Here is a 124960-nt window from a genome sequence, read left to right as displayed (position 1 = left end):
TTCTTTTTAAAAAAAATTTTTTTTAATTTATTCATTTTAGAGAGGAGAGGGAGAGACAGAGAGAGAGAGAGAGAGAGAGAGAGGAGAGAGACAGAGAGAGAGAAAGGGGGGAGGAGCTGGAAGCATCAACTCCCATATGTGCCCTGACCAGGCAAGCCCAGGGTTTCGAACTGGCGACCTCAGCATTTCCAGGTCGACACTTTATCCACTGCACCACCAAAGGTCAGGCCAGGAAGCACTTCTTAATACATTTAATCATTTCACACTGGTCTTTGCTACAGAGGAGGGTTATAAACTGGAGTGATGGTTCTCAGATCTTTGTGCACATCAGAAATCACCCGGACATCAGATTTCTGGGCCACCCTTGCTGAGTTTCTGATCTGCAGGCCTGCGTGGGCCTGAAAACGGGCTTTTCTAACAAGTTCCAAGTGAGGCTGATGGTCCACCTTGAGAATCACTGAATTAGAGTGAAATCCTCTCCATCCCTGAGAATCATGACGGCAGCGCTGAAGTTTGGAAGTACAGAAATGACTCTCCCCACATTTCAGTCTTAGAATTCTGGGCTCAGGCCTGCTTACCAATGGGGCAAGTGTTCTTCCAGGGCAAGCAATAGGGACAAAAATGGAAACAACGGTCCTATGGAAGGGGAGGGGAAAACAATGACATCTCCATAAATCAGGATTAAAAATAATCCTAAGAATACTATGGCAGATGGACAACTGTCACCTCCTGTCTGTAGAATTAGAAAAGAGAAACTCAGAGATTAAGTAACTTTCCTAGAAACACGCAGCTGGCAAGTGCGGGAGCAGGGCTGGGAACTGGGACTGCCTGACTGTTGCACTTGGTCTGCTGCCTTTGTGGCGGCACAGGCTGAGCCAGACTGCCCGAGGTATGCACCCTGGCTCCACCACTTAGCCAGCTGAGTGTTCTCTGCGAGCCGCTCAACCCCTCCGTGCTGCAGTTGGCTACCTACAAAATGGAGGTAATGGTAGTCCTTATTCTGCTGGGTCGTTGTCAGGATGAACTAAATTAATATTTATGAAGTGGTCAGGTCAGCACCTGGCACATGGTACTGCCATACACATGTACCTATGGCAACTAACCCTGGTTGCCCACCAGAGTGAACACACTGCTTTGCTCCAGAGGGCAGGCTCGAGGGAGAGAGCTCAGAGTTCAGTGGCCCCGAGAGTCAGGATAGGCAGAAATGAGAGCTTCGCACTTGGAGTTTAGGGAGAATCCAGCCTTGAGTGGGGGTGGGGAACAGATCAGAGGGTGGTGACAACGCCTCAGGCCCAAATATTGGCTTAGTTCTCTCCAGGCTGCTGAGCTCCAGAACCAGGCTCCAGACCAACCAGACTGGGTCCCAACCTCTCCTCTCCTTTGACACCCCCAACTGAGGAGCTCCGAGTTTCCTGCCCGCCAAGGTCCCTGCTTGGGGCGGGCGGAGGAGGGGTGGCATTTCCTGGCGGGGCCGCAAGCGGCGTCACCCGCTCCTGGACGCTGGGACAGAGCGCTGACCGACAGGCACCAGATGCTATTTCGGGCGGCTCCCCGCTCAGCTCGCAGTTTCCGTTTTTCCACCGACTGTCGGAAACGGGAAGAGGAGGGTGCAGACATCATGAGCCCCCAGCCCCAGGCGCTGACGGTGGGTGGGGAGGGGGGGTCGCCCGGCGGAGGGAAAGGTCTGAACCAGCTGGCAGAGGAGAATAGAGAGGGGATGGTGAACGTCACCTCTCCGGGCACACTCTGCGGCAGGACTGACAAAACCCTTGCATCCCTGTTTCTTCCCCAGGGCTCCTGGGCAAGGTCATTACCTGGTACACAAATAGCAGCCTGCAGGTGCCTCAAAGGTACCTAAAGTCAAGGAATTCAAAACCAAATGCAGAATCCTCCTCTATGTCCTTTGCCCTCTACGTGACCATCTAAGGAAAGAACCGATACCCCTGAGAGTGCCTGGATTTCTCCTTCCTCTACAGCCCCCAAATTCTTACAAACCCGGTTTTGTATCCTAAACACAGATCATCTTCATCTGCCTCTTGCCATCTCTTCTGCCAGCATCCCAGTCCATGCTCCAATCCCCTTTGCATGGGCATGCCATTGGCCTAAGAACTGGTGACCCCACGTCCTTCCCACCCTACACACCTCTTCTCCACCTTGCAGTCAAAGACATTCTAGAAATGCACATCTGATCCCCTATAGGACCCTACACCTCCCCTCAAACCAAATAAACTACATAAATGGTTCTCTCAAAGTCCTTTGAATTGTCCATAGGCTTGCTTATGTCATACCAGACTTTTTTTCTGTTCCTTTCATGAACCTGAAGCCCTTCTGCTCTAGCCCTCTACCCACCTAGAAGGTTCTCGATGCTCACTCCTCTACCCACCACTCAGGTCCCATTCATAGATCTGAGTCCAGGCATCATTTCTCAAGGAAGCATTCCCTGGCTGGGCTCTCTGATAGGGAAATGCCCAGCCCTTTTTTTGCAGGAGCTCAAAGACTTGCCCAATGGTGCCACAGCCCAAGGGTGGCAGAGCAGGGCTTTGAAGTCAGAATTATATGAGTCCAAACCTTTCTATAAGTGATGAAGCGAAGCAAAGGCAGTGGAGACCAGGGGAGGGAGAGGTGAAAGTCAACCACTTGCAGGGAGGTTTCAGGCAGGAAGTGACAGAAGATTAAGTCTGGAAGGATGATGTGAGAGGAGGAGGAGGACAATAAGGCAGAAGAAGGACAGCAGAAGCTAAGGCACAATGGAGGGAGAGTTTGGTTTGATAATAGTAAACAGGCAGGGTTGGAGCCATGGGATGGGGTGGGGGGCCACTGAACAGAACACAGAGGGCCCTCCTCAGGGTCCCTGCTGAGCAGTTTGTATAGCTGGGCCAGGGGAGGCCTTGTGGAATTAGACTCTTTTTCTCAGGGCAAGATGGCCCTTCCTCCATGGAATTCTGTAAAGGTTACCTGTACCCACATGGTCACCCTGACTTCCACCAGAGAGCACAAAAGGATCACAGGGGACAGATGGCTGCACTGAAGCAACTGGTCTTTATGGAGAACTGTCCTGATGGCCAAGGAGGGACCAGGACTCAGACTACAGTCACACTCTAGGCTCAGTCCTTGACAGGGACTGAGTCTGTGGCCAGGCAAAGGGCTTTCCCCTAATTATCAGGTCTAAAAAGAAGCTCAAAACCAGAGATTCTGGAAGGACAAAGCAGCCTCACATTGTGGGTTGAGCTGTGGACTGGGAACTGGAAACTTGAACTTGGGTCTTGGCTTTTCCTCTAGGTCACTAAAAGCTTTGGCCAAGTCACATCTCTCTATGCTTTAATTATTTTCTCTGTAATAATAGACACAACCCCCATACAGTGCATATGATGTCATCCTGGGCTCTGGGCTAGGTAAGATTTCATAGATTGCTGTCCTCACCATCACCTTTTACAGATCATTTTATTTAATCCTTACAACAACTCTGTGAGGTAGGTATTATCTCCTCATTTTATAGATGAAGAAACTGAGGTTCAGAGCTAAGTGACTTGTAAGATTTGAACTTGTGCTATTTCTACTTCACCTTAAGAAAATAAACCCAGATACCTTCCATGGGCTGAGCCCCAGTCGCCTGCCTCTCCCTTAACCCAGATTTTGACCCTACAGTACAGATTCTTGTTGTCAATGAGTAGAGCCCAGATTCCTCCTCCCCCAAGCCTAAACTCTATCTGCCCTTCTTTGTCACCTGGGCTCCAGAGAAGACTCTGGTGCTAAATTTGCTTCAAACCCATACTCCACCACTCACTACATATGTAACATTGGGGAAATTACTTTTATTCCCTGTGCCTCAGTTTCCTCACCTGTCAATTGAGAATATTAATAGCACCAACCTCTCAGAATTAAAAAAAAAACTAAATGAGTTAATATCTGTAGAGTTCTTAGGACAGTGCTTCAGTAGCAAGATTAAAATGTTTAAAATATTATGGGAGAATAATATTCCTGGGCTCTGATCTCAGCCTGAAACGCAGTAGGATGGACATTTTAATCTCTCCACTGACAGCAGTTCTGCCTCCATAGAGCGCCTGGTGTGAGCTCAGTCCTTGACACTCCAGGCAAGCAGGCTCCATTTTAGAGCAGAAAAAGAGCCAGGGCTGAAGAAGGTGGGATATCAGGGAGTAGCTGCCCAGCAAAATCTGGGTGTCTAGGACACTGGAGAAAGAATAAACAGTATTGTAGGGAAGGGTTGGGAATGATGGTTTTGGTGTCCTGGTCTTCGGAGGCAGGGACAGAGGGCTGGCTTGGGAGTCGCTGAAGAAAGGTGTTTGGAAGGCCGAGGGAGGGTCTGAGGTGGTGGGGAGCCCGGTTTTTCCCAAGAGGCCTCAGGATCAGAAATGGGGCTGGACCAGCCGGGTCCTAGACAGCGCGCCCGATTCTCTGCGCCGCGCATTCCGGAGCCGGTCCCAGCTCCACGCAACCAGTCCCCACTCCCTCCGGTGAAATTGCCAAATTAAAATGAATCATTTGGCCCATAATGGCCGAGGCGCTTATCGAGGGCGAGCGGACCCGCGGCAGCGCCTTATCTCCGCGGCGCACACCGCCCCGGCGCGCCTCGGCCCATGCTAACGAGGCCTGGAACGTGAGCGGGATTAGAGCGAGTTAGTGGAGGAGCCGAGTGCGGCGCGCGCGCGGGCGGCGGGCGGGGTGCAGGGGGCGGGGAGGGCCTCCGCACTAAGGACCAGGCCTCAAAATGGCCACACGCATCCCCGCGTAGCTGCAAAACGTGAGCATTCACTCTGGTCTTTTTCTAGAGGGAAGCAACCTACGGCCTCCCACGGAATTCCCCATCCATTTCCCCCCACTTTCCCCACTCACAGAAGAGCTCTTCGCTCCTTTTTCCTCGGTTTCTTCCGATGGGGGGCATTTTCCACGGACGCCGTCGCGCTCGCCGCCGCCGCCCCTCCCGCCTCGGAGACTCTCTTCCTTCCTTCCCCTTTTTCCTTACGCAATATACAGAAATGCGCGAGGCGGTGGTTGGTTTTCATTTCTTCGTGGTTGTGTGCATGCGGTGAGATTGTGCGAGTGTGTGTGTGAGCGGCGGGCAGTGTAGACTTCTACCGAGTGTGGTCTTCCAGGCGATCAGTTGTGTCGTTCGGAGTGGGATGGTGTCTGCGCTGTTTGGGTGTGTACATTTGGATTCTTCGGGGCCCTTCTGCGTTTTCATCGTTGTATATAATCGTTTGCCTTCTCGACATGGGTCTGGTTCTGTCCGAATAGTTTCGTTGTTGTGTTGGGCGTATGTGATCTTGACTAGGCGGGGTTGTGTGTCCGTGAGCGGTTGCGTTTGACCGATTTCGTTGTGTCGTGTTGGACAATGTGCGGGCCTGACCATGTCGGTTTGTGGGGCAGAGTCGAGTTGTGTTTACTCTGCTTCCCTTCTTGTGGGGTTGGACCATGTGTGGTCCTGTCCCCTGGGTTGTATGTCTGTGTGCTTGTGTCCTTTAAAAGTGCATTCGCACATCGTTGGTGGGTAGCGGGGAAGGAGCGAGAGATGGAGGCGCAGACTGAGGCGGCATGGGGGCGCGGAGAGAGGTTTCACAGTTTATTACAAATTATGATGTATTTGGAAGCCAGTGTTGGTTGGATGGGCAGACGGAGCCCGATCGGAGGCTGCTCTGTCCAGAGGCCACTCTGTGCCTCGGTGTTTCAGGGTTTTGCGAGTGAGCGGGAGGCTCTTCCAGGCTCCACGCTGAGCAGCTCTCAAGGCCAGTGCCTTCTAGTCGGTCGTCTCCGGTCTGGTTTCTGCGGCACTTGGGCTTTGTCCATTTCTGGTCAGTTTCGCGGATACAGCCGCTGGGGTCCACCCAAGAGGACGTTGCCCGGGAAAAGACAATGGGCACGTTCTCCAGGCCTCGCGCCTAGTGTGGTGACCCTCAGGATCCTCTCCGAGGAACATTTTCCCAACCCCTCCCTGGTGCGCGACATTCCCGCGTGGGTCGCGTACCCGTTGTATCGGGTGACCGTGACCGAACTCCGAGGGACAGGTCCATGCTGCCCTAGCTCTGGAAGAAAGGGTTTTGTTTTGCCAGTTCTTGTGATTGCTAATGTCATCATCATCATCTTATTTTAATTAAAATAGTTGTCCAGGAGCAAAGCGCCTTTTTCTTTTAGATTTTTTGGCTCCATAACAAAGCATCACGGCTTCCTCCTAGCAGCTCTGTTTTTGTTTGTTTGTTTGTTTTTAATTGCTGGGTTTAGGGGAGGGAGAGAAAATGGAGAGGGATGGACACAGAGACTCAGTCGTACAGCAAATGTTAATCCGGACGTCAGACACCGGGAATGAGTGGATTTCCCTTCTTCTCACCCCTCCCCCATGTCGATCATAAGAGGAGAAAGAAAATTTCCCGCATTGTATTGAAACCACAGGGGAGAATTGCTCCTGTATTTCCACCAAAGTCGAAAGGGAGGGAGAGATGGAAGCCTTTGCTTAATACAAAACTTCTATGAGTGATCATAAACTGGACGATTTAGCCAAAACAAATTAAATAAAACCCCTTCGGAGTGTGTGTGTGTATGTGTCTGTGAGGAAGTGGGGGGGGTAAACTAAATCTACACCCTGGGAAGCAGTAATGTTTTTTTGGTGTTTTTTTTTTTTTTTTTTTTTTTTTTTTACCCTTATTCCCTTCGCCTTGTTTATTGCTGCGAGGAATTATTAGAATTCTCCCCTTCTCTGTCGATCTGAAAACCGAAAAATCGAAATTCGTTATGTAGGGATGGTTGAAGGGAGTCAGAAGTTATTGCCTTTCTTCCTTTTCTAAAATTGAACTTATCGTGGTGACATTGGTTAATAAACCATACAGATTTCAAGCGTACAACTCAAAAAAACATCATTTGCATACTGCATCATGTGCTCGTCGCCCAAAGTAAAGTCTTTCTGTCTCCGTATCTTTCTTTTCTTTTTCTTCCTTTTCTTTTTCTTTCTTTTTTTCTTTTTCTTTCTTTCTTTCTTTCTTCCTTTCTTTTCCTTCCTTCTTCCTTCTCTTCTTCTTCCTTCCTTCCTTTTCCTTCCTTTTTTTTTTTCTTAATCATAGGAAGAAAAGAAGGGTCCTGGATAGATAAAATACGCTGCCGTCTCCCATTTTCTTGGACCCGCGCGGTTATGGCTCCTTTCCTGCGGGAAAGCAGTCTTTTAATTAGGTTCTAGTTTCGCTTTGGGCTGGAGGTGGGGTGGAGGTCATGGATGGAGAGAATAGGGGAGTGCTCAGAGGTTCTGCGCGGACCAGGGTTTAAAGACTAGATTCCCTTTTTATGACAGACACCCCCCCCCAGCTACACACACACACACCACACACACACACACACACCACACACACACACACACACACACACACACACACACACACACACACACACACACACACGCTGCTGACGACTGCGCGCTGTGGCCGCAGCTCCGGCCTGACCCCGATTCAGGAACCAACCGCGTAGACCCCTCAGCGCTTAGGACACAGCCTCGGCCACAATGAACCAGACATCCCGGCTGGAGGGTCGGAAAATGTTCATGGCAGACTGTAGCGAGGCTGTTGTTGTGGTTGGACTAAACAGTTATTCCTGATTGGTCAGGTGTAGGGTCCTTTTTCATGGAGTGGGGGTAAGCTTCAAACACCTGCAGGTTGGGGGCGGAAAGCTGCTTCTCGAGTCCCTGGGCTGGTTGGCCAGGACGTGAGGTAATTCCCAGCCACTGACCCCCATTTCTCTCTTTCCCTCCCTCTCGCCCTCCCTCTTTCTCTCCACCCCCATCTTTCCTGGAAACTCGATTTGGGCGCGGCAGACCGCCCAGGACCACACCGCGGCCTAACTGCCGGTCTCTCCGCGGGAGCGGGGGAGGCAGAGACCCCCGTCCGCGCCCCGGACCTCGGCCGCCGCCCCTCTCGGGCGGAGGAGGGGAGAGCCTGTTCAGAGGGGCCCGGCTCTCTAAATATGCCCCAGGTGAGTGTGGGGGACGGGGTCCCTGGACGCGGTGCTCAGGAAGGCCTGTGTTCCGGCCCGGGTGGGAGGCTCAGGACAGGGCACAGTCCAGTCCCAGCCGGGGGGACACGGGGGGACGAACCCAGAGCGGAGGGTCCGGGCTCTGGTTCCACAGCTGCCTGCGGCCTCCACGGCCTCAGCAGGGCCCTTTCCTCCTTCGACTCTCGGTAAAAACAGCTCGTTCTTTTTCTTCCTAAACTAGTAAAACAGAACCTCAGTCTCGCAGGGTGCTCCCAGCGGTTCTGTGGACATTCCCCAAGGCGCCTAACTCTGGGCGGCTGTATCCGGGTGGTGCCAGCCGCCTGCGCAGGGGACCCGGCGGCAGGAAGAAGGCCGCAGCCGTCCTGGCTAGTGCAGCCCGACTCGGGTGGGCCCTGAGCGGGGCTGCAGGCCTAGGGTGGGGCGCAATGGGCCGCCCCTCCCCTCGGTCAGCCCCAGGCTGAAAGTGGTTCTATTCACTGTCGGTGCTGGTTCTTGGAGCGCTTGCGGCTCCCCCAGGGGGTCGTGCGGGTGTGGGTGCAGTGTGGAGACTAGAAGCTGGGTCAAAGGCGGTGGCTCTGGCCCTAGACACGGTGGAGGCTGTTTATCATATAAGAAATTCTCCGTTTCAAAATTGGGAGCTGCTTGAGACCGATGCTCCTCCCTCCTGCCCCCCAAACACAGGCGCACAGACCAGGCGCTCCCGGGACCCCCTGACTTGTTCAAGCATAGGAAAACGCTCTGGTGGTTGGAAACGGGAGATGAAAATTCAGTGTTGGGTGCTGCGAGCTGGGTCTTGGCTGCACAAAGACAGATAAATTGTAATGGTCCGGTTCGCTAGTGCCATTCCGTTTGAAACCTTCTCCCTCTTCCTTCATCCTCCCCAAATAAAAATAAATAAAAATCACCTAGGCTTTCTTCTTAGTAATCTTAAACGAAGCCAAGTGATGGGATCTAGTCGCTGAAAACTGACAACCAAAAGTGCTTGTGAGCCCTCCTGGGGCATCCTTTGGCCTGGGTGATACTGGTCGCAGAAGAGCCCTCTGGGTTTTCCTGAGGTCCCAGGAGGGGCAGGGAATGGTCCACCACAGACCCTGGGGACCAATCATAGGTTTCCCACAGGGAGCTTGCGAGAGATATTAATTTATAGGCATCTGGAGAGGGCATTTGGGGCCAGGGTCAACTCATATGGAATATGTACTCTCCTTACCCCTCAGGGATCCGCTCCTACACTGAGCAGAGGAGCTTCAGAATTAATCAGAGGGCATAAATATGTCATAAGGAGAGCTTGAGCTCAGTCCGGGGATTGCAGTGCATACCGTTTACCACTCGGTTAGAAACTAGGGCTGAAGCATGTGTCACTGGGCACACCACGCATTGGGACAGTAAGGCAGGGAGCCAGCACCTTGGGGCTTGTGTATTTTGCCACGGAATGGTGTGTTTCTGGTGCCTTTCATTGCTTCTGCGGAAGCCAGCAGGACCTACGGGTATACCTTGGGTACCTTTCTAGTGGCCGCAGTGTCTTGGCAGTCCCATTCTGTGGATACAGAGCTATTGTTTCCTTCATAATCGTACACTGGCTTCCAGTGAAGCATTGCCAACCCACTGCCTTTGCAGGTCTTATACACCAGGTCTCAGGCAATTTTGTTTCTGGGCTGGGCCTCAGGGCTGGCCCACCCAGGGAAGGAGTGAAATCTGACTTGCGATTCTCCATCGACTTGTGTGTCTGGTGGCAATTGAGCTGAGCTTCAGAAGAGATTTTAGAAAGTCCCGTTTCTCTTCTGGAGTGGGAGGATGGTGGCCAGGCCGACTCTGATCTTGAACAGTGCAGTAACAGAATGGGAGCTCAATGGCTGCCATGAATGATTAGATGGACTCTGCTTAGGAGTAAGTTGGCTTTCTGTGAATTTATTTTCTGCTATAAAATACCCCAATTACATAAGTCTGAGAACAGAAACTTTATTTTGAATATCTTTTCTTTCTTTTTCTTTCTTTCTTCCTTTCTTTATTTTCTTTCTTTCTTTCTTAAAGAAAACAATTTACAAGCAACCCTAATCTCTGGGCCTAGAGTCTTCCAATTTTTTGTTTGAGTTCTTGGTAGAATCTGGCTCCACTGGCTTCAAAGAAGGGTGAGGAAAGAAATGGAATGAGTGCTTGTGGGGCAGTGGAGCCTCTGTGGTGGCCCTGGAGTGCTGTTGTGGAGGAGAGGAGTGTCCTTGCCAACAGGGCTATATATGAGAGGTCATACATGGAGGAGTATGTTGGCAGAGTAAGATCAGAGCTCTGGTCCTGATCTTGCAAATTGTGTGACTTTGCGCAAGGCAGCAGCCCCTGGATGGCCCAATCTCCAAGTCAATAATGATGCTTACTTGAACCTTTGTGCGGTGCTTTTAAAAGCATAAGGAGGTATTTCCCAGAGGCCAACACCTAGGCAGAATGTGGAAGAGTTCAAGGGCCTTTATGACACCTCTTCCCATGTGTGGATGGGAGCCCAGACCCCAATAGCCTCAGGGACACCCTTTGAACGCTCAGGCTCCATACTGCCTCAGGCAGGCCTCTCTTCCAGACCCCACCTGACTTCTGAGTCCAGCTGAGCAGAAGAGGCTGGAGTGTGTAGAGAGGTAGGGCTCAGATCATCTTCCTGATGTCTCACCTCCAGTCCTGGTTGCAGTAAAAGGCGCCTGGGGTTTCCAGCCGCTGCACAGAACACACCGTGGATTTGCTTAGTGTTGAAAGGAGGTGTTGGTCCCCCCGGATCATTCTCTGGCAGCTCCAGCAGAATGGATTGCAAGCCTTGTAGCCTCCATTCCCTAAACTCCCTGCTTGCACCCACCAGGTTTCTAGGTATGTGTGTGGTTGTAGGTTGCAGAGGTTTTTAAAGCACCACATCTCCCCGGACAGATTCCCCGCCAAAACCAAAAGGGGGGCGGGAGGAACTCGGTCGGGGATTTGTTCCCTCCTCTTCCCTTGCGGCCTGAGAAGGGGGACGGGGGTGACATTTCTCTCTCGCTTCTTTCTACATTTCCTTCCTCCTTTTCTCCCTTCTGTTTGTCTTTCGCTGGTTGTATCCCTTTACTTTCAATGTCTTTGTCGTCTTTCTCCATCTCTGTCCTTTTAGCCCTCAGTCTGTGTCTCCCAGGCACCCTCCCTTCTTCTCCCAAACCAGACTGCACTTCTCTTCCTCCCCAGTCCCTCTAAGGCTTTAGGCCCCGAGGGCCAGTGTGTGTCACGTGGCTCTTAAGTTTGTCGCCTTTTCTCACGTCTCGGTGCCTGAGTTTCTCTTTCTGCCTTCACCCCCTTAACCCACCCCACGTCGGTAGACTGGGGCGGTTGTTAAAGAGGGCGTCCGCTTGTTTCTCTGTCTGCCGGCAGGATGACGGAGCGGCCGCCGAGCGAGGCGGCACGCAGTGACCCCCCACTAGAGGGACGGGAGGCGGCCGAGGCCCGCATGGCGCCCCCGCACCTGGTCCTGCTGAACGGCGTCGCCAAGGAAACGAGCCGCGCTGCCCCAGCCGAGCCCCCAGTGATCGAGCTGGGCGCGCGCGGCGGCCCGGGGGGCGGCTCCGCCGGTGGGGGCGGCGCCGCGCGAGACTTAAAGAGCCGAGACCCCGCAGCGGCTGAAGCGCGCCATCGAGTGCCGACCACCGAGCTGTGTAGACCTCCTGGGCCCGCCCCGGCGCCCGCGCCCGCGCCCGCTCCCGCTCCCGCTCCGGCCCCGGCGGAGCTGCCCGGCGACGGCCGGATGGTGCAGCTGAGTCCGCCGGCGCTGGCGGCCCCTGCCGTCCCGGGCCGCACGCTGCTCTACAGCCTCAGCCAGCCGCTGGCCTCGCTGGGCAGGTCAGTGCCCGGCGGGAGGGCGCAGGGGGGAGGGCGGCGGGCAGGGGGCTCCACGTCTGCACTTAGGGGATGCGTGGTTGGAGCTCAAGAAGAGAGAGGGGTGGGTGTTTTAAACTAATGGGCGTCAAAACCTAGAAGCTGGCGTGAGGAAGGAGCCCGCTGTGAGAGTGTTTGGGAGTGAGTGCGTGCCCGCGCGCGCGAAGGCAGATGTGAGGGTGCCTTGTGACTGCTGTGGCGCACCGGGGTGTGGGTCAGCCGAGCAGGGAGAGCGCAGGCATGTGGCTGGTCGGAGTAGAAGCACGATGGGCAGTGTGGTTGTAGGGTAGGGTAGGGGATGACAGGAGGGAGTCTGGTGAATGTGGGAAACAGGCAAGAGTGTGTCTGAATGTGCTCCATTGTGAAATTCTGGAAGCTGCAGCCCTCTGGGGACAGGTAAGAGATGAGGATCTGAGGGTGATTGGGAGTGGCCCCCTCCTCTGCTTCTGAATCTCTGCTCCAGGGCCTGCCTTGGGAGTGGATCCCTTTCTCCTCTTCCCAGCCCCTCTGCCTCTTGTTGTGGTCTCTGCCCCTTGGTGTGAGGGTGTCCATTTCCTGCTGAGGCCACTGAGATGGTGGAAAGACAGAGGCAGTGTTGGGGTGGGGACAGGCAGGGATATGTGGGCCAGTCAGAGAGTCTCCAGACTGACTGGAGCAGGAGACTCCAGAAAGAAGCTGTAGAGAGCCCAAAGTGGGTGATGAGGGGAGGTGGTAATGTCAGCGGTGGTGAGTCAGGGTTTCCTGTCTGTTGTCTGTCCACAGACCCCACGAGACCAGGATGAAGGTGGGAGGAGGTTGTGGGGAGGGGACACTGTGCCCTTTTGTGGTGCTGGAGTTGCACAGCACCAAGTGTGAAGGCCATGTCTGCCTGGGTGAGCACCTGTTTGAGAGTGGAGGTTGTCTGTGGATTATGTGCTTGGATTGGGGGAAGGGAGTATGTCTATTTGTAGTGTGTGTGTTTATTTTTGTGTTTGTTCCATATGTTCACCTCTGATTCAGTGTGTGTGTGTGTGTGTGTGTGTGTGTGTGTGTGTGTGTGTGTAAGGATATGTGGATGTGTGACCCTTGCTAGTTTCACCTCAGAGAGAGGGTGGGAGCTTTCTGTGTATTCTTGTGAGTGTGTATTTGTGTGTGTTTCATGCTCCCTCTATCCCCAATTCAGATGTCAGGGGACCAGGGTTGCCCTTGTATTTCCAGGGATGGCGGGCTCAAGGATATGCAGGATTGCTAAGGAGCCTCTATCCTATATGTAATCTTACGGTCTGCCTGCTCCTTCCCACAGTGGGTTCTTTGGGGAGCCAGATGCCTTCCCTATGTTTGCCACCAACAACCGAGTGAAGAGGAGACCTTCCCCTTATGAGATGGAGATTACTGATGGTGAGTCTATCTGACCCTACCTTTGTTATTTGCTCCTCATACTAGTTAGAACCCCCTGAAGGAGGGATTGTGGGGACTACTCCTAGGTGTCTCACATGTATGAGCAGGCTACCTTGGAACCCCAAATTGCTGGAAATGCCTTGTACCTGAGCTGGGACTAGGGAAAAGGGGACACGGGCGTGAAGACACATTGTTCTTAGAGGTTTAGCCCAAACCTCTAAGGGTCAGTTGCAGTCCCCACCCAGCTCCATTCCTACATGTGGCAGGGATCTAGGGGGAGGGCAGAAACACAGGGTGCCCCTACACTGAGTACCAACCCTCAGGGATTCCCTGCACTTCCTTCCAAGACCTTTTTGGAGTCTGGAGTCTGCTCCTTGGGTGAAATTGCACCTTCAAGGCTCTCCTTCTAAGTCCTTGTATTGTGGAACTTTCTTATTTCTTGTTCCACACTCAGGGTTGAGACCTAGAGTTCCCTTCCTGACACCATAGATTCCATACTGCCCCTTCATTTCCCCTAATAATGGCAGGCCTTAGCCCTGCTATTATTTACTGTCTAAGTAGTCTTTGGCCCTGAACTTGGGGGGAGAGGTTGACTGAGTGCATTTGGAAGACCCCTTCCCTCTTCCCAAGGTTGACCTGATGTAGCAGCCAGCATCAGGGGGCTGGAGAGCAGTCTTTTCAGAACTGATGAATGTGGACGGGAATCCCTGGTGCTCCCAGTACGCAGCCTGGCTGGGGCCTGGGCTCCTGAAGAAGGGTACCTGAGGCCTTGGAGCCAGGCTGGGGTTTATGCAAGGGACCAGCGGGAGGGAAGTGTTTGAGCTGGAGCTTGTGGAGGGGAGTCCTCTGTGGTCTTCTGGAGAGGAGAGGGCTGGAGTCTGGACAAGGAACAGACCTCGGAAGACCCAATCAGCCTGGGGCACTGGCGTTTAGGGCCAAGAGGGAAGGGTGATGGGGAGTTAGTGCTGCTAGGTTAGAGAAAGGAGGTAGGTGTACCAAACAGGAAGTAGGCAGGAGCAGCCCTGAAGTTCCCCAGGGAAGAGATATTTTCTACAGAAGCAACAGAAATCAGGCAAAGAGAAGGGGAAGGCAGTGGAAAGGGGGTGAGGGTTTGATGGGAGTGCAGGAGGGTTAGAAAAGCCATTACCCATAATGTTGCCAATAGTTACTGAGCATCTATTCTGGGACCAACTAGAGAGAGACAGAAGACGCACAGGATAGACAGACTCAGGGAAGAGGAAGGTGTGGAGAGGTGGGTAGTTCTCTGGGAAGGAGCGAGAGAAGAGTGAACAGAAATGAGGGTAAAGGGAAGGGTGTGAGGGCGCAGGATCAGTCCACAGACTTTGAAATCAGAAACTTAACCAAGAGGAGCACATAGTAGTGGAACTAATGCAAGGTCTAAAGTCAGGACCTGATGTGGTTCCCATTGCTGAATTTCTCTGGGCCTTGGTTTCCTCATTTGTGAAGTGGGGAGAATAGCTTCCTCACATTATTAAAGTGTACAGTGGGGTAAAGTTTTTAGGGCCTGACTCAGGGTAGATGCTCCTTCTGGAGCCTGTCTACCTCTCGCTGTGACAGCAGTTATAATGTCCCCTGTCCCCACCTATCAGCTCCCTCAAGATCCGCTAGCATCAGTCATGGAGCAGGGGCTGGCTGTCCCTGTATCACAGCTGAGAGATTCCCTTCCACTTGTTCTGGAGGTGAAGAACAGCAAGTTTTCACTCTGAGGCACCTAGGGTAGGACTGCCCAACAGGTGTGCTGTGTTTTTCCCTGCCTGGGTCTGGTCTTTGGCAAAGAGTCAGCTGAGCTGAGGCCTGCTGGGGTTTGGAAAGACAGCTTCAGAGACACTGTGGCTGGGGTAAGTGATCCTCCCCAGGAAAACATGGATGTCTGTGTATGTGTGTGTTTGTGTGTTTGCACGTGAGCATGTGTAGGAGAGAGATGGTCAAGCAGGAAGTGTTGGCACGGATGAGCTGGGCCATCCTTGGAGGCAAGGTCTGCTCTGTCCTGGCCTCAGTGTTAGCTGTGAAATGAGCAGTGCATCTCAGGAGATGTCCTGACTTTTCCTTTCCTCTTCTTCCCTGCCCAAGTTTCCACATTCTAAGGTCTGGTTCCAGGGGTCAGAGGAAGAGAACAACCAAATATGCTGGTGTTGGCAGTTAGAGCTTCCTAAGGACTGCTGGGAGCTCAGCCCTGTGTTGGCCCAGGTGCTCAGAAGCACCAGCAGGGCCCACCTCAGTCTTCCCTGGCTTTGGGAATTCCAGGTCAGGCTTGGATGTGCACAGTATTTACCTCAGTCTTCCCTGGCTTTGGGAATTCCAGGTCAGGCTTGGATGTGCACAGTACTTTGCATACTGTACGTGCTAGAAAGATACATGCTAGTATCTGCCACCGCTCTGCAAGTCTTAGTGCACGAATGCTAGTGAGTATTGGCTCAGTCTATAATCAGTGCATTGTAGACCTGGAGAGACCGAGTCAGCCCTCATATGCCTACCTAGAGCCTCAGGTTGAGCCTGTGTGTGGTCGTCTGTCCACTCCTCTCCTGGGGGAGTGAGCCTACAGTGTAAATCCTTTTCCCTTTGGTCTCTCCTCTCTTCTCCATTCCCCCACCTGCCAGTAAGATCAGTCAGCAGACATTTACTAAACCTTTTGTACTTTCTATCACCCTTAGACTAAAATCCCTATGCCTTACTGCAGCCCTGTGGGATTGGACTCAGCCTACTCTGATCTCACCCACACTAATCCAGCCAGGCTGGCTTCAGCCATTTTTCAGCTCAGGGCCTTTGCACATGCCATTCCCTTTTCCTGTCCCAGGTTGGCTCTTCTTCAGCCTTAAGTTCTTACCATATAGATGTCACCTCATCCAAAAGGCTGTCCCCAACCAACTCAGCTAAATACAGTAGCTCCTTTCTATCTTTTATTTACATTCAGCCTCCTGTTTGTTATCTGTTTGCTACTTGTTTATCATTTGTCATCCTGCTAAAATATAAGCCCCAGTAGGGCAGTCACTCTGTTTTGTTCACCATGTTTCCTTAGTGCCTGGCACAATGCCCAGTTTTTAGGAAATAACTGATACACAGATAATAATAGCTAATGTTTATTGAACAAATGTTTAATCCAAGGTGGGTATTGTTGTAAATACTTGGCCTGGGTTAGTTATTAGATCCATGTGATAATCTTATACTTGAGTGACTAGTATTATCTCCATTTTACAAATGATGAAGCTAAGGTAGAGAGAGTTTAAGCAACTTGCTCAGCATCACTGTCTAGTGAGTAATAGTCAGGAACTGAACCCAGAAAATCTAGCTCCAGAGTTTGTCTCTGTAACTGGTGCAAATAGCCTCTTGGTACAAGTGAGTGAATGAAGGAATGAATGATATGAGGATGTCCCTAAATGTCTCACAGCCAAGAGAGAGAGAGAGAGAGAGAGAGAGAGAGAAGCACAGAAGCATACAGCAGTGATTAAGAGTAATGGAGAGCCAGGGATTGTAGGGACATGGTGGATGGTTAGATGTCTAGAGGGGATGAGAGGAGTACTCAGAGAGAAGGAAACAGATGAACTGGGTTTTGAAGAATGAGTAAGAGTTTTCTAAGTAAACAGAGAGAAGGCATTCTAGGTTTCCCAAGTTTCCAATGGATGATTTATCTCCTTCCTCATAGGAGAAAATCCTGAGGAGATTTCCAACCCATTCCCCTAACCCTTGTACTCTCGCCCTCCAGGTCCCCATACCAAAGTTGTAAGGCGCATCTTCACCAACAGCCGAGAGCGATGGCGGCAGCAGAATGTGAATGGGGCCTTCGCTGAGCTCCGCAAGCTGATCCCCACGCACCCCCCAGACAAAAAGCTCAGCAAGAATGAGATCCTCCGCCTGGCCATGAAGTACATCAACTTCCTGGCCAAGCTGCTCAATGACCAGGAGGAGGAGGGCTCCCAGCGCGCCAAGCCTGGCAAGGACCCTGTGGTGGGGGCTGGCGCAGGGGGTGGCGGGGGAGGGGGTGGTGCACCTCCAGAGGACCTCCTGCAGGATGTGCTGTCTCCCAACTCCAGCTGTGGCAGCTCCCTGGACGGGGCAGCCAGCCCGGACAGCTACACAGAAGAGCCTGCACCCAAGCACACAGCCCGCAGCCTCCGCCCTGCCATGCTACCTGCCACTGATGGAGCTGGCCCTCGGTGATGGGTCTGGGACTATCCTGGGCCAGCCAGGAGGGTGCCCTCAGGCCGCTGGACTGTGGGCTTCAGGGCAGGTGGGTGAAGATTGGGCAGATCTGTAGTACAGCAACGGATTGATGAGCTTTCCTTGATGCCTGAACTCTGGGAAGCCCAACCTGTCCCTAGGGCTGGCTTTCTCATTTCCTGCCTCAGTAGGAGAACAGAAAAATGGAGCAAAGTGGTAGGTACTTTTTATGAAGACGGCACGGTCTTCCCCTTCCCCAAATCCTTAAGACTCCTCAAGTAAGAGGCTTGAGCGGCACTGCTTTTGGCCTGGAGCTTGGGAGCCCTGTCTTTGCTGAGACCTGGGGCTGTCAGCTCCCACCTGAGGCATTCAGCAACCTCTGCCTTGCCGTTAGCCCCTCCCAAACTGGCTGGGGTGGCTTTTGTGGTCACTCTGTCCAAATACATAGGTACCCAATAGCTGCCCATTTCTTGAGCCCCATCTTCACCCAGTCCTGTGTTGGTCCATCCAGCTTGCCAGCTGCTGCAGAGTCACAAGCCTCGAGGTGCCTTCTTCAGGGCCTGGTTGAAGAAGACGGCCAGTGGACCACCTGCTCCCAACTAGCTGGGCTAGAGGGTCAAAAATCCAGTAGCCCTTACTTCTTGCCCTGGAGAGTGAAGCTTTGCTTTCTCCCCAGTGAAACTTGCCTTCCTAATCCTTGTGGCTCTGGGGACCAAACCTACAGCCACGAGTGCCCTTTGGGCTTAATGTGAAGGCAGAGAAAGGAAAAATGATTAGAGGAAATTGAGCAAGCGCTGTTTGGGGGCACGTGGGCTTCAAATCCTGGTAACATGTCAGAGCTACTTGCCTGTGTTCTCAGCTACACATCACTGCAGTGAGCAAATGCCAGCATGCCGATGGGCGTGTGTTGGTGCTGAGCCCCAACTGTGCATTCCCCAAGATGCTCAGGGGGACCTTCCTGCTGCAGGGGTCTGTTAGCTAGTGGTCTGGTCGGTGTTCTAAACCAAACTGAGCACAAACTCTGTCCAAGAATACCTGGCATTTGGGATTTTTTTTCCCTGGCACTTGGGACTTTTTTTTTTTTAGGTCAGTGATTGGTAGGATCTTTAGGTCTTGATATGACCCAGGATCCAGCCCTACTTCTAGGACATGGGGAATCCAGTCAGGGACCAGGCCGCAGCCGAGACCCGAACGTGTGCACATTCATTTAGCAGAATAAACACCCCTCAACTGTGTAGCTCTCAGTCAAAATGGGTGTGTATGGGAGGCTGGCTTAATGCAATAGGAGTGTCCCCCTCCAAAAGTTGTACATGACATTTTTGTAAATCAAATCCTTATCCTTCATCTTTTAAAGAAATACTACCATGAGTCCTTTTGTAAAGTGAAGAATCCTTTTGTAGAGTGGACCACTGCCCCTCGTTGATCTCCTGTGTCAATCCAAGTGGTGGGACATGGTTTTCTTAAGGCTAGGCCTGCCTGTGACCTGCATTTCAAGCCCATGGAACAAACTGCACACAAGTCCTACATACCTGTCATTGCATCCCCAAGTCACCCCAGCCGTCTCCCCCCAGGCTCTGCCTTTGAGCTCAGAGAGGAGGGACCCTCTGGGCCTGCCCTGTCCGTGGCGCTGTGGAAGAACCAGCCCTGCGGCTGGCAGGAAAGACCCTCGCATGTGGGTTCAGCTCAGGGCTTGCCCTCCTGTGATGCGGCCTCAAGTGCAACGTAGCTCAGCCATTCGCAGACAGGGACTGAGTGATCCCTGTCCTCCTTCCTTTCTTTTTAAGTTGTGAGGCCCATTCTGTGGAGATGGGATGGTTAACCCCTGTAGCACTCTAACTTTCCATCCCATGTCAGCCCTCCAGAATCATATTTTAATGAACATTACGACTGGTTCCCTTCCAGCACTTGGAAGCTCCTGTGAGGGGTCCCATCTGGCCGAAGATGGAGCACCTGTCCTAAGGCTGTGTTTGCTTCCTGGTGGATTAGTTTGACTTGGGGCCACAGTGTGGATGGGTGGGTGGGTTTTAGGAGGTGGATCACACATTCTAGCGGGAGCACAAGCTTCTGGCTCCCTCTTCTCTAGACTGGCAATGTGACCTGGACATGTTATCTCTGTGAGTGTCAGTTTCTCAGCAGTGCCCTGGCTTGCCCATCTCCTAGCTGTGGTGTGGACTGCGTGGACTCAGGAACGTAGAAGCATTCTGAGGCCATAACAAACTCTGTGGCCCTCAGTAGCAATGCTGCAGAGGGGTTTCCCACTGTGAGTCCAGGACCTAGGCAGGGCCAGTCTGTCTGACTACACAGCCTTGGGTTATTTAGGTTCGGAATCACTTTTGCCTGAGTTATCCAGATAGTTCTCATTTCTCATGATTGACCTCATTTCTGTCTCATTCCACGGCCAGGTACAGAAGTGAAAATGGATAAGAGATATGGGAACATGGGCAGAATATGTGAAATGTAATGCAGTCACCTAAAATGGGCCGGGGCAGGGAGGCACAAAGTGTTGGGTTTGTAAGAACTAGAGAAGATCCGTATTTCATTTACATTTCCACCCCCCCACACACACACACCATGCCCTCCCCCTACCTCTGCCCCCTTTTCACCCATGAAAAAAATAGCATCATTCCAGGAATAATATCCACACAAAAGGAAACGCATGGGAAGGTGAAAAAAGACATGAAAACAAACATGACTGGAAGGACTCCCATCTTTCTAGAAAAATTTATATTCTTTTATTTGTAGTGGCAAACGACAAGATGGTACAACCTTTTCCTTTCCCCAAAACAAAACCAAGGGCACAGAATCTGTAGTCAGCCAAGAACTCTCTCGGCCTTTGGGGGCGGTCTGGCCGTACTTGTGATGTCAATGGTACGTGGCCCCCCGCCGAAGGCCTGCCCCTGCCCATGTACAGAGCGCAGTGTCCCTGCGGGCAGGCCCAGCACTTTCCGTCCGTGTTGTACTGTATGTGATGAACTGATGAATCATGTTGGTCTCTGCATTTTTCTGCAGAAGAGGAGTAACCGCTCCAGGTACCTGACCTTTGTGCAGCCCAGAGGCCAACGCTGTGGGCGTGTGACTCTTTAGCAACAAAACCCATGTGATGATGATGTGTGTATATATATAAGGATCTATTGGGAAGATTTCTAAATAAAAGTTTTACAAAGGGGGCTGGACTCTGTGTTTCCCCGATGTACCTGCGAAGCCTGAGAGTTGAGACGTTGAAAGGAAAGGTGCAGCAAGACCTTGTCTCCCCGGAGATGGGGGCCTCCAGGACTCACATGTTCTCTGAGGGGGAATCCCATGCCTCCCCGAGGCTTCCCTAGTGGGGGTTTCCGTTCTTCTCCCTCTGCCGGGCCCCACAGCGGGGGGCTCTTCTCAGTACCCACGCTCTCCACTCAGGGGTGCTCCACAGGTGTTCCCCTCTGTGTTGGGTCAGCTCCCCTGGCTGGGGCAGTTGCTTTGCTCTAAGTTCAAGACAGATTAAGGTCCTACCAAAGGAGGCTTCCAGGTTTCCTAGTGAGGATTGGGGGGTGCAGATCTCAGGTGGGGCTCCGGGATGGAGGTTGAGGCTTTGGGGATAGTGAATGGAGCTAGGATTGGGAATGGGAGTGCCATTCAGAGGTGGGACTCTGGGTTCTTGGGTGGCCTCTGTGCGCGGACTGTTGGATCTTCAGGGACCTCAGTACGTCAAGTGGTCATTTCCAAAGGAGTGCTAGTCCTCCTTACTTGAGTTCATTTGACAAATATTGACTGAGCACCTCTAAGGAGCTGGGTATTGTGCTAGGTAGGGGGGTCCAGCAGTGAAGGAAACATCCCTATTCTTGTGTTCCTTAAATTCTATCAGAGAGACAATAAACACAGACACACACACACAACCATCCTAAATGTGTCGATTATATAATAAGTTGGAAGGTGGTTAGTATTAAGGAAAAAAGATGTGCCAGGAAGGGAATCAGGGAGTCCGCAGCTAACGCTGGCTCCTTTGGGTGAGCTTATCTCTTCCTGCCAGGCTCAGATCCTGACGGCCTTGTCCTGGGTGTTCCCAACTGTAGCTATGAGGGCAAAAGCATGACAGTGCTTGGGGTCATGCTTTGGCCTGTATGGAAGCTTTTTGGCTTTTGGAAGACTGTGTGTCTCTCTCTAGCCCAGGGCCAGGAGGTCCCTGTGCAGCTGGGGTGGTGAGACTGAGCTCTGGGGCAGGGAGATCAGTGGGGCCTTGGTGGTGGTGGTTGTAGTTGGTTGTAGTGGGTGGGCCCTGGGCCCCGTGCCTGACCTGTGCTCACAAGCTTAAGGAGCCGCATGATGAAAGGATGAGAGAGACGGAGAAAGGAGGCCGATGAACAGTCAGAGAGGTAGGAGAACACTGGAACAGTGTGGCATTGCAGAGGCTAAAGCAAACACGTGGCTTAGCCAAGCCCAAGGCCTCTGAGGGTTCAAGCAAAAAAGAAAAAAAAAAGGGCCTGAAGTGTTGACTGGATTTGGCAGTGGGAGGTCACTGATGACTCTGGTGAGAACAGTGTCAGGGAGGGGTAGAGGCGGCAGCCTGACGTGGATGGTGAATGGGAAGGAGGAGCATCCATTTCCTGAAGGTCTTTCCCCAGAAGCAGGCAAGGCTGTCCATGTCCAGAGAGGGCAGGAAGAGCCCATCAGCTTTGTGGCTAAAAGGTTATTGGATGCCCAGGCTGCCCAGGCCCTGGGGATCATCTGGGCTAGGGTCCCTCTCCCCAGATGGGAAACAAAGGCCCAGCGAGAAAGGAGTCTTCGCAGGGCCACAGGCTTCATCAACACTGACAGTAGGGGCAGGCAGGGCAGGACCAGGCTTCCGCCCCCCGGAACAACCTGTGCCACCACAGGGATGGTCCCGCACCCGGGGCCTCACCTGAATGGCCTGCTGATCCTTCCAGCCTCGCTCTAACCACTCTGCCTTCCATTCTTTCTGCTCTGATTGCACTATCCTTTCTGTTCAGACTGCAGTTTTTCTTTTTATAACTGCCCAGTCTTTGTGCTTTTTGTTTCTACCTACCCTCTGCTCCCACCCTACTGTCATGGGATTGACTTGTCCTCAGTATCCAGGAGACTTTATGGGCTCAGCCACCTTCTTTGTGTCCCCACAGGCTTTCCTTCGCTCTGTGCTGTCTGCTGTTTGTTCATGAGTCTGCCTCCAGATTCAAACCTGAGTGCCTGGAGGGCAGAACCCTGTCAGTTTTGTCTCTGCAGCTCTGGGTCCTACGTCAGACCTGGCCCAGGTCCCTCTCAACATCTACTGAGTGAAAGGGATCCCCTGAATGAAACACTTTAGCTTGGTTTTGAGTCCAGCATGGAATAAAAGGGTAGAGGAAAGGTGATGGATGGTAGATAGAGTCATTTCTACAAAAATGTCTGTTCCGTACCTGAATGTTGATGGCTCAGTGGATACAGCGTCAAACTGAAATGCTGAGGTCCCTGGTTCGAAACCCCAAAGTCACCGGTTTAAGAACAGGGTTGAGGCCCTGGCCGGTTGGCTCAGCGGTAGAGCGTCGGCCTGGCGTGCGGGGGACCTGGGTTCGATTCCTGGCCAGGGCACATAGGAGAAGCGCCCATTTGCTTCTCCACCCCCCACCCCCTCCTTCCTCTCTGTCTCTCTCTTCCCCTCCCGCAGCCAAGGCTCCACTGGAGCAAAGATGGCACAGGCGCTGGGGATGGCTCCTTGGCCTCTGCCCCAGGTGCTAGAGTGGCTCTGGTCGCGGCAGAGCGACCCTCCGGAGGGGCAGAGCATCGCCCCCTGGTGGGCAGAGCGTCGCCCCTGGTGGGCGAGCCGGGTGGATCCCGGTCGGGCGCATGCGGGAGTCTGTCTGGCTGTGTCTCCCTGTTTCCAGCTTCAGAAAAATACAAAAAAAAAAAAAAAAGAACAGGGTTGAGCACGGGGTCTCTGGCATGAGCACGGGATCATTGACATGATACCAAGGTCGCTGGCTTGGGCCAGGAGGTCGCTGGTTCTGCTTGAGCCTCTTGGCCCAAGCATGTAGGAGAACCAATCAGTGAACAACTAAAGTGAGGTAACTACGAGTTGATGCTTCTCTCCTTTATCTCTCCCTCTCCCTCTCTCTTCCTGTCTATTTCTCTCTCTAAAAAAAAGAAAAAAAAATCAAAACTGCCTGCTCCAGCCTCCCACCTAGTACCATGGTCCTAGGCTGGTAAGAGGCAGGTGGATAGCTCTGCCCCTTGGGTGGCAGAAGGCCTTGGACTGCTTTTGTTGGTAGCGGTTAGGGAGGCAGGGTGTGCGCTTTCTCAGCCTAGACACCAGCAGGCAAGTTGTCATTCTGGACCTGGGTGGGGAGAGGTGGGAGGTTTTGAAAATGAGGAGGCTGTTTATCTGGTCTGCTCTTAACAGCCTTGCCCCTTGTGTTGCTCACCACCCCCTTCCTACTTGCAAAACAACGAGCTGTTCCCCAGCATCCAGCACACCCCCTCTGGGGTGAGCCAGGCAAGCACTCTCACCACCCTGCTCAGGCCAGGCCAGCGTGCTGGACACGGGTCTCACAGTAGAGGCTCCGTCATCATGAGTCAGAGTAAGGAAAGGAGTAAGTCAAGATCACCCAGGGCATCCTCTCCATTGTCCAAAGGAGGAAATGAGGCCTAAGGAGGGGATGGCGCTTCACTAAAGGGGGCCCAGGATTTGAATTCTGGTCTGGGTCCAAAGCCAGTGCTTGCTGCCCCTGAGGAGAAGAAACAACCAGAGGGGAGTCAGTGTTCTTAGAGCAGATAGGCCTGCACTCTGCTATGGGGAGAGAGTAGCTCAACTTGTCCAGCGGTCTGTCCATGGCCACGGGCAATCAGTGTGGGCCCTGAAGAGCTACCCACAGCAACAGGCTCCCGGGCAGTGAGGACAGCCGATGTGGTGTCAGCTCGGGGAGGGAAAGGCCAGAGCACCGGCGGGATTGCGCAGGAAAGGCCGGTGGGTTGCAGAAAAGCCCAAGCCTTTGGGGTCAGACTTACCTGGGCTTAAGACCCAGAGCTGCCACGTACTGTACCTGCTGTGTGACTTTGGATAAATCATTTCATCTTTCTGAGCTTCAGTTTCCTTGCCTGATAAATGAAAATATTAACACCCATTTTGTAGGGCTGTCATGGGATTTTGAGTAATATATGTAAAGTGTTTCTGTTTCATAGAAAGCTGCCTTACTAAACTCCGTTGCTGGAGTGAGGTTGGGATAAGGTTATACTTGCGAATGGCAGAAGAAAGAAAAAGGGCAGAGGGAGAAGTGGGAACATTAATCATTCACAGCAGCAAGGATTCCTCTGGACCCATGCTGGGCAGTGCTGGGGAGCCACTAAGGGGCCTTCCTTATCCCTGTGCCCAGGGGGCTTCCAGGCTGGGTGGAAGTGGGTGTAGGGAACAGATTCAGAACATTACAATTCTGGAAGCAAGTGTTGTGAGAGATAGACCCCGTGACTACGGGAGACCTGGCTCTGGCAGCACAAGTCCAGAGTAAACGTCTGCTGAATTGAAGGAGCTTGAGGAGGATGCTCGGGAAGGCTTTCTGGAGGAGGTGCTCTTTCCTTTCTTCCAGGCGCCTCTGCAGGGAGGCATGGTCTGCCCTGAGCCCCAGCATCTTCTCTCAGTGCTGTCAGGATACTGGGCTTCGCTCCTGGATACCCTTCTCCTGCCCAGGCCGCCTAGTGTCAGGCAGGGCTGGGCTGCTGGAGCTACCCAGTGCCCACTGTGACATTCTCTTTGGCTCCTCCTTTCTCTTCTCACTCGCTTGGTCCAAGCCCTGCCTCCCTCCCCAGCTCCTGGCCTTCTCTGTCCACACAATAACAGGATGTGATCCGTTCGAAGAGAGGAAGTGGGGAGGACAGGCAGTGCTGATAGTGCATTTCTGACTCTCCGCGCCTCCCCTCCCCTCTGGACCAGCCACGGAGGCTGCCTCCTCCCCAACGTCCTGCCCAGACTTCTCTCTGGATTTGGGAGGGATGAGCTTGGGATCTTCAAGCTGCACTCAGGCCTGTGTAAGCTCATGGAAAGAAACACGCTGGCCCTCTGCAGGACCTGCCCTCCTGCTCTAGCTTTGTTGCCTGGAAACAATTGTCTGAGACACGGGGACTCAGGGAAGCTTGCCCAACAAACTCCAGACTCTGCGGTATTTTCTGGAGCTGCTGGAGCCTGGGGATGGCAGGGTGGAGCCCTCCACCTCAGCAGGGCTCCACCCACCCACCTGTTTCCCCAGGTTCACAGGGGCCTGATCCAAGGGCGACAGAATCAATCAAAAGGTCCTTGTCAAGCGTTAACTGTGCTGTCTTGCGAAGGATGAGGGGTAGGCTGCATGGATGGAGAAACTGAGGCTCTGAGAAGCAAAAGGACTTGTCTAAATTCTGCCTGAACTAAGAGCTAAGCTGGAGCTAGAACCTAGACCTGACTCCCAAAATGCCACTCTCACTCTTGAGCCAGCACCACCCAATAGAACTGTCTGTGCTGACGGACACGTGCTAAGTTTGCCTGCCCAATGTGGTGGCCACTAACAGCGAGCAGCTATTAAACACTTGAAAAGTGGCTTGTACCACTGAGGAACCGAAATGTTCGTTTTGTTTCATTTGAATGAACTGAAATGTAGACCTATGAAAGTGCCCCTCTTCCGGGAAGAGTGAAGCGGAGGCTCTGATCTGTTGAAGTGAGGAGATGTTCCGTAGATTCTCAGCGAAGAGTGGAGAGTGGCCGAGTCACGATGAAGGCCCTGGATCCCAGACCCATGACGCTACGGAGGAGAATGTGTGCCAGCCTCACAGCGCTCAGGGTCTGCAGCTTATTATCCCAAAGGGCTGAGTTTTCAGTTCTGTTGTCTCACCTTCTGTAACTCCTATGAACCCAGTGTGAAGAAGTAAAGTCCCTCCCATTTTACCGGTGAGGGAACACTGAGGTCAGAGACAGTAAGTAATTTGCCCAAGTTGAAGTGGGAACCAGTTCCCTCACCCCATAGCAGGTGAAGCCTTGAACATTGCCAGGATCACTGCAGAAAAGGACCACACTGTCCCAGCAGTTAGGACCGGACTTTTCTGAGGGGAAAACAGAGGAGGGCCCCCCATACATTGTAGGAAGGAGATTTGGCTATTTGTTATTGTGTGTTGCCTGATTCTTGGAGAAGACACGATCCCTCCTGACTCAGTCTATCATGCAGATGGGGATCTGAAGATAACATCCTTTCCTCCTTCCCACCCCACCCCCTTGCCATCCCATAACTAAGTCCCCTCCCTCAAGACCTGTCTTTCTGAGACCCAGTGGGGCAATGGGACCAGGGTGGAAAACCCTTTCCCACCCCATGTCTGGTGACAGCTCAGCCAGCTGAGACCCCCGAGCCCAGGGTCCTCAGCCCTTCCCAGCTCACCCTCTGCAGCCTGAGACCTGTGGTGCTCCTGGGTCCCAGGCTCTGCCAGGTCTCTGGGGGCCAGGCCTTCTGCCCTCTGGCCGTTCCCACACAGGCTGGCTAGGCTCCTGCTTTGAGCGCTCCACCCCTCTCTCCAGCTGTCCCCCGAGAGCTGTGTGTTCAATGGGCTATCAGGCTTCCCCATCACTCTCACGCCCCCTCTTTATTACCCCTGAATAGGTGAGATCCAGACAGACACAGGCATTCCCAACCTCAAACCTCCAGGCAATCTCTTCCAGGATGGCCTGGGACCTCAGCTCTACTACTTGCCTTACCCTGCTCAGGACTCAAAGTTTTGGGAGAAGGCAATTCTGTTGTTTGGCAAAGGCACAAACAAGTCTAAAGCAGCAGTCTAAACAAGTTCCCAACCTGCTGCAATTGCCCTGGTCTAAGATGCTAAGGTGTGACTCTGGGTCTACCACTGGGGAAAGTTGAGGTATCTAAGACCCTGAGATTGTATCACTCGAGTAGCCATCACTCAGGGATTGTACCTTCCCCCACCTCTCTCTGGCTTTGTTGCCTGCAGCAGATGTTGCTGCAATATAAGGAGAGGCTTATGGGGCAGGCAAGTCAGGGTGGTGTTTGCCTCACTTGGTTGTTTTTTGGGTGGTAGGGGGCAGGGTTGACCACAGGACCCTTCAGGGCCCACATCTGCTCAGTTGGGACTCTGCCAAAGCTGGGCTGGCCTGTCCAGTTGCCGGGCTGCAGTGAGGCTGGGAGCCTGGCTGTCAGGTTTTCTGTATGATGCTAATGAGGGCAGTGGCAGGCAGGAGGGGGAAGCAATGCCTTTGTCCTGCACTTGTCCTTGCTGGAGGGTCCTCAGAGAGAGACAAGGGGCCCTCCTCAGACCCGAGTGGCCATGATTAGCCTGCCATCACTCACTCAGTTGGCTCCTAGGGCTCTGGGGGTGTGTACAGAGATCGGGGAGGGGAGGGGGAGCAAGAGTGGGCCTGCGCCCCTCCCCGTGATTTCCATGTGAGCGTTTTACAAAATCACACTAGTTTAAGTTTAAAGTCAGAGTGAAAAACGCTGACCTATTATTCTCCCTCTGACACCCTTTCTTAAGGGGTTGCTGAGCTCCCTAAGTGTTCCACACCCACCATCTCTTCCTTTCTCACCTCTAAGCCTTTGCACACCTGAGCTGCCTTCCCTGCAGAGTCCCATGGCAGTAACAGTTCTCTGTGTTAAACTGTCTCTCAGATGCTGCACCTGCTGGTTCCCACCATGGATGGCGGTCTCTCTTATTTCTGAACTCATGGAGCCCCTTGGACCATATCTGGCTGCTGCTCACCATCTGCTTGTATTCGAGGCCTCACTTCCCTTCTGCTTATATTCGAGGCTTCACCTTCCTTCTGTCTGTGAGCTGGTCAATGCTGGAACAGTGTGTCACTGGCCACGGGTGGCTCCATCGGGCCCCAGTGTGTGTCGGTATACAGAGGAGGTGCTCAGTAAATATTTATTAAATTATTTTATTAGATCCTGAGGGTGAGTACGTGCAAATGGATCATAACCTTCACTGTCATATATTACACTATATATATATATTTATATAGTAGAGAGAGAGAGAGAGAAGGTAATATAATAAATGACATGAATCCATCACCACCTTCAACATTCATTCACTTGGGTAATCTTATTTCATCTAAACTTCCATTCCTCTCCATACTCCTTGTTCTTGAAATGGATTAAGTGAATCCCCAACATCATGTTTTTTATTTATATATTCAGTTGAAATATTTATTAGTTGATTTAATAAAAAAATATCTACTGAGCATCCACTCTGTCAGATTGTGCGCTACATTTTGGTAAATTCTCAGTCATCTTTCAAAGTTCAATTCAAATGTCACCTCTTCCTGAAGTCTTCCTTAATCTTGTCTTCCCCCAGGGAAGTTTAATGACTTCTTCTTTGGGCTTCCAATTGTATACCTTTTTCACAACACTCATTGCTTTTAGTAACTGATTTAAAATGTTTTTTAATTTATTGATTTCAGAGAGAGAGGAAGGGTAGGGGACAGAAACATCAATCTGTTTCTGTATGTGCCCTGATCTGGGATCAAACTGACAACCTGTGCACATTGGGATGATGCTCTAACCAATTGAGCTATCCAGCCAGGGTATAACGGATACATTTTTTTTTAATGTGAGGAGAAACTATAATGTAATACATAAAAGTTTGAGACTCTGGATGGTTGCTCAGTTGGTTAGAGCATTGTCCTGATATGCCAAGGTTGTGGGTTCAATCCCTGGTCAGGGCACATATAAGAATCAACTAATGAATGCTTCAGTAAGAGGAAAAACAAACTGATGCTTTTCTCTCTCCCTCTTTCTCTGCTTCTGTCAAAAATCGATCAATCAATAAAAAGCATTTTTTTTTAATAAAAAAGCTTTAGAATCAAATAGATGTAGATTCAAGTCCTGGATCCACTTACTGAGTGTAATTTTTCTGAACCTTGTTGATAAAATGGGAATGCAGTACTCACCTCATGTTGTCTTGAGTGCTGAATGAGCTGTGGGTCTGAAGCAACCTGCACAGTGCCTGGCACATAGGAAACACTCCTTCAAGAAGTGGCAGCATCACCTCCCAGTCACCGTGGATCGGGCAGGCGGGCAGTCCCCGCTGCTGGGCCCTGGCACCCAGGCGGCCTCTCTGGGACAGCATGATGGGGGCAGCCTCTACTGGCCAGGGGACAGGGAGACTGGGCTCTGCCCCAGAGCCCTGGGGGCCCTGCCTGGCCAGCGACAGATTCTTTGGCAAAGAGAGGCTCTTGGTTAACTTTTGAGCTACTTAAGAGCACTGATAAATATGTGGAAAAGTGACCTGATTGTGCCTTTTTATGCACATTCATTTTGTTTATTTTTAAGCTATGACTTTTTTTTTTCACTTTTCTTGCTCCTTCAACAAATGTTCCTTGCTATAGAAATTCTAGAAAGAATAGAAGAAAACAAACAAACAAAAATCACAAGCTCAGCCCAGTTTACCAATAAACACTTTTGTTGTTTATTTAGGAAAAAAAAAATCCCAACTGTGCATGTTTTTTTCGAATTGTGAAATTATTTGAATTTTGTTTAACTTTTCCTTGCAGCTCCAGCCTTTTAAAGTCACTTTCATTTTGAAGGTCAAAGTCTGACCTTTCGAAAGCCTCAAGTGTGAAATGGTGACATGGTTTAGGTGTGGCTGCTTCTAGACTGAATTTCAGGCAGTGAACATATTGGCCAACACGTGGCCTGTAATACCTTCCACTGCCCTGCTGGGGCTTCGGCTCTGAAAAGGGACTGGTGTGGGACAGGCGGTGTGGCTCAGACACGTGATGCCCAGCTGCCAGGCATTCAGAGGCATCACCCCCCAGCCCGTTCAGTGCAGTGTTACTGGAAACAGGCTCAGAGAAGAGAAGAGACTTGCTCAGGTCACACAGCTAGTAGTGGGTGAGGGATCTTGACTCCACATCGCCCCTCCTGGGCCCCAAGGACTCTAACCTTGAGACTGTGCACACCTTCCCTGCCCTTGCTGGACTCTACTCTGCCCCTGCCTGCTCCCAGCTCCTAGTAGTGGGGCGCTCCCTGCCTTTCAGGGTCATTCTGCCATCACTGACCTTTCAGGGTCATCCAGCTCTTCCAGACCCGCCTTTCTCTTATTGAACCAAATCCAGCCTCATCGTGACTCCTCATCTTCCCCAGCTCTGTGCTTAGAGGGATCCGAGCACAATTCCTCTCTCTGATCTGGGACCGCCCTACAGATACCCGGGGACAGAGACCTTCCCAAGAAAGTTCCTTTTCAGGCTGAGAATATCAGCTTCTCCAAATATTTAAGAGACGAATGGCAAAGTTAGTAAAAAAGGAAGAAAACCAGTTTTGGTGAGGATAACAAAATCCGTTACATGACTCCAAAGGCCCTGAAATGTGAGGCATGCCTGCTACTTGTGGTTTGATCAGAAGTGGTATAAAGGCGGTATGTGTCGCTTTCTTATCCCCCCCACCCCAGTTCAGATGGAGATCTACTACCCAGTCCCTTTAAGTAAGCATCTCTTAGGGCTGGGTCCTGGCCCGACTTCTCATCCTTCCCTGTCCCAGGCCATATCATCCCTGTCTTTAGTTACCATCTGTGAATTGCTTAATTCTAAGCCTCGACTTCCAGCTCGGATGGCTTCCAGGAACACTGGATGGACACACCGTGTGGTGCCTGGAAACTCAGCCTGTCTGCACGAGAACCCGTCATGGGGCTCACTGCTCACTGTTTGTCTCATCCACTAACTTGTGAGTTCCCCACGGCAGGGCTGTGGAGCCACAGAGCTTCAGATGGTGCTGGACCTGGAGAAGGCACTTCAGAAAGTTTTGTTAAGTGAATGAATACATGCTTCCCCTCCTCCCCTATCCCAACCTGCTGCTCTTCTAGTATTCTCCCATTTAAAAAATAGCACCAACCTCCAGGCATTGTCCAAGACGGGGGACTAGGTACGACCTCGACTTGACTCTGTTGAGTCCCTGGCTCCCCACAACCTTAGCCTGCTAGCTGTACCCTTACATTGCTCTTTGATCCTCTCCCCTCTCTCCATGCACTGTTCTAGTCTCAGTGACCCCCTCTTTCTGCTGGACCCTCTCCCCAACACCCCCCAACCAAAAAAAAATAGCCCCCTCAGTCTCACTGCCTTGTCTAGTCCACTCTCCGTGCTGTGACTGGGGCGCTCTTACTGAAACACAAGACTGCCCATGTCACATCCTTGCCTAAAACCCTGTGATGGCTCCACATTATCTGTATGGTAAAGACCAAACCCCCTCACAGGTCCTGCGAGGCCCTCAAGACCTCCCTCCGTCCACCCTCTGCTCTCCAGCCAGGCCAGCCCCCCTGCCTGCACTCCTTCCTGGGACTGCTCTTCACGCCCTTCCCCAAGCCCAGAGCTTCAGAGCCCTCCGTGTCCCGGAGGGGCTCCTCCTCCACGGCCCCACTCCCAAACATGCCTCTCCAGCCGAGACCTCGCCTCTTAATTCCAGACTCACTTACCCATCCCCAATCCAAATGTGTGACTTCTATCCCTCTTGAACAAAAATGTCCTCTGTTTCCTGAACCTTCCCTGTCTCAGTCGATTCCAGCTGAGTGGACTTAAAACTGTGAAGCCACCCTAGGCTCCTCTCTTCCTCTCACATTCCAGATTATGTTGGCTTTACCTTCAAAATATATCTCCTCTCCTGCCTTCTTCCCTCAGCCTCACTGGCACGGGCTTCAGGCCCCTTCCTCAGGGCCTTTGCATCTACCTTGTCTGCGATCCTCTCCTCTCTGGCAGCTGAGAATCATGCTTTCTCACAGCTCTCTGCTCAGATGTTGCCTCTTAGAGAAGCCTTCACTGATGAATCTATGTAAAATAGTGCCTCCTGCCCCACCAGCACCCCATTCCGATCCTGTCTCGTTCCCCTATTGCTCTATTTGTTGGTTTGTTTCCTGGTTGACCCGGCTGAAATATAAGCTCTGTGAGGGCAGGATTTTGTTTTGTTTGTTGGTGGATTCCTGGCATCTTGAACAGTGCCTGGTCCGCGGGAGGCATTCCCTATATATATTTGTTAAATGAAGGAATAAACTTTAGACTTGCTACTATCTCTTTCTGATTCCCTAGACAAGATGGCATCTTCATTTGCATACTTTTAGCGTCTTTTTTTTTTTTAATCTCCTTCGAAACATTTGGTGCAACTGTAATTAGATAATTGTACAATATGAGCTCTATCTTGTTTGCCATTGTATTTCCAGTCTCATGGCGGACACTGAATATGTGCTGAGTGAATGAATAAAAGCAAGCCAGAATGCTATTTGAGAAACTGACCAACAAGGGGTGCTTGACAGAGGGACTGAGTCCTAGGCTAGACATAGGAATGCCTGGGGTTTAGCCCTATCTCTACTACTAACTTCCCATATGACCTTCAGTTAGTGACTGTCTTTCTGTGTCATAGTTGCCCCAGCTGAAAAATGAGGAGCAAGATCATGCTGCTCAGGGTGAGCCGTTAGGCCAGGAAAGACTGTGATTCTAGAACACAATACCCCAGCTTGGTTCCACTGCCTGCCTGTTGCCTGGGGCAGGATAGCAGGCAGTGCTGGAACCACTTGGTAAAGATTTGGCTTTTGGACCTCTGATAGCAGGCGGGGGTCCTGGCATGGGGTCAGCCCTTGAGTTTCTTGGCTGAGTGATTGGACAACAGAAGGAGGTGATTGATCTTGCCTCACCAGAGGTCCTGGCCATAAATTCTGCTGGCCCAGTGGAGTCGCCTAGGACTAAGGAGTTGCAGCCAGTACATTCTTTGGCTTGGCTGGTTCTGAGGGGTGCTTTTTGCCCGTTCCAGCTCCTAGGCACAGGGCTCTCTATGGGAGTGAACACCCATTCAATCTGACCACAGCTTCCAGCTCTCAGTCCCAGAAAACTTCTGTCTAGAGAGTTGCCAATCTTTCTTCAGGCTTGACCTTGAGATCATGTGGCATTGCTTTGAGCCAACCTGACCGAGGTCCTTAGGTGAGTTGGGACTTCTTAACTCTTTCTGTGCCTTGATCAGTCTAGGGAAACCTATGGACCCCTCCACAGACTATGTTTTTAAATCCATACAGTAAAATGTGCAGCATTGCAAAGAAAATCAATTATATTGAAATATAGTTATCAACATACTGAAAATAAAAACATAATAGTATAGTAAGTTATGTGTATCTTTCTTTTTTTTTTTTTTTTCCATTTTTCCGAAGCTGGAAACGGGGAGGCAGTCAGACAGACTCCTGCATGCGCCCGACCGGGATCCACCCGGTATGCCCACCAGGGGGCGATGTTCTGCCCCTCTGGGGGGTCACTCTGTTGCATCCAGAGCCATTCTAGCACCTGAGGCAGAGGCCACAGAGCCATCCCCAGCGCCCAGGTCATCTTTGCTCCAATGGAGCCTCGGCTGCGGGAGGGGAAGAGAGAGACAGAGAGGAAGGAGAGGGGGAGGGGTGGAGAAGCAGATGGGCGCTTTTCCTGTGTGCCCTGGCTGGGAATCGAACCCGAGACTCCTGCACGCCAGGCCGATGCTCTACCGCTGAGCCAACCGGCCAGGGCCATGTATCTTTCTACTGTATTAAATAACAAGATTTATGCCTGACCAGGCGGTGGCGCAGTGGATAGAGCGTCGGAGATAGAGCGTCGGACTGGGATGCGGAAGAACCAGGTTCGAGACCCGGAAGTCGCCAGCTTGAGTGCAGGCTCATCTAGTTTGAGCAAAGCTCACCAGCTTGGACCCAAGGTCGCTGGCTTGAGCAAGGGGTTCCTCGGTCTGCTGAAGGCCTGCAGTCAAGGTACATATGAGAAAGCAATCAATGAACAACTAAGGTGTCGCAAAGAAAAACTGACGATTGATGCTTCTCATCTCTCTCTGTTTCTGTCTGTCTGTCCCTATCTATCCCTGTCTCTGACTCTCGCTCTGTCTGTGAAAAAATAAATAAATAAATATTTAAAAACAAAACAAAACAAGATTTAGTGGAAGGATGGATGATTGTTACACATCCATAGCAAAGAGCATAAATAGCATCTCCAAATTTCTGCCACAAATGTATGGTGATATGAAATATCACAGAGGTACTGTGGCTTGTTGCCTCCTTTCCTAATGGAAGAAAATGGTAACTTTCAGTTAGAGGTTAGTGAATAACGGATGTGAAAATTCGTGAACTTCTTTCTGGGTTCTGCCCATGGGCCCTCATGAACGGATTGCTGAGTAAAGGGCAGCCAGGTAAGTGAAATGCTGAGTCCCAGCGGAGTCCCGGTCCTCACCAGCCTACTTCTTCAGAACCTGACTACAGTGCAACAAACTATCATAATCTGTTAACGGAGTCGCAGAATCACAGGCTTCCAGAGCTGGAAGGGCCAGATGCCCCTGCTGGGTGACCTGGCTCTTGGCTTCTGCTTGCATACCTCGAGGAGTGGGGAGCTGACTTTCATTTTAGGGTTGGACAGCTCAAACTTCTCTGATGATGTACAGAGATGAACCAGACCTAGGCTCTATCCTCACAGCTAGAGGATATAAAAAAAGAAGGACGCAACTAAAGCTAAAATGCTGTATTCACTCAACAATCACTCTCTGAGTTTCCACTATGTGTCAGGCCAGAGGTAGGCATTGGATATACTGAGACTTTACTTTCGTAAAATATTTTCTAGGTGTGTGTTTAGGTGGTGCTCAGTACCTGGTGCTGGGGTGACAGGATATGATGCCTTCCCTTTGGGGAGACAGACATTAAGTGAGTAAACACAGAGATCAATAGGTAATTGCAATTTGTGATAATGGCCATACAGAGATGAGGAAGGAAGACTCACAGTAGGAGTGACTTCAAATGGGGGAGAAGAAAGGTCAAAGAAAGCCCCTTGGAGAAAGTAACATTTAAGGCAATAACTGGAGGGTCTGTTAGCATTTGCCAGGCAAATGGGATGGGAAGACTGGTGCAAGAAGAGGGAAGAGCAAGTGTGGAGAAGTCCCAGTTCAGGAAAGAGCTGGGTTCCTGTTAGGACTGACAGGAGGCCCTGGGCCCAGATGAGGCTGGAGAGCAGGGTAAGGGCAGGTTGTGGGGTCTTCAAGCCCATGCGAAGGAGTTTGCATATTATCTTATGAGGGCTTAAGCAGGATCTGTTTGAATAAATAAAACAAAGTCTCCAGGTGTGCTTAGGCTTGCAGCAAAAAAATCAATGAGATGAAATACTGTAAGAATGAGTGAAAAAAGCTTTTATTTTTGTGTTGTAAACACTTTTCTTGACTGTGTCTCCTTGCTTTCCCTCTGTCTGAGCCCCCTGTCTGGATGCCTCCTTGGAGCTGTCCAGTCCAATTATTCAGCTAATGTTTTTCCTAGGACGACCTCCTCCACGATGCCTTCTTGAACAATTCAGTCCTCTGTGATTTCCTGCAGCACACGGCCTTGAGCAAACCGCGTGCACTGTTCTAAGCATCGCTGACTGTATGCATGTTAGTGTGCATTCTCCCTTCCTCCAAACCATCCCATGATGGAGGTGGAAGTGAGGGGCTGGAGGGAGGGGAAGTTGCAGAATCTTCACCTGTGAATTGGTCCTCTGCCCTCTGCCACCAGCCTGGGATTGGAGCTGAACTCTGCCATCTGCTGGTAATCACTGGGATGGCAGGCAGGATGAGGCAGGGAGAAAGGTGACTCCAGGAACAGAGGCCCACTTAGGCTTTTCGGAAGTGTAAGCAAACAAGGTTTAGCTAGACAGAGGGTTTCTTTAAGGCAGCCTGATGATTCGGGATGGCAGAGCTGGGCTGGGAACAGGAGGAAGGAACTGAGCATTGATGGAACAGCAGCTCAGAGATGAGGACACAGGGTACAGCCCCATGGGGCTGCTGAGGTCTGCATCCAGATCTTGGGTCCAAGCCAGACCAGCAGGGGGGCCCACCTTGTTGCCATGGGGACCCAGGGGTGTGTCCATGCAGCTGGAGAGATGACCCCCTTCAGCTGGATAAGGACATCCAGAGAGCAAGGACCAGCTCAAAGCCAGTGTCCACCCACCCCACCCCCTTTCCGGAACAACTTGTTTTGCTCTAAAGCTTGGGACTTTGACCTGGGAGGTATGTTTTTCTCCTGCTGGTCATCTGATGTCCTTCCTGCTTATCCCCCTCCCCCACTCCCCCCAAAACAAGCCCCAGGGAATCCTTGTCCTTCCCTAGGATTTTTAGGGAAGTGGGGTTGATGCTCAGGGGAGGGAGGGCAGACCTGGGACTTGGGGACTGATGGGAGAGGCCGGACTGCTCTTCTGAGTCACCCGCTGCAGGGGCTCACAGCAGAGATTTCCCTGCCCCGTGTCTTCCTGGATCTCTCCTTTCTGGGTTTCTGGGATACTCCTTCTTGCTCCATAACTGACTTCTCTTTGATGAAATACCCTTATGTGTTGGGACTGTGTCCTGGCTCCTCACTGCGTCCCTCTTTTCCCTTGTTCTCCTCTTGACACACACACACACACACACACACACACACACACACACACACACACACACACCCTGGGAGACCATGCACTCTCATGCCTCAGTTACCAATGCTGCCACAGAAGTCTCCTAGATCTAGCTCTACTGCAGGGATCCCGATGTCTTCTGGATATTTCTCTCTGGAGAGCTTTAGGCACCCCAAACACAGTACTTCTAAGCCTGTAGCTCATCGTTCCTCCCGCATCCTGAAACTTGCTCTGCCTTGCCCTAGGCGTCACCATTCACCAGCTGCCCAAGCCAGAAACCAGGAGTCACCCTCGGCTCCGCCCTGTTTCTCGCCACCCACTCCCAGCTAGCCACAGTGTTCGAGCAGTCAGTCCTGTCTATTGTACCTCCTAAAAAGGGCTCAGATCTATCTATTGCTGCTCTCTTGGAGCAGGCCACAGCCCTGGCTGTGTGCTGTTGTAGCAGCTTCCCCATGGTCTCCCTTTCTCTAGTCTTTGCATTTCCCTTGCATTCTCTATGTCCAGAGGTGTTTTCTCAAATGCAAACCTGACCATGTGACTCCCTGGCTTAAAACCCTCGAGGAAGGCATTGTGGATGTTTGTTAAATTCACCCCCATTCCTTGCATTCCAGTCAGTGATTCTGTGGCTGTTCATTAACACTCATGGTGCTTACTCTAGACAAACTTTGTGCCAGAAGATTCTGAGAACACCAAGTTGGGGTAGGGGGGCAGACCAGGACCTACATGTGTGGGAGGTGCCACCGGACTCCAAACCAAGTTTCCCTGGATCACCTTGAGCCATCCATCTTTGGATAAAAATGGGCCCAGTGCACTGCCATGTGTGCACACATACTCACACACATGTGGGAAGCAGGGACAAGGCGTGATGTTTGAGTGTTGCCCCTAGAAGACCTGTCCTGCTGTAGAAAGAGCTGCCAATGAGGTCCTGTGAGCTGCAGTTTGGTGACTTCTGGCCAGGGAAGCTGCAGAGAGGCTTCTGGCTCATGCCATGGCCTCTGGGAACTCTCCACCTCTGAAGCTTTGCCCCAGTTTGCTGGTTCTTCTTTCTTGTTGCCTATAGAGCTGGACTCTCAGCATCTGGCTTCCAGCACTCCTGGGGAGTGGGACAGGAAGACCCAGCTGAACCCTTGGCCCCAGGCCTCGACAGGTACTTGAGTTATTCTCAGTTCCTGAGTTGGAAGGCCTGATAGACTCCATGTGATCCTAGGGGTTGAAAGCCCAGGAGTTCAGGGCCCCAGATTAGAGCTTGCCACCTGAGGGTGTCTTTCCTTTGCCCCCCACAGCAGGGTTGTGTTCCGCTGTTTCCCTGTGAGGGGTGGAGGTGGGTCAGAGGTATGTGCAGAGACTTCTGACCAAGCCCACATCTTGTCCCAGGGTAGCCCCACCCAGATTCCAGGAACCACATCTGGGGCCAAGAAAAAGAGCTGAGGTGAGCCAGTCAGCTGGGCTGGGAGGGGAGGCTGGGGACCGGGGACCTTAGGCTCTCTATCATGACCCCCATGGGAGAGTGTGGATTTAGAGAGCTACTGAGCTGAGTCGGGGTTAGAGGGACAGAAGCCAGGACTGTGTCCCAGGACTGGGTCTTGGCTGAGTAAGGACAGGTGAGGTGAGAGCAGGAAATAGGCCGGGCTCTATGGGAGGGGGAGTGGGCAGCTTTGACCTTTTCCTGGTCTCTGGGGTTTCCCCACTCTCCCTAAACCAGTCAGCAAATTTCTTAATACTACTGTCTGCCTTCCAAGAGGCCCTACCCGCTGGGCTCATTCAAGGCAGGAGCAACAATGTGTCACTGCTTTTCCCAGAGCCCAACTCCCCCACCTCCAAGAAGGGGAAGCTGATGTAAAAACTCTGGGAAGGCCTGGGGCTTGGAGCTGAGGCCTCCACTCTCCCACTCTCCACGTCATCCTGGCCCGCAGACCCACTTCCTTAGTCAGCCTCTGAAAGGTGACCTCAAATGCCAGCTCCAGTGGGCTGGGCACGGGCCAGGGAGGCCAGGCCTGGCAGCTCATTACCATGGGAGGGAGGGTAGTTTCTCTCCACCTTCTCTCCTCCTTCCTCCTTGGCCCTCTTCCTTACCAGCTCGTCTCCTCCAGGGCCAGACCGAGCTCGCTCTGGTCTCAGCACACACCTGCAGCCCCGCTACTGCTCCGGGATCCCAGGCGCCAGCAGCCGGAGGGAAGGCCCAGGAGCTGCCTGCAGCCATGTCAGCCCTCAGCCTGGTCATGCTGGGCCTGCTTGCGGCAGTGCCGCCCGCCAGCTGTCAAGGTTAGCACAGGGCTGGGTCTGCAAGGTGGCTGTGGTGCAGAGGGCTGGGCTGGGTGCTGGCAACGCAGGTGTGGAGGGGGGTGTCTCTGGCCTCTGTCACCACCCTTGACACCTGTAGTATGAAGGGATGAGCGGGGGCTTGGCTCATGGAGGAAACTCCAAAGGCAGAGACCTTGAAACCAGGCTTCTGCCTGTGACTTGTTTTCCGGGAGTGAGAAATGCAGGCAACAGGGGAAATGTTGGGTCTAGGGTTGGAGAGATGAGTTGAGACCCAAGCTCTCGGAGCAGGAGTTTCCTTAGAGATAGCTGGGTCCGAGAAAGGCGGTCAGGGGCCATAATGAGGGTGAGGGTGAGGCCTGAGCCACTTGTTCCAGGGGAGGAGCAGAGCCATCACTGGTGTGCCCAGGGCTTTGCCCTAAGCCCTTGTTTCACTTTCTTGGGCTTTGGTAGGGGACAGCGCCCCTACCAGTGTGGCCCCCACTATGTACCTGAACTCTTTGTCCAGCTCTGCCTGTGTCTTGCTGTGTAGCCTTGAGTGAATCACTGCCCTTCTCAGATACTTAGTTTCCTCATCCGTAAGATGAAGACAATAAACTGCCCTGCCTACCTCCCAGGGTGGCTGCCACCACCTCAGAGGTGTGACAGGGCTTGGCCCCGGGCAAGGGCAGGTGGAGAGCACCACACCCTGAGATCAGGTGCCTGCCCTGCACTGCCAGGCCACCTCTGCGGCCACAGTCCGGGGACTCTGCAGGTGGGATTTGGGTCCAAAGGGGACTGACAAGGATGCTTCCAGAACACCACTCCTTTGCAAGTGTCCTGAGCTCTCATGCAATCTGCTTCAACTCTGTCTCTTGGAAGCCTTCTTGCAAACTGAAGATCAGAGGGGTTGAATAACTTGTGTGGGTCACACAGCAGAGCAGTAGGGACAGGGCTCAGACCATCTCTCTATTACCCCAAGCTTTCCCCCTTATTCTGTGTCTCAACCCAGAACCCCATGGAGGAGGAGCAGGGACTGCAGTCCCTGGTGCATCTGGAGGGAGTTGGCTGCAGAGTTTGGAGGAAGCAGGAGAGGCCTCCCAGGGTGTGAGTCCAACTCCCAATCCTTGAGCAACAACTAACCTGAAGAAACAGTGGGTCTAAAACCATTGTTTCTTGGGAAAACAATGAGTCCAAAACATAGCTTTTCGGCAAGTATGAAACTAGGGTAACCACACTGTGAATCTTCTGTCACCAAAGGAGAGAAGCAAGATCTGACCTAGCCAGAGACCAGAGAGTTCCGAGACCTCTTCCCAATACCGGCCAGGCTCAGAGCGAGCTCAGAGGAGAGGAGAGGCAAGGCTTTCACTACAGCAAGAGAGCTCTTGAGTGAGAGTGAAGAAGAATGAGGTTTTTGATGCCTGGTGTTTTCCCCTGAAAACACAGTGTGGCACTAGGATGCAGGTGTTTTGGCTTGCAGGCAGGACCCCTCTGCATCCTCCCGCTAGCTTCTGTCCCCTCCTGATGCCTCTATGGCTGCTGTGTGCATGTCCTCTGTGGGGCTCAGGCTCATGGAGCACAGTGATGCCCAGGGAGATAAGAGCCTTTTGGGGCTGCCAGTGGCTGAGAGCAGAGACTTCTGGGAAACCTGAAAATTAGAGTGGTGTCAAGGATGGGGACTGCATTTAACCCTAAGGGTTAAAAGGCAGAAACAGTGAATGGATGGGGGCTTGACCTGGCTTAGCCTCCTAGGAACCTAGCTGGAGAAGCTGGAAGGGGCTGGGTGTTGAAGCTTCCTTCCTGGCCCCCATGACCCAGAGGGGAGCCTCTCTGTCTTGCCTTCCAAAGACATCCTGTCCCACCTTTCTATCTGGGCACCTTGGCACCCACAGCTGAGCAGTCAGGCCTGTCTCGCATTCCCATGCCCTACCCAGCACCAGAGAACCCTCTTGTTACAGAACAGGATCTTCCAGATGCCAGCACAGTCCCATTGGCTCTGGGCTGCCCCGGCTTGCTGGGAGCCGGGGAGGAAGGGAGCCGCCCCTGGCCGGCGGGGCTTAGGCTAGCTGGCCAGGGGTCTGCTCTCTGGTCTCTGGTGGCCCTGTATGTGACTCATGATTGGGGGAGGGGAGGGGAGGGCTCTATGGATCTCAGACTCAGTTTTCTGAGGCCTGTTTCCTCCTCAGCTCCTCATTCCTTCCTCCAAACATCTATCCTTTTCTTAAGCTCAGTGGAGGGTGAGATGGGTCCTCCTTCTCACCCTTGCCACCCCAGCATGGCTCCTCTGGTCCTGGTAGCTGGCTGATGGCCTCTAGCACAGGCCCCAGCCCTTGAGGTGGGAGGCCCTCCCTCCCTTGCTGGGCACTTGCAGGCCCTCTGAGGCCCAGACTACTGTAGCACCCCCTCCCTCCCCTCTTCCCAGGCCCAGGGAAGCTGCAGCCCTGGATGCAGGGCCTCATCGCTGTGGCCGTGTTCCTGGTCCTCGTTGCGATTGCCTTTGCTGTCAACCACTTCTGGTGCAAAGAAGAGCCGTGAGTGCTTCCTGGGGACCTCGGGGACTGGGCCATCCCAGGCAGGGTGGCCCCAGGACCATGGCTGCTGCTCCAGCAGCACTGAGAAGGACCTGAGAAACCCTGAGTCCAGTCCGTTCACTGTATGGAAGGGACACTGAGTCCTGGCGTCTTGGGGGACTAGAGTGCCAGCTTACTGGCTCTCAGACTGGCCTGTGATGACCGCACAGCTCCGGTGCTCCTCACTCTGCTGCGCGGAAATGCCTTCTTTTGGAGTCTCAATATTTCTGTCTGTATAGTTGGGACAGCGGCCCGGCCTGTGATGGGGCTGTGAAAATCACTGGAAAGAAAGGTTCTATCCTCTTTGGGGTCAGCTGCTGTGCCACACGCGGGGCTACAGAGGGGCAGTAGATCAGACAGCCCCTGCACTCACAGCTCCCAGACTGGCAGTGAAGGCAGATATGAAAGCAGCCGGCTTGGGACAAGTGCTGATGCTGAGGGAGTGCAGGGTGCAGCGTCGGCCTGACCTGTCTGCGGAGGGAGGGTGGCCAGAGAGGGTGGCCCTGCACCTTATCCCAAAGCCTGAAGAGTGAGGAGGAGGCAGTCTCAGGACAGTGTGGCATAGGAGGGGACTGCATGTGGCATAGGAGGGGACTGCAGTGTGGCATAGGAGGGGACTGCAGTGTGGCATAGGACGGGGACTGCAGAGTGGCATAGGAGGGGACTGCAGTGTGGCATAGGACGGGGACTGCATGTGGCATAGGAGGGGACTGCAGTGTGGCATAGGAGGGGACTGCAGTGTGGCATAGGACAGGGACTGCAGTGTGGCATAGGACGGGGACTGCGGTGTGGCATAGGACAGGGATTGCAGCGTGGCATAGGACGGGGACTGCAGTGTGGCATAGGACTGCAGTGTGGCATAGGAGAGGACTGCAGTGTGGCATAGGAGGGGACTGCAGTGTGGCATAGGACAGGGACTGCGGTGTGGCATAGGATGGGGACTGCGGTGTGGCATAGGACAGGGATTGCAGCGTGGCATAGGACGGGGACTGCAGTGTGGCATAGGACTGCAGTGTGGCATAGGAGAGGACTGCAGTGTGGCATAGGAGGGGCCTGCAGTGTGGCACAGGAGGGGCCTGCAGTGTGGCATAGGACGGGGACTGCAGTGTGGCATAGGAGGGGACTGCAGTGTGGCATAGGAGGGGACTGCAGTGTGGCATAGGACGGGGACTGCAGTGTGGCATAGGAGGGGACTGCAGTGTGGCATAGGACTGCAGTGTGGCATAGGAGGGGACTGCAGTGTGGCATAGGAGGGGACTGCAGTGTGGCATAGGACTGCAGTGTGGCATAGGAGAGGACTGCAGTGTGGCATAGGAGGGGACTGCAGTGTGGCATAGGACAGGGACTGCGGTGTGGCATAGGATGGGGACTGCGGTGTGGCATAGGACGGGGATTGCAGTGTGGCATAGGACGGGGACTGCAGTGTGGCATAGGACTGCAGTGTGGCATAGGAGGGGACTGCAGTGTGGCATAGGAGGGGTCTGCAGTGTGGCACAGGAGGGGACTGCAGCGTGGCATAGGACGGGGACTGCAGTGTGGCACAGGAGGGGACTGCAGTGTGGCATAGGAGGGGACTGCAGTGTGGCATAGGATGGGGACTGCAGTGTGGCATAGGAGGGGACTGCAGTGTGGCATAGGACTGCAGTGTGGCATAGGAGGGGACTGCAGTGTGGCATAGGAGGGGACTGCAGTGTGGCATAGGACTGCAGTGTGGCATAGGACTGCAGTGTGGCATAGGAGAGGACTGCAGTGTGGCATAGGAGGGGACTGCAGTGTGGCATAGGAGGGGACTGCAGTGTGGCATAGGACGGGGACTGCAGTGTTGCATAGGAGGGGAAGAGTGCCCCTGGGGTCCTGAGTTAGGGGCAGGGCCCCGAGGTAGAGGGGAGTAGGCTGACCCATTCTTCACTTACCAACCCTCGGGCAGGGCCGCAACTGGCCTCAGCTCTCACACAGGTGGCTTGGTGCCTTCCTGCCATGCGTGCAGTAACCCTGCGTGCGCCCAGGAGCATCTGATGGTTGGTGAGAGGGATGGAGAGGCCCAAGAAGAGCTGGTGAGGAAGACAGGGCCCTGGCAAAAGAGACCCTGGTACACCAATGCCCCAGACCGAACCGTGGGCTTTCCTCCTCTCCGGGCAGAAATCTAGTGAAAGTTTGTAAGCAGGTTGGATGAGGTGTGCCTGACCAGAACCACTCTGGCTGCCCGAGGTGGGCATGTGGGGAAGGGGCCATGCTGCAGACGAGGAGAGTGAGGCAGAGGCTGAGCAAGAGGTCAGGAGAGAGTCTGGATGGTGGAGGTGACAACGGGATGCAGAAGGGACAGGTCTGAGCTGCTTGGAGTCCAGCCCCTGGGAATTGTGGGAGAGGGACAGCAGCAGGCAAGAGGCAGGAAAGACAGGGAAACACCCAGACTTCTGGGAACCACTTCCTGAGACACAGAACATGAAAGCAGATCGGGGACAACTGCAGAGTTTATTTTGGGACCTAGTAAGTCTCAGGAGCCTGTGGGATGTCCAGGGCTAGAGGAGCCGTGGTAAGGCTCCCTGTGACCCTTGTGAAAGCCGTTTCTGGGGAAATGGGGGCAGAGGCCACACTTAGTTAGTTTAAAGGTTTAAACTTAAATAAGAGTCCAGGAGCTTTTCTCTGGAAGCACTTCCTTTCTCCTCTGAGCCCAGCTCTGTCTTCAGTGGATGGTGGCCACTTGCTCCCACTGCCCAGGGAAAGCCCTGTGGAAATCTGGGGAAGACCCCGAGTCCTACTGCATCCACTCTGGGGCCTGAGCTGAGGCCAGAAGAACAGCAGAGGGAAGCTGGGCAGTAGCTTCGGGTAGATCTTTGGCTAATTTTGCAGTGGGACCTGAGGCCCCACCGTGGAGCAGGGAGAAAGGCGTGAGGGTCCGTGGAGAGGGGCCAAATTCAGGGGCTGACAGGGGCCCTACAGGAATGAGGGACTTCTGGTAAGAGGCAGCAGCCTCTGCCCTTGGACTTGTGAGAACCAGAGCCCAGATAGGACCTTATTGGACACGTGGAGGAGGGGGAACAAAAGCAGAGGGGATCCAGAGAGCCCTACTAACGAATCCTGTCCCTAGGGAGCCTGCAAACATGGCCGTGACCATTGGAAACAAGGCAGATGGGATCCTGGTAGGAACGGAAGGAAAGTACTCCTCAGTGGCGGCCAGCTTCAGGTGAGATGCTCCAGGGGCCCATGGGGCCTCAGGACCAGGGGCTTCTGATGGGGGAGAGGGAGGTGAAGAATGGGGACTCATGTGGTGAGCGATGGGGGCTTTATGAGGACTGCAGGGCTCCATGGGAACATGCCTTGGTTTAGAGCAGGGGTCCCCAAACTACGGCCCCGCGGGCCGCATGCGGCCCCCTGAAGAAGAGGCACCTCTTTCATTGGTGGTCAGTGAGAGGAGCATAGTTCCCATTGAAATACTGGTCAGTTTGTTGATTTAAATTTACTTGTTCTTTATTTTAAATATTGTATTTGTTCCCGTTTTGTTTTTTTTTACTTTAAAACAAGGTATGTGCAGTGTGCATAGGGATTTGTTCATAGTTTTTTTTTATAGTCTGGCCCTCCAACAGTCTGAGGGACAGTGAACTGGCCCCCTGTGTAAAAAGTTTGGGGACCCCTGGTTTAGAGAAAGGGCCCAGGAAGAGGGTGGGGACTTGGTGGGGACAGGGGCTCAGTGTGTGGACTGGGACTCAGGGAGGAGTGCAGTGGGGAAAAGGGGCTCTGAAGGGTGAGTGGGAGGGCTCAGTGTGTGGAGAGAGCTCAGTGGGGAGATGGCCTCAGTGTGGGAGGCTCAGCAGTGCTTGTATGAAGGGGCTCAGTGGACGAGGAAGGTGGGGTTCAGGGAGGTGGTGCTGAGAGACCTCCAGTCTCAGGTGCACAAGACCAGATGTGGTCAGGGGAACCCCCCTTCTGGGACTGAAATGTTTATTCTGAAAGATACTGTGCTCACACGTGCAGGATGGGGCAGGGAGAAGGGGATGGGATAGAAAGTGTAATGACCCCTGTCATTCTCTTTCAGGTCCAGTGAGCATGAGAATGCCTATGAGAATGTCCTCGAGGAGGAGGGCAAGGTTCGGAGCACCCCTATGTGACTCCCGCATGTGATTGGCCCCCAACGCTGATCCTGGGCACCTGTAATCAACGCCACTCCTCTGAGCGGGAATCTACAGTAACAGGCCAACTCCTGCAACTCCGCACCTCCCTACCCTCCCGCCAATTGTCCCAGCCAGTGTCGGAATTCAGACTGTGTCTAGGCTGGGGCTTGGCTGTGGCTCTGGGATCTCCAGGGGGGCTCCCACTCAACTCAATTCTGGGGGCCCTTCCGAGGGAGCCAGTCAGCTCAGCCCCTCCCACCCTGCCTCACATTTCCTCCCCTCACTGTGGAAATGGCCCTTATTTCTGTGAAATAAAGACTTTTTGTACTTCTGAGGCTGAGGCTCGCAGGGCTCAGAAATAGCCCCTCAGGCCCCCAGACATCCCCTATCTTGTTTCTGTTTCATGACAATCACCTTCCAAAGCTGCAGTCACGGTGGCTTTGGAGGATTAGCCAGGAAGCCCTCTCTGGGAGGGCCCATGGGGCCAGGGAGCTCACCTGCTCTTCCCTTATTCCAGGCAGCACCAACCCCTCCCCCTCACCTCCATACTTGCAGGCACTGAGGTGGGTTGCTTCTCTTTCATCCACTCAGCTCCATCCCCCTCCCCATAACCTCTCCAGGTGGGCTTTGGGCATAGGCAGCACCAGGAAAGAGTCTTGGGCTAAGACTTAATAAACCCAGATTTGAGTCCCATTCCTCCACCCACCTGCTGCGTGACTTTGGGAGAGTCACCGCTTTCTCTGAACTCAGCTTCCCCTCTGGTAGGTGTGGCCAGTCTCGCCACAGAACCAGAGTAGAATCATCTTCACTGATGCCACTGACTCCCAGTCCTGGCTGGAGTGGAGTCAGGGTCCCAGTGGGAATGAAGCAGGAAGGAGAGGACAGAGGAGGCATGACAGCCACTGGCTGACCCTGGAGACCCCTCACCTCTGGACTGACAGCCACTGGCTGACCCTGGAGACCCCTCACCTCTGGACTGACAGCCACTGGCTGACCCTGGAGACCCCTCACCTCTGGACTGTCATTCTTACGGGCGCAGCCTCTGTCACTCTGTCTGGGGTGATGACCTGAGTCAGACTCACCAGGGAGGGCCCCCAGATACAGGAGAGTGGGGCTGGAGGGTAGGAGGCTGTCTACCTTGTCCCCAGGACCTCCCTGTGTCACCTGTTCCAACCTGTCACAGTCCCCTCACTTCACCATCACAGCCATTCCTCTTCTGCTCTAAGGCTTCACTCGGTAGCCCTGAGGGAGACTCATCTGAAATCTGAATTATCCCTTCTCTCCTCACTGGGGTCCAGTTTATAGCCCGCAGCATGCGAAGAGCCCTGAGCAGAGGGATGGCAGGGTCTTTGCCCAGGCCTACCCTTGCCCTGCTGTGTGAACTGGGGGCAAGTCTCCGCTCGTCTATGAGCTTCGGCTCAGTGAATTGTGGCTGCAGCACTTGTGATTCTCACTCTAGGTTTTTGCTCACGTGGCGACTGAGATGATTTTCAAGATGATTTCACTCATGTTCAAAGTATCATGAACAGAAATACTGCTTGCTCATTGAGTTTCAAGGAGCCATCACATGGGCTGATGCCTTCTTACCACATCTGCTAGCTTAAAGCCTGTGTATTCCTTTTATCTTGGCCCAGCCAAGGTTCCTCTTCCTCTAGGAAGTCTTCTTTGATTAGATCAGAGGGCAGGGCTAGGGCACCAGCCAGTCCAGCCTCCTGCTTACTGAAGGAGAGATGGAGGTTCCTAGAGGGCCGCAGCTAAGGCACCAATACCCCGTTTCTTCTCTCCAGCCCTGGTCCAGCCCTCTTGGCTGCGTGGATCTGACTCTCCTTGGATGAAGCTACATTCCCTCCCTCTGCTGCCCCCAAGTTGTCCCTGGTGGGTGGGGTGGGTTGGAGTCTGGCTCCACACCTGCTTGAGCCCAAAGGCAGAGCCACCATCCCTGTTTCCCTGCAGTGAGTGAAGCCAGCCCTTCGCACCTGTGAAGTTTAAGAGGTGGGATGGCAGGCAGAAACCGGCTCTGGTTCCTGGGGTGAACCTAGTACTCGGCCTGGGTCTCTTCAGCCCCCCCCCCCCCTCATGCTGGCAGGACCAGCATGGTGGGAATTCTGGGGGTCCTTGCAGGTGCTGCGCTGGCACTGACCCTCCTCCCCCCTACCCCTTGTTCCTGCCCTGACAGGGGGCAGAGAGCATGGAGCTGCGGCCCCGGAGCCGCCCGAGACCCCGGTCCTTATCGCTAGTTCCCACCTGCCCGCTTGGCCAGATGAGGGAGGGAAAGGAGGCTGGGCCGGGGCCAGGACGGCGCTTAATGACCCTCCGGAGGCCTAATCTCAGACTGGCAGCCGCTGAGTGGCTCAGGCTTGCTCCTGGAGGAGGCTGATAAGGCACCAGCTGGGCCCCCCACCATCTATCGGGGCTGCACAGCCAGTCCCCAGGGGGCGACGCTGACGGGGCCCGGGGACTAGAGCCTCTGGGCTGGGGCGGGGCGGGAGGTGTGCTCTCCGCCCCTGGCCCTCGGGGAGGAGATTCTGAGTTCTTGGAGTGACAGACGAGGGGGAGGGCCCGGCCCGCGGAGGGTGGGATGGGCGCGCAGGAAACCCCGAGAGGCCGGTGCTCCACGCTTTCCGGCTCCCTCCCCACCCCTTTCTACCCACTTAAGACCTCCCCGACCCAGACGGGTCTCCTCCCGGGCTTTCCCAAGCTTTATCGATCCCCGATCTCCATCACTCAGTTTCTGTCTTTTTCTGAGTGTGTCTTGGCTTCTGTTTTTTATCTCCATTTCCTTGTCTCTGTCCGCCCCCCCCCCCCAACCTTTTCCCGCCACCTGAGCTCAAGGCTCACCGTCCTTTCTCCTCATGCTGCTCCCCGCACCTGTCCACGCTGCCCTGATGGGGCCTTTGGCAGGGAACGTACCCTGCCATCAATGGAGTCTCACTTCTTTGTGAGATACCCCCCCTGATCCCTCCACCTGCTCTCTGGGCAGAACGCTCAGGTTTCTCAGGCCACAGCTCTAGGACCAGCAGGTTTTCTTACTGCCATAGGACATTCTTGCTTCTCCTATTTCCTGAAACAAGACTCATATTTTTCTTTTTCCTTCCCTACCTAAAACGTATGAATTTCACAGGATTACATGGTGGATTGCACCCAAATTCAGGCACTGAAGGCTCCACCCAGCAACTGTAGATTTGAAGGTAGATTGCAGCATAGCTTACTTCAGTTAGACTTGAACAAGAACTTCCAGCCTGGAGTTCTATCTTGAGTGCCACCTGTAATATCTAGACCAGAGTGTCAGGTGATCGAGATGATTTTCAAGATGACTTCACTTATGCACAGGGTATCCAGGAGCAGAAATGCTGCTTGCTTCTTGTGCTTCAAAAGCCATCAGATCGAGGCCATGTTGGGAAGCTTCCCAAAGCCCAGGGTAGAGGTGGGATGTGGGGTTCAGAGTCACGGGAAGGGGGTGTGACTCAAATCACACACACTCTGCTCTGTCCCCTTGTACCAGTCTCACAGGAGAATCAGATGGCTAGAGCTGTCAAACTTGCTTTGGAACCAGAGCAGGAAGCACCTGCGTCCCCTCTAGAGCTGGCCTGGGTCCTGGGTCCTGGACTCCCCTGCTCACTTCTCCTCCCAGTTTTCAGTCCCCAGAAGTACACACAGTGGCCAAGAGTTTGAGCTTGGGAATCTTGCAGACTTTGATGTTCCATTCACTTGCCAGTAAAATTGGTTCTGTCACATCTTCTCTGCAGGGTTGCTGGGAGGAAAGAGATAATGTATGTTATTATAACACTTACTAGAAGACTCTCTAGGCTCAACTTAGGTGGCACTTCCTCTAGGAAGCTACTTTCACTCCTGGGTTAGGTGCTTCCTCTGGGTTACTTCAGCCTTCTCTGCATTCACCCTAATTTGTCTCTTTACTTGTGTTTGTCCAGTTCCAAACCAGGCCTGATTGCTCCTCAAGGGTAAGAATTGGGATCACTTCCCTCTCTGTGTCACTGGCACCCAGGGCAGAACTGGGTTCAGGGGAAAGGACGCCCTAGGCTTGGTAAAGAGACCCAAAGGAAGGAACTAGACCTTAGCCATCAGCCCAGCTGTAAGTCTGCCCAGACCCCTTAATCACACATAGGTGCATATACACTCACGGGCTCGCCTACACATGCTTTCTCTCTCTCCCTCTTTCTCTCTCTGGTTGAAGGTCCTGGGATCAGTGACAAGCCCTTCAGAACATTGTTGCTCCTTCTGGCCTTCAGTTTTTTTTTGTTGTTGTTTTTTTTTGGGAGGGGGGAGGCTCTCTGTCTGCCTGTAGCCTCGGCTGCCATCTGGTGGCTATACAGTCAACTGGAAGAGCAGATTCAGCAGAGCCTTTGAACTTGAGCTTCAGGTGGGATTCTTTCTCCTTAAGCATTAGGACCAGCTGCAAGCCCATGGTGTGTCCCTTGAGACCTCCACAGGTTGTGCTAGCTCCTTGCTCAATTTTCCCATGGGTTTCAAGGGAAGTTAGGCCTCCAGTGCCCACACCTTGTGGCCCTAGAGGCCAAGTCTGTAAATATCTCAGGTTCTATTCACTATTGGTAGGGACCAGGCTCGTGAGGGTTTAGTCACCCTGGTCCTGATGACACATTTCTTTTTCTTTCAGAAATGGTCTGGGAGCCCAGTGATTTCTGCCCTGGTGCATTTTTTTCAGAGGATAAGAGATTGACCACATTTTTGCGACCATATTTGCTGCAGACCTTAGCCCCCTGGAGAAACAAGGATGAGAGAGAGAGAAAGAGAGAGTGTTATGTCAAGAAGGATGAGTCCCAGTGTCATCCTGAGCATAGTGGGAGATGGTGGAGTCAGGGAGACTGCTCTGGATTATGCAGACTGTACCTCCACTAACCAGACCCTGCAAGCTGGATTGAACCGGTGTCAGCCTGCAGGGAGGGGTGCTTTCTTCTGATTTTACAAAGACCCCATATAGCCGTGAATAGCACTAAGATTGACAGGTACTAGAGGACAAGCAGAAGTGTGTGTGTGTATGTGTGTGTGTGTGTGTGTGTGTGTGTGCGCCCATGCACGCGTGAACGCGTGTGTGTGGGGTGACAAGGCATTTACAGGCATGTGGCACTTAGAAGCCTATGAGACATCTACAGGAGATGGAAGAGGACAGTTAAGTACACAGTTCAGTTCTGAAGCTCAGTTGAGCAGTTAGTAGTTGAGCCAGAGGTTTTGCCTTCAAGGGGGAAGTTAAGAGCCCAGGTCTGGGTCAAGCAGCCTGGATACAGCACTGTCCTGACACTTAGTTCACTTAACCTCTGTGAACTTGGATAAATGAACTTCACTTCTGGAGCTCTGGATCACTCATCTGTAAAATGGGGGCAGTATGTAGTGGCTATAAAAGAGGTGTTGTGATGATTAAAGGAAACAATATGCATAAAATATATAGACTAGTGCCTAACACAGTAAGTGCACAATAAATATCAGCTATTGCTTCTTATTTCTGTTCTTATTTCAGGATAAACTGAATTGGATGCAAAACCACGTTGTAATAGACCTAGCAAAATCCTTAAGTCCATCTCATTTTTGTACTGTGGAATCTGAAGCCAAGGAGGGGATGGTACCTGCCCAAGTCATGTAACAAGTTGGGTGACAGGCAGACTGGAGGCTCTGCTTAGCTGGTCGGTACAGAACATGCTGGGCCAGCTGCTCTCTTGGACCCCTGGAGGCACCACCACAACAGGGCTGGTTGCACAGGTTCGTTCTGCATTGCTGAGGCCAGTACAGCTCTGTCTGTGGACTTTGCACATGAATCACTGGGCTGTTAACCAGTTCTAGCTGTAAGCTTGGGGGTGAGGGATGGAGGTGGTTAGGAGAGGTGCTGGCAAAGTGGGGAAAGGGTCAAGGAGGAGAGGGAGCTCCAGTGGGCAGAGAAAAAAAAAGAAGAGAGAGGGTTGGAGAGAAGCTGATGGAAGAAACTTCCATGGCCCCAAGATCCAGTGAGCTGAAACCAGAGGCTGGGAAAGGACTTGCCCCACACCCAATCACAGTGGTGGTGGTGGTTGGTGGTGGTGGTGGGGTTTTACATGAAAGTGGAAGGCTTGTAGGATGCTTTCTGATTGAAGCCCCATTCTGATCCTATCAGGTTGTGTAACTGGGCCCACTGTCTTGAGGAGAAACTGCAGACTCAGAGAGGGAGGTGACTTGCTCAAAGTCACACAGTCAGTTAGTGCCATTGGATCCTGGCCTTTTGATTTTAAATCCACGACTAATTCTACTGCAGCACAGGGTTCTCTGTTGGGTGTGTGCGTGTGTGAGATGCAGAACTGAAGAAAAAAACAGAGTGCTTGCTATTGCGGCCCTTACAGTCCATTTGGAAAGCTGCATCTAAGAAAGTGGAGAGAGGTTCCTTCAAATATCTAAGAGAAGTAGTGGATATTCGCTGTTTCTGCCTCCGTTCTTCCTGTTCACTCTTTTATGTCTTTTATGCCCAACACTCTGCAGACTGCTGTCACCAAGAGCACTATAGTCCCGTCTTCTTGTTACGAGATACAAAGGCTTGTCTAATCCTCTGCTCTCAACATAATACCATAATGGCCATTTTTTTCCTGAGGAGCTGCTCCTGACCTCCTGCCCCAGCTCACCAGGCTCCCACGTTGGTCACGCCATGCTCTCTGAACAAGACTGTGAACTCCGAGTTCCGTGAGACACAGACACCATCTGTCCTGTTTATCACACTGTCTGTGTGTCCAGCACAAGCTGGAAATACAGGAGGTCCCTAGCAAATACTTGTTCAAAGAATGATGTTGGGACTTTATCCACTCCATTATTTACATTACTTTCTTTGAAGTACCAACTTCCAAATCTGCACCTTCAGCCCTATTCCCTCCAGTACCCAGTTGCCTCCTGCTCAACTCCTCACAGTACCTCAGGCCCAGAACAGAATTTCTGGTCTTCCACCAACTTGAGTCGCTTATTCCTGTTAGTGGCACTATCACCCATCCACCTGGGCTTGGGATGAATTCAGGTGGGATGCCCCTCCTTTAACCCTAAAGTCCAGCTTCCCATCTTGCCTGAGGATATTTTGTTCTCACTCTTGCTGAACGCTCAAACCATCCTCCACACTGCCGGTAGAGACCTTTCCCAAACACAGAGCCGGCCAGGACCCAGCCCTTCACACTTCTGAGATAAACTGCACTCCTCTGGGCAGTGCGGCTTAGTGGCCAGGCACATGGGCTTGAAGCCAGACTTCCCTCGGCAAATCTCACCCTACCTGTTATTCAGTGCCTGAATATGAAAACAAAAGGTGAAATTATGGCTATTATATAGTTTTGTGGTGAAGAGTAAATATAGTAAACGTTCAGTGAGTGTTAGCAATAGCCATCATAATTTTCCTTTCCGCTTTGCCTGCAGTATCTTGAGGAGCCACTAGGTGGCCACACAGGTGGCTCTCTGAGGGGTCCTCAAACTACAGCCCGCAGGCCGCATGCGGCCCCCTGAGGCCATTTATTCAGCCCCGCTGCACTTCCGGAAGGGGCACCTCTTTCATTGGTGGCCAGTGAGAGGAGCACTGTATGTGGCAGCCCTCCAATGGTCTGAGGGATAGTGAACTGGCCCCCTGTGTAAAAAGTTTGGGGACCCCTGGCAGTTGCTCATGTTCAGGCTCATGATTTTTCTTTCTGCCAGCCTCACCATCTTCAGGATGGGTTTTTGACACCCTTTTCCCTCCCACACTCATGGATGGGCTATGCTTTATGTCTGTGAACACCTGGAAGGCAGGACATCCCCAGGGGATCCCTGTGTAGAACAGGTGCTTAGTGTTTTTGAGTGAATAAATACATCTCAGCCAGTCCCACCTTAGTCACTTAAATCAGTGGTGTGACCTTGAGCAACTCACTTAATCTTTCTGGGTCTCAGTTTTCTTTTCCTTAAATGAACATTTAAAAGAAGATCTACTTCAAACTTTTGGTGAGAGTCCAGTGTAATAGACCTGGCATCTTGTAGACCCAGGTCCAACATGCACAGCCCCCTGCCTGCCAACCACAGTCCATTCCGATTGCCCACCCAGCATGCTGTTGCCCACCCTAGGCTTACTTTTGTCACTTGGCCCAAATGGGGGTATTAAAAAAAATGTTTTTACCTGTTCCCAAAGGTTCTTCTTTACCAACTCAGGTTTGGAATTAGTCTGCAAGTTGGCTGGGCTGGGTGGTTGACAGATCAGCTGAGCCCAGTGCACTCACATTTTCCAGGAAAGCACAGCCTCAGCCTCCTATCTCTGAAGTCCCAACATCCTCCTGAATGACTGTGCTCCTGAGCCTCCTTTTCTCCATCCACCCCAGTTCCTGATGTCCCAGTTCAGTCTGAGGTTGAGCTAAAGTTCTGGTTCCTGGATACTCCCAATGGATCTCTGTACTCTGACACTGCCTCTATCTGGATGACGCTAGTTACCGTGCCTTTTCCATTAAATAGCTGAAGTGATGACCCTTTCTTAGGACAAACTTCCAGCAGTGGAATGACCCCATCAAAGAATATGAGCATTTCTGTGGCTCTTGTAATGTACATGCTCAATATTGGTTTCCCTAAGGATTGACTACTTTTACATTTACTCTCTGTTACATCACATACATCACAGTGTAAACAGTGGGGAGGGGCAGTGGATTACAGTATGCTTTTTTCAAAATATGTAACCTTGAGGCCAAACACTTTCAAAACTTTGTTTACAAAGTATAGTGCTATCTTTTTGCTAAAAGTCTGTTCCTATTCTGTGTTTTTTCTTCCCATTATTTGCAATATCTTGTGTGTGTGTGTGTGTGTGTGTGTGTGTGTGTGTGTGTGTGTGTGTGTATTTTTCTGAAGTGAGAAGCAGGGAGGCAGGGAAATAGACTCCTGCATGCGCCCGACCAAGATCCACCCGGTAGCCTGACCAGGTGGTGGCGCAGTGGATAGAGCGTCAGACTGGGATGCAGAGGACCCAGGTTTGAGACCCCGAGGTCACCAGCTTGAGCGCGGGCTCATCTGGTTTGAGCAAAAGCTCACCAGCTTGGACCTAAGGTCACTGGCTCGAGCAAGGGATTACTTGGTCTGCTGAAGGCCTGCGGTCAAGGCACATGTGAGAAAGCAATTAATGAACAACTAAGGTGTTGCAACGTGCAACAAAAAACTAATGATTGATGCTTCTCATCTCTCTTCATTCCTGTCTGTCTGTCCCTGTCTATCCCTCTCTCTGACTCTCTCTATGTCTCTGAAAAAAAAAAAAAAGATCCACTCGGCAAGCCCACTAGGGAGTGATGCTCTGCTCATCTGGGACTTTACTCCATTGCAACTGAAGCCATTTTAGCACCTGAGAAAGAGGCCATGAAGCCATCCTCAGTGCCCAGGCCAACTTTGCTCCAATGGAGCCTTAGCTGTGGGAGGGGAAGAGAGAGAGATAGAGAAAAAGGAGAGGGGGAAGGGTGGTGGAGAAGCAGATAGGCACTTCTGTGTGCCCTGGTGGGGAATCAAATCCGGGACTTCCACAAGCCAGGCCAAAGCTCTACCACTGAGCAAACCGGCCAGTTTGCAACATCTTTAACAGCCAGCAGGTGGCAGAATTTACACAGTCCCTGGGAAGATAGATGCTGAAGCAACAACCTGCCTTTTCTGGTGCAGAGAGGGGTGTCTGTCCAGGCTGGAGGTCTAAGTGGAGTGGCCACTGATGCGACCCACGGGAGATGTGGGGCTGGCTCTAGCAGAGAGAGTTCCAGTGAAAGTTAGTTGTTTGGGTTTCTAGAACTGGCCATACCCTGCATCAAATTATCTTCCATTTATTCCTTGAGATCTTTCTGTGTGCTACATATGATCCAATCATCACAAAGGAAGCATCCACCACTAAGTTTGTGTATTAGGAAAATGGTTGTTTTGTGAAGGTATCAGGCAATGAAAAGCTCAAGATAAACTTGTGTGCGCATGGGCCACCAGGCAATATTTATTAAAATGGAACTTCTGATGGCTGAGTTTGTAAACCAGGGTCATTGTGAAGTAGAGAAGTGTGTTGACCAAGGTGGTGAGTTTGATCTTGTTACAGTTTGCTGCCAGCGGGGATCTAGAGATATTGGAAGAGAAGAAGTGGAGCAGCATGCTCATGGATGAAATAGCTCATGGTGAATGAGTTTACTTCCTGTCTTTTACCCGTTGACCTGTCCACCTGGGCACTGCCCTGATGACTGAAGACACACTTCACAATGGAGTCCAGGGTCATTATTAAATGTGTTAAAAAAAAACTTCAGATATGGCTTCTGGGTAATGTGCCTCTTTATTTGTCTCAGAAAAAGACATGGGACATGCAGAAGAATTTTCCATCATGCATTAATTTATTCAATCATTTACTTGTATCAGTATGCACTCATGGGAATTTATTTTATTCTTTGGGTTATAACACAATAATACATCATTTATTTTGTTCAAATTGTTCTGGCTTCAGCTATTGAGAGCTCTTTCAGCTGGTTCCTGTGCTTCTTTGATATTAACCTATCAATGTTTTGTTCTGTTTTGTTTTTTATCTTATTTTCTGGCATTACAAGATACTTCCTGCCCCAGTTCTAGAGTCAACTATTTCTCCAGATATCCCTGGTTCTTTTTACTAAAGAAGCATATTGGAAACCAAGATCAGAGTGTTAGGTGTGGTCATTTTTTACTGGGGTGTCATTTCTTTCAGGCCCTTTTACACAATAGAATACAAAGCAAAGATATATGTCTGTATTCTAACCTAGGTATACACACATATCTATAAATATCTCTAAATGTAACCATCTGTGTTTACATTAAATTAAACATGAGTTCATACTGATGTCTCCAATTCTACCCCATTATTGCACGAATCATTTCATGTAATATACCTGGTATATGTATATATCACATTTTATTTGTCCATTTGTCTATCAATGGACATTTGGGTTCCTTGCACCTCTTGGCTATTGTGAATAATGCTTCTATGAATATGGATGTGCAAATCTCTCCAAGATTCTACTTTCAATTCTTTTGGATATGTACCTGGAAGTGGGATTGCTGCATAGTATGGTAATTCTATTCTTAATTTTTTTGAGGAAACACCGTTCTCTTTTCCATAATGGCTGTACCATTTTACATTCCCACCGTCAGTACACAAGGGTTCCAGTTTCTCCGTATCCTCATCAACACTTGTTATCTTCTGTTTGATTTTTTTAATAGTAGTCATGAGTGTGAGGTACCCTTAGAATATGTAGTTAAATGTACATTTTGTATGTGTCAAAGGTAGATTTACATTTTCCTTTTCTTCATTTTCTCTTTTGATCCTCAGTGAAGCTCTGTGAAATATTAGCTGAAAGAACCTGTCCATTGGAGAAAAATGAAGGTCTAGCGGGGGTTACCATATACTTATTGGTGATTCAAGAATGTTGCTGGGACCCCTCGTGGTGGCACAGTGGATAGAGCACTGGCTTGAGATTCTGAGGACCCAGGTTCAAAACCCCAAATTGACAGCTTGAGCATGAGCTCACCAGCTTAAGCATGGAGTCATTGGCTTGAGCCTGGGATCATAGACATGACCCCAGGGTTGCTGGCTTTAAGCCCAAGGTCACTGACTTGAGCAAGGATTCACTTGCCCTGCTGCCCTCCCTCCACCAGGTAAAGACACATATGAGAAAACAATCAATGAACAACTAAGATGCTGCAACAAAGAATTGATGCTTCTCATCTTTCTCCCTTCCTGTCTGTCTGTCCTTGTCTGTGTCCCTCTCTCTCAAAAAAGAAAAGAAAAGAAAAAAATGTTTGTTGCTGGCATGCTGGACCTGGTTATTAGGCTTGTTCATTGTATATACTTTAGCACCGCAGCTGTATTACCTTTGCTATTGATTTCTGACTTAATTGCATTGTATCTGAGAATACAGTTTACATTAAATCAGTACTTTGAAATATTTTGAGAATTTCTATATGGTGTTATATGTGCTCAGTTTTTGTAAATGTTCATTGCATCTTTTTAATTTTATACTATTTTATTTTTTAAATTGAATTTATTGGGATGGCATGGGTTAACATAATTATACAGGTTTCAGGTGCCCAATTCTACAACACATCTCTGTACTTTGTATTGTGTATTTATTCTCCCAAGTCAAGTATTCTTCCATCACCATTTATCCCCTCTTACCCTCCTTCATCTCATCTCTCCCCACCCCAGCAATCACTACACTGTTGTTGCTCGAGTCCGTGAAATTTTTCCTTTCTTTGTCTTTTAAATATTTTATTTATTGATTTTTAGAGAGAGAGAGGGAAAGAGGGGGAAGAGCAGGAAACACTACCTCATGATAGTTGCTTCTTGTATGTGCCTTGACCCGGCAAGCTCAGGGTTTCAAACTGGTGACCTCAGCATTCCAGGTTGAAGCTCTATCCACTACACCATCATGTGTCAGGCTCTCACTGGCTTATGTCACTTAGCATAATGCCCTCCAGGTCCATCCATGCTGTAGCAAAATGTAAAATTTTCTTATTTTTATGGCCAAGTAGTATTCCATTGTGTAAATGTACCACAGCTTTTTTATTCACTTATCTAATGATGGACACTTGGGTTGTTCTCAGATCTTGACTATTGTAAATAATACTGCAATGAACATAGGGGTGCATATAGCCTTTCTTTTTCTTTTTCTTAAAGTGAGAGGAGGGGACATAGGCAGACTTCCACCTGCACCCCAACCAGGATCCACCTGGCACCCCCTGTCTGGGTCCAATGCTCGAATCAACTGAGCTACCCTCAGTGCCTGAGGTCGATGCTTGGACTAACTGAGCTATCCTCAGTGCCCAGGGCTGATGCTCAAACCAACCGAACCACTGGCTGTGAGAGGGTAAAAGAGAGAGAAGGAGAAGAGGGAGAGAAAGAGAAGCAAATGGTCATTTCTCATGTGTGCCCTGACTGGGGATTGAACCCAGGATGTCCACATGCTGGGCCAATGCTCTCTCTCTACTGAGAAAACCTGCCAGGGCCACAAATATTCTTTCAAATGAGCATTTTGGGATTCTTAGACTATAGTCTCAGAAGTGAAATTGCTGAATCAAAAGGCGTTTCCATTTTAAATTTTTTGGATAACTCTACATTGCTTTGCACAGTGGCTGTACCAGTCTGCATTCCCACCGACAGTGCATGAGAGTTCCCTTTTCTCCACACCCTTGCCAACACTTATTGTTTGTTGATTTATTAATGATAGTCATTCTGACATCTGTATGGTGATATCTTGTGGTTTTAATTTGCATGTCTCTGATAATTAATGAAATTGATCATCTTTTCATATGTGTATTGACCATCTATCTGTATGTCCTCTTTAGAGAAGTGTTTATTCAGGTCCTTTGCCAATTTTTTGATTGAATTATTTTTTTATGTTGAGTTTTATATATTTTTAAAAGTTTTGGATATTAAGCCCTTATTAGATGTATAGGCAAATATGTTCTCTCATTTGGTGGGTTGCTTTTTCATATTGTTGATGGTTTCCTTTGCTGTGCAAAATTTTTTTAGTTTGATGTAGTCCTATTTATTTATCTTTCCTTTTATTTTCCTTTTTTTTTTTTTCCTGAAGCTGGAAACGGGGAGAGACAGTCAGACAGACTCCTGCATGTGCCCGACAGGGATCCACCCGGCACGCCCACCAGGGGCGACGCTTTGCCCACCAGAGGGCGATGCTCTGCCCCTCCAGGGCGTCGCTCTGCCGCGACTAGAGCCACTCTAGCGCCTGGGGCAGAGGCCAAGGAGCCATCCCCAGCGCCCGGGCCATCTTTGCTCCAATGGAGCCCTGGCTGCAGGAGGGGAAGAGAGAGACAGAGAGGAAGCGGGGGGGGGGGGGTAGAGAAGCAAATGGGCGCTTCTCCTATGTGCCCTGGCCGGGAATCGAACCTGGGTCCCCCTCACACCATGCTGACGCTCTACCGCTGAGCCAACCGGCCAGGGCCGCCTTTTATTTTCCTTGAAAAGGAGATGTATCTGAAAAAAAAAAATACTGCTATGAGAATTGTCTGAGATTTAACTGCCTGTGATTTCTTCTAGCATTTTTTTTAGTTTCATGTCTAATATTTAAATCTTTAATCAATTTCTGTGTATTATTTAAGAAGATGGTCTAATTTTTTCTGCATGTATCTGTCCAATTTTCCCAACAACATTTATTGAAGTGACTTTTTTACCCCATTGTATATTCTTGTCTCCTTTGTCAAATATTAATTGACCATATAGGGATGGGTTGATATCTGAGCTCTCTATTCAGTTCCATTGATCTATATGTCTGTTTTTAACCAGTACCATACTGTTTTGGTTACTATGACCTTGTGGTATAGTTTGATATCAGGTAGCATGATTCCTCCAACATTGTCTTTCTTTCTAAAGATTGCTGTGACCTTGCCAGGTGGTGATGCAACGAATATAGCATTAACCTGGGATACTGAAGACTCAGGTTTGAAACCCCAAAGTCACTGGCTTGAATGCAGGCTCATTCAGTTTGAGTGCAGACTCACCAGCTTGAGCACGGGTTGCCAGATTGAGCATGGGATCATAGACATGACACCATGGTCATTGGCTTGAGCCCAAAGGTCTCTAGCTTGAAGCCCAAGGTTGTTGGCTTGAGCAAGTTGTCACTGGCTTGGCTGCAACCTCCTGGTAAGGCACATATGAGAAAGCAATCAATGAACAATTAAAGTGACACACTATGAATTGATGCTTCTCATCTCTTCCTTCCTGTCTGTCTCTCTCTCCTCTCTCTCCTCCGCTCTCTCCCCCTTTCTCTTGCTAAAAAAAAAAAAAAAAAAAAAAAAAAAGAAAAGACTGCTGTGGTTATTCAGGGCCTTTTGTGGTTTCATAAAATTTTTTGAAATATTTGTTCTAGTTCTGTGAAATACACCATTGTGTATCTTGATAGGAATTGTGTTGAATCTGTAGATTGCTTTTGGTGGATATTTAAATGATGTTAATTCTTCCTATCCATGAAGACAATATATGCTTCCACTTGTTCAATCTTCTTCAAGTTCTTTCTTAAGTATATTATAATTTTATGAGTACAGATCTTTTACATTCTTGGTTAAAATTATTCCTAGTATTTTAGTCTTTTTAAAGCAATTATGAATGGTGCTGTTTTCCTTTCTGATAGACATTATTGGTATATTAAAATGCAACTGAGTTCTGGATATTTATTTTGTCTTCTGTTACTTTACTGAATGCTTTTATCAGTTCCAATAGTTTTTTGGTGGAATTTCTAGGGTCCTCTGTATACAGTATCATGTCATCTGCAAATAATGACAGTTTCATATCTTCCTTTCTAATTTGGATATCTTCTTTTTTTTCTTGTCTGATTGTTTTGTCTAAGACTTCCAATACTAGCCCTGACCGGTTGGCTCAGTGGTAGAGTGTCGGCCTGGCGTGCAGAAGTCCCGGGTTTGATTCCCGGCCAGGGCACACAGGAAAAGCGCCCATCTGCTTCTCCACCCCTCCCCCTCTCCTTCCTCTCTGTCTCTCTCTTCCCCTCCTGCAGCCGAGGCTCCATTGGAGCAAAGATGGCCCGGGCGCTGGGGATGGCTCCTCGGCCTCTACCCCAGGCGCTAGAGTGGCTCTGGTCGCAACAGAGCAATGCCCCAGAGGGGCAGAGCATCGCCCCCTGGTGGGCAGAGTGTCGCCCCCTGGTGGGCGTGCCGGGTGGATCCTGGTCGGGCGCATGCGGGAGTCTGTCTGACTGTCTCTCCCCGTTTCCGGCTTCAGAAAACAAACAAACAAAAAAAAAAAACAAAAGACTTCCAATACTATATTGAATAAGAGTGGTGATAGTGGATATTCATGTCTCATTTCAGATCTTAAGGGATATGCTTGCAGTTTTTACCCATTGAGTATGATGTTGGCTGTGGGTTTGTCATTTATGGACTTTATTATGTTTAGGTATGCTCTTTCTATTCTCACTTTGCTGAAAGTTTTTAACTTTTTGTTGTTGTTTATTGATTGCTTTCTTTTCTTTTTATTAATTAATTTTAATGGGGTGACATTGATAAATCAGGGTACATATGTTCAGAGAAAACATCTCTAGGTTATTTTGACATTTGATTATGCTGCATTCCCATCACCCAAAGTCCAATTGTCTTCCGTCACCTTCTCACTGGTTTTCTTTGTGCCCCTCCCCTATCCCATCTCCTTCCCTCTCCTTCCCCCCCACTCCATAACCCCCACACTCTTGTCCATGTCTCTGAGTCTCATTTTTATGTCCCACCTATGTATGGAATCATATAGTTCTTAGTTTTTTCTGATTTACTTATTTCTCTCAGTAAAATGTTATCAAGGTCCATCCATGTTGTTGTAAATGATCCGCTGTCATCATTTCTTATGGCTGAGTAGTATATCATAGTATATATGTACCAAAACATTTTAATCCACTCGTCCACTGATGGACACTTGGGCTGTTTCCAGATCCTCGCTATTGTGAACAATGCTGCCATAAACATGGGGGTGCATTTCTTCTTTGGAAACAGTGCTATGGTGTTCTTGGGGTATATTTTTAAAAGTGGGATAGCTGGATCAAAAGGCAGTTCAATTTTTAATTTTTTGAGGAATCTCCATACTGTTTTCCACAGTGGCTGCACCAGTCTGCATTCCCACCAGCAGTGCAAGAAGGTTCTCTTTTCTCCACATCCTTACCAGCACTTATTCTGTGTTGTTTTGTTGATGAGAGCCATTCTGACTGGTGTGAGATGATATCTCATTGTGGTTTTAATTTGCATTTCTCTAATGATTAGTGATGTTGAGCATTTTTTCATATGCCTATTGGCCATCTGTATGTCCTCTTTGGAGAAGTATCTATTCATTTCTTTTGCCCATTTTTTGATTGGATTGTTTGTCTTCCTGGTATTGAGTTTTACAAGTTCTTTATAAATTTTGTTTACTAACCCCTTATCAGACGTATTGTCAAATATATTTTCCATTGTGTAGTTTGTTTTTTTATTCTGCTCTTATTGTCTTTAGCTGTGCAGAAGCTTTTTAGTTTGATATAGTCCCATTTGTTTATACTGTCTTTTATTTCACTTGCCCGTGGAGATAAATCGGCAAATATATTGCTGTGAAAGATGTCAGAGAGCTTACTAAGATGTTTATGGTTTTACGGCTTACATTTAAATCTTTTATCCATTTTGAGTTTATTTTTGTGAATGGTGTAAGTTCGTGGTCTACTTTCATTTTTTTGCAAGTAGCTGTTCAATTTTCCCAACACCATTTGTTGAAGAGGTTGTCTTTTTTTTTAAAATTTTTTTATTTATTCATTTTACAGAGGAGAGAGAGCGAAAGGGGGGAGGAGCAGGAAGCATCAACTCCCATATGTGCCCTGACCAGAGAAGTGCAGGGTTTCGAACCGGCGACCTCAGTGTTCCCAGGTCAACACCTTATCCACTGCACCACCAGAGATCAGGCTGTCTTTTTATTTTTTAAAGATTTTATTTATTCATTTGAGAGAGGAGATAGAGAGAGAGAGAGAGAGAGAGAGAGAGAGAGAGAGAAGGGAGACACAAGGGGGGAGGAGCAGGAAGCATCAACTCCCAACTCCCATATGTGCCTTGACTGGGCAAGCCCAGGGATCCAAACCGTCGACCTCAGTGTTCCAGGCCAAGGCTTTATCCACTGCGCCTCCACAGGTCAGGCCGAAGAGGCTGTCTTTATTCTAATGTATGCTTTTACCTCCTTTGTCAAATATCAGTTTTCCATAAAAGTGTGAGTTTATTTCTGGGTTCTCAGTTCTGTTCCATTGATCTATATGCCTGTTCTTATGCCATTACCAGGCTCTTTTGAGTACAATCAATGGTCTGGTAGTATAACTTGATATCCGGAAGTATGATACCTCCCACTTTATTTTTCCTTTTCTTTTTTTGCATTCTTTTTTTTTTTTTAACAATTTTATTTTTTTAATGGGGTGACATCAATAAATCAGGATACATATATTCAAAGATAACAAGTCCAGGTTATCTTGTAGTTCAATTATGTTGCATACTCACCACCCAAAGTCAGATTGTCCTCTGTCACCTTCTATCTTGTTTTCTTTGTGCCCCTCCCCACCCCCTTTCCCTCTCCCATTCCCCCCTCCCCCCCGTAACCACCACACTCTTATCAATGTCTCTTAGTTTCACTATTATGTCCCACCTACGTATGGAATAATACAGTTCCTGGTTTTTTCTGATTTACTTATTTCGCTTCGTATCATGTTATCAAGATCCCACCATTTTGCTGTAAATGGTTCGATGTCATCATTTCTTATGGCTGAGTAGTATTCCATAGTGTATATGTGCCACATCTTCTTTATCCAGTCATCTATTGATGGGCTTTTTGGTTGTTTCCATGTCCTGGCCACTGTGAACAATGCTGCAATAAACATCCCAAAAACTCAGAAACATTGATACGTAAAGACACATGCAGCCCCATGTTTATTTTTCCTTTTCAAGATTGATGAGGCTATTCGTATTCTCTTTTGGTTCCATATAAATTTTTGGAATATATGTTCTATATCTTTGAAGTAAGTCATTGGTATTTTAATCAGTATTGCATTGAATTTATAAATTGCTCTGGGTAATATAGACATTTTAATGATGTTTATTCTTCCTAATCATGAGCACAGTAAATGCTTCCACTTGTTTGTATCTTCCATTTCTTTTATCAATATTTTATAATTTTTCGAGTACAAGTCTTTAATCTCCCTGGTTAGATTTATTCCTAGGTATTTTTTTTTGTTGCAATGGGGAAGGAAATTGCTTCCTTAATATCTCTTTCTGACAGTTCGTTGTTAGTGTATAAAAATGACTCTGATTTCTGAGTGTTAATTTTATATCCTGCCACCTTGCTGAATTCATTTATCAGGTCTAGTAGTTTTTTTACTGCGACTTTAGGGTTTTCTATATACAATATCATATCATCTGCAAATAATGATAGTTTTACTTCTTCTTTTCCAGTTTGGATACCTTTTATTTCTTTTTCTTGTCTGATTGCTGTGGCTAGGACGTCCAGAACTATGTTGAATAAGAGCGGTGAAATGGGGCACCCCTGCTTTGTTTCTGATCTTAAGGGGATTGCTTTTAATTTTTGCCCATTGACTATGATGTTAGCTGTGGGTTTGTCATACATGGCCTTTATCATGTTGAGGTATGTTTCCTGTATTCTCACTTGGCTGAGAGTTTTGATCATGAATGGGTGCTGGATTTTATCAAATGCTTTTTCTGCATCTATTGGTATTATCATGTGGTTTTTCTTCTTTCTTTTGTTTATGTGATGAATCACATTGATTGATTTGCGAATTGTACCAGTCTTTCCTCCCAAGAATAAATCCCACTTGATTATAGTGTATATGATTTTTTTTATGTATTGCTGGATCCTGTTTGCTAATATTTTGTGTAGGATTTTAGCATCTAAATTCATCAGGGATATTGGCCTATAATTTTTTTTCTTTGTGCTGTCTTTCCCTGGTTTTGGAATCAGAATTATACTTGCCTCATAAAAGGAGCTTGGAAGTCTTCCTTCCTCTTGAATTTTTTGAAATAGCTTGAGAAGGATAGGAGTTAGTTCTTCTTTGAATATTTGGTAGAATTCATTTGTGAAGCCATCAGGCCCAGGACTTTTCTTTTCTTTTTTCCCTGAAGTTGGAAACGGGGAGGCAGTCAGACAGACTCCCACATGCACCCGACCACGATTCACCTGGCATGCCCACCAGGGGGCGATGCTCTGTCCATCTAGGGTGTTGCTTTGTTGCAACCAGAGCCATTCTAGCACCTGAGGCAGAGGCCATAGAGCCATCAAGAGTGCCCGGGCCAACTTTGCTTCAATGGAGTCTTGGCTGCGGGAGGGGAAGAGAGAGACAGAGAAGAAGGAGAGGGGGAGGGGTGGAGAAGCAGATGAGTGCTTCCCCTGTGTGCCCTGACTGGGATTCGAACCTGAGACTTCTGCACACTAGGCCGATGCTCTACCACTGAGCCAACCGGCCAGGGCTTTTCTTTTTTGGGAGTTTTTTGATAACTGTTTCAATCTCATTTGTTGTAATTGGTCTGTTTAGGTTTTTTGATTCTTCCAGATTAATTTTGGAAGATTATATGTTTCAAGGAATTTGTCCATTTCATCTAGGTTGTCGAGTTTTTTGGCATACAGTTCTTCATATATTTTCTTACAATCCTTTGTATTTCTGTTGTGTCAGTTGTTATTTCTCCACTCTCATTTCTAATTTTATTTATTTGAGTCCTCTCTCTTTTTTTTCTTGGTGAGTCTGGTTAAAGGTTCATCAATCTTGTTTACCTTTTCAAAGAATCAACTCCTGGTTTCATTGATCTTCTGTATTGTTTCTTTAACCTCTATGTCATTTATTTCTGCTCTAATTTTTATTATTTCCTTCCTTCTACTAACTCTGGGCTTTACTTGCTTTTCTTTTTCTAGTTCTTTTAGATGCAGGGTCAAGTTGTTTATTTGGGCTTTTTCTAGCTTCTTAAGGTATGCCTGTAATGCTATGAGCTTTCTTCTCAGGACTGGTTTTGCTGTGTCCCATAAATTTTGAGTTGATTGTTATCATTTGTTTCTAGGAATTTTTTTATTTCTTCTTTGATCTCATAGTTAACCCATTCATTATTTAATAATATGCTATTTAGTTTCCAAATGTATGAGTATTTTTTAGTTTTTCTGTGGTGGTTGATTTCTAGTTTCATGTCATTGTAATCAGAGAGAGTGCTCCATATGATTTCAATCTTTTTAAATTTGTTGAGACAGCTTTTGTGCCCTAACATGTGGTCTATCCTAGAGAATGTACCATGAGCACTTGAAAAGAATGTATGTTCTACTGCTTTAGGGTGAAAGGTTCTGAAGATATCTATTAAATCGAGTTGATCTAATATGTCCTTTAAGTCTGCTGTTTCTTTGTTAATTTTCTTTCTTGAGGATCTATCTAGTGATGTTAGTGGGGTATTGAAATCCCCTACTATTATAGTATTGCTGTTTATCTCACCCTTTAAATCCATCAAAGTCTGCTTTAAATATGTAGGTGCTCTTATATTAGGTGCACAGATATTTATAACAGTTATATCTTCCTGTTGGACTGCTTCCTTTATCATTATGTAGTGACCTTCTTTATTTCTTACTATAGTCTTTGTTTTAAAGTCCATTTTTGTCTGATATAAGTATTGCTACCCCAGCTTTTTTTTCATTTCCATTTGTGTGAAAATTTTTTCCATCCTTTTATCTTTAGTCTATGTGCATCTTTTGTTTTAAGGTATGTTTCTTGTAGACAGCATATGTATGGGTCCTGTTTTCTTATCCACGCAATTATCCCATGTCTTTTGATCGGAACATTTAATCTATTTACATTTAATGTTATTATTGATATGTAGTAGTTTATTGCCATTTTATTCTTTAAAACTGTATTCCTCTTTTGCTATATTCTTTTTCTCCTTTGATCTGTTTACAACAGGCCCCTTAGCATTTCTTGCAGCCTTGGTTTGGTTGTAGTGAATTCCTTGAGTTTTTTTTGTCTGGAAAGTTTTTTATTTCTCCTTCAATTTTAAAGGATAGACTTGCTGGAGAAAGTAATCTTGGTTACTGTAAGCTCTTGTTCTGCATTACTTTGAATATTTCTTGCCATTCCCTTCTGCCCTCAAGTATTTCTGTTGAGATGTCAAAAGTCATCCTTATGGGGGCTCCTTTGTAGGTGATAGTCTTTTTTTCTCTGGCAGCTTTTAATATTTTTCTCTTTATCACTTAGCTTAGGTATTTTAATTATGATGTGTCTTGGTGTAGATTTCTTTGGGTTTCTCTTTAATGGAGTTCTCTGTGCTTCTTGAACTTGTGAGATCATTTCCTGCCTTAACTGAGGGAAGTTTTTAGCTATGATATGTTTGAACAAAGTCTTTATCCCTTGTTCTTTCTCTTCTTCTTCAGAAACCCTTATGATGTGGTTGTTATTTCTCTTCATGTTGTCACAGAGCTCTCAGAGTTTCCTCAGACTTTTTGAGTCTCTTTTCTTTTTTCTGCCCTACTTACGTGCCTTTATTTATTTTGTCCTCTAACGCTGATTTGATTCTCAGCTTCATCCATCCTGTTTTTAATTCCTTCCATTGTAGTCTTTATTTCTGATATTGTATTTGTCATTTCTGACTGATTCTTTTTTATTATTTCAATGACCTTTTTTATATTTGCTATCTCTTTATTTAGGTGACTGTAATGACCATCTATTATTCTAATATCTTTGTGCATCCTAACAATCGTTATTTTAAACTCTGCTTCTGGTAATTTGGTTATATGTGACTCATTCAGGTCCTTTTCTTGGGATTTCTCTTGATTCATTTGTGTTGCATTTCTCTGCCTTCTCATTTTGTCTTTGTAAAAGAAGGTTTTGGCCACTGGAATCCACTGTGTGTGGCCTCTGTGTTCCCTAGGTGTGGTCTGTCTGCAGGCCCACCACCTGCTCTGCTGTTGCTGCCTAGGGCGTTCAGGTATGGGCGTTGCCGGTGCCTGCCCACTGGGGTTGTTGCTATGGTTTCCACCTCTCCTTCACAGGAGTGGCTGTGATCACGTGCTCAGGTGTACAAGCCTCGGTGGCCTTGGCTTTTGCCCCAGCCCCACGTGTGGCGTTATGCTTGGCCCTGAGGGCAGGGGTGAGCACCTTCGCTAAACTGCAGGTCTCCGCCTGATTCCGGGCTTTTGCCCCGCCCTTGTAGGAGGAGCCCACTCGTGGGATGGCTGCAAGCCTTGGCTCCACAGGCTGGGTGGGACTGCGTGCCCACACTCAGTAGCGGAACTCCGCCTGTTCTGGGCTTTTGGCTCCACCCCCGCAGGAGATAGGAGCTGGTTCCCAAGTCAGGCCACAAGCCTGGGTCCTGCCGGGGCAAGGCTGTGCTCCTGCGCCCTTGCTCAAGGGCGGGTCTCCGCCCCTTTTGGGGCTCCTGGCCTTCCCCTGCAGGCTGGATTGCAGATGGTCTGCAGCTGGGCTTGACCACTTTTGCACGAAAGTTTTTTAACTTAAATGGATGCTGGACTTTAGCAAATGTTTTTTGCATCAATTGATATAATCATGTGATTTTTATTCTTAATTTTATTTAAAGAATATGTATATTTTAGCCTGCTTTAATTTCACTTACTCCTGCTTAGATTTAATAATGACAGTTTTTGTTCTTCCTTTAAAATATGTGTATCTCTTTAGTTTATTTTCCTTAGAGCCTTTGGTGGTACCCAGACCATTCTTGCCACAGTCCTGACTATGGGAGCCATTGTTTGAGGTAGTCACTGGTAAATATAAAAGCTATATGATTGTTGTGTTCTCAAGTATAAAATTTAGAAAAATTTCTCTAAACTCTGATTTTTAAAATGTTTTGAAATCAAGATTAAATGTTGATTCTTATCCAATATTCTCCAGAATTTATTAACATAATTTTTGATTTTTTTATCCTTTAATCTGCTAATTAATTCTTAACAATGACTGCATTCCTGGGATAAAATATAATTCATAATGGTTTGTGTGTGTGTGTGTGTGTGTGTGTGTGTGCATGTATTGCTGTATCTGGTTGTATACACATCTGTATCCATAAATAAAATCTGTATATTGGTATATAATAACCTATATCTATAACTTTGTATGAAATTAGTATAAAAATATTTAAGCCAAACATTTGCTGGACTTTATCAAATTTTTTTTTGCATTGATTGATATGATCATGTAATTTTTATCCTTCATTTTATTTAAAAGATACATATATTTTAGCCTGCTTTAATTTCACTTACTCCTTCTTGAATTTAATAATGACAGTTTTTGTTCTTCCTTTTAAATATGTGTTGTTTTAGTTTATTTTTCTTAAAGCCTTTGATGATATCCAGACCATTCTTGTCACAGTCCTTGCCACATAAAACGTTTAACAATATATGGTAAGATAAGATTTAATATTTTAAATATTTAAATATTTGAATGAATAATTAGTAGCTCCTACCTCATTGGGGTGTTGTGAAAATTAAGTGAGATTACAAACACAAAGTGCTTATCCCAGGGCCTGGTTACTAATGGTGACTATTTTCACTCTCATCATTGAATAAAAAAATATTTGGGGGGCCCTGGCTGGTTGGCTCAGTGGTAGAGCATTGGCCTGGCATGTGGAAGTCCCAGGTTCAATTCCTAGCCAGGACACACAGGAGAAATGCCCATCTGCTTCTCCACCCTTCCCCCTCTCCTTTCTCTCTGTCTCTCTCTTCCCCTCTGTCAGCTAAGGCTCCAGTGGAACAAAGTTGGCCCAGGTGCTGAGGATGGCTCTATGGCCTCCACCTCAGGTACATAAGAATGGCTCCAGTTGCAGCAGAGCAATGCCCCAGATGGGCCAAGCATGGCCCCCTACTGGGCATACTGGGTGTTCCTAGTCGGGCACATGGGTGAGTCTGTCTGTCTGCCTTTCCCTGCTTCTCACTTCGGAAAAATAAAAAAAAAATATTTGGGGACATTTGATTAGATGACAACATAAACACAAGATTGTTGACTCTCTCTCTTAGTCTTTTTGTGTTGAGAAGAGAGGGGGTAAGTTTGATCTACTTTGGAAGCACAGAGGAGTCCAACTTGTACAACTGTAACTTCTTATATTGAAGATTCAGGGGAGGGCTCTCATTAACTTGAATTCAGTAATTGCACTCTAATATTTACCTTACAAAATATCCAAACAAGTTTTCAAAGATATTTGTTCAAACTATTCATAGCAGCATTGAGTCTGACACTATAAGTGACCTGGTTACACCTTCTCCAGCTCAGGTCTTTCTCGTGGGTTTTCATAGCCTCCTGGACATCTGCTCTGTTGAGACTCGCCAGGCAGCTGCCATGCAATGTGTGCAAAACGGAACTCACCACTGACTCCCTGTTTCCCATTATATTTCTCCCTCTTAGACATGCAGCAGTGACACATAGCTTCAGGTCTGCTCTTTCAAAATCCCATAATTTTTCTGCTACAAAGCCCATGAAAAAAAGCTGGAGTAGCTTCCAATAACATATTTCAGGTCTCAACTATACGTCATCTTTTAAAAGAGGTTTTCCAGATAACCCAATTCAAAGTGCATTCCCTTGATTACTATCTACATTAGACGACTCATTTCTTCATGGCACTTACTACAATTTGTAACTATCTGTTACCCATCTTCCACTTCACAATACCAGTTCCATGAGGCAGGGAACATGTCTATTAATCCACTGAATCTCTAATGCTTATTAAAATATCCAGCGGTGAAATTCAGATAATAAGTGGTTCTCTGCCCTAATGACCATTTTAAGTATAAAAATACGATATACTTAAAGATTGTTTATTATTTCATACATTTAATACTTAACTAAGAACAATAAAAGAGGTTCACAAAACTAGATTATGTCATAGAGTTTTAAAATATTAATGAAAAAATATTAATGACAAAAAACAGTGAAAATGTTATTTAAGGTATTTCTATATTGCTTCTTGATTGGAGTATTCACTTACAATTCTTTTTCACCTATGGATGGAATGAACATTACTACGGGAGCTTAGACTATTTTGTTGCTCAGATGAATGTTAAAAAAGAGTAAGGAATGTAAATTGTGATTTCCACATTGGGTGGTTGCCCACGTGCCCACCTTAAAGAAACCCTGATTATAAGTGCCATTTTAACAACCAGTTTGCTGAACTCAACAAAAAATTAGGTATTGATTCTGCCAAACCGGGTGAATCCACCACTGAAAATATCTGACATGTAGTAAGCACTTAAACATCTAATGAATGATGAAAATCATAGGAAATTCTCATTCAAGCTTCACAAGAGTTGTTAGCACCAGGAAAGTATGTAAAATTATCTTTATATAATATTCCAAGCAAAGGCTTTGTTAGCCAAGACTCAAAACCTGAAACCACAAAGAAAAGTTTATATATCTACTTCATGAATATTTAGAAGTCTGTATTGTAACTGACACCATAAGTACCAGTTTAATAAGGAAAAGAATGGGAAAAATTACAAAGAAAAGTTACAATCAATGATTATTATCCACAATGTATAAATGATTCATGAATTAATAAGAAAAAGATAAGCTACTCCAAAGAAAAAGAAACATAGATGATGTACAAAACATACAGAACAAAACAAAAATAGGCTCAGCGGTAGAGCGTCGGCCTGGCGTGCAGGGGACCCGGGTTCGATTCCCGGCCAGGGCACATAGGAGAAGTGCCCATTTGCTTCTCCACCCCCCCTCCTTCCTCTCTGTCTCTCTCTTCCCCTCCCGCAGCCAAGGCTCCATTGGAGCAAAAGATGGCCCAGGCGCTGGGGATGGCTCCTTGGCCTCTGCCCCAGGCGCTAGAGTGGCTCTGGTCACAGCAGAGCGACGCCCCAGAGGGGCAGAACATCGCCCCCTGGTGGGCAGAGCGTCGCCCCTGGTGGGCATGCCGGGTGGATCCCGGTCGGGCGCATGCGGGAGTCTGTCTGACTGTCTCTCCCCGTTTCCAGCTTCAGAAAAATACAAAAAAAAACACACAACAAAACAAAACCCACAAATGGCCATTAAGCATGCTTCTAAAACCAAAAATAAGTTCTATATCCAATAATAGGAAAATCGTTAATTAAATTGTGGTACATCCATACTACAAAATATCACGAGCCAGGATTAAGAGTGAGATGTATTTTTATTAAGTGAAAGAAAACAACAAAACATGTATGAAGGTCACTTAGCAAACTTCTTGGTATTAATATAGCATTAATAATAGCCAAAATCAAACAGAAAAGATCTGAAACTCTCCAAAGTCATACAGAAAGAGACCTATGTGACACCCCGTGTCACCAAGGAATGCTTTTGGGTAATATGCAGCTCCACAGGGACCCCCATCCAACCTAATCATAAATTTCCCATGGTACTTTGATTCCTCTCCACGTTCTTGGACCATTAGTTGTAATTTAACTTCAAAATTATACCTATGATCATTGTACCGTGGGCTCTAACAAGAAATTTTTTTAGGTTCAAGTGGATCCCATTCTTGGATTTTAGGACAATCTTGTTTGAGAGGATAGGAGGCCTGGCAGGGTCTGGAGTCACCTTGAAGTGAAGCAGAATCAAGGCAATGGCCTCCTTTAGCTCAAGCATGGCAAAGTTCTGCCCGATGCAGTTCCTGTAGACAAGAAAGAAAATCAGAGATGCTTGAAGAAATGGTGTTTCTCCTGACTCCTCAATAAGATACTAGAATAACAAGTCTGATAAGCACAGTAAAGCAACATTTTCATTGTTAATGTCATGCAAACTTTTGTGCTTTGGGTTTACATTGTCTCCTGCAAGAAGGTGAGCTGGGAGGTCCTACTGTCCTCCTCCCCGCCCACCAAAACAGGGTGGCACTTGGAGTTGCTCATAGAATTCTTTCTCCTGTGAGGATATGATATAAAACATGGTGACTGTAGTTGATAACAGTATAAAATGTATTGTAAAATTTTCTAAGAAGATAAATTGCAATTATACAATAGTGTATATTTCACACACAACACACAAAAGATAAATACGTGAAATGAAAGATGTGTTAATTAACTGGATAGGGATGACTCTTTTCACAATGTATATACATATATGAAATAATCATGATGTATATTTTAAAGATCTTACCATTTTATTTATTAATTAAAATTTTTAAAGACTTTATTCATTTTAGAGAGGAGAGAGAGAAAGAGAGAGAGAGAAGGAGGGAGGAGCAGGAAGCATCAACTCCCATATGTGTCTTGACAAGGAAAACTCAGGGTTTTGAACCCGCAACCTCAGTGTTCCAGGTCAATGTTTTATCCACTGTGCCACCACAGGTCAGGAAAGATCTTACCATTGTATATGTCAGTTATACCTTAACACAGCTGTAATTAAAATAAAAAAACTTTTTCTATTTTTAGAAAAAATAAGTGCAGCCCACGTGCATTGAGGGCAGACTGCACTGAGCCTATGAGTCAACAGCTTATCACGAGGCAGCTCTGATGCACGGCTACATAGGATGTGATAGAGAAGGGCATTGTCCTTCGTGAAACTAACAGGCCCACTCAGAAGCTCAACTAGGCACTGAGATCTCCTCACGGTCAGGGAGAAGATGGGGTTCCCTGGAAGAATTTACAGAGAGAGGGGCTAAAGGAAAATGTTGTCCCTATGTAAATGTTTTTGTATATTTTCAAGAGCATCAAGTTTCCTCACCTTGGTCCAGATGAGAATGCAGGAAGGAGTGGGAGTGAAAGAACCTCAAGGAGTCAAAGATCTGAAATGAGAGGGCACCCCCAACAGCATTAACACATTTCTTACATATATATAAGAATAAAATTATAACACATATAATTTCAAATGTTCTAGTAGTCACATTTTAAAAAATTATTTATTTATTTACTTACTTACTTATTTTAGTGAGGGGGGAGAGAGAGAAGAGAGAAGGGGAGAGGAGTAGGAAGCATCCACTCCCATACGTGCCTTGAACAGGCAAGCCCGTGGTTTAAAACTGCGGACCTCAGATTCCAGGTCAATGCTTTATCCACTGCACCACCACAGGTCAGGCCTAGCAGTCACATTTTTAATAATAGAAATGAATTTTAATAATAGAATTTTTAAACAGAAATTATTATCATTTCAATATCTACCCAGCATAAATAATTATTAAGAAAACATTTCACATTTTTTGGGTACAGGTTCAAGATCCAGTGTGAATTTTTTTCAGCACATCTCAGCTTTGACTCGTCACATTTCAAGGGCTCAGTAGCCACATGTGCTAATGGCTACACCCTAGAAAGTGCAACTCCAGACCTATGTGACCTTGTCTGGCTTCCTAATTGATCAGTCTGTTACCCAGACTAAGTAAGGCAAGGCAGAACCACTATGGCAAGTATATTATTTCAGTTAGAAGTCAAGTTAAAATGATTGTTTGATCAGTTGCTAATGAAATAAACAGCCCAACTTCTCATTATATCTTGAACTCTAGCAGGTTTTGTAAAAAGAAACATTCGTAGATGTTGTGTTTAAAGTTTTGAGAACATTGAATCAGGGAACTGAGGTAGGCTACACACACATCTTCTTTTTTTTTAATCTTATTTTTATTAATTTTAATGCAGTGACATTGATAAATCAGGGTACATATGTTGAGAGAAAACATCTCCAGATTATTTTGACATTTGATTATGCTGTATACCCCTCACCCAAAGTCAAATTGTCTTCCATCACCTTCTATCTGGTTTTCTTTGTGCCCCTCCCCTCACCCCACCCCCTCTCTCTTTCCTCGCCCCCTCCCCACCCCCCCACCCCCTGTTACCATCACATTCTTGTCCATGTCTCTGAGTCTCATTTTTATGTCCCATCTATGTATGGGTTCATATAGTTCTTAGTTTTTTCTGATTTACTTATTTCACTTCATATAATGTTATCAAGGTCCATCCATGTTATTTTAAATGATCCGATGTCATAATTTCTTATGGCTGAGTAGTATTCCATAGTATATATATATATGTACCAAAGCTTTTGAATCCACTTGTCCTCTGACGGACACTTGGGCTGTTTCCAGATCTTCGCTATTGTGAACAATGCTGCCACAAACATGGAGGTACATTTCTCCTTTTGGAGCAGTTCTATGGTGTTCTTGGGGTATATTCCTAAAAGTGGGATAGCTGGGTCAAAAGGCAGTTCAATTTTCAGTTTTTTGAGGAATCTCCATGCTGTTTTCCATAGAGGCTGCACCAGTCTGCATTCCCACCAGCAGTACAGCATTGTTCACAATAGCAAAGATCTGGAAACAGCCCAAGTGTCCATCAGAGGACGAGTGGATTAAAAAGCTTTGGTACATATATATATATATACTATGGAATACTACTCAGCCATAAGAAATGATGACATCGGATCATTTACAATAACATGGATGGACCTTGATAACATTATATGGAGTGAAATAAGTAAATTTGAAAAAACTAAGAACTATATGAATCCATACATAGAGGGGACATAAAAATGAGACTCAGAGACATGGACAAGAATGTGATGGTAATGGGGTGGGGGGTCGGGGGGTGGAGCGATGGGGCGAGGAAGGAGAGAGGGGGTCGGGGAGGGAAGGGACACAAAGAAAACCAGATAGAAGGTGACGAAAGACAATTTGACTTTGGGTGAGGAGTACACAGCATAATCAAATGTCAAAATAATCTGGAGATGTTTTCTCTCAACATATGTACCCTGATTTATCAATATCACTGAATTAAATTTAATAAAAAAATGGGCAAAAGAAATGAATAGATACTTCTCCAAAGATGACATACAAATGGCCAATAGGCATATGAAAAAATGCTCAACATCACTAATCATTAGAGATATGCTAATTAAAACCACAATGAGATATCACCTCACACCAGTCAGAATGGCGCTCATCAACAAAACAACACCGAATAAGTGCTGGCGAGGATGTGGAGAAAAGGGAATACACATCTTCTTTTTACCTTTTCAATTCCTCTCTTCTCCCTGCTCTGGCCTCGAGGAAGCTGGCCCACATGTTGTCCTGTTGGGTTTGGCCAAGAAAAGGCATTGGCAGGAGATCTGGAGGGTGGAAAGAGAGAGCATTCGGGTATTTATTCCCTGGCCCCTCCCTCCAGGCTGTCTCGGGTTGGCTGAATGCTCTCTTGACAGCCACATGCCTGGGTGATGGCCTTTCCCAGGAGCCCTCTTTCTCCAGGTGTGTAACCCTCGCTCCCGTAATCTTCATCAGGCCTACAAGTGGTAAGCACTTTGGCAGTTATTGGCTCCATTTTGCTTTTTCTAAACCTTGACCCCATATCTTTATCAATAGTTCCTTCATAAAACTCTCCTCAAATTGCCCAACTTGAGGGGATCATTGATTTCCTGCCAGAATCCTGGTCGTTACATCCAGCAAAAGGAAGTTTGAGTTACTTGAATTACTACTGACCATGTGCACTCTTGCAAATATCTCAATAATTGGTTGGTAGAGCCTGTTAAGTAAATGACCATGGCAATTTAGAGCAGCCTGTGTGACATTATGCAAAATTCCAAGCAAAAATAAAGTAAGTATAGAGGAAAAAGACAATTTTTCTTTAGTGGAAAGGCTTTGCATTTTTGGTTTTTGTGTGTATTGTTGTTTGCTGTATTGTTTACCATTTCCACACACACCTAACAAAAAGTGAATCGCATAGCATTAATTGTTTGAACTATTTATGTATAAAGCAGGCACATCTTTGGGTTTTCCCAGACAGCAGGGTTGCGGTGAAGGCCCCAAATACTGAGAAACATGATTGTTCCTGAGAAAGGAAGGAGATAATAGAGATTCTAAGAGAAAGAGTAAGCAGTGTGCTATTGTCATACCACTCCTCAGTAAGACCTTCCTTCTAGATGGGAAAGAGCTGGCTGCTGGCAGAGCTCTGTGTGCTGTAGCTAATGCCAGCAGTGAAGGACCCATGGGAAGATGAGGCTTGGTGGCACCTTAGTTTTCAAAGCAATGACGTACTTAATATATGATTCTGTCTTAAAGATCTATTGGTATCATGTCAAAACATACTTATGTTTTCTACTACCTCTGGAAATCACTTATACAATAGTTCCTCCTTATCCATGGGGTCATGTTTCAAGATCCCCAGTGGAACCCTGAAACTGCAATAGCACCAAACCCTATATATACTATGTTTTTACGGATATATACCTCTGATCAAGTTTAATTTACAAATGATGCAAAGTAAGAGATTGACAACAATAATAAAACAAGATAATTATAAAAATATACTATAATAAAAGTTATGTGACTGATATCTCTTTCTCAAAATATCTTCTTGTAGTGTACTCACATTCCTGCTTATGATGAGAGATGTTAAAATGCCAAACCTATTCCTGAATTTGTGTAACCATGCCTTACTTGCAGGAAATGGCTGGTGTCACTCATTTCAGGGGATATCTTGCTGAAGTCTTCATATAAGTTCAGTGCTTTTTTTTTGACCCTCAGAGAGGGTCAGATAGGGACAGACAGGCAGGAATGGAGAGAGATGAGAAGCACCAATTCTTTGTTGTGGCTCCTTTTTATTTGTACATTGACTGCTTTCTGTATGTGCCTTGGCAGCAGGGGTGGGGCTACAGCAGAGCAAGTGACCCCTTGCTCAAGCCAATGGCCTTGGGCTTCAAACCAGCAACCCCACGCTCAAGCTGGTGAGCCAGCACTCAAGCCAGATGAGCCCATGCTCAAGTCAGCGACCTTGGGGTTTTGAACCTGGGTCCTCTGCATCCCAGTCCAACGTCCTATGCACTGCACCACTGCCTGGTCAGGCAAGCTCAGTGCTTTTTGGCACAATGCATTGTTCATCAGAATGTGTTTCCTGTTCATGTCTTTTACTCACAGACTTTAGGCATTTTCCATTTTAACTAAACACTAATCACACACTATGGGCATGATTTTTGCAGTTTGAGGTACAACAGAACAACTAGCACAATTTTCTTTTTCTTTCTTCACAATTTCTTGAATAGAAATTCACTTTTGCCATAGATTACAGCAAATTCAGCATATGAGAACTTTAACTTTTTCTCTTTAAAAAAACAACAACAGCATATTACAGGTACTTTTTGGCATTTGCAAATTTTCAGCATCACCACTCTTGTGCTTTGGGGCCATTATTAAGTAAAATAAGAGTTTCAGACCCCAGGAGACTGCAGGTAACTGAACCAGGATACATGAAATCATGAATAAAAGGGGTTACCATATGTCTATTAATGGAATGACTATTAGAGCACCCATTGGAGACAGTTTAGGGACATAAGAACAGAACTATAATTCCATCATGCAAATATAGTAAGTTTTGGTGGGTGCTGTTCTATACAGCAGGTGGGGAATTTTAGCAAATATATGTGTACTTTGAGGATTTATAAAAAAGAAAGAGGAGAGAGAATTTAGGATTATTTGGTTACCAGAAATAATTTTGGTAAGTTAATTTTTGATTGGTCAACACTGTCATAGTGACAGGTTGCTGGTATATACTATAAGCAATTTTGTTGGCTTGTTTTCAAGAGAAAGAATAAATAGATCACTGAAGCAGCTACATGAAGGGTGTCTCATGTAACCTCCCTGTGTCCTACTCACTCTGCTAAGAAAACTGTGTTGTTCTGAAGAGCTCTGGGCTCTGAGCATGAGACCTCTGTGTGAGTTCTAGCTCTGCTCACTGCACGCTGGTGTCCCCCAGTGGGTTTTGGTTACACCAAAACTATTTGAAAGTACTTTTAAACTGCTAAGCACTATGGAAGTGTTTGATAAGATCATGTTCCTAGAGAAAATGAGGTAAAATGCTTGGCAGTTCTATGTAAAATATTAAGTGCTGCTCACTATTAAGGTGATATTATGATGATGAAGCTGAGAACTTTCCTTGAGTCTTCAAGGTAAAGATAATGGTGCTCATCTCCCATGAAATCTCACCTGGGTCTCAAACTCAGCCAAACAAGGATTATCTAAAAACAATGTCCCATAATGGATGAAACCCTGAGTTAAAATTCTGGGACGGGGAAGACAAGATGGTGCTGGAGTAGGCAGACATACCAATATCCACCTCCCAGAACCAAAGTGGAATACAAACTAATTTTAAGAACTATCATCTGGAAAAACCAACTTTGGACTAAAGTAAGAGGACTCTTCAACCAAGAAACACTGAAGAAGCCACACCGAGACTGGCAGGAAAAGCGGAAACGCGAGAGGGCTGCCCAGCTCCCCGGAGCGATCTGCAGCCAGGAGAGACTCGCATGGCAGGAAGTGAGTTTAGCAGAGAGGGGAGGGTCCTGAGTCCCAGGAACAAAGCCCCAGCCTGCAGCCCCAGAGCCTAGAAGAGGCGTATGGACAGTATTTAGCTGGAAACAAGTCAGGATACAGTTTGTGAGAAAGAGACTGATTTATGAGACCCAGGATTCTTCTTAAAGGGACGGTGCAGCAGAACCTCCCTCTCACAACCACTCACCCAGGGCTCTGGGGGATGGGGAGAGAGGAGAGGACTGGAGTAGCAGGAAGAGAGTGTAATCTAGGAGGCACAGGGAGAAACATTTTGGGAGACAGCCACCCTAACCCCTGAGATGAGTCACTCCCAAATCTGAAGTGAATATTTCCCCTGGAAACAGCAATACCAGCAAAGGGAAGCAGGACACCAGCCAAACAAGCTCTCCTGCGGCACTCAGAGTAGAGTCGCTTAGAAGGAGGGAGCTTTCAGGACTACAGTAGTGAGTGTTAGGGTCTGAGCTGCAGCGCGCCCACCCACACGGCTGAGGACTATGGAAGGCAGGTGGTGGCGGGACGCAGAAGCGCGGTTCTGTTGGCAAGGGCAGAAGCTGGCTGGCCACCACTGGGCCCAGGTGTGAGCTCAGTCTTACCCAGCTGGGGAGGAGGGGGCATGCAAAAGTGGTCAAGCCTAGCTGCCGGCAGCCTGTAATCCAGCCTGTGGGAGAAGGGCGGGAACCCCAGAAGGGGTGGAGACCAGCCCTTGAGCAAGGGCGCAGTAGTACAGCCTTTCCCCGCCTGCAGAACCAAGGTTTGTGGCTTGACTGAGGCTTGTGGCTTGACTTGAGAGCTAGCTCCTCCCACGGAGGTAGAGCCAAAAACCTAGAACAGGCAGAGTCCCGCTACTGAGCGTGGGCATGCAGTCCTGCCTGGCCTGTGGAGCCGAATCTTGCAGCCGTCCCACGAATGGGCTCCTCCTGCAAGGGTGGGGCGAAAGCCAGGAAACAGGTGAAGACCCGCAGCTGAGCAAAAGTGCTCACCGCTGCCCTCAGGGCCAAGCATAATGCCACCTACAGGGGCAGGGCAAAGGTCAAGGCCACCAAGGTTTGTACACCCGAGCACGTGATCACAGCCACTCCCGTGAAGGAGAGGCAGAAACCACAACAACAGCCCCAGTGGGCAGGCACCGGCAACACCCATATCCAAACGCCCTAGGCAGCAACAGCAGAGGGGGTGGCGGGCCTGCAGACAGACCATACCTAGGGAACAGAGGTCACACACAGTGGACTCCAGTGGCCAAAACCTTCCTTTACACAGAGAAAATGAGAAGGTAGAGAAATGCAACACAAATGAGTCAAGAGAAATCCCCAGAAAAGAACCTGAATGAATCAGATATAACCAAATTACTTGATGCAGAGTTTAAAATAACAATTGTTAGGATGCTTAAAGATATTAGAACAACATTAGATGGTCATTATGAACACCTAAATAAAGAGATAGCGTATATAAAAAAGGACATTGAAATAATAAAAAAAATCAGTCAGAAATGACAAATACAATATCAGAAATGAAGAACACCATGGAAGGAATTAAAAGGAGGATGGATGAAGCTGAGAATTGAATCAGCGAGTGAGAGGACACGATAAATAAAGGCATGGAAGCAGAGCAGAAAAAAGAAAAGAGAATCAAAAAGTCTGAGAAACCTAAGAGAGCTCTGTGACAACATGAAGAGAAATAACAACACTCATCATAGGGGTTCCTGAAGAAGAAGAGAAAGAACAAGGGATAGAGACTTTGTTCAACACATATCATAGCTGAAAACTTCCCTCAATTAAGGCAGGAAAACATCTCACAAGTTCAAGAAGCACATGAGAACTCCATTAAAGAGAAACCCAAAGAAATCTACACCAAGACACATCCATAATTAAAATACCAAAGCTAAGTGATAAAGAGAAAATAATTAAAAGCTGCCATAGAGAAAAAAACGCTATCACCTACAAAGAGAGCCCCCATAAGGATGACTTCCGAATTCTCAAAAGAAACACTTGAGGCAGAAGGGACATGGAAGAAAATATTCAAAGTAATGCAGAACAAGAGCCTACAACCAAGACTACTTTATCCAGCAAGGCTATCATTTAAAATTGAAGGAGAATAAAAAGCTTTCCGACCAGAAAAAAAACAAAAAAAAAAACCTCAAGAGAATTCACTACAACCATACCAATGCTGCAAGAAATGCTAAGGGGCCTGTTGTAAACAGATCAAAGGAGAAAAAGAATATAGCAAAAAAGGAATACAGTTTTAAAGAATAAAATGGCAATAAAAAATTACATATCAATAATAACCTTAAATGTAAAGGGATTAAATGATCCGATCAAAAGACATAGGGGAGCTGCGTGGATAAGAAAACAGGACCCATACCTATGCTGTCTACAAGAAACATACCTTAAAACAAAAGATGCACATAGACTAAAGATAAAAGGTTGGAAAAAATATTTCACTGCAAATGGAAATGAAAAAAAGCTGGTAGTAGATACTTATATCAGACAAAATGGACTTTAAAACAAAGGTATAGTAGAGATAAAAAGGTCAATACATAATGATAAGGGAGCAATCCAACAGGAAGACTATAACCATATAAATATCTACAGCAGCTAATATAGAGCACCTAAATATATAAGACAGACTTTAGATGAGATTTAAAGGGCGAGATCAACAGCAATACTATAATAGTAGGGAATTTCAATACCCGCACTAACATCATTAGATAGATCCTCAAGAAAGAAAATTAACAAAGAAACAGCAGACTTAAAAGACATACTAGGTCATCTCCATTTAATAGATATATTCAGAACCTTTCACCCTAAACAGCAGAATACACATTCTTTTCAAGTGCTCATGGTACATTCTCTAGGATAGACCACATGTTAGGGCACAAAAGCAGTCTCAACAAATTTAAGAAGATTGAAATCATATCAAGCACTTTCTCTGATCACAATGGCATAAAACTAGAAATCAACCACAACAGAAAAAACTAAAAAATACTCAAACACTTGAAAACTAAATAGCATGTTATTAAATAACGAATGGGTTAACAATGAGATCAAAGAAGAAATAAAAAAATTCCTAGAAATGAATGATAATGAGCATACATCAACTCAAAATTTATGGGACACAGAAAAAGCAGTCCTGAGAGGGAAGTTCATAGCATTACAGGCATATCTTAAGAAGCTAGAAAACTCTCAAATAAAGAACTTGACCCTGCATCTAAAAGAACTAGAAAAAGAACATCAAGTAAAGCCCAGAGCTAGTAGAAGGAAGGAAATAATAAAGATCAGAGCAGAAATAAATGACATAGAGGCTACAGAAACAATACAAAGGATCAATGAAACTAGGAGCTGGTTCTTTGCAAAGGTAAACAAGATCGATGATCCTTTAACCAGACTCACCAAGAAAAAAAGAGAGAGGACTCAAATAAATAAAATTAGAAATGAGAGTGGAGAAATAACAACTGACACAACAGAAATACAAAATATTGTAAGAAAATACTATGAAGAACTGTACGCCAAAAAACTAGACAACCTAGATGAAATGGACAAATTCCTTGAAACATATAATCTTCCAAATATCAATCTGGAAGAATCAGAAAACCTAAAAGACAAATTGCAACAAATGAGATTGAAACAGTTATCAAAAAACTCCCAAAAAGGAAAAGTCCTGGGCCTAATGGCTTCACAGGTGAATTCTACCAAATATTCAAAGAAGAACTAACTCCTCTCCTTCTAAAGCTATTTCAAAAACTCAAGAGGAAGGAAGATTTCCAAGTTCCTTTTATGAGGCGAGTATAATTCTTATTACAAAACCAGGCAAAGACAACACAAAGAAAGAAAATTATAGGCCAATATCCCTGATGAATTTAGGTGCTAAAATCCTTAACAAAATATTAGCAAACCGGATTCAGCAATATCGAAAAAAATCATACACCATGATCAAGTGGGATTTATTCTTGGAAGGCAAGGCTTGTACAATATTCACAAATTAATCAATGTGATTCATCACATAAACTAAAGGAAGGAGAAAAACCACATGATAATTTCAATAGTTGCAGAAAAAGCATTTGATAAAATCCAGCAACCATTCATGGTCAAAACTCTCAGCAAAGTGGGAATATAGAAAACATACCTCAACATGACAAAGGCCATCTATGAGAAACCCAGAGCCAACATCATACTCAACAGGCAAAAATGAAAAGCAATCCCCTTAAGATCAGGAAAAAGGTAGGGTGTCCCCTTTCACCACTCTTATTCAACATAATCCTGGAAGTCCTAGCCACAGTAATCAGACAAGAAAAAGAAATAAAAGGCATCCAAATTGGAAAAGAAGAAGTAAAACTATCATTATTTTCAGATGATATGATATTGTATATAGAAAACCCTAAAGTTGCAGTCAAAAAACTATTGGACCTAATAAATGAATTCAGCAAAGTGGCAGAATATAAAATTAATACTCAGAAATTAGAGGCATTTTTATACACTAAGAATGAACTGTCAGAAAGAAAAATTAAGGAAGTAATTCCCTTCTCCATTGCAACCAAAAAAATAAAATACCTAGAAATAAATTTAACCAGGGAGATTAAGACTTGTACTTGGAAAATTATAAAACATTGATAAAAGAAATTAGGGAAGATACAAACAAGTGGAAGTATATACCGTGCTCATGGTTAGGAAGAATAAACATCATTAAAATATCTATAGTACCCAAGCAATTTATAAATTCAATGCAATACTGATTAAAATACCAATGACTTACTTCAAAGATATAGAACACATATTCCAAAATTTTATATGGAACCAAAAGATTACATGAGTAGCCTCAGCAATCTTGAAAAGGAAGAATAAAGTGGGAGGTATCACACTTCCGAATATCAAGTTTATACTACAAGTCCATTGTACTCAAAACAGCCTGCTACTGGCATAAGAACAGGCATATAGATCAATGGAACAGAAGTGAGAACCCAGAAATAAACCCACACTTTTATGAACAACTGATATTTGACAAAGGATGTAAGAGCATACATTGGAGTAAAGACAGACTCTTCAACAATTGGTGTTGGGAAAATTTGACAGCTACCTGCAAAAAAATGAAACTAGACCACCAACTTACACCATTCACAAAAATAAACTCAAAATGGATAAAAGACTTAAATGTAAGCCATAAAACCATAAGCATCTTAGAAGAAAACATAGGCATTAAGCTCTCTGACATCTCTCGCAGCAATACATTTGCCGATTTATCTCCATGGGCAAGTGAAATAAAAGAAAGGTAAACAAATGGGACTGTATCAAACCAAAAAGCTTTTGCACAGCTAAAGACAATAAGAACAGAATAAAAAGACAAACTACACAATGGGAGAACATATTTGACAATACGTCTGATAAGGGGTTATTAACCAAAATTTATAAAACTTGTAAAACTCAATACCAGGAAGACAAACAATCCAATCAAAAATGGGCAGAAGAAATGAATAGACACTGCTCCAAAGAGGACATACAGATGGCCAATAGGCATATGAAAAAATGCTAAACTTCACTAATCATTAGAGAAATGCAAATTAAAGCCACAATGAGATATCACCTCACACCAGTCAGAATGGCGCTCATCAACAAAACAACACCGAATAAATGCTGGTGAGGATATGGAAAAAAGGGAACCCTCCTGCACTGCTGGTGGGGATGTAGACTGTTGCAGCCACTGTGGAAAACAGTATGGAGATTCCTCAAGAAATTAAAAATGGAACTGCCTTTTGACCCAGCTATCCCACTTTTAGGAATATACCCCAACAACACCATAGCACTGTTTCAAAAGAGAAATGCACCCCATGTTTATGGCAGCATTGTTCACAATAGCGAAGATCTGGAAACAGCCCAAGTGTCCATCAGTGGACGAGTGGATTAAAAAGCTTTGGTACATATATACTATGGAATACTACTCAGCCATAAGAAATGATGACATCGGATCATTTACAACAACATGGATGAACCTTGATAACATTATACTGAGCGAAATAAGTAAATCAGAAAAAACTAAGAACTATACTATTCCATACATAGGGGGACATAAAAATGAGACCTAGGACATTGACCAAGAGGTAGGGGTTAAGAGGGTGGGGGGGAGGAAAGAGGGAGGGGTTGGGGAGAGGAGGTGCACAAAGAAAACCAGTAGAGGTGCAGAAGACAATTGGACTTTAGGTGATGGGAATGCAGCATAATCAAATGTGAAAATAACCTAGAGATGTTTTCTCTGAACATATGTACTCTGATTTACCAATGTCACCCCATTAAAATTAATAAAAAAAATTAGGACAGGTGCTTGCCTTTAGAGGGAAGAGCTAGACTTATGATTGGGAAGAAGCTAGTAGGGTCTACTTTTCTGCATTCGTGTTATATTTCACAACAGTGTTAAAAATTGACTTATAAACCTATTTGACAAAAAATAAAAATAAAATTCTGGGATGCAGGTTCTGAGTATAGCTTTGCTACAAATGGTTAGGTACTTTTGGGAAAGCTTCTAAAACCCACATCTGATCAAGGCAATGCCCACTGAACTCTCACTTAATAGGTGCCCAAACTTAAGCCAGGTGTCCTTAAAATTGTCTTTTGACTTCTCCAAGAGCTGAGAAACCCACTGGACTGTTACTATAGTCCCTGGGACCCTATAGTCTCTAGGAACTTCTTAGGAAAAGAATACAAAGACCTGCAGGCAAGGAGCATCCATCTGGGAAGGTAATGAGCTTGCTGAGTTCTCTGGAAATGGATACGATTGTAGGGGTCCATCAAAGAGACTCCTTGATACACAATGTGGTGAATGACATCTCACCCAGCTGGTTCCTGTGAGTGGATACAAGGGAAGGACAGAAAGGAATTTAGACTCCATGTTAAGTTTGTAAATTTTTTTAAAATCTTACTTGATGTTTGTTACTGGTAAATATTATCTTAAGGTTAAAACTATTTTTCCAATTGATTTTTTTTTTTTTTTTGTATTTTTATGAAGCTGGAAACGGGGAGAGACAGTCAGACAGACTCCTGCATGCGCCCGACTGGGATCCACCCGGCATGCCCACCAGGGGCGACACTCTGCCCACCAGGGGGCGATGCTCTGCCCCTCCGGGACGTCGCTCTGCCGTGACCAGAGCCACTCTAGCGCCTGGGGCAGAGGCCAAGGAGCCATCCCCAGCGCCCGGGCCATCTTTGCTCCAATGGAGCCTTGGCTGAGGGAGGGGAAGAGAGAGACAGAGAGAAAGGGGGGGGTGGAGAAGCAAATGGGCGCTTCTCCTATGTGCCCTGGCCGGGAATCGAACCCGGGTCCCCCGCATGCCAGGCCGACGCTCTACCGCTGAGCCAACTGGCCAGGGCCGTCCAATTGATTTTGTAACAGAATATTAAAATTGCACTTTTTCTGCCTTAGGGTTAGCTTAGGTAGGTCCCAGATGAAGAAGAACCAAACAGGTACCAAATATCCTCATTATAAAGTGAGGTGCTAAAGTACTGGCAAAGGATTTGCTAAGGAGATTTCTGAAAACATGTAGTGAAACTTCTAGCTCATCATATGAGTCAAGAGTATAAGGAATGGCTAAGGACTGAAGAGAGGAGGCTTAAGAGTTTTGATAGGAAAAAAAAACACATTCTTCAAAGAAAATAGTTGGGATGCTGGAGAGCTGAGGAGAATGAAGGAGTGTGTTCCCGCCATCTCTTGTTAAGCAAAAGAGGTTTCTAGAAGGTCAGTTAGGAGGTCTGACATGTGTTCCCTAGAGTTTGTGAAGCATAAGACTGATAGGAAAAGCCATGACTCAGAACAGATAGAGAAGCAGGGGAGAGTATCAGGAAAAGCGAAGACGCTAGTGAGTGTCCTATGGAACAACAAACTGGCCAGAGGGAGAGCTCTGGAGCCAGCTTGAAGGGAACTTTAAGGAAAAGAATTCCCTTGCCCCCTGAAACACTATTGCAAAGTTCCAGTAAGAGAATCTCCAAGGAACCCATCTAGAACAAAAGGACGCATTTGAATATCCACCAAGCTAAGAAGGCAAGATCACAATAGTTCCAGCCACTTTCTCCCTATCCTCTCTCCTTCCTGGGACCATTTCTGGAAGGGGAAGATAACAGTGGGCTAGGGGAGGAGCTAGTCAATAAGGAGGCAACCACAAGTCCCTTATCCACCGTGGGCTTCCTGACCCAAAGATGTACTGAGCTGAGGTACTGGGAGATGCTCCAAGTGGATAAGAATTTGAAAATTTTAATATTACAGTGGATCAGACAGCTTAATTTCTGGAATGCGAATACTCTTTTGATTTAAATCAATCAGAATATGTGAGATCTATTCCTGATTTCACACTGGAAGAACCTACCCTACACAACAAGTTTGAAGTGTTGGCAGTAGAATAAAGTTTTATTAATTTATGTCCTAGGTACTCAAGTAGGTTCAATAAAATGATAGGAGATAGTATTTAGTCTATTCACTTTATTGTATTTCTATTTGCTTTCTAATTACTTGTTCTGAATGCAGGCTTTGACATCCAGTAATGTGAAACTTTAATTTAGAACTCTTTCCTTCTCGAGCCCAGTAAAAAAAGTCACCTGCTTAGTGTGGAACTTGGTATGTTTAAAAAACAATCTTGTTCATCTCAGCCCTGGTGCAAAAATAAGAGAGGAATTTTAACCCAATGGGAATCAGAGGCGTTGAGCAACTTTTCAGCTTTTTTAGTAATTGCACTTTGCCATGTGGTTTTATTACCTGTCTAAAGGAATTATCAATTCTCAGAATACTCTGTACAAATTTCATTAAATGTAACCATAAGGCCATATTATAGAATAAAACATATTTTATTTCCTATCATATCAGTGCCATTACTTTCATTAAAATAAATGGTTGGCCCTGGCAGGTTGGCTCAGTGGTAGAGCATCGGCCCAGTGTGTGGATGTTCCAGGTTTAATTCCTGGTCAAGGTACATAGGGGAAGCACCCACCTGCTTCTCCACCCCTCCCCTTCTTGCTTCTCTCTCTCTCTCTCTCTCTCTCTCTTGCAGCCATGGCTCAATTGGAGCGAGTTGGCCCTGGGCACTGAGGTTGGCTCCTTGGCCTCTACCTCAGGTGCTAAGAAGAACTTGGTTGCTGAGCAATGGAGCAATGCCCCAGATGGGCTTGCCAGATGGATTCTGGCCGGGGCACATGCGGGAATGTGTCTCTGCCTCTCCTCCTCTTACTGAGTAAAAATAAATAAAATAAATAAATAAATGGTAGTTAAAAGATCCTCAGGACTTTGTTTTCTCACTTGGCTAAGATTTCTTTATTGTTTTAACAGTTCACATAAGACAAACAAGAATGAGAAAGATCACTATTTGAGTTGTATATGTATTCATCATATTCAAGGTTAAAATATCTAATTAATGTTGGGAGATAGTATGCAGTGTTTCCAAATTCAATGAATGAATAAGAAGTGACTAATCAACACTGCATTTTGTGCTATATAAATTAGACCTTTAATTTATAGTAAGAAAAGACTATTAATTCTCATAAACAGTGAGATCTGTCCTACAGTGGTCCTTCATCTATTGCAGGGGTTAGATTCTAGACTCCCCTTCAATAGGCGAAAATCTGCGAAGTAGCAACCTTATATTTATTTTATTATTTATATATATATTTTAAGGCCATGGTCACTGAACCAATCAGCACCCAGGATACAGAACACAATGCTCTGGTTGGTCGCCTCCCATCCATTGCCAATAGTGTACTGTGTACAATCTCACGTGGACAAACTAACTTAAGCAGAAGTGGCCATAGCTGCGTTTTCCATATGTAAAAGTCTTTGTCTTGACTCATCTGCTGTATGCTTTGTATTTTCTTTTGATTTAATATTCTTTTAATGTGTTTTACATAATATTTTTATATTATTTTCAAAATTTTAGGCTAGAAAATGCTTATTTACTACAAAAATAATTAAAATAATAAATATAAAAATACCTATATATCCTGCAATATAGCAAAAAATCCTGCAATATAGCAAAATCCTGCAATATAGCAAAAAATCCATGATACAAAATTAGATATATGTACAATTTAAAAATCTGCGATACAGTGATATGGCAAAAAGTGAGCCGCTATATGGTGAGGGATGACTGTACAGCCATATAAATTCAAATTTCCCTTTATAAATATTCTAATAGAGCTGACTTTTGCATTTAAAGTATGATGTTTTCCCCCAACCATGGGTTGCTCTTCATATTTCTACATTACTGCCCCTTCAACAAGCAAAACAATTATATGTGAAATATCTAACTAGGATGAAGAGTGTGGTTTATATCAGGGGCATATGTGTTCTTTGCAAATATCATGTTCAAGGGGAAAATTCATAACCTGAACATCGGCCGGGGTCCAGCCCCGGGGGGGATCCAGGGGTCCCACAGGAAGAGACGGCATCGGCGAAATCGAGTGAGAGAGCCGAATTCTTTTCTTTTTCTTTATTCTCTGGTTAGCATTTACTGCCAGGCATCTCTGCCAATGGCTGGTCTAACATTACTTTTTATGCACACACACTAAGTTACAATCACATGGTATTTTGAATACATCATTGTTTTAGTTTCACTATGGTTACATATTTTTAGATAACAGTTAATTCATATATATAAGCTACAAGTCAGGTGGTAAGTCATTCAAAGTACAGTTATACAATAACTTGAATAGTAATAATAATATTGGTACAAACTTCTAAAAGATTAGTACTAATTAATAACTCTATTTTACTGTTGTTGTGAGTCAAGGGCGCAGAAAGAGATAGCAGACGAAATCATCAAGGACTAGCAAAGGACCACCGCTTGCTCAGGCAAATAGCCTTGAGTTCATGTAGTGTCCTAATTCTATTTTCACAAGACTACAAAAGTCTTGCTATTTAAGAAACTAACATAGCATTAAGAGTAACTTTTACTTAAAGATACATAGAGTGCACCTGCAAGATAGCTAGTAGCAACATAATATCAGAAGGCATTAATTGCTATTGCTGCTATGAATCCCACCACATTCCTCTCCTTATTCTTGGAAAATACAAAAATCTCATGAGAATGTTTTACTGAGAAAAGCCCAGCAACTGCCTTCAGTGACAAAACAAGTCTTTTAACAAAACATTCTTTATTTGCCAGCTGCACTCCTATCCAAGGCCACGCAACAGGCCACTCCACTACACTTTACCTAAGATTCTAATGTCTAGTTAAACTTTATTCATTTACTATATTCATACACTAGTTAAGTTCTAACTTTATTCTTTCTAACATGATTAATAAGAAGAAATTCTCCTACAAACTTAACCCTTTATGAGGGATATCATGGCCAGCCTCTTATGTTTATGAGCCCAGTTCAAGGGGCTTACAGGCTTTTCTGTGCAACTTACACCTTCTGTCTCATTTCCAAAGAAATTACTACAAATCTACAGGGAAATCACAGTACTATTATCCCTGTGCCATAAATAATAGCACACACCCAGGAAAGGGGGGATATAAGGCCAGATTAATTCAAAAGATTAAAGGGGGAAGTATTGTTGTGCCTTTCCTTTGTGGTGACTTTGTCAACCCGCAGCTGTTGGTCTTCACTGCGGTGACTCTATCAACCAGTAGCCATCGATCTTCTTTTGCTGTGACTTTGTCAACCAGCAGTTGTGGATCTTCTCCTGCTATGACCTAGTTAGCCAGCATTAGTGGATCGGCTCCCGACAAACATCATTAACAGCAAAATATTCAACGTCTAGCAAAATGGAGTTGAAATTTTCTATTTGGCCAACTCTTTTTTTTTTGTATTTTTCTGAAGCTGGAAACGGGGAAAGACAGTCAGACAGACTCCCGCATGCGCCCGACCGGGATCCACCCGGCACGCCCACCAGGGGCGACGCTCTGCCCACCAGGGGGCGATGCTCTGTCCCTCCAGGGCTCGCTCTGCCGTGACCAGAGCCACTCTAGCGCCTGGGGCAGAGGCCAAGGAGCCATCCCCAGTGCCTGGGCCATCTTTGCTCCAATGGAGCCTTGGCTGAGAGAGGAAGGAGGGGGTTGGGGGTGGAGAAGCAAATGGGTGCTTCTCCTATGTGCCCTGGCCGGGAATCGAACCCGGGTCCCCCGCACGCCAGGCTGACGCTCTACCGCTGAGCCAACCAGCCAGGGCCTTGGCCAACTCTTATCCATCCTAAAAGAGGTACCTTAAGTGTCAGATTTCCCAGGAAGTCTTCTTGAGGTCCCTACACTAGCTTAGGCACCTGCCTTCTAAGTTACTGAGGTAGCTAGCACATATCTCTCACCCTTAACATGTTATTCAGCTATTATATTTATGGGAAGAATGTCTCCCATATTAGGGTGTGAGCTCACTGAGGGTCAGACTCACGCCAAATGTTGCATGCATTTTTAGTGTCTCAGTACTTAAAATGTCCTTAGTCTACATTCTAAATTCAATTTCAGTAGGCATCATTTACTACTATGTTCCAAATCCAAAACCAATCCTAAGGTGTGAACAAGGAGATGGGAGAGAATGTCTACAATGAGGTTTAAATGATTCAGATGCTCACTCAGTTCTCTCAGATAGGGCTCCCACTGAGCCCCACTCAAGGTCTAAATTCATGTCTAAAGATCCAGTCCTCATTTCCAATGCATCAGAGACTGGGGGAAAAAAAGAAATAAGACATTTTACACATTACCAATGGAAAAACAATAACATAGATTACTTATAGATGCGTGAATCTCTTTTGCAAAAGGCAAAGGGATAACTCCCAGTCCCCCAGAAAAAGTGTAGAATGGTAGCCTGCCCCTTCTGCTTCCACATACACATCCTTTGAAGCACTAGAGTCATCAAGGTGCCAGAAGAAGAAAGAATAAAGCAATCCCAGGAGGAAAACCAAGACAAAATGTGTAGGAATGTAGATCTTACCAGGTGATAGAAGATCCATCTCCCAGGATGCCCCTGATCTCCTCCCGGCACCTCTCCTGATGCTCAGGGTTCTGAGCCAAGTGGTAGAGGAGCCAGGCAAGGCCCCCTCCTACGGTGTCTTGCCCCACCACCATGAATGTGTTCACCTCAGATTGCAGGTCAGCATCAGAGAAGCTGTCACCATTTTCAGCCTAGAAAGCACAATAGAGATATTTTTATGCAATTTCAGTTTATAGATGTTTGGATTCCCAATCAAAATAATGGATTTAAGAAAAAAATTAACCTTTCCAATGAAAGTTTCAATTTTACCTCAATTCAACAAATATACACCATGAGCCACACATTGCTTAGACCATAAAGGAGGACCAAGCTTAGATAAGGAAAACAAGCCTTGCAAAGAACTCCCCCAATCATCCTGCCAGACTTGTCTAAATTTTCTAACACCTCATCATCAACATTTTACCAGCTTACCCTGTGGCTCATTGTCTTGTTTTCCTGTACTATCATGTATCTTTACTTTAGTCACAAATCTTTTCGATTTAATAAAAAATTTAGTCTGACCTGTCACTAGACTTTCTGTAGTAAGAAAGTTGCAGAATTCTATCTTTATCTCAAATTGTATGAAGTCAACCCATCAATTCAAAAGTATTGTTAAATTTAGTTAATCAGCTTTACTTTTGTCTCTTCTCCTCCCACTCATCCACCTACTCACATAGTTAACTAGATATACAAGCAGGCTCAAAAATTTGAAAGATTTATCTGGGCAGAAAGGACAATATCTAGAAAATCCCAATACTTTATCCTTGAGGGGTTTTCTTCTCTCCTGGATTGCTTTATCTGTGTTAGATTAATACTCCCCATTATGAAAGTGGCAACAAAGTAAAGTAAAATATAGAGCAAGCTGTGGCTCATAAATAACTTCAATTTACAATTGCCTAATTTCCTGGGGACAGAGTGGGTATATCTCTTAAAACAGATTTAATTTGTTCCTGCCCATTTGGCTCAGTGGATAGAGTATTGGCTGGACATATAGATTTCCCAGATTCAATTCCCAGTCAGGGCACACAAGATATGTGACCATCTGCTTCTCTCCCCCTCCCTCTCTCCCTTCTTTCTCTTTTCTCCTCCTACAGCCAGTGGCTCAATAGGTTTAAGCGGCAGCCCTGGGCACTGAGAATAGCTTGGATGGTCTCAGTGTCAGCCTTAGGTACTAAAAATAGCTCAGTTGATTTGAACATTGGCCCCAGACAGGGGCTTCTGGGTCTGTCTCACTATCTCCCCTCTTCTCACTTAAAAAGCAAAAAAGCAAAAAAAAAAAAAAAAAAAAAGATTTAATTTTTTGTAGATGTTTATTATCCCATCAAATGACAGTTATTGATCAAAGCTCCAAAGACATAGGCTTCAAATCAATATGGCAGAATAAGTATATGCTGTGCTCACCTCCTTTCATGACCATGTCAAAATTACAGCTAAATTATAGAAAAACATTCTGTGAGAACCACCAGAACACTAGTTGAACAGAACTATAACCAAAGATATAAAGAAGAAACCATGTTGAGACTGGTTGGGGCGGTAGAGAAGTGAAGCAAGCTGGTCCCACACCCACATGTAGTAGTTAAGTATTGGGAGTGGTACAGATGGGCCAACAATATCCAAGACTCAAGTACAACATGAAGCCTCACATAACCCACACAAGTGACAGTCCTGAAGCACCTAGCTCAGGTGAGCACAAAGAGTGTATCACTGAACTTCACAAGAGATTTACTGCATAAGACCATGATAACAACATTGGGAAACATAGTGATCTACATAATATACAGAGACAAACACAAAATGGCAGACTAAGTGGGAGACAAAGAAACATGCCCCAAATGAAAGACCAAGAGATCCCTAGAAACTAAGTGAAATGAAGGCAACCAAATTACCATATTCAGAGTTCAAAACAATGGTTATAAGCCTGACCAGGTGTTGGTACAGTAAATAGAGCACTGGACTGGGATGCAGAGGACCCAGGTTCAAAACTCCGAGGTTGTCAGCTTGAGTGCAGGCTCACGAGCTTGAATGTGGGGTTGCTGGCTTGAATGTGAGATCATAGACATGACCCCAAGGTTGCTGGCTTGAGCAAGGGGTCACTCATTCTGCTGTAGCCCCCTCATCAAAAGACAAATTAGAAAGCAATCAATGAACAACTAAGAAGACAAAAGAGCCACAATGAAGAACTGATGTTTCTCACCTCTCTCTCTTACTGTCTGTCTGTCCCCATCTGTCCCTCTCTCTCTGTCACAAGGACATCAAAAACAAACAAACAAACAAAAAACAAAAGAAAAACAACCAAAAAACAAAACAATGGTTATAAGAATGCTCAAAGAACTTAGGAGAAGAATGTAGGATCTTAATATGAATTTAAACAAAGAGAGAGTAAGCATTAAAAAGAACATAGAGCCTGACCTGTGGTGACGCAGTGGATAAAGCATCGACCTGGAAATGCTGAGGTCGCCAGTTCGAAACCCTGGGCTTGCCTGGTCAAGGCACATATGGGAGTTGATGCTTCCAGCTCCTCCCCCCTTCTCTCTCTCTGTCTCTCCTCTCTCTCTCTCTCTCTCTCTCTGTCTCTCCCTCTCCTCTCTAAAAAAAATGAATAAATAAAAAAAATAAAATAAAAAAAAGAACATAGAGAGCACAAATAAGAACCAATGAGAAATAAAGAATACAATATCAGAAATAAATACTTAGAAAGAATGAACAACAGCAGGTTAAATGAAGTAGAGGACTAAATCAGCAATTTAGAGGAAAAGATAACAGAAAACATCCAAGTAGAAAAAAAAATTAAAATGAGGGAAGTTTAAGGGACCTCTGTGACAACACAAGGGTAAAAATATTTGTATCAAGGGATTGAGAACCTATTGGAAGAAATAACGGCTGTCAGTTGATTTCTTCTTCTTTCTAAAAGATATTTGCAATATCATTTTATTCTGATTCTAAATGAAAAGGAATGGAAATGACAGTAAGAAACAAATTTTTACTACTGAATATTGTGATGCAACTGCAGTAGCCTTATATTTGACACCTAATGAGGAAACAACTGTGTTCTAAAACAGCTACATACGCAGATCCAAAAAATGAAAGTACTTTTTAACTGCCACATTCACTCTGAAGCCCATTCATCTCTTTCAACTTCCCAAAGATAAAGCACAGATTCTGCTTAGCTATATAATGAAGTGGTAAACATGCTGGACCACTGATATCACGGGATAGTTGTCTATTAAACTAGATTTCTGATGCCGGGCTCTAGCTTCCATTTCTCATAGGTCATCATCCTCATCTGGCAGTGTGGTGGTCTGAGCAATCTCTATATCATGCTCACACTGTGTTTCCAAAGCTGGGTCCATGACAACTTCTGGTAGGGCTATAGCAGGCATGGCAACAAATTCTCAAGTAAGGTCTCCAATTAGTTTTCTAGCAAGACAGAGGAAGGCTTTTCAAAATTGTAATTACTTTTGGTAGAAATGCCACATTACTGAAGATTCTTCTTTTCATGGAAACAATTGATTTTTGCCTTAATATCCACTTTGCCTTAGTATCCACTTTGTTGCCACACTACATGATGGAATGTTTTCACACACTGGAACTATATCTCTATGTTAGTTAGGCACATCTTGTAAATAACTCATGATGTTACATCAAACATTACAATAGCACACTGTGCTTGGATGTAATAGCTGTCTCTGAGTCCACTGACCTTCTCCTGGCCCACTGTAACGACACATTAAATTTAATAGGTTCTCTGATGTAGTGGAACATGAGGGATGAATCTCAATACCCAGGATGGCAACACACTTCTCAAATTCACCAGTCAGGTAATGTTTCACAAATGTAGTTTTCAAAGTCCTATGGTCACCAAACAATGCAAGTTTGAATTGAATTTGGGGTTCTCTTTGGATGACCGTGGTGATGCTACTTCCAGAATCTCCTTGGGCCCATCTGACTGAGCAGCTATCAGCTGAGTTTGCAACAGAAACACTTCAGGCAAGAAGGGATTGGCACAAAATATTCAAAGTGGTGAAAACAAGGACCTACAACCAGACTACTCTACCTAGTAAGGTTGTCACTTACAACATTTACAATTGAAAGAAAAGCTAAGAGTTTTTCAGACAAGAAAAAGCTGAAGGAGTTCATTACCACCAAACCAGTATTAAAAGAAATATTAAAAGGTTTTCTTTAAGAAGAAGAAAGACAAAAGAAAAGAAACATAATTATAAAAAAGAAAATGGCAATAAACATGAACCTTGAAATGTAGATGGATTAAATTAATGTAATTAGATTAAATACTCCAATCAAAGACATAGGGTAGCAGGATGGATAAGAAACAAGACATATGTATATTCTGCCTACAAGAGATGAACTTCAGATTGAAACACACTCAAAGTTTGAAAGTAAAGGGATAAAAAAAGTATTTCATAAAAATGAAAACAAAACAAAAACTAAGACAGTAATACTTATATCAGACAAAATAGCCTTTAAAACAAAGGCTATAACAAGAGACAAAGAAAGGCATTTCATAATAATAAAGGATTAACCCAACAAGAGGATATAACTCTTGTAAAAATTTACACAACTCTTGTAAAAATTTGTGCGCCCAATGCAGGAGCAACTAAATTAAAAAAATTTAAATTAAGATATCAATCTCATTAAAAATTCATAAAAAATAAAATACCTAGGCATAAATTTAACCAAAGAAGTAAAATACCATTGTATTCTGAATATTATAAAACATTACAGAAAGAAATGGAATAGATAAAAATAAATGAAAGTATATACCATGCTCATGGATAGGAAGAATTAACATTGTTAAAATATTCATACTGCTCAAAGCAAAGTATAAATTCAACGCAATCCTTATGAAAATACCAATGGCACTTTCTTTTCTTTTCTTTTTTTTTTTTTACAAAATTAGAACAAATAATTCAAAAATTTATACGAAATACAAAAGACCTTAAATAGTCACAGCAATTTGGGGAAAGAACAAAGTTGGAACTATCACACTACCTTATATCAAACTATACTGCTCTCAAAAAATTAGGGGCTATTTACAAATGAATATGAAGCAATAAAAAAAGAAACATTTTTTTTTTATTAACCAAGAACATCAAAAAAGCAAAGACCACATCAAAGAAAGTTGTTTGATTATGCAAATGAGATGCAAAACCATCAATCAATCAATCAAACAAACAAACAAACAAATGAGATTACATCAAACCAAAAAGTTTTTGCACAGCAAAGGAAACCATCAACAAAAGGAAAAGAGAGCTTAATGAATGGAAAAATATATTTACCAATGATACATCTGGTAAAGGATTATTATCTAAAATTTATAAAGAACTCATGCAGCTCAAAACTAAAAAAAAATATCCAATTAAAAATGGACAGAGGACCATCTGACTAGGTGGTGGCACACTGGATATAGCATTGACCTGGGATGCTGAGGACCCAGGTTTGAAACCTTGATGTTGCTGGTTTGAGCGTGGGCTCACCAGCTTGAGTGTGGGGTCTCTGGCTTGAGTGTGGGGTCATAGACATGACTTCCTAGTTGCTCGCTTGAGCCTAAAGATTGCTGGCTTGAGCAAGGGGCCATTGGCTCTGTTGCAGCCCCCCAGTCAAGGCTGCATATGAGATGCAATCAATGAACAACTAAGGTGCCACAACTACAAGTTGATGCTTCTCATCTCTCTCTCTTCTTGTCTTCCTGTCTGTCTGTCCCTGTCTCTCCATCTCTCTCTCTCTCTCTCTAAAAAAAAAAAAAAAAAGGCAGAGGACCTGAATAGACATTTTTCTAAAGAGGACACACAGGTGGCCAATAGACATATGAAAAGATGCTCAATGTCACTAATTATCAGGAAACGCAAACCAATATCACAATGAGATACCATTTCACACTTCTCAGAATGGTTATCATGAATAAATGAATAAACAAGTGTTAGTGAGGATATGGAGAAAAGAGAACCTTGTGCACTGTTGGTGTAAATGAAAATTGGTGCTGTCACTTTGGAAAACAGTGAGGAAGTTCTTCAAAAAATTTAAAATCTAGCCTGACCAGTGGTGGCACAGTGGATAAAGCATCTATCTGGAATGCTGAGGTCACTGGTTCAAGGTCCCCAGCCTTCCCGGTCAAGGCTCAGGCGAGGAGCAACCATGAGTTGATGCTTCCCACTCCCCCCTTCTCTCTCTCTCTCTCTCTCTCTCAAAATCAATAAATAAAATCTTTTAAAAAATTTTAAATAGAAACTCAATATGACCCAGAATTTCCATTTCTGGGTATTTTTCCTAAGAAATCCAAACCACTAATTTGAAAAGATATATGCACCCTTATGTTCACTGCAGCATTATTTACTATAGCTAAGATATGGAAGCTACCTAATTATTTATTAAGAGACTTTGGATAAAGGATAAGTAGTACATATAAAAAATGGAATATTACTTGGGCATAAAACAGAACGATATCTCACCATTTGCAACAACATGAATGGACCTAGAGGCTATTATGTTAACTGATATTAAGTCAGACAGAGAAATACAAACTTCATTGATATCACTTATACTATATGTTTGAATCTAAAACAATATAAATGAAGAAATGAAGCAGCAACAGATCCATAGATGCAGAGAGCACTGCTGGTTCCCAGACTGGAAAGGGGTTGGAAGGCTGAGTATAAAAGATGAAGTTATTAAGAATTATAAATTGATAGTTACAAAATGGCCACAAGGATATAAAGTACAGCATAGGGAATATAGTCAATAATACTGTAATAACAATGTATGCTGTCATGTAGGTACTAGATTTGTCAGGGGGATTACTTTGAAAGTCATATAAATGTCTAACCACCATGCTGTACATCTAAAACTAATATAATATTGAATGTCAACTGTAATTGAAAAAAATTAGTTTAACATTTAATCTTTTCCCTAATATTTTGCATTTTGTGTTTCTTTTATCAAAATTATTGAATATAAAGAAAATGTAAAGACTATATTCACCAAGTTCTATGAAGATGCCACAAAATCCACTCCTGTTCACTCCATTGAGGCATATAAATATTTTATTTTCTGTGTGGGCCATTCTGGGAACAGGTTTGAGAACTACTGCTACATATAATGATTATTTATGTCTTATACTGTTTCTAATCTACTTATCTGTGTCTTTCTAACAATATCTATATTCATGTGTATATATATGTGTGTGTGTTTGTTTGTTAGTGTGCATATATTGCTGTATCTTACAGGTTTCCTAGGGATGCATATATTTTATATTTAACATTTATTAAGTTCCAGGAACTGTCTGAAGTACTTTACATACCATATGTCTCCATGTATAAGATGCTCCAATGTATAAAATGCACCTTAATTTTGGGGCCCGAAATTTGAAAAAGAAAATGTATTACATAAAATTATTGAACTCAAGTTTTATTCGTCATAAAATCCATACAACTCCTTATCACTGTCAAAACTCCCATCCATTAGCTTGTCCTCATCTGTGTCTGATGACGAGTCACTGCCTTCATGTATTGCCTCATCTATGGCATTTGAAATGCCACACTTCTTAAATGACTTGACAATGATCTCAATCTTGATATTATCCCAGGATCTTTTCACTCAGGTACAAACTTCTCCTATGGTTTGTTTCTTCACTCTTCCTGCTGATGTCAAATTGTCCCCAGAAGACTTGATCCATTGGTTTCATTTGTTTCTCATGGCAGCTTTGAAGGGTTTGTTAATGCTGACATCAAGTGGTTGGAGCTGGGATGTCAAGCCTCCATGTATGACAGCAAGTTTTGTTTTTTTGCTCTGCAGCAATCTTCTTTGTGTTTTTTTGTTACATGTGCCCTGAACTGATCAAGCACCATCAGGGCAGGTTTGTGTAAGAGCCCACCTGGTCTCCTCCAAACTTTCTCAAACCAGATCTTCATCCCATCTTGATCCATCCAACCCTTGTCATGAATGTGGACAATCACTTCTCTAGGAATGTCTTCTTTTGGCATTGTTTTGTGTTTGAAATCAGCATAGGAGGCAGCTTGGTTCTGTCAGTACAACAAGCTAGAACAACTGGATCATGGCTCTTTTCATGTCCACTTGTCTTCACAGTTACAGTTTTCATCCCCTTCTTATCAACAGTTCTGTTACTTGGGACATCAAATTGAAGGGAGATTTTGTCTATATTTGCAATCTGCCCCAACTCACACTGATGTGTCTTCCAACATTGAATGACAAAACAATGAAATTCAAGGACCTTCTGCTCATAGCTTTCAGGCATCTTTTGGGCAAGTCTGGTGCATGTATGCATGCTTAGTCCATTCCGTTTCATGAACCTGAAGCACCAATTGTGTCCTCCTTTGAAATCAGTAACTTCTTTTTCATCAGCAATTCTTCTTGTTTCATGCTGAACCAATTTTGCGGACCTAGGAATTCCAATTGCTCTTTCCACTTCAATACATATCTTCAATTCCCTCTAAATCAGTCCATTTTGCTGACTTGCCTCTCATGGCCTTCTTCTGCCGTGGCATTTTCAGTAAGGTTTCTTTTTCCCATAGCCAATTTCAGATTGATTTTTCAGTTGAAGGAGGACCAAACTCACGTTTAGTAGCACAATTTCCATTCACTTTTGCAAACTGGATCACTTTTAACTTGAATTCAGCACTGTATGAAAATCTTTTCTAAGCCTCTCTGGGCAGAACATGGCAAAACGTAACCTACCGTAATATACCCGTAACAAGTGGGAAACAATGAGCGCAAAGATAACAAGCTTGAAAAAGTGGGAAATGCAAGTAAAGAAAACTACAACCACTGTATAAGATGCACTCAATTTTTAGAACCCAAAAATTTTGAAAAAATATGTGTCTTATACATGGGAAGCTATGGCATATTAACATATTTAACCATCACCACAAACCTATGAGCGAGGTGCTTCCCCCATTTCCATTTTACAGATGAAAGTGAGACAAAGAAGTAAGTAACTTGTCCAAAGTCATACTGCTAGCTAGTAAGTGGTAGAGCTAAAGAAGGATTAACTACTTGACAAACATTCTGTATTACAGTGTTCATTAAAAGTAATGTTGAATTGCTTAGAAAGCTTAATCTATTTCAACTTTTATGTTTATGTTTTGGTAAAACCTTTTTTTTTTTAAATGAGAGGAAAGAAGATAGAGAGACAGACTCTCACATATGCCCTGACCGGGATCCACCCAGCAATCCCCTCTGGGGCACATGATCAAATCAACTGAGTTATTGTCAGTGCCCGGACTGACACTTGAACCAATTGAGCCACTGGCTGCAAGAATGGAAGAGAGAAAAAAGGGGTGCAGGGAGGGAAAGAGAAGCAGATGGTCTCTTCTCATGTGTGCCTTGACCAGGGATTCAACTCAATTTCCGCAAGCTGGCCCAATGCTCTATCCACTGAGCCAACTGACCAGGGCTATTGGTAAAACTATTTCTAAATTAATTTTTTTAAAACTTTATTTTGTTTGTTTATTCTGGTAAGAACTCTTAACCTGAGCTTTACCCACATAACAGTACAGTATTGTTAATAGTAAGGCACTATGTTGTAGAGCAGCTCTCTTGAACTTATTCATTTTCCATAACCAAAACTTTATATCCACTGGACAACTCCCCATTACTCCCTTCTTTTGAGTGTATGTCCACATTTACTCTGTTCCCCTAGTCATTCTTATGCGGCATAAATATTTTTCACTTCTTGTTATTACTGCAATCATGGTGTAAAAAGCCAAATGCCATTTATACTTTGAAATATTAAGTACCCACTCATACTATAATTGTATTAATAAAAATTATGCATAACAAAAATGATATAAAATGTTGAATGCGGAGTGACGTCACGGAAATGGCGCCGTGAGCAGCGCGTCCGACAGATCTCCCCAAAATCTCAACAAATTTATCAACTAGAAACAGAAAAATTTATCCTCGGAGCATCCCGGAGTTCCACACACACACTGAAAGCGAAAGGACTGTTGCCGAGGAGGGAATACGCCTGTGGTGAGTCAACCCACACGTGCAGCTGCCCGCGCCGCGGTCCGGAGAGTCCTGGCCACCGGAGTGCACTAAGAAGCCGCGCGCGCCCCGTGCCGCAGTCCGGGAGGGGCGCCAAACCTGTCTTTCCTAGTCGGGAGATTCTCTCCATGGGCGGGGCACCTCACCCAGCCATTCGAGCTAACAATCAAGCGTTGGGGGAGGGGCGCGCAGGCAGCCTGAAATACTCTCTGGAGCACAGCTGCAGATCCAATCACTGAAATTAGCTTAACCCACGAAATCTGCGCACCCACGGGGCTCTAATTGATAAGATCTCTCCCAGTTCAGCGATCCAAGACAAGAGGCATAATATTTTTCAGTGCCTTTCACTAAAGGGGCGGGGGCAACTTCTGATTGACAGAGCCTCCATATTCAGGGATATACCTAACAAGAGGGACTTGGCAGATATTAAGATCTATACAGCAAGCAGCGAATAGTGCATCTTCTTTCCAGCCAAAACAGGCTACAAAGTGTGGAAAGCCTGGGTTGAGTGGTCCAACTTGAATGGTAGGCGCTGAACAGTCACCTTGACAACAATTGACTCCCAGCCGCACCTGATTACGCTGGAGGCTCTGACTGCCAGAGCCTTACCCAGAGCCTTGCGCTGAGTGAGGATAGAGTGGGGATTTCCCAGCTCTTTGAGCCTCTTACTCCCCAGACAGAAGCAGTGGCAGCCTCATAGCTGGATCACCAGGCTGCTAATTCAGGAAGGGGAGACTAGGGGAGAGACTCCAGGAAAGCAAACTCTCTCATTGTTGGACTCTGCAAACGCCAACAAGCCTTGACTACCAGCGAGACTAAAGCCATTTATATGACATTGCCATAGAATCCCATCAACTGCAAATCCCTACCCTAAGCGGGACACAGGGGCAGAACCTGGGGTACAGAGTCATCGAGCCAGGAAAGGAGAGAAAAGAAAAAGGAAGAAGTTAACCTCTCAAAATCAAGAAAAATCCACAGACTTTATAACTTGTTCCACTAATTCTTTGTTGTTGTTGTTTCTTTCTTCTTTCTTATTGCCTTTATTATTATTTGTATTTCCTCCACCTCGGTCCTTTTATTCTCTGCCCATCTTATGCTACCCTTTTCTTGAACTACACTACCCATGAGTGTTACATTTTATTTCTTTTCTTCATCCTTACTCTCCCTTAGGGTTACACTCCAAAACCCTTAATTCTCACTCTCTCCCCTTTTGTTTTCTTTTTGTTTTTTTTCCCTTTCCATTTTTCTTCCTTTGTTTCTCTCTTTTTCTTATTTTTTCCTTTCTATTTGTTTCTTCTTTTCTCCTTTTACTTTTCCTCCCATTTAATCCTCAATCACGAACAAATTATTTAATTTGGGACTCAAGTTTTTTTGTTTTTTTTTTGTTGTTTGTTCTTTTTTTTTTCTTTTTTTCTTTTTTTTTCTTTTCTGCTTTTGTTCTTGGTTTTCCTTTATTTGTTTGTTTTTGTGGCATTTTGGGTACTTTTTACATTGCTTTTTAACTCACTAGCATTCCTCCCAACCCAAAGTCTCCATTGTATTTAGTCTTTGCTCCACTTAATACAACCGATTTTTACTTATTATTTTTATTTTTTTCTTCTTTAAATATTATTATTTTTTCTTTCCTTTTTTCTGTTTCCCTCTTATCCCTCTCATTATATCTCTTAGTCAACCATCACTTACAAGCAAATCATTTTATGCTTGTCTAAGATATCCTCCTTTTTTTTTTTTTTTGCATTTAGTAGGTCCCTACTCCCTTTTATGCCCCTTGAACTCTTCACCCCAAACCAGGCCCTCTGTTATAGGCAGTTTTTGTTCCATTTAGCATAATATAATTCACAGGTCATCACGATATTTACCTAAAGAGGTGAGAGGAGGGGAGGAGAAGAAAGAAAAAAGGGGGAAATAATAAATTATTACTTTTTTTGTGTGTGGAGTGTTTTCCTTTTTTTTTCTTTTATTTATTTTTTTTTCCCTTTTTATTTCTTTATTAATTTCTAATTTAACATTTATCAACAAGACCACCTTCAGATGCCAATAAGAAAAAGAAAATCGAATATTATGGATACAAAAGAAGAGAGGTAACACAAATAGATGTAGAAAAATGCTATGGAGAAAAGATTTAAACATATTGGAAGCCTTGGAGCCAAATGACAGAGAATTTAAAATAAAATCTTAAAAATACTCAGAGATATGACAAGAAAACACAGAAAGGCAATTTAGGGAAATCAGGAAAACAACTCAACGATCACAGAGAGATATTACCAAGGAAATTGAAACTATAAAAACAAATCAAAAACAGAAATGAAAAAACTCAATTCACGAACTGAAAAACGAGATAACAAGCTTAGCTAATAGAACAGCCAAGATAGAAGATAGGATTAGTGAAATAGAAGACAAGCAACTTGAGGCACAACAGAGAGAAGAAGAAAGAGACTCAAAAATAATACAAAACGAGAAAGCCCTACAGGAATTGTCTGACTCCATCAGAAAGAATAACATAAGAATAATAGGTATATCAGAGGAAGAAGAGAAAGAAAATGGAATGGAGAATATACTCAAACAAATAATAGATAAGAACTTCCCAAGCCTGTGGAAAGAACTTAAGCCTCAAATTCAAGAAGCAAACAGAACACCGAGTTTTCTTAACCCCAACAAACCCACTCCAAGGCACATCATAATGAAGATGACACAAACCAATGACAAAGAAAAAATTCTCAAGGCAGCCAGGGAAAAGAAGAATACAACATATAAAGGAAGACCTATTAGATTATCATCAGATTTCTCAGCAGAAACTCTATAAGCTAGAAGAGAGTGGACCCCAATATTCAAAGCCCTGAAAGAGAGAAACTTTCAGCCACGAATACTATACCCATCAAAGCTATCCTTCAAGTACGAAAGATGAGAGAATTTATCATCAGAAAGCCCCCACTCCAGGAAATACTAAAGGGGGTTTTCCAACCAGATTCAAAGAACAAAAGAAAACAAAACCACAAGTAACAGCTCCACCAAGAAAACAATAAAACCAAACTTAAACTGTGACAACAAAAGAAGAAGAAAAAGGGAGAGAAAAGATGAAGATTAAACAGTAGCTAAGGACGATGAAGCGCAGAAGATACTCATAAGAAAGGGTACTACAATGAATATGGTAGGTACCCTTTTCATTACTTATGGTAACCACCCTTGAAAAAACTACCACAAAAACACTTGACTTAAAAAAGGTAGCAACAGAGAAAGAAGTATGGAAAACAAACAAACAAAAACAAACAATAGAAAAAACAAAAGAGAAGAATCAAACAAGATACAAAACTAACAGAAAGCAATTTATAAAATGGGCAATAGGGAACCCACAAGTGTCAATAATTACACTAAAGTTAAATGATTAAACTTACCAATAAAAAGACACAGAGTAGCAGAATGGATTAAAAAAGAAAATCCAACTGTATGCTGCCTACAAGAAACTCATCTAAGCAACAAGGATAAAAACAAATTCAAAGTGAAAGGCTGGAAAACAATACTCCAAGCAAACAACACCCCAAAAAAAGCAGGTGTAGCAATACTCATATCTGATAATGCTGACTACAAGACAGAAAAAGTACTCAGAGACAAAAATGGTCATTTTATAATGATTAAGGGGACACTGAATCAAGAAGACATAACAATCCTTAATATATATGCACCAAACCAAGGAGCACCAAAATATATAATACAGCTACTTATTGACCTTAAAACAAAAACTGACAAAAATACAATCATACTTGGAGACCTCAATACACCGCTGACGACTCTAGATCAGTCATCGAAACAGAGAATCAATAAAGATATAGTGGCCTTAAACGAAATACTAGAACACCTGGATATGATAGACATCTACAGGACACTTCATCCCAAAGCGACAGAGTATACATTTTTCTCTAGTGTACATGGAACATTCTCAAGAATTGACCATATGTTGGGCCACAAAGACAATATCAGCAAATTTAGAAAAATTGAAATTGTACCAAGCATATTCTCTGATCATAAAGCCTTGAAACTAGAATTCAACTGTAAAAAAGAGGGGGAAAAGCCCACAAAATTATGGAAACTGAACAACATACTTCTAAAAAATGAATGGGTCAAAGAAGAAATAAGCGCAGAGATCAAAAGATATATACAGACAAATGCAAATGAAAATAACGACATATCAGAATCTCTTGGATGCAGCAAAAGCAGTAGAATAAGAGGAAAGTTCATATCACTTCAGGCCTATATGAACAAACAAGAGAGAGCTGAAGTAAACCACTTAACTTTCACACCTTAGGAGCTAGAAAAAGAAGAACGAAAGACAACCCAAAACCAGCGAAAGAAAGGAGATAATAAAAATCAGAGCAGAAATAAACAGAAATAGAGAACAGAAAAACTATAGAAAAAATCAATAAAAACAAGGAGCTGGTTCTTTGAAAAGAGTCAACAAAATCGACAAACCCTTGGCAAGACTCACCAAGGAAAAAAGACACAGGACTCAAATAAAATAAATTCCAAAATGGAAAGAGGAGAAATGCACCACAGACATCATAGATATACAAAGAATTATTGTAGAATACTATGAAAAACTATATGCCACCAAATACAACAATCTAGAAGAAATGGATAAATTCTAGAACAATACAACCTTTCTAAAACTGAGTCATGAAGAAGCAGAAAGCCTAAAGAGACCAATCAGCAGGGAGGAAGAATAGAAAAAACTATTAAAAACTCCCCAAAAATAAAAGTCCAGGCCCAGAACGGTTATACTAGTGAATTCTATCAAACATTCAAAGAAGACTTGGTTCCCTATTGTACTCCAAAGTCTTCCAAAAAATTGAAGAAGAAGCAATACTTCCAAACACATTTTATGGAGGCCAACATAACCCTCATACCAAAAACCAGGCAAGGATGGCACAAAGAAAGAAAACTACAGACCAATATCTCTAATGAATACAGATGCGAAAATACTAAACAAAATACTGGCAAATCGAATACAAGAACATATTAAAAAAATAATACATCATGATCAAGTGGGATTCATCCCAGAATCTCAAGGATGGTTCAACATACGTAAAACGGTTAACGTAATACACCATATCAACAAAACAAAGAACAAAAACCACATGATCTTATCAATAGACGCAGAAAAGGCTTTCGATAAAATACAACACAATTTTATATTTAAGACTCTCAACAAAATGGGTATAGAAGGAAAATATCTCAACATGATAAAGGCCATATATGATAAACCATCAGCTAACATCATATTAAATGGCGTAAAACTGAGGACTTTCCACCTTAAATCAGGAACACGACAGGGTTGTGCACTCTCTCCACTCTTAATTTAAGTGATGCTAGAAGTTCTGGCCAGAGCAATCAGACAAGACAAAGAAATAAAAGGCATCCATATCGGAAAAGAAGAAGTAAAGGTATCACTTTTTGCTGATGATATGATCCTATACATCGAAAACCCAAAGGACTCCACAAAAAGATTACTAGAAACAATGTAAACCAAATGTCAGTAAGTGGTCGCAGGATACAAATTAACATCAAAAGTCCATTAGCCTTCTCTTAGGCCAACAATGAAATATTAAGAAAACGAACTCAAAAAAATAATCCCCTTCATGAATTGCAACAAAAAAAATAAAATACCTAGGAATAAACATAACAAAGAATGTAAAGGACCTATATATGAAAACTACAAGGCATTGCTAAGAGAAATAGAAAAGACACAATGAGATGGAAAAATATTCCTTGTTTCTTGGATAGGAAGAATAAATATATTAAAATGGCCATATTACCCAAGTAATATATAAATTTAATGCAATTCCCATCAAAATTTCTATGACATTTTTTAAAGAAAATGGAACAAAAAAATCATAAGATTTATATGGAACTATAAAAAACCCTGAATAGCCAAAGCAATCCTAAGGAAAAAGAATGAAGCTGGGGCATTACAATACCTGACTTTAAACTATAGTTATAAGGCCACAATAATCAAAACTGTATGTATTGCAGGAAAAATAGACACTCAGACCAATGGAACAGAATAAGAAAGCCCAGAAATAAAACCACATATATATGGTCAAATAATCTTTGATAAGGGGGCCAATAACACAAAATGGAGAAAAGAAATCCTCTTCAACAAATGGTGTTGGGAAAACTGGAAAGCCACATGCAAAAGAATGAAACTCGACTACAGCCTGTCCCCGTGTACTTAAGATTTAATTCAAAATGGATCAAAGACCTAAAGATCTAAGATCTGAAACAATAAAGTACATAGAAGAAGACATAGGTACTACACTCATAGACCTGGGTTTTAAAGAACATTTTATGAACTTGACTCCAATGGCAAGAGAAGTGAAGGCAAAGATAAATGAATGGGGACTACATTCAGAATAAAAAGTTTTTTGCTCAGCAAAGAGAAACTGATATCAAAATAAACAGGACAGCCCAACTAAATGGGGAACTGATATTTTCAAAACAATAGCTCAGATAAGGGCCTAATATCCAGAAATATACAAAGAACTCATAAAACTCAACAACAAACAAACAAACAATCCAATAAAAAAAATGGGAGAGGACATGAACAGACACTTTCTCCCAGGAAGAAATACAAATGGCCAACAATATATGAAAAGATGCTCAGTTTCATTAGTTATTAGGAGAAATGCATAATCAAAACTACAATGAGATACCACCTCACCCCTGTAGATTAGCTATTATCAACAAGATGGGTAATAGGAATGTGGAGAGGCTGTGGAGAAAAAGGAACCCTCATCCACATGTTGGTGGAATGTAAAGTAGTACACACATTATGGAGGAAAGTATGGTGGTTCCTCAAAAAACTGCAAATAGAACTACCTTATGACCAGCAATCCCTCTACTGGGTATATACCCCAAAACCTCAAGAATCATTGATACGTAAAGACACATGTAGCCCCATGTTCATTGCAGCACTGTTCACAGTGGCCAAGACATGGAAACAACAAAAAACCCTTCAATAGAAGGACTGGATAAAGAGTGATGTGCATCATATACACTATGGAATACCTACTCAGACCATAAGAAGTGATGACCATCAGATCATTTACAGCAAAATGGTGGGATCTTATAACATTATACGGAGTGTGAAATAAGTAAATTCAGAAAAAACCAAGAACTACATGATTCCAGAGAGACAGAGAATGAAGAGAAGCAGAGATGAGAGTGAGAGAGCTGCGAGATATTTGGTGGAACATAAAAAACGAGACTAAGTATGACATGGACAAGAGAGTGGTGGTTACCAGGGGGGGGGTAGGAGGAACACGAGGAGGGTGAGGGAGGGAGAGTTAGGGGGAGAGGGAGGGGCATCGAGAGAGAAACTAGACAGAGGGTGACGGAGGACAATCTGACTCTGGGTGAGGGGTATGCAACATAATTTAATGACAAGATAACCTAGACATGTTTTCTTTGAATATATGTACCCTGAATTATTAATGTCATCTTGTTAACATTAACAAAAATTTATAAAAAAAAATGTTGAATGCTTCTCATAAGACCACTATTATGGATGTAGCAAACTCTTCTAAAGGATTTGCATTTCATTTGACCAGTGTCTATATAAAAGCTCCTTTAACAACAAGAATTTTTTCTCTTTTCACACTGAGGCTTACTCCTCTACACAGATACAATACAGTTATAATAATGCATGCACTCGGGCAACCCAAACCTGAGAAATACCTGTGTACTGATTCAGAATGTTGCTTATCCTTTGTAAGTGGCGGCCCACTGGGTTCAATTTGAAAATTATGTCATAATGAAATAAGAAACTGTATACACAGGAAAAGATGATTCTGCTGCCTTCAGATATCGATTTTGCATAATGATCATGGATGCTAGAGAGAAAGTGGAGATAATATGTCAATAAGTGACATAGATAACACAGAAAATTGTCTTTTTTGCCCTCCTGTCACTGACCTGTCTATCTGACAGTTGGTCTCCCGGCTGAAAGTACATTTCATGAGTGTGTCCAGGCTCATCAAGCTGGTGTCCTCAGAGACCTCCACAGGTGTATCCTGAGTGCCGCAAATCTCCTCCCATTTACCCTGCACAGGAAGTCAAGATCAACAACATCACCATCAAAGTGCCCTAAATGAAGTCTCCCTGCCTCTGTCCTTGTAATATAAGGAAGACAACCCTGACTTAGCAAGAGAAGACAAAACTCATACAAGCAAATAAGCTAAATGTTTACTTGGCACCCAGCTGGGTGAGCAAGAGCACAGAGCAGACCAGGTATCCAGTAAATGGCTGAATTATGTATTGTTAGTCTTTCAGTTATAACCATAACTGCTTTAAAACAGATCAGAGTTCTAGTAAAACAGATAATCTCTGATACAAGACCTATAATTACTAATGGTCTCCCCAGGGATTCCTCCATCTTAAGTCTCCAAATGTTAGACACCACACATCATCACTCTCAACCACCATAACCATACTTAAAATAAACTTGGAACATTAAACGTAAAAATACAAATAATTCAAAAACAGTTAAGTTCAGATCAACTGACATTTGTTGAGCACCTCTGTGTATAGCTAGGTGTTAAGGATTTGGAGGCTATGAGTAAGAAGTCAAAGAGATGTTTTTAAAGTGTCAACCATTTAATCAATTGTGTTTGCCCTGAATTATGTGAGTTTTACTGAGTACAAAAGTGAGTTTAGAAGAAATGAGAGCAAAAAGGGAAGCTCAAAGCTGGAATCACTTTGGCACAATTCAGCAGTGGGAAGAGCTGTGAGAGGAATCTCAGGGAAATGTGAAACGGAGAAGTGAGGGAGACAGAATGGTTTATTAACATGAAGATAAACATAAAGTAAAATAACACCACTGGCTGATATGCAATTGTGCGTAAAGCTGCACAGCACCAGAATCAGAAAAACATGCACTTCCCACTCTAACCTGCACTGCCAGCTCTCGCCTCCATGACTTACACTGCTACTTACTTTCACCAGAGTCCCGGCAGACTTGATTAAATTCACTTCAGTGAGCCTGGCTGAGAACTCAGCCAATCAGTGGTTCTTGGGGAAAAGATAGGCTTGCAGATGAAGGTGGAAGAAAATTCTGGCTATGTTTGTGGCGTTGAAAAGTGTTTATGGTGAAACTGTATTAGTGCAGTACTTGTCTGATTTTTAAATAAGTGCAACTTAAAATTTTATTATGTACAAGAGGAGTTTTGGAATAGGACTCATTTATAAATTAGAGATTGTCCCTAGTATTATTCCTTTGCAACTTCCTCCAGCCCCTTCGGAAGAGTGGTTGGCTCCTAATGACCTTCATTTACCTACAAGAGAAAACTGACACCTGCAACATTAGTGTAGACACTTCTCATTGGCCAGGTTATTTATGGCCATCAGCAAGTTCATTTCAACCTCCAATCCTTTGTTTATGCTAACTCACTCTGCCTAAATTCCCTCATTTGTATTATCCATATATTCTAGTCCAGCTCAGATTTCATGATAAATTTGAGTGAGTCTCCTCTGAATGTGAAGCTATGAGAGTTGCTCCAGGTTTCTTAACCTCACAAACAACATTTAACATTTGAATCTTACTACTTGGGTTGACTGCCATAGGATCTCAGAATATATCTAAGACAGAAACTGGATCTTCATCTTTTTTTTTTATCATCCCCCAAAAAACATAACAAAGGCTTATGTAGACACCTATGCTTAGTTGGTACTTGTACGTTGGTTAGTTTCTAGAAATCATCCCCCTTTGACTTTCACTACCCACTAAACATATGTCTAATCCATTCCCTGTCAGAAGTATTTTGCAACATATCAGAACACTTTTATCCCTTCACAGCATTATGTTCACAGACTGGGCCATCACGTTGATGTAGGATTTTAAGATGTTAAAATGGAACACAAGAGTTATTAGGCATTGGTGCTGGAACCACTTGGATCCATTTAGACTTAGTAGTCCTTCTCCTTAAAAAATAAAAGGCCCCAAAGCATTTGATTATAAAAGTAGTGAAGAAGATGTGAGGAACAGACACTCTGGAGTGATCGTGACACAGTCATGACATAGTGGAATATCAAAGTAGTGGTTATATATGAAGATCAAGGACAGTTTTGATGCTTACATCTGGGATGAATGTATTTAGCATTGTCAAGAAAACCCCACCTAAGGAAGCCTTATAAGAGGGCTCACCCTGAAATCATGAGTTACTACCTGGGTAATAATTAAGTCACTTAAACTTCCTGAGGCTTGGTTCTCTCAATGATCAAGTGTGATAATAAATATCTACTTCATTGTGTTATGCAGATTAAATGAAGATGTATATAAAAGACACCTAACCTGGTCTCTAGCTGACAGTAGAAATACAGCAAATATTCATCTTACCTCATTCCAAACCAATTCATGATCTATATTGTGAACACAGAACAAGGAACTAGACAAGAATGTCCACTATGTCCCCACATATCTCGTCCTTGAGCCCTAGTCTGTGTTTCACACCCACAAATGATACAAACTGGAAACACTCATCAAGGCTAATGGCTCACAATCTTCTGTCAATATAGATATCATAAAAAATTTAGTTTTAAAAGGACTTTAAAGCTTATCAATATATAATTGTCATCAATCATGGAGGGCTTACAACATGCCAGGCTTGCAATGTACATGTTGAGCACTTGTACAGTGCCAGCCATTGCACTCAGCACCATAAATCCATCTTTCATTTAATCTTCACAACAGTTCAGAGATATAACTGTCTTCCTCATTTCAAAGATGAAGAAACAGAGGCTTAGAGAGATTAATTGACTTCTCCAAGACCACACTCAACTAGTCAGTGAGGGGCAGAATTCAAATCCAAGTAGCTTTAAATCCAAAAGCTATATTCTTTCATTTAATTCCTTTCTTGTCTAACATAAATACCAATTATATGACTAGCAGTCTTAATATATCTGGTCTTGGAATATTTCCAAACTGTACTTTGGATGAAAGTTTTGCTGATTTGCATATGGAAATAGAGGGAAGGAGCAAAGAAAACAAGAGAGAAGAAGGGATAAAATTAAGAATATGGATGGTGAGGCTGCAAGTTTAAAGACAGAGACGGGACAAATACACACATATGCTGCCTTCAGAATGAGATTTGGGGGGGGGGTAAATGGGCAAGGACACATCCTAGGAAGTGTACTGTGCTAATCTTAGCACTCCGCCTTGGCCTTCCACCTAGATAACGTGGAGTGCTGATCCACAGCCTTAATGCTTTTGAATTCCGATTTGAGTTTCTTTGGAATGCTCTACTATAGAAAAGGCACTTCTAGCAAGAGAGTTGGACATCCTTCTCAGTGGGCATACTCAGTGGGCACATACATACCAAGAAGTGGTACCAAGAACTTGTAAATGAGTCTGGCCTTGGGATCTGCAAAGTCAAGTAGAGGAAACAAAACACATTAGAAGAAAATAATCACAGTTGGTGAAGGTTCTCTTATTATCTTGCATTAGCCACAAATAGTCAGCAAAAGGGAGCCCAGGGCTCATTTGCTGCAGCCCTTGTCAAGTGCAAGGGTTAAGGGGGGATAAAAGTCTTAGTTCAGGAATCAGAGAACAAACAGCCCATGAGGCAGACAGGTACACAAACCTATATTCTTTTTTCTTTTTTAAAAAAAATCTTTTATATATTTTTTATTTACTCATTTTAGAGGGAGGAGAGAAAGAAAGGAGGGAAGGAGCAGGAAGCATCGCATCCCATATGTGCCTTGACCAGGCAAGCCTGGGATTTTGAACCAGTGATCTCAGTGTTCCAGGTTGACACTTTACCCACTGCGCCACCACAGGTCAGGCCCAAACCCATATTCTTTCCTCGTTAATACTTCCTCTGTCTGACACAGGGATTACTCACAGTTTAGAAAGGTTCCAAAGAAGAAGTTGGGGCAACATATCATATGCTTTTGGAAACTAAATTACCTATTACAACAGGGATGAGAGAGATGCCAGAAAGCAACATACAAATGCCTCTTGAGGTTCTTGTTAACCCTAACGTGGAGCTGTTTTACAGCTCTTGTCCTTTAAGAGGTGAACATGACACCACTCTGAGAGAACTGGGGAAATGGGAAACATGGGAAAGTCTGTTTTCTTTTATTCGGTTTTGCTAAGAGTAAGGGAGACAATGACACAGAGAAGAAAGATTTGACAATCTATGCCAACAAACTGGAAAAACTGGATGAAGATTCCTAGAAACACATGTTCTTCTAAAACTGAATGAAGAAGAATCAGAGAATCTCAATAGAGAGCTTGCTAGTGAAATAGAAGCAGTATTAAAAGAAACTCCCATTAAACAAAAATCCTGGACCAGAGGGCTTCCTAGGTGAATTTTAGCAAACATTCAAAGAAGAACTAACACTTATTTTTCTCAAACTATTCTAAAAACTTCAAAAGAAGGGGAGATTCTCCAGCTCAATTTACAAGGCTAGATTTATCCTAATTCTAAAACCAACAAAGACACTGCAAAGAAAAAAATTATAAGCCAATATTCCTGTTGAATCCTCAACAAAATATTAGCAAACCAGATCCAGCAATACATTAAGAAGGTCATACGCCACTACCAAGTGAGATTTATTCTAAGGATGTAAGGTTGGTACAATATTTGCAAATCAATTAACATGATGCATCACATAAATAAAATGAAGGATAAAAACTACGTGATCACATCTATAACTGCAGGAAAAGCATTTGATAAAACCCAGCATCCATTTATGATAATAACTCTCAGCAAAGTAGAAATAAAGGGAACATATCTCAGCATAATAAAGACATATGACAAACCCACAGTCAACTTCATACTCAGTGGGCAAAAACTATAAATATTTCTCTTAAGATCAGGAACAAGACAGGGATGTCCACTATCACCACTCTTTTTCAACATAATATTGGAAGTTTTGCCACAGCAATCAGACAAAAATTATAAATAAAAGATATTTAAATAGAAAAGGAAGAAGTAAAGCTGTCATTATTTGCAGATGACATAATACTGAATATAGAGAACCCTAAAGCCACTATCAAGTGAGATTTATTCTAAGGATGTAAGGTTGGTACAATATTTGCAATATAACCGATAAATGGATTCAGTAAAGTAGCAAGATACAAACTAAATATCCAGAAATTGTTTGCATTTTTAAACACCAATAATGAACTGCCAGAAAGGGAAACTAACAAAACAAAAACATTCACAATTGCTTCAAAAGGAATAAAATACCTAAGAATAAATTTAACCAAAGTAAAAGACCTGTACTCAAAAGGAATTATAAGAATTATAAGTTACTGAGTAAAAAAATTGAACAAGAAACAAATAAGTGGAATCACATATCATGTTCATAGAGAGGAAGAATTAACATTATTAAAATGTCCATACTACCCAAAGCAATCCATAGATTCAACACAACTATCAAGATAACAAGGGAGTATTTCACAGAACTAAAACAAATATCCTAAAAGACCCTAAATAACCACAGCAATCATGAGAAAGAAACAAAATTGGAGGAATCTTGTTACCTGATGTCAAATTATACTACAAGTCTACAGCAATCAAAAGAACATGATACTGGCATAAAAACAGACATACAGATCCATGGAACAGAATAAAGACCCAAGAAGTAAACCCACGCCTTCACAGTCAATTAATATTTGACAAAGGAGGCAAAAACATATAGTGAGGTAAAGACAGTCTATTCAATAAATGGTGCTGGAAGAATTGGACAGATACATGCAAAAAATGAAACTAGACTATCATCTTACACTACATTCAAAAATAAACTCAAAATTAATTAAAGACTTAAATATTAGGCTCAAAAGCATAAACATTTTAGATGAATACATAGCAGTGAAATCTCAGACACTTTTTGTAACTTTTTTTTTTTTCAGAAAAATGCTTCAACATTCGTATCACCTTGGGAAAGGAAAACAAGAGAAAAGATATATAAATGCTACTACATCTAACTAAAGAGTTTTTGCACAGCAAGGAAACCATCAACAAAATAAAAAGACAAACCACTGAATGAGAGAACATATTCATTGATACATCTGATAAGGGGTTAATATCTAAAATTTATAAGAAACATATAAAACTCAACACCAAACAAACAAAGAACTTCAAGAGGACATACAGGTGACCAATAAACATATGAAAAGATGCTCAACACCACTAATCATCATAGAAGTGTAAATTAAAATAACAATGAGCTATCACCTCATGCTTATCAGAATGGCTATCATCATTAAATCCACAAACAACAAGTGTCAATGAGGATGTGGAGAAAATGGAACCCTGTGCACTGTTGGTGGGAATGCAACTTGGTGCAGCCACTGTGGAGAGTAGTACGGAGTTACCTCAATAATTTTAAAATAGCATTGCCTTTTGACCTTGCGATCCCACTTCTGGGAATATATCCAAAGAAACTTGAAACACTAATTCAAAAGAATATATTTATGCTTATGTTCATTGAAGCATTATTTACAATAGCCAGAATTTAGAAGCAGCCCAAGTGCCCATCAGTAAATGAGTGGATAAAAAAGCTGTGGTATATTTTCACAACGGAATACTACTCAGTCATGAAAATGAAGGAAATCTTATATTTTGTGACTTCATGGAGAGACCTGGAGAGCATTATACTACGTGAAATAAGCCAGTCAGAGGCCCTGGCCGGTTGGCTCAGTGGTAGAGCGTCGGCCTGGCGTGCAGAAGTCCTGGGTTCGATTCCCGACCAGGGCACACAGGAGAAGCGCCCATCTGCCTCTCCACCTCTCCCCCTCTCCTTCCTCTCTGTCTCTCTCTTCCCCTCCCACAGCCGAGGCTCCATTGGAGCAAAGATGGCCCGGGCGCTGGGGATGGCTCCTTGGCCTCCGCCCCAGGCGCTAGAGTGGCTCTGGTCATGGCAGAGCGACGCCCCGGAGGGGCAGGGCATCGCCCCCTGGTGGGCAGAGCGTCGCCCCCTGGTGGGCGTGCCGGGTGGATCCTGGTCGGGCGCATGCGGGAGTCTCCCCGTTTCCGGCTTCAGAAAAATACGGAAAAAAAAAATAAGCCAGTCAGAGAAAGAAAGTACCATATGATTTCACTTATATGTTGAATCTAATGATCAAAATAAATTAACAAACAAAATAGAAACAGACCTGTGGGTGCAGAGAACAGACTGACAGCTGTCAGGGATAAAGGGGGTTGGGAGCTGGGTGGAAAAGGTGAAAGAATTAAGCAAAGAAAAAAAATCATAGACACAGACAACAGTATGGTGATCACAAGGGGGAAAGGATGGGCAGAGGCAGGAAAGGGTAAGGGGGGATAAATGGTGATAAATGGAGACTTGACTTGGGGTGGTGAACACACAATACCAAATACAGATGATGTGTCATAGAACTGTACAGATGTACAGTTTGTAATTTTATGAACCAATGTCATCTGAATACATTCAATTAAAAAGTGATTTGAGCCAGGCCAGGCAGTGATGCAATGCATAGAGCCTGGGATGCTGAGCACCCAATTTTGAAACCCTGAGGTCGATGACTTGAGTATGGGCTCATCCAGTTTGAGTTTGGGCTCACCAGCTTGAGAGCACGGTCACCGACTTGCATGTGGGATCATAGACATTACCCTAAGGTTGCTGGCTTGAGCCCAAGTCGCTGGCTTGATCAAGGGGTTACTGGCTTGCTTGAAGACCCCCGGTCAAGGCACATATGAGAAATCCATCAATGAACAACTAAAGTGCCACAACTATGAGATGATGCTTGTCATCTCTCTCTCTGCTCCCATCTGTCTGTCCCTGTCTATCTCTTTCTCAATAAATAAATAAATAAATAAATAAATAAGAAAAAGGATTTGAATATCAGATCAGATCTTAATTCTCAAAGTTGATGGAGCAAAAGCAAGACATTTTAATTTGTGCTATGAGATAATGTACCATGGAAGCCTTGAAAAAGAATTGGATGGGGAGTCACAGGACTCATGACCAAGTGGAAGCACAGGTGAGAAGTGTGCAAAAGACAAAAACAAATTTTGGGCCACAGTGAAGAGGTCAGACTGAGCAATGATCTAGCATTCATGTTACACACTGAACCTGCATAGGCACAGCTACATCTGAATCCCTCTGAAGACTCCACTCAAGAAAGGGACTGGCGTGGGGAGTGTCGCTGACCCTGCACTTGCAAAACCATAAGAGGCAAAGAAAGACCTCTTTCATGTGGTGCCAATGGGGCTTTAAGATACAGTGACCTAAAAGGGCCATAGGGGGCTGAACTAGACAGGGAACCGGCAAGGGGGAATCCCCTTCAGGACTGGTGGGAAGCCTCTTCACACCTCCTCCAGTGTCTCAAAGACCCGGTACTTTGCTTCAGAATTCCTTTAGAGCCGTGCCTGTGGGTTGTGCATGTCACCCCTAGGAAATGAGGTTCCTGAGAGTCATTCCTTTCCTTACCTGTTCTGTTCAGAAATGTCTTAGCATAGTCTGGGTCATAGATGTAGAAAAATGCTTGAAAAGGCCCAATCTAGGCAGGAAAGGCACATGGGTGTTTTTCCAAAACTTCCTCAAGTTTCTCCAAACCACCATCCTGAAGTAACTGCAGTGAAAAAGTGAAGAAAATTAGAGATGCCAGCCAGTCTCTAGACTCATCCCTCATACCGACCTGAGCTGAATTCAGGGCCTGGATAAGATCACCAGGCAGAGGATACTGACATATTTTCTAGAAATGAATAAACATGCCTTCCTTAGGATTTCTAAGCTTGGGGTATAATACCCAACACAAGGATAGTGTATTTATTTTCTCAATACAAATATGTTGTATTCCCAGACTGAGTCACTGTTAAATGATACACACTCTGAGCTGTTTTCCCAACTGAGGGAGTGAAGGGAGGTAATTCACAACCAGCCTCACCTGCAAGGGTCACACACTGGGATTAGGAGTGGCGTCTGGAAGCTGAAAAAGATTTTCTTTTTTTCCCTGTGGAAAAGCTAACACTTAGCAGGTTGAACACAACCCACCATTCAGTTCTTCATTTACTCTAATTATTGATGAGTGATTTTCCCCCTAAGAATTTTATAGTAAATGCTTCTCTCTAAAAACACAACAACTTCATCTACAAAATAAAAACCAATTCTTTTGCCATATAACAGTAGAAGTTTCATTTACACAGGTGTGTGAAGTATGAAGCAGACCCAAGTGCAAAACTGTCAGCTACCACCATCTCTGCTCCACCTGCCCCTGTGCAGCCCTTATTCAAGCATCACCTCCTCATGCTAAATAAACTGCCAAACCATGACTGTGCTGCCCTGCTGATCAGTAGAAAGGTAGGAAAGCAGAGTGTTTGAAATAACTGCGTCATGGCCAATCTGATCTCTCCCTGATGCTGACAACTGACAACATTCCTTTTAGCCAGTGATTCCCATCTGCTGTAAGTCAGTCCAGATGCCTCAGTCTCGTATGAAAGACTCATGTGTTTGACATGAGTTCACACTAGTGAAAGGTTTCGAAAAGGAAGAAGTCAATTTTACTGCCTACGATGAAATACAGGATTTCCTGTGTCTTGACGCATGTAATTTATATTCTCCCTCAGATAACTGTGTCAGCTGTGTGCTGACATGATGTAGGGAATATATCTAAAATATACCACCGCTTTTCCTGAATATGAACTCTTCCTTTTGAACAAATCTTTCTACTTCTAACGTCTGTTAAATTGCCATGTAGATCTTCCTGATGTCCAAAAATATGGCATTCAGTATTGTAAAAACAAGAAACAAGGCCCTGGCCGGTTGGCTCAGCTGTAGAGCATCGGCCTGGCGTGCAGGAGTCCCGGGTTCGATTTCCAGCCAGGGCACACAGGAAAGGCACCCATTTGCTTCTCCACCCCTCCCCCTCTCCTTCCTCTCTGTCTCTCTCTTCCCCTCCCGCAGCGAAGGCTTCATTGGAGCAAAGATGGCCCAGGCGCTGGGGATGGCTCTGTGGCCTCTGCCTCAGGTGCTAGAATGGCTCTGGACGCAACAGAGCGACACCCCAGAGGGGCAAAGCATCGTCCCCTGGTGGGCATGCCAGGTGGATCCCGGTCGGGCGCATGCGGAAGTCTGTCTGACTGCCTCCCCATTTCCAGCTTCGGAAAAATGAAAACAAACAAACAAACAAAAAAACAAAACAAAACAAGAAACAAATAATTATTTTTGTATTATAGCAATAAAGAACAAACTCATATGCAATACTAAAAGATATAAAAACATAAAGCCATCTCAGCTACCAACATTTATAAATCAGACTACAAGTACTACCATTAGAAATGAATATTTTTCCTGATAAGCTGACTGCTAATGGCTCATTTAAATAGTTCCACTAAATTGCTGACAATAAGTTTCATTTATATCAGCTTCTTGGATAATGTGGGGTTGGAGAAGTTGGTGCAACCTATGTGTGTATCTCTGTGTGTGCCTATCTGCTCATTTGAGTGTAATCGCAGGGATCCTGACCTGTGATAAACTCTAAGGCTGGAAGTTCTTTCTTGTGTGAACGATCACACAGAATTTGCTGTGTGAATGTTTGTTCTTACCCTCAGAAGAGGTAGAAAACTTTGGCTCCAAATTTCATCTGTTATCAGCTAGCACCTCTAATCCATGAAGTGCTCCCTGGATAGTCCAGTACCCCTAAAAGATTGAGACTGTTGACATTAGTTCCTGTAGACTGTTTTGCTCTCATTTGGACAATCAAGCCAGTGACAAGCACCCATTGAAGGACATGAGCAATGTTTTCTAACAATGCTAATATTCATACATTTGCAAAATAAAAACTGATGACTATCAACTTCCTAATATATGTACCAAGTGATAGAGATACAAAGATTTATAAGACAGGCATGGTCTTTGCTGTCTTGGACATTATAACCTAGTATGAGAATTATCTTTTAGGTTAGAAATGACCATAGATACCCTCAGCCACAAATACTTAGTTATGCTTTTAGTAACTCTTGTTCAGACAAAAAAGTCAGAGAATTATTGGGAGTCCTGTAATATATAAATTTATATTTTTTTCATCCACAGCAGCTTTAAATACATTTAAGAATATGTATTACTAACTTTTAGAAAGCAATGTTCAGAAATAGTCATGAATTGCTTAGTTCCTAGATAAACAGTAATAGCTAACATTTACCAAGCACTACTATGAGCTGCATGCTTCCAAATGCTTTCTATGTTTTATGTTTTCATTTTTATTTTTATATTTTTTATTAATTTTACTGGGGTGACATCAATAAATCAGTGTACATATGTTAAAAGAAATATGTTTTCATTTTTATATCAGGTCCCTTGCTGGTTGGTTTAGGGGTAGAGCATTGGTCTGGAGTGTGGAAGTCCTGGGTTCAATTTATGGTCAGGGCACACAGAAGAAGTGACCATCTGTTTCTCTACCTTTCCCCCTCTTCCTTCCCTCTCTCTCTTCTCTCATAGCCATGGTTTGAATGGTTTGAGCAAGTTGGGCCCAGGCAGTGCAGATAGAACCATGGCCTCACCTCAGATACTAAAATAGCTCAGTCTCTAAGCAACGGAGTAGAGGCCCCAGGTGTGCAGAGCATCACCCAGTAGGGGGGTTGCCAGGTGGATCCCAGTTGGGGCACATGTAGGAGTCTGTCTCTCCACCACCCTACCTCTCACTTAAAATAAAAATGGATTCAATGCTGTAATCACAAGACATGGTGTCTGAGGGAATACCCAAATAAGACCTTTATATAAACTGCCTGCAATAGATTCACTTCAGATCTACAGAGACATGCAAACTGAAAGTAAGGGGATGGAAAGATATTTCATGGAAATGGAAATAAAAAATAAGCTAGGCTAGCAAAACTTACTGTATTTCTGCATGTATAAGACGCACCCTTTTTCGAAAACTTTGGTGTCTAAAAATAGGATGCATCTTATACAGTGGTTGTAGATTTTTTTTACTTGCATTTCCCACTTTTTTTCCCTGTGAATAAAGAGTTGTATAAATTTTATGATGAATAAAACTTGAATCCAATAACTTTATGTAATACATATTTATTTTTTTAATTTTATTTTATTTATTCATTTTTAGAGAGGAGAGAGAGAGGGAGGGAGAGAGACAGAGAAGAGAGAGACAGAGAGAGAGAGAGAAGTGGGGAGGAGCTGGAAGCATCAACTCCCATATGTGCCTTGACCAGGCAAGCCCAGGGTTTCGAACCGGCAACCTCAGCATTTCCAGGTCGATGCTTTATCCACTGCGCCACCACAGGTCAGGCTGTAATACATATTTTTCAAATATCTGGACCCCAAATTAAGGTGCATCTTATACATGGGAGTGTCTTATACATGGAGAAATATGGTATAACAAACAAAATAGACTTTAAAACAAAAGTTATAACAAGAGATAAAGAAGAACTGAGCAATTTCACTTCTGAGTATTCAAAAAAACCCCAAAACACTAAATTGAAAAGATATAATTCATATGTTCATTACAGCATTATTTACAGTAGCCAAAATATGGAAGCAACCTAAGTGTCCATCAAGAGATGAATGGATAAAAAAGAAGTAGTAATTATAATACAAATAATGGAATATGACTCAGGCATATAAAAGAGTGAAATCTTACATCTGAAACAACATGGATGGACCTAGAGGGTATTGTGCTGAGTGAAATAAATAAGACAGAGAAAGACAAATGCCACAAGATTTTACTTTTATGTGGCCTCAAATAAAAACAAAATAACAACTATGAACTAATGAGCAGAACATAGACTCAAAGAGAGAACTTTTTTTAGCGAGAGAGACAGAGAGACAGAGACAGAGAGAGCGATGAGAAACATCAACTTGTAGTTGCATCATATTATTTGTTCATTGCTTCTCAAACATGCTTTGATGGGGAGGGGGTATGGGTTTCAGTTGAGCTAGTGAGCCCTTGCCAAAGTCAACAACCTTGGACTCAAGCTAGTGACCTTGGGCATCAAGCCAGCAACCATGGGGTCATTTTTGTGATTCCACACTCAAGCTGGCAATGCTGTGCTCAGGGTGGTGAGCCTGTGCTCAAGGCCCCTGACTTTGGGTTTTTGAATCTGAGTCCTCAGCATCCCAGGTTAACACTCTATCTTCTGCGCCATCACCTGGTCAGGTAGAGAACATTTTGATTGTTGCCAGATAGAAGGGGAATGAGGGCTGGGTGAATAAGGTCATTATGTGAAGGTGATCCTAAGAAGATCAGGTAGGAGCTAAACAAGAATAAAAAATCACTTCAGGAGAAGATCTTCTCTCTTGGGTACATGCCCTTGATTTGTGAAATTCTAGAAGAGATGTAGTTCTGTCATCATCACCTGAACTCTCAGTACCCACAAAGCAGCCTAAGGCCTACAATATTTACATAAACCGAGTGCTTAAACAGCTAGGTGTGACTCAATTTCTTTTTTCTTTTTTAAATTTTAAAACAAATTTTATTTATTTTAGAGAGGAGAGAGAGAGAGAGAAGAGGGGAGGAGCAGGAAGCATCAACTCCCTTATATACCTTGACCAGACAAGACCAGAGTTTTGAACCGAACCGATAACCTTAGCATTCCAGGTCAATGCTTTATCCACTCCACCACCACATGTCAAGCATTTTCCTTCCTAATTTCCTCCCTCCCTCCCTCCCTCCCTCCCCTCTTCCCTTCTTCCTTCCTTCCTTCCTTCCTTCCTTCCTTCCTTCCTTCCTTCCTTCCTTCCTTCCTTCCTTCCTTCCTTCCTTCCTTCCTTCTTCTCTTTCTCTCTCTCTTGCTCCTTCTGTTTTAACCAGATTGAGACCATCTGTTATATGAATTCATCACATTGAAAAGCAATTTTATATCGATCCTGACTTGGGTTTGGCACCTCGAAATGTTGCCTATCCCAAGTCATGGGATGACTAAGCACCCAAAATTGTAGGAAGACCACAAACTTCTGTGTTTTCTCTGCACTGCGGACAGAGCTTCTATTCCTGGTTGATTCACCGTCCTAGTCCTGTGGCTGTCCCGCTGTTGTTGTTTTTTTGTTTGTTTGTTTTTGTTCTGCTGTTAAGACACTGAGTTTACCTTCCTGAGCCCAAGGTGGCTGTTAGGATAGAGAGACTTGGAGATGGTAGGCATCTGGGAGGTCACTTGAGACAAACTGTCGGCTGACAGTCATTGGGAAGGGATGGCAGCCCATGGTCTACTACACTATACCCGCTTCCTGAAGGTTGCCTGCCTTGTTTGGTCCCCTCCAGTTTCCAGTAATGATATTATTATTATTATTATTATTATTATTATTATTATTTTACCTTTCACCTAAGTTTTCTCTTTTCTACAGCAAAGGAAAATATTCTGAGATGTTCTACATTAATTAGAGCAGGCCAGAGGGTGAAAGGATGAGTGAGACAAGAAAGGTTAATCTGTTAACAACTGCAGGGCAAAACCAACAAAGACTACTAATCTTGTGAGTGTTTGTTGAAACTTTTAATTAACTTCCAAGGGGCTATTTCCAAATAACCTAAGAATAGTAGGTAGGTGCCATTGACCCTTAGGAATCTATGCTTCTTTAATACTGATAAACTTTATGCACTGTTGCCCACACCATCCAAAGGAGCAATCATTTCTTCATTATGAACTCTGAACCTATCGCAGAACTCTCTCTATTCAC

At 45.0% G+C, this 124960-nt stretch overlaps 2 protein-coding genes and 2 pseudogenes across 9 annotated transcripts; 2 read left to right on the top strand and 2 right to left on the bottom strand.

The window, feature by feature from the left end:
• The first annotated feature begins 4641 nt into the window (after positions 1-4641).
• Positions 4642-20570, top strand: TAL1 (TAL bHLH transcription factor 1, erythroid differentiation factor). Of its 5 annotated transcripts, none has more exons than XM_066376216.1 (5): positions 4642-4759; positions 7808-7965; positions 11356-11820; positions 13139-13233; positions 16955-20570. In XM_066376216.1, the coding sequence occupies exons 3-5, from the start codon at positions 11357-11359 to the stop codon at positions 17407-17409; spliced, it is 1014 nt and encodes a 337-aa protein (XP_066232313.1). In that variant the 5' UTR covers positions 4642-4759; positions 7808-7965; position 11356; the 3' UTR covers positions 17410-20570. The 5 variants fall into 5 exon arrangements, with proteins under 5 accessions (XP_066232313.1, XP_066232312.1, XP_066232318.1 ...); XM_066376215.1 differs by lacking the exon at positions 4642-4759 and adding an exon at positions 5030-5158; XM_066376217.1 differs by lacking the exon at positions 4642-4759 and adding an exon at positions 7490-7627.
• Positions 20571-38154: 17584 nt separating this feature from the next.
• PDZK1IP1 (PDZK1 interacting protein 1) lies at positions 38155-46000 on the top strand. 4 transcript variants are annotated; one of them, XM_066376212.1, is made up of 5 exons: positions 38155-38177; positions 38839-39010; positions 41409-41517; positions 44645-44740; positions 45590-46000. In XM_066376212.1, exons 2-5 carry the CDS (start codon positions 38947-38949, stop codon positions 45660-45662), a joined length of 342 nt encoding a protein of 113 aa, XP_066232309.1. In that variant the 5' UTR covers positions 38155-38177; positions 38839-38946; the 3' UTR covers positions 45663-46000. The 4 variants fall into 4 exon arrangements, with proteins under 4 accessions (XP_066232309.1, XP_066232305.1, XP_066232307.1 ...); XM_066376208.1 differs by lacking the exon at positions 38155-38177 and adding an exon at positions 38192-38349; XM_066376210.1 differs by lacking the exon at positions 38155-38177 and adding an exon at positions 38195-38354.
• A 22395-nt stretch (positions 46001-68395) lies between these two features.
• Positions 68396-118970, bottom strand: LOC136398308 (cytochrome P450 4X1-like; annotated as a pseudogene).
• On the bottom strand, positions 95569-100846 carry LOC136397273 (GTP-binding nuclear protein Ran-like; annotated as a pseudogene).
• Positions 118971-124960: the final 5990 nt, after the last annotated feature.

The sequence above is a fragment of the Saccopteryx leptura genome, chromosome 3, assembly GCF_036850995.1.
Source record: "Saccopteryx leptura isolate mSacLep1 chromosome 3, mSacLep1_pri_phased_curated, whole genome shotgun sequence".
Classification (NCBI taxonomy): domain Eukaryota; kingdom Metazoa; phylum Chordata; class Mammalia; order Chiroptera; family Emballonuridae; genus Saccopteryx; species Saccopteryx leptura.
The sequence above is the reverse complement of the archived record's forward strand: the minus strand, read 5'-3'. Positions and strand labels throughout refer to the sequence as shown.

Coding starts and splice junctions, on each gene's coding strand:
- TAL1 (XM_066376216.1), top strand. CDS start 11,357: ATGACGGAGCGGCCGCCGAGCGAGGCGGCACGCAGTGACCCCCCACTA. Junction 11,821..13,138: donor CCGCTGGCCTCGCTGGGCAG/GTCAGTGCCCGG, acceptor TCCTTCCCACAG/TGGGTTCTTTGGGGAGCCAG. Junction 13,234..16,954: donor TGAGATGGAGATTACTGATG/GTGAGTCTATCT, acceptor CTCGCCCTCCAG/GTCCCCATACCAAAGTTGTA.
- PDZK1IP1 (XM_066376212.1), top strand. CDS start 38,947: ATGTCAGCCCTCAGCCTGGTCATGCTGGGCCTGCTTGCGGCAGTGCCG. Junction 39,011..41,408: donor GCCGCCCGCCAGCTGTCAAG/GTTAGCACAGGG, acceptor CCCTCTTCCCAG/GCCCAGGGAAGCTGCAGCCC. Junction 41,518..44,644: donor TTCTGGTGCAAAGAAGAGCC/GTGAGTGCTTCC, acceptor TCCTGTCCCTAG/GGAGCCTGCAAACATGGCCG.